This window comes from Pleurodeles waltl, chromosome 8 (genome assembly GCF_031143425.1).
Source record: "Pleurodeles waltl isolate 20211129_DDA chromosome 8, aPleWal1.hap1.20221129, whole genome shotgun sequence".
In the NCBI taxonomy this organism is placed as follows: domain Eukaryota; kingdom Metazoa; phylum Chordata; class Amphibia; order Caudata; family Salamandridae; genus Pleurodeles; species Pleurodeles waltl.
This window is the reverse complement of record NC_090447.1, coordinates 1,322,276,102-1,322,420,280: the sequence shown is the minus strand read 5'-3', so window position 1 is coordinate 1,322,420,280 and position 144,179 is coordinate 1,322,276,102.

Sequence of the window (144,179 nt, the reverse complement as noted above, 5' to 3'; positions counted from 1 at the left end):
GACGCTCTTTAAATGCTAATTTCTTGAAAACTTCTGAATGGAATGACACCAAAACAACAAAGGCACAATCCTTATATTAAGATCTGTGTGCTGAATTTCATGTGATTCCATTTAGTTATTTTTTTCTGAATCAGAGAGAAAACCGCCCTGTGGGAATTATAATGGGAAATCACACTTTCAGGCCCCTCCCTTTTTCTTTACCCCCCTGCTTGACGTTTTGGTAAAAAACTATTTATGAACAAACCAAAGTGGGTAAACATTTTGGAAATTTTCATGCAGATTCTTCCAAAGGCACCAAAGTCACTAAGAAAGCAAAAATGCCTTTCCTATGGAAACACTGACCTAGCCATAACTACACTGGTGTTAGCGCTGCCAGTGTAACATGTATGTGTTTTTATGCATGTGAATGAATGTGCTGTATGTAATATTGCTGCAATGCATTGTTGTGGTACGCATGTTAAACGTTTTTAAATGTATGTAAATGCTTTCTGAGTGTAAACATTGTTGTGCCTGCGTGGTAATGTCTTGCATAGTGCTGTTGTGTATTGTAGTGACCTTTCTTCATTTACAGAGACTAAACTCAGCAGAGCACTGCAAAACGGCAAAGTAAAAGTCACAGTTATTGGAGTGCTGGTTGATTTCAAAGAGTAAAAGTGAATGGTCACTGCATCATGATGCAGTGAAGAGGTATGTCTTCAGCACTTTCCTAAATAGGAGAGTGACCAGAAGTGTAATTCCAAATCTTGTGGAAGGCACGTTGGCTAGTTTTTTTTTTGCACTTTTTACCGTCAGTCTGATGGTGTCCCAACTGCAAGTCTGCTATGAGTCACAGAAACATAGAGCTTGTTAGCCTGATAGTCAGTTGTGCTGGCCGTGATGGCGTTATAAAAGATGGAGCAGGACATTACCAACATCCAGATGCAAGAGTACAAATACTTCAACTGCAGTTCTGAAGTCACTTTCTGGCAGAAATGGTTTCACTTTCTTTATTAGAGATATGTGGTACTAGACCACCTTGGTTTTCTTTGTTATGTGTTCCCCTGAGGGTGCAATCAGTGTCAGGGTGAATCCAGTGAATTAGGATTCTATAAAAGCCTGCATTCAATCAATAAATAACGTTATTTCGGCTGAAAGCCATAAAAGTATCTATTAAATAACAGACAGTTACCATGCAATGAGATTATAAATGATAAAAAGCACAATTTCCACATAAAACATTAAAAAGAGGAACAATAATTATACTGAATTAAAATATAAAACTCATTTGTTAGATCAGTTACCGGACAACTATCTAATTTTATAAATCTGAAAACCTACCTAGGATTAATTCCCTAAAATAGTCTATTTCTTCCTACGGTAGATTGTGCAAAAATAAGCTGTTGATACACACAGTTATAGCAACAATGTAAAACTAACTACTAACATCAAGTTTCCTTTTTCTTTACAACAAACCTTCGTAGTTTCATGCCCATAATGGTCAACAAAGGCCTAGGATAATTATAGCTAATCCAATCAATCGGCAGTGTATTCTCTAGTTCTTATGGCCCAAGCGTTTTGTAGGTACTTGGCAACGGCAAAGACCACCTTATCACTTGTGTCACTAGAAAAGATTCGCAAGGATATACTATGTTTCCTTATCCTCATTGATCTACATAAGGGGATTATCCACTTCTTCCTGGGCGTCAGATATCTAGGACAAAAAAACATAAAATGGGCCAATGACTCAGATTGCTCAGGACAGAAGTGGCAGAATCTCGATTTGTGCACCTCGCTGCACCATCTTGTGGTAAACGTATTAAGAGGCAATACCCCTAGCCTAAATTTAATAAAAAGTGTTTTGGCATAAGGGGGATTGATATTATCCATAAAAGCCTCAAACTTAGGGCTACACTTGTGGTCCAAAAACTGTAACGTCCTACTACCATGGTCGTTTTTGGACCAAAGTTGGGTCAAAATGAACTCCGAGTAACACTGCCTTATTCGTGCCTTTGCTTCCTTCGTCAAGCTAAGGGGGTCTAACCACACCTCGTCCATTTTAATAAGTTGGCACGTATCTCTGATGTATTTAAACCAGGGGACTTTTAACACACTGCGATCCGCTAAAAGCTCAGCAACAGCTGTTTGATAGGGGGACAAGTATTCGGATGTCCAAAGGCGGACCCAATAAATAGGACGTCTTAAGGCAGCCTCGTTGTGGATCTCGTTTAAGGCTTAATCCAGTCTTAAAGGTGTAAGTGGGGTACTTGTTGGTAAGCGCAGAAAATTACGCATAAAGCGATTTTCCACTTTTGTCAAACAGCTAGGATTGCAGTACCCCCATAATTCAGCTCCATAGATTGAAGCAGCCACAGCCGCTGCCCTATATACTGTGATAGCGGGTGAAATTTCACCTTCCGTAGTATTAGCAAATTTTCTAGCTATCACAGTCGACCTCTGTCGTACGGTGGACACACTCTTCTCAATCTGTGCCGACCAACGTTGGTCGTCAGATAGCCTAATCCCCAAATAGTCAAATTGCTTAACTTGCTCTATCAGTTGACCTGCAAGAGTCATTTTCCCCCTAAAGGACTTATGAGGATTAAAAGCCATAAATTTAGTCTTAGAAAAATTTATCTCTAGGCCCCTTTTTACACAAAATTTTAAAAAGGCATCGAGTTCGTTTTGAAGGCCCATTGGAGTTCGTGAGATCAATAAGGTATCGTCTGCAAACATTAAAATAGGGACAGGGGTTCCTGCTAACTTTGGGGCATCATGATTACAGTGCATCAGCTGGTCAACCGCACTGTTGATATAGAGATTGAACAGAGTGGGGGCCAGAACGCACCCCTGTATGATTGGTATAGCTTCTGTCAAATCTCCACCTTGGGACCAGCGTACCTGGGCCTGGGTGCCATCATGAAGATATTTAATCGGTTTTAACATCTCACTGTCTAGCTTATAGGACTCAAGGGCGTTCCACAGTAGATCCCGTGGGACCATATCAAACGCAGCTTTTAGGTCAATGAAGGCCACGTGCAAGTGGCCCTTATTTAGTGTCAGTTATTTCCAACAGAGAAGGTTGAACCTAAATGCCTGGTCTATAGTACTCACACACTTTCTAAAACCAGCCTGGAGGCCAGAGAGGATATCTGAGTCCTCTATCCACACCTGCAATCTAGCCAAAATTTGCTTACAAAAAACTTTATGGCTAATGTCAATTAAACTTATTGGCCTGTAGTTGGAAGGAAGTTCCCTTGCGCCCTTTTTAAAAACGGGAACTATAATTGCTCCTTGCCATGTAGAAGGAAGCCCACCACCTCTCAAAATCTCATTACTAAGTGTGTTTAAATATAAAGACCAGGTTCAAGGTCGGGACAAGTACAAATCACCTGGGATACCATCTAACCCTGGGGCCTTCCCTTTGCGTAACATTTGGAGTGCCAAGGTTGTTTCTTTTAAGGAAAATAGAGCCAGATCGAATTTAGGAGCAATAGCTAGCCCCGAAAAGGTGGATGGGAGGACCCCTCAAGGGGTGACAGGACAGTAAAATTACCAATTTGAGCCACACTATATACAGTTCCAAAATCTGATAACCAAAGTGCTGGTTGAATTGCTGGGTATATCTCCGCGTTGTCAGAATGACCTTTATCAGCCACCAACTTCCAAAACAATTTTAAGTTCTTTGCTTGTAAAGCATCTACCAAAGTCTTCCATTGATTGAATTCCCACACTTTTTTTTGCGTTTTTCAGTTCTGTTTTATATACAGACCTGGAGGCTTTTATCGCACCGCAGTTCCCTACCTTCAAAGTTTCTGAAAGTCGTAATTTAGCCGATCGACAAGCGCTAGTATACCACCTCAAAGGTCCAGCCCTAGTTTCTACCCGCCTCCTCGTTACCTGAAAGAGAGGCCTTAGCTGGTTGACCATGATATTATGTAGTTTAATTAAGTCCACCGGTACCAAGTCAATATGCTTCAAAGGGGAAAGCGTTGATTTCACCACTTTATATATTGACGCCTGAAAATGTATATCATCAGCTACTATTTCCCACCTTACATTTTTGAAAGTCATTTGTTGGAACTAATACGCTACCCTTCACCCGCTTAGGAAGTGAACTACATTTAAATGGGGAGATTGAAAAAGATGTACAAAGAGCTAAATGATCGATGTCGTCACATGGGAAAACTGTCATGTCAATGAGAGAACTCCAAAGAAAATCGTCTACTAAGACATAATCTAAGCGGCTCTTGTATGAGCCTCTCCTATACGTAGGCGATGCATGGGTGTCTGATTTCGTGTTTCCATTGACTATTCTAAGGCCCATTGTTTTTGTCAGGTCCTCCACTAGATCTATTACTCACCCTGATAGTTCTATTACACCTTGAACCAGACCTGATCTACCCCACAGATGGGCAAACTGAATTCTTTTTTGCTGAAAATAGACCTCACAGTTCAACTGCATGTTAAAGTCTCCTGAGACAAGTAAGCCCTGCCCCCCTGATGAATAGTTCAAAAAAATCTATTAATGTTTTTACCTGGGCGGTCTGAGACATATGCGGGCCAGGCCTAATATATATATTTACGAGAACTATGCGAACTGGCCCCCTTGGGCCGCTGAGCATGATCTCCACAGCTAGTATGTCCCTCGAAGGGGAGGGCAGCTCCTTTGCCTTGGGAAACAAATCATGTTTAAGCCAGATTAATAAGCCCCCAGATGCTCTATCCGATGGAGACGGAAGTGCAGCCTGCTGGAAAGACCAATATCCTTCTCGGTGGATTGTAGAGGGGGCCCATGTTTCCTTTAAAAAAAAAAATGTGTTGTTGATCCACAAAACTACACCCCTCTGGGTTGGTTATCTTAGATGACACACCCGCCACATTCCATGATAGGAGATTAATTGAAGATTCATTGTTGAACCCAATGTTGGACAATCTCACTAATCGCTTTTCTTGGGGAGTAACTCCTCTGTGCCACCCATCTACATGGACATTGTAACACACTCCTGGCTCTAGTCCCACAATGCCCGGTGAAGGGGTACCTGGCTCACATTCTTCCAAGGGCTTTATAGCAGAAGTGTCCCCCTTCCCTACCTCAACTGATGGAGCTTTATGTCAATCTAAAATTTAAGTTGGACTACTCATGGGTCCCCGTCTTGTGATATATGATTTGGGAGAAGATCTCAAATTGGGCCTATCTCTGAAGAACCGATTAGTCATTGGAAAGGGGATCGACTGGACAAGAGTTATTTGAGAAAATGTGTCAGGTCTTGATCTTAGCTCAAGAGCTAAAAGGCCCTTTACTAAACTCTGACTATTCAGCTGTAACCCTATGAGGTCCGTTTCTGAGGTATCACTTGTGAATCTCTGGGCAGTTAATAAATTGTCCCATATAACGGACCTACATTTTTTCACACCCCTTATCCAGTGAATTACTTTGTTCTTCAGTGAAGCCTCTAGTTCCCTTGAACCATGTCTCAACTTGGGGATATTCGTCATATAGATGTTACACTGGCCCTGCAGCAACTTGCTAGGCAGAGTGCTTGGTTGAGAGGCTTTGATAACGTTGTCTGGGGACTTAACACTACTTCTCTTGGTTGGCCCCTCTAGGCAATTTAATATCATATTTATCTGAATTAGCCACTACAGGAGCAATATCCACTTTCTATTGACAGGTTAGTGAGGTCGTTCCTGCGTCTTTTCCCCTGTACGATCCCTTCGTAGATATATCAATTTGCTGAGTTTGTGTGAGTGAAGAGTCAAGTTTGGGGTTAAAAGGAGATTTCCTGATGTCCCCGATAACTGCTGTTAATCCATCAAGCTTCATGTGGACCATGTGACTAAAGGAAGTGAGGTACTCTTTTAAGCTCATTATTAACGGATCTTAGTTGTAGTAACTGAGCATCTATGGGCCGATCCATCTGAGTAGCTAGATGTAGTGTTGGCTCCTCGTTTTCCCTTGCAACATCTTTCTCAGGGCTGGGGGTTGCCAATGAAGCCAAAGGTAAAAAACAATTAGAACAGTTCGTATAAGTAGGTACACTGTCCTGCTGAATAGCCACATTCGGGTCCACATTCGGGTTCGAAGTCTATACAATTAGTCAAAGTATCTGGCGTAATGTGATCTATTTGGGACCCTCGTGATGGTACAAACAAGGTCTTATTGTTCACAGAAGTCACGGAAGTAAAGAAAGATTTTATATCTTTAGTCACAACATCAGGTCTTCCTTTAGGATGTTTAGACGGTTTGGTCGCAAGCATGCTCTTTACTTCTTCAATTAAATCGTCAATTTGGGAGAGATTACAATTTTCAGCAGCATGGCAAGGTACTTTCTTCGCCCCCCCTGCCCTGTAGAATTGCAGCTGGCTTTCCTTTTCCCCATCCTAACTGCAATAGAAAACAAATCCAACACTTCCCAATAAACAGCAAAGTGTCTAAGTTATAGGGGCTTGAGCCACCCCCAACTACCACAGTCAGAGCCCAGCGCTCTCCTGTGCGACCAGAGCACAAAACAGTTCTTTGGGGGATATACATTCAAATGAGTTTAATTTCAAGCCATTGAGCCAGGAGTAGACTAGTTGCTGTTTGTTCTTGGTGTAGCAAGGAATTCTGTTTTGGTGGGGTTCAGTTTCAGGTAGGTGCTAGACATCTAGGTTTGGGTGAGGAGCACAGCTGAATTGTAAGGATCCTACTTTAAGTGGAATTATTAGAAGATTATCTAGGGGAACTGACAAATGAAGCAGCAGGTATGACAGTTTGGAAGAAAGGAACACCTTTGATGAAAAATTGCTCCTTCAGAAAGCCTTAGTTACCAAGTGCTCCAGAATAGAAAGTGACTTATTTAGTTTCATTAAGGCTTGCCCAAGTGAATGTTTATGCTTCAAAAAGGTTACAGAAAAGCTGCATTTGGGATACGTACATCTGCTTTAATGCCCAAACAGGCAGAAGTGGAACATTGTGACTAGCTATCTGGTACACTGGATTATTGCTAGGCTGGAGAGAGTCTCTTGGCACTCAATAAAGTAAATGGGCACATTAGACCACCTTTTATTCTTTCAGGAGACTTGTGTGCAAACAGATATGCTAGACATTTTGGGCCGTATCACCTAAAGTCAGCACTAGAAATGCCAATTTAAGACTAATGTTTGCCAAGGTTCTGGGCTGACTGGGATCTAAATTGGTAAAGCTAGAGTAGTGTTTTTTGCCATTACAAGCCCTTAATCTGACATGCATGTAGTTGTAGGGTGGTAAATTTGCATGTGAAGTTACTATTACCATGTGGTATATTCACAGCAGTAAAGGGCAAATGCAAGTTAATCCTCAGGGAATGGTAAATTAACGTATGGGACTTGATTTACCAGTTGCAAAACACACACAATTCCCAAATATGTGGGATTTGACATATATATGGGTACCACCTACTCTGAGCATGTGATAAATGTTTGCCTCTGCTTCAAGGTGGGATGGGAGAGAGATGGAGGTGAGGGGCGTAGGGGAGAAAATGGAATAGTAAATTCTGGCAATAGCAGCATACCCTTATTTCAGGAAGAAAAAGATAACTGAAGGCTTGGCTAGTACTGCATCCATGTGATTTTTCCAGCTACAAATCGGTTCCAGAGTTCCGACGCCCAGAACAAATGGATGCAGGAACACAGGTTCACTCTCGATCTGGTAGGCCGAAATTCGCAAGATAAATCTTCTCCTCATGACTCATAATAAGGGCCTCAGATGATGGTAAATACTTTCATGTCACAAGAACTTTTAAGAAATGTGTTGCATTTGATCAGAAAAGTAGCACCATTTGTTGATATTTCTGAAGTAAATAATAGAACATAATACAGTAACATCATACGCAAAGAAACATAAAAGCAGCATTATTACATAGGCACATCAAAGTAGTCATAATGTAAGCACTACCAAAATCACAGTAAAACACAACAATGGTAATAATGCAGCATAAAAAGAGTGTAGCACAAAAAACAAGACACTGCCACAACAACAAAATGCCCATCAAAAAAAGCACATACGTGTTTTTGACACATTACCACCTCCAGAAATGAGCTGTGGTGATACAATGGTGAAAGGTGTTTGCATGAAGCACCTGTCTAACTTACTGCCAAGGCATGAGCACCAGTCAAAAATGTTCTGTGATGACGCCCCGTTTTTCAGATGTACTCTGGGGTACACGTCTAATACGAGGGTCCATGCGAAGAGCGGTAGCACGATCTATAGAAAGATGTCAGATTCTCTTTCTGGTGAGGTAATATAGGTCAGTAGTTTCCAATTTGTCGAAAGGGGACCCCTGGGCGTCTGCAAATCCTTCTCAGGGGGCCCGCAACTGCTTAGAAAATGTAATGATTTTAACAGATTAGGTCGCCAGCTTTGATTAATGACTCAGTGGGGGTCCCCGCATCCCAATAATGATTCAGTGGGGACCCCTGGGTCCAGTATTGAGAAAGTGGGGGTCGGATAAGTCAAAAGGTTGGGAACCACTGAATTATAGGTGATTCAGAATGGACTTCAAGTAATAAGACTGGAGGTAAACCCCCAATCTAATGCGTTCATTAATTAATTGACAACTAGTTCCTCCCGTTTGAATCAATAATTTTGATAATTCGATGTGTTTTTATGTACTCTTAAGAGATTTTAATGTACACATTCATAAGCTACTTTCTATTACATTATGTAGTTACTGTAGAGTACTCAAGTGAAAAATAATAGTAGTGATCATCGCCCCATGCATCATTTACGATTTTATGGCTCCTAAAGATCGGTAGATCATTTTTGACACATTCTAATTTTGGTTTGGAAACAATAGCATTTACTTAACATTTTGAATATAATCTCGGAGGAAAGATGAGTGGTAAAAAAACATCTCAAACACCCTGCCAAGACATGATGGATACTCTGCCTGCCGTATTACAAATGCTGTATGGTATAATCACCATTTAGCACGAACGCACCCCACCTGGCTAGTGCAGAAAAATACAATTGGTCAAGAAAATGATGCACAAATTCTGCTATTCTAACAAGAGTCTAATGCAGCAACTTGGTCACCAGTAAACCGTTGTATTAGCTTAGACAAAAAATGACACATTTAGGCAATACAAATAATTGGATCCCAATAACTGAAGACATCACAAAAACAAATCAATAAAGTCGAAAACTCTGATGCCCCGCTTCCGGGTGGCATTCCGATTACCATTATCAAAATCTCACCAGTAGTGTGGGCAAACTATGTCAATAGTCAACCGTTATTCATCTTAGAATTTCAATTTTCACTTATGTGAAATATAACCTTTTCATCCCCCAACTTTCAGCCTTTTAAATCGAATTCCACTTGTAACTGTCTTTCTCTACATTAAAAAAAAGAGTTGGCTAAATTGAAAGATTGGGATGTTGCTCTCGTGTTTATCAAGCTATGCTAAAATCCGTGCAAGTCTTTATTGAACACACTGCATTGCGAAGAAAGGGTCTAGAATATGACCACTGTGAGGCTCTTGTCCTGGTGCTGTATTTTCATTTGGGATTGGATGAACTGTTATCATTACATAGCATTTCTGTGTTTCTTGGTCTTTGTTGTTTTTTTTTTTGTATATTTTTTTTAAATATAAATTGTTTGTCACACTATGCTAATTTGATCGGCATGCCTTTGTAATTGTAAGAGGTAGAGACTCTTTTTCATCAAACAATACTGTCATTTCCCAAGATGCATCATTTCTCACCTTCCCCCCTAATTCAATGCACAAACCAAATCTCTTCATCATCATGATCTGCACTGTCATATCCTCGATAGTTTTCCAAGAAGGGTACAACCAAAACTGAGAACAGCTCAGGGCTCAACTATAAAATGAACGTACATGAGAATTTCAACATATTGCATTGTCTGGTGAGTAGCATTGTTGTAATACCCTAGTGTTGTTAGTTTGTTGTATTTTGTTGATTATTTGAATGATGTCAACACATGCTGATACATTTACAGTCATATTTACACATTCATTCATTGTTCGAATGACTAAAAACATTCACCCCTGTTCAAGTTGGTAAAATACCATTTCTCCAACTTAAGACACCAGGGATCACAAAGCTGTGGAAGAGACCTGGCTTGAATTCGTGCATTTGGTGCTCACTATATGGCTCATAACCCAAACCCACTTGCTTTTTTTCACTGGAATTAGTTTATCTATCTTATCTACAGCAGTCCATTACATCTTTCCATTGCCCTTTTTCTGACCCATGTAGTCACTGAACTTGATTACTTACTGCAAAATGCAATTCACAAACTTACAAGTGTACATTCCCACCTCTACCTCCCCCCTCTTTTCTATGGGGAGATGCTAACACATGTAAGCTCACTACTTCAGGCCACTCTGTTTACACGCAGGAGAAAATCCTCCAAACTTTCCATGAGGATTACACTACACTGTACAGTGCCCTTCCAGACTCACAAGAGGATCATTCTACCTGTTTCTTGCACAAGATTGAGTTACCCTGTATGTCCTCTGACACTAGCCACGCCCTGAATGCAAGAATAACCTTGGAGGATGTGGTCCAGGACATTCGAAACCTTGCCAGCAACAAGACACCAGGACTGGATGGCCTCCTCCTGGATTATTATAGCACCATTTCAGGGCTCCGAGTGCCCTACCCGGCTGGGCTCTATAAGGCAGCTATGACTGCTGGGGAACCCCCCCCCCTCAATAAGGGAATCCCTTTTAGTCTCTCTCTGCAAACAGGGCAGGGACCCCACACATCTCCCATCATATTGTGCGATAACTATCCTAGGCATAGAATGCAAGATACTGGGGAAAATCCTTGCAGATTGGTCTGCTCGCACCCTTCCTGATCTTATACATATACACAAAAATGGCTCTGTCCCATGATGCAGCATGTCTCAAAATATCTGCTGTTTCTTTTAAGTACAAGACCACATTTAAGGATGGTTTCCACAGGCAGCGTGCCTTATTTTAGACCTGGAAGAAGCATTTGATACCCTAGCATGGCCTTTCCTCTTTCAAGTGCTCACTCATCTAGGAATGGGCCCAAGATTGCAAGCATACACACAATTATTAAACAACAAACCAACCTCCACGGTGCACTCCGTCTTAGCCTCCTTCCCAGTCTACCAGGGAACCAGACAGGGGTGCCCTCTGTCACTCTTCATGTTTGCCCTTGGAATGGAACCCCTGGCCATACATTTCAGGATGAGGGTTGCAACAGTGGCATACTGCTGGAAGACAGGATCCACTTACTATCCCTCTATTTGGACGATCTGTTGATTGACCTCCGAGACGTCATACATGATCATACTCCAATACGCAACACTATGTCAGCATTCGCCTCAGTTACTGGGCTGTGAGGGAACTGGGAAACATAAACAGGTCTATCTGGGAGACACACACGTATGTTGGTCTGGTGCTGCGGATCGCTGTCTAGGGATACAGCTATATCACACTCCGGCTGAAATGAATTGGGCGAATACCTCTAACAAAAATGGCTTTGGTACCTCGACTCCTCTACTACTTTGCCAGTCTTCCAGTTGGCCCACTTCTCACTTTTTTTCAGGAATTGGATACTTTATTGGGAAGCTTAATTTGGGGCTTTTCAAGCTTAATTTGGTGGCCCTCTTTTAGAAGCTAAAATTACTTTTAGACCAGGGAGGACTAGGAGCACCTTCGCTCAAAGCGTATTATTTAGTGGCACAGTTATAATGGCTTTCCCGATGGGCAGCCAAACAATATATAGGTGAGGCTAGCTGGGACACGGGAATCCTTCCTCTGGCCACAGTCCAGGGTCGCTTGATCCTCAAGTTCATGCTCCTGATGTCCCCCCCACTACAGGTTACTGTGACCCGAAACTGCATCTCCCACACATTCTGCTTAGCTAAAGGGGCACTGACGTATGTACCAGCATGCCCACTGATTGGTCTCCCGCAGTTCCCTGGTACCTATTCACAGTGGGATATGTTACCTTGGTGGCCCAATCACTCCTCACCATAGGAGACCAATTTGTAGATAATCACCTTCTTTCTTTTGAACAATTAGCGACTGACTACCACCTACCACCATGTCGATTCCTTCTTCACAGGCAGATGGTTCATACATGCCAACTTCTATGGCACACCACAGATACAGACCCCACTACCCATTCATTCATACAAACCACACTTACTATGGGAAATGGCAGCCATCTCATTACTGGCCTCTACAAACCCATCAGGGACTTGTGGGTGCATCCCCTGGCTTCCCTCCGGCACAAATAGGAGGATGACTTTGAAAGAACATTGCATGACAACAAATGGCAGCAGACCCTCAAGTTCCACCAGCAAGACTTGCAAAGTTCCGACTTTAAAAATATAAAATTCTTCATTCTACACAGAACATACCTTACCCCGTCTCAAATCAACCATTATTTCCCAGATGCACAAGTGAGCTGCCCACCCTGCCAAGCCCCAGACAAAGACGTAAAACACATGCTGTGGTCTTGCGTGACCCTTCAATATTATTCGAAAATGATCCACGATGTTCTGAAAATTATTATAGAGTTGCCCACTATCCATAGCTGAGAAGCATGCTCATTAGGCATTTTTAAATGCTGTAAATGCTCCAAAGTCAGCACTTGCTTTGCATCCTTGGCCCTCCTTGATAAAGGCACACTCTCCCCCGACTAGTGCTCGCCAACTCCCCCTCCACTGTGAGGCCTGGTATGGGGCAGTGCGTAAATTGGCGGCAAAGGAGGAGGATGCTCTCTGTTACGAAGAAGTCTACCACTTGTTCCAACAGTCTATATCTCCAAACTGAACAACTCTGTTACTGGAATTCAATCAATATACGAAGAATGACAAGCTACTCCCATAGGTGTGCCAGCATTGTTCACTATCCCTTCTCATAGCCAGAGATCCAGTTTATTCTGCATAAAGTACACTATTATGACAAGTTTGCTCAGAATAGACCACTCTTAATGCCCCTCAAACCCCCTCCTCCTCTCTGCTAGTTTAATCTTGACTGTCATTATGTCCTGCCATTCCCACCTCTCCCTCTCATCCTCAGTTTGGCCCCAACCAGTTAAATAAGAATGTTACTTTGTTTCCTCTTGTACCATTAACATTCTCCAGATGACATGACAAACAGTCACTCTTCCGTCTTCACTCATAGACTATTACTGTATATTGATGTTCAATGAACCCACACACGACTGCTGAAAGTAGACCGTCCTGCTATGAGCCACATTGAAATGTTTCTTTTTATGACATGCACTGTGATACATATGTGTGGCTGTAATATTCTGATAAAACGTAATAAAAATGACTTACAAAAAAAAGTACGCTCATTACTTAGTAGTAAATGTGGGAAGCAACAGGGGGATGGCTAGTAATACTAACTGCTAAATGGGAGGGAGGAAATTTTAGGGAGGGAGAGACAGCATCCCACAAATTGGTAAGCTCACTGCTATCCGCAAAGTGCACTTCTAGAGTTACTACGACCAAAAAATGCCCCAAAATGTGGTAAATGTACCCCAGTTCAGACCTGGAGTAATCTCACATGATAAACTATTGGTACTGCAACACCATTTCATAGAAAATAATGGGGATAAGGACTTACATAGAACCGCACAGGAAATAATGTGAAAATAAATTATATAATTTTGACTTAATAAAGAGAGATGTTAATTTAATGTAATGTTAAAATTTATATTCAAATGCAAACTAAATATTATTTTATATTAAACTATTTTGATAACCTCTTTTAAATATAAAAAGGAATGTAATATATTTAAAAAATACAATTAATTCTATACAAAACATTTTGTAATTTTTCACTACATAATAAGTAAATATAAACATTTTCCCTTTGGTTGGAATTTACATGTATTAAATCTTCAAAAGAAAATAATTTAAATTTAATAAAATAAGTTAAATATTTAATTCAAAATTAACCTAATAGTTCTATAGGATTTGTTGTATCATGCTCTGTATAGAAAATAAATATTTAATTAAATAAATCAATAAATTAAATAAATATATACAATAACTTACATTAATATTTAGCATGACAATTATATAACTTTTGAAAAACGTTAAATGAATCTGTTAAACTTTCCGCATACTTTACCACAGAGAGTTCTCTGCACTGGTGGTGAAGAACTATGCCTATATGTGAAAAGGTATTAGTGGTAATTTTACACTAACATTATTTTGAATTAAATATGTGATTCATTTCTATATATGAAATTAAAATGATCAAAGATTTACTAAAACAGTCCCACCTAAAGTGTAATGTTTATATTTATTTATACTGTATTCAAAATATAGTTATGCATAAAATTAATTTGAACTAAATTAAGTATTTTAAAAAATGAGCTACAGTTCCTAAGCTAAAACATTCTTAAATATTTTCTCATAAAATAATATTTAACAATAAATTACATTGATAAATATTTATAAAAACAAAACTAAATTAATTTACCTAACCATTATATTCTATGGGGGTTTCTATTTTAAGTCTCTATCTCCTTTATTTTATATGGGAAGATGTTGCTGTGTCAGTGGTTTTTCCATGTGTGGCGCTGGACTTACTCCAGTGTCATTTTTGGCTGTATTTGATTCACACTTGTTTCAGGGTTGGAAACATGCTAGTCTGCACTTTGTAGTAAATTTACATTAGGAAATGGTGAATAGCAAAAGTAGTAGATTTACTGCAACGTGCTAGGGTAAATTTACACATGTAGATTTACTCACATGTAAATTTACCTTTTTAAAAAGGACCCATTATATTTTTCCTGGCACATACTATTATAGCCTAATGCCACCACTATGCAAAAAAAGAATAAGGCTAAGGCTATAATGAGTGTTTTAAACTCATAATTACTCATCTAGCAGGCTAAATCAATTCTAAAATACTTTTCCTCAGTGCTTCCCTCCAGGTCCAGCTGATCTTAATTGCACGCACTGCTAAAAGCTCATTCCGTGCTCAGACACCAGATTTAGGGCCTCATTAAGAGTTTGACAGTCCACCATAGGACTGTAAAACTCAGGGGGAGGATGCCACTGCCGTATTACAATGTTCCTGCCAGTCTGACAAGTGGGAACTTTGCAATAGAGTGCTCCCACCGGTCAGACCGGCAGGAACAGTGCTGAGACAGCACTTGTCTCCCTTAAAGGAGCTGAGTGTTATCTCGTAGCACTGAGGGGGCCGATCAGCACCCTCGGAATGCGCACAGACAGTGCATGGGCATGGGCAGTGCAGGGGCCCCCTTGCGGCCCCAGGCACACGCTCCCCACCAGCCTTTCCGTGCCAGTCAGAGCACTAAGGAAAGGCTGACGGTGAGGGGAGTAGCAATCAGCCATGCAGCGCTGAGTACAACTCTGACCATCATCATGCCATCGGGAACCATGTTCCTGGCTGGGACGGTGGTGCACTGGCAGGTCTGCCCGCCACGGTTGCAATTGGGCAGTTGGACTGTCTGGAGCGATCCGACTGTCAACGCAAGTGTGGTGGTCCGAGGACCGCCATATTCGCAATGAGGCCCTTAGGCTCTTGTAAATGCCATGTCCTATGAAAATAATGAAAATAGAAGGTTACAATTGGGCAGTTTGATTCAGAGCAGCCTTCTCTCCAAATTTAAAGATAGAAATTACATTCTAAATGCAAATAGATACTCCCAAAAAATGTGATCAGATGATGTCCCTGCAGCCCATAATTACTACCCAAGAGCAGTCGTGTAAAGGATGATGATTTTTAAATGGCAGACAGCTGATGTATATTAGCAAGAAATGAAATCTTCCACGACAGCTGCTGCAGTGATAGAATGTTTGCAAATGAAAGAGCAGACAATTGGCCATGTGCAGAATGCGAGCGAATATAAGGATGTATCTTGCATTTATACAAAATCAAAAAAGTTTTTAAAGTATTGCAAAAATAGAAATGTCCTACCAAATCTACATGCTCATTTAGAGTCCAGTGGCAGTAGCTAAAATGTGCAAAGTATTTCTACCATTCATAAACATTTTGAGTTTTTATGGACATCTCAGAAATGCTTCATGCAGCAAAGGGCTGGTGGAAACTTAAGACAGCAAAAGCCAATAGGTTTGCCATTGACCAAAAGCAATTTGGCAATTCTCCTTGTGTTTTGTCATGTTCCTTGAAAAACGTTATCGTTAGGAAAGTTGCCAGGCCCTCACAAATCTAAAAAAAGAAACTGATTAAAGGAAAAAAGTTTTATTGGTCTTAGAAAGCACACATTACCATAATACTCCATGGTTCTAAAGGGAATAACTTTGTTTGTGGGTGTGCTCCTTGTGAAAGGTAGCATACCATAATTCATACTGAAGTCAGCCAAAGTTTGCAGTAGGCTTACACATTGCCCCTTGATGCATGCTCAAGTGGGTGGAAACAAATGTGAATGTGAACCACAGATTAATAGATGAAGTCTGACTGAAAGTCCCTATAGGTAACTATACTACACACATAGTGGTATATTTATGAATGAGTTGTGCTGGCCTTGCTTCAGTGTTGATGCAAGGTTGGCGCGAGCATTAAGTCATATTTAAAAAATGACGCGTCTACAAAAATGTTTTGTTTTTTAAGGATTGCGTAATGGTAAAAGCTGTGCTGAATCCAGCTGCATTACGCAGGAATTAATATATGAATTGTAGGAGTTGCCCTGCAACTCAACCATAATGCAGTGATATGAGTATACCCCTGGAATAGTGCAAGGGAAACCTAGAAATGCACCAGAATTGTTGTGCACCAGCAAATGATGCATAGGAAATGAAGCAGTGGCCATAGTACAAATACCCAACCATCACTGTACACTCTGGCAAGCTCAACTATGCCATGGAGGTCATCAGATGGCCACTGGGAGTAGCTAGCCATGTAGGCAGTGAAGGAGGAAGGAGCATGTTTTCCAGCAATGCATATCCCTCATTGACCTCAGGGAGGAGGAGTCCATGTAGTTCCACAGACTGACAAGGGAGTCAGTCATGGAACTGTTGGAGAAGATTGGGCCAAGTCTCCAGCCAGCTAGTGCAAGGACCAATGTCATCCCAGCATATGTAAAATTGAGGGCTGTGCGCCACATGTTGGCATCAGGATCCTTTCAAATCACAACAGCCAAACTGGCTGTTTTTGCCTTTCTCTCATCAGTTTTGAATGCCATCATACAACTCACATCTCAATACATTCTCTTCCCCAAAACCATCCCAACAATAACTGAATACCAAGCAAGGCTTCTACAACATTGCTGTATTCCTTAATGTGCTTGGTGCCATTGATTGCGGAAACTGCAAAAAGCTAAAATACTTTGTCAACGCACAAGTCACAGTGGACCATTAGGCAATGTTCTTGCAAAAATTCCAGGAAGCACACATGGGAATGCCCTACTTATTGATGAGGAAAGCAGAAATATATAGCATACCAACTTAAAAGTTGTAATGTATGACATGATAGCCATCTCTATGTTTGTGTCTGGATCTTGTGTCATGTGCACATAGTGGGAATAACTTACTCCAATGCATAGTCAGTGATGTCCCATCGCCCCATTCCAATGAAAGTAGGAAAAATACCACACCGAGAAGTAATGTGTCATCTCACACTCACTGTCTGAGTGGACAGAACCACATTTTCTGCAAAGTTGAACAAATCAGCCCATTAAATTCAATATCAGTAGACGTGATACATCTTAGCTACGTGTGAGATGTATGTAAAGTGCAATGGTGTTTCAAGTCTGGATTATTAGTTAAAGTTCCACTAACATAATGGGTATTGGACAAGTCATGTGTTCCTATGTATATATGTCATACATGGCAGCAAATCTATAGGCTGACAAAAGTATTGGGAGCACAAATGGAAAAAGAACTTGGTAAATGTCAACTCTAGGTACATATGTGATACCAAAAGTACAAAGTTCACCTAGTTTTCAGGCAGTCAAACATTCTAGGTCCAAACATGCACATACATAATAAGCCACACTGACGTACATCATCAGTGTTATAGATGAACAATGTAGTGCCTTAAGTTGCCTACATTTCCTGCATCTCAGTCCATCAATGTAAAACTGACACAGTCAATAAATATGTTGTGAAAAAAAGTGTCATACACTAGGAAACAACATAGGTGACATGCAACCAAGGTAAGGTATCACAGTGTACTTATAGTTATAATCAGAGCTAAATTAGTGATGTCAGAATCAAGGCATGTAAGTACAGAATCACATACGTGCATGTGAATACAGAAAGTGTTGCATACAGGTCTGTAGTATAAAGTTACTTATATCTACATCATGTTGTTCCGTATGAAAAGGCCTATATTGCCATACCTATGTCAATCCAAGTTCAGCAAGGCAACTTTCCAAACAAAAAGTATTAACTGGTGTATAAATAAATCCAATATAAATATCCATGTAACATGTTGAAAATTGGTTACATTTACTAAGCAAATAGCCATGCTAAATTAAGTAAACAAATCAAGGGCTGTTCAAATGTCATGCAGTCAAGCAAGAACATCATTGGTGACAAAATGACAAATGTATGTGTGCGTAAAACACATTGGCACTGTCACAATGTATATATGACTAAATGTATGCAAGATAATCTAATCATAAATTTGATACTTTGCAGACATAATTGGTGCAAATCTCATATAGCTCTTCATTCAGTTGAATGTACTTAGCGTAGTAATCTGCCTAAACATGAAAGTTAACATGTTGATGTGTTGTATGTTTCACACCATGGACAATATGTGCAATGACACATATGAGTTGAACATACATGTGTAAAGCAATGGTCAACAGTACCTAAGACATATCTGGTGAAAGGTAAAGAAATATGCATGGGTTTGCCTTCACATATGACACACATAATCAGTTATGTCTAAGTAACAATGTACAAAGTTATTGACTGTTGTTTTTTCCACTTTTCAGTGATATGGGCTGCAGTCACAGCTCATGACCCCATTCCACATTCCACAGACAGGGGGTTGGGGAATCAACTCTGTTCTGACCAAAACAAGGAATGCTGTTGAGCGAATGTTTGGGGTCCTAAATTCCTGGTTCTGCTGCCTAGCTAAATCATGGGGAAGGCTACTGTACTCGCCTGCTACGATATGCAAAATTATCTTAGTGTGTGCAATATTGCATTAAATCTGTTTAAAAAACAATGTGCCATTGGACTATGAGACTGAAATCCCACACAAACTGGAAGAGATAATGAAAATGATGCAGACAAACAGCATGCAATGGCAGGCAAGTGGAGACAGAACCAAAGAGTAGGTAATAATTTGTTTGCATAATTACATGAAAATTTTGATTATAATGCCAGAAAACATGTGAAGTTATCATCCAATAAATATTTGTTCTGAACTCATCCACTGTGTTGTGTTTATGTAAATGTCAAGGAACATATATATATTCACTCACATCTTTTCAACTAGATTTAGGCTTAAACATGTATGAATCTTGATTTCTGCTGATAAACATGGGGGCATAACTCCAATTAAGAAAATATCCATTCAGCAAGCCAATGTGATGGAGTGTACTGCATGAAAGGGAGTGGGCAGGATTGCCACATATCTACATAGATAAGGGTCATTCTTGTCCTCCCTCCCCTAAGCAGTGCAGTGCAAGCTCCAAGCTCCATTTCTGTGTTCTGCTGTATCAAATTGTTAGTAAATGTGACACTCAGTGTATGACAGATCATAAATCTCACAGTATGTCAAACCCTGAGGCAATTTTCTAATTGATGTGTGTTTCACATATGGACTAGCATGTATACTGCCAGCACTTTGCTAGAACACATTTTGCAGCAGATACTATCATAGGTCATGAGAGACATTTGTCATGGCCAAAGATCTAGGGCCAGATGTAGCAAAGTCCGATTTTGCAAATCGAAAATTGCGATTCGGTGCGACTCGCAATTTCCAATTCGCAAAATCGGATGCAGTACGGTGTCTCATACACCGACTTCGAGTCGCTATGGGGTCGCAAAGACCCACCTCATTAATATTAATGAGGTGGGTCGCATTTTGCGACCCCATAGCGAGTCCCTGCACTCACAGGGATGGTGGCCTGCTGAAGTCAGCAGACCTCCATGTCTGTGACTGCTTTTTAAATAAAGCAGTTTTTTTTTTATTTTGCAGCCCGTTTTCGTTAAAGGAAAACGAGTTGCAAAATAAAAAAATAACAAAACCTTTTGGTTTCGGTTTTTCAGAGTAGGCAGTGGTCCATTGGACCACCGCCTTCTCTGAAAAACTCTTAATGGCAACATTCACAAAGGGGAAGGTGTCACATGGGGACCCCTTCCCTTTTGTCAATGGGTTACCACCAGTGTGACACTGGTGGTAACTGCGAATTGCTTTGCGACCGCATTCGCGGTCACAAAGCAATTTAGCATAGTGATACGAGTCGCAAATAGGAAGGGAACACCCTTTCCTATTTGCGAGTTGCATTCACAATTTGCGAGTCGGTACCGACTCGCAAATTGTGATTGTGCATTGCAAAAGGCTTTTTGCATGGCGCACACTGCGATTTTCACAGTTTGCACCATGCAAAAAGCTTTCTACATCTGGCCCCTAGTATCAAGTGTAGATTTCAAAATTACATTTGTAAAGAATGCATTCATGCATGTGTGGGCACCCAAAAAACAGTAAACCTGTAACACCTTTCCAGGGTTGATTGATATGTAGTCTACATTTGCCCACACTTTATACAATACACATTTACCATGCTTTGCAGAGCAATGGAAAGAGTGTCAAAGGCCCGTGCCAAATCATACTAAATTTCCAAAGTAGCAATGAGTGACATTTTTCTGAAAAGTAAGAAAAGGGAGATGTTTGCCAAACATTACATCACTTCAGGACTACAGAGATGTGTAATATATGAAGCATGTATGTATAATCCAAGCACACATAACTGTGGACATACACAAATATATGAAATGCTGAACGATGGTTTAGACATTTTTCCCGCATGGTAAGAGTTGTACACCTCTTCCCTGAGTGCCCAACTATATTGGATCACTAATGTTGCTATATTTCCATAGGGGAACAAGGAATATGTGTGTATGCCATTACATAGAACTGTGTCATGGGTTGCAGTGTTGCTGGACCAGGAGGGGTACCCAAAGAGCTACCCTCATGGTTGTGGTATACCACTGCCTTTGCTAGCACCAAAACAGCAAATGTGTTGGGGTGGCAGTATACCGTGTAGTGATCAGTTGTGGTGAACATGACTATTCTACCCTGGTTCACTGGTGTGAGGCCTACTGGCTCTCTCATCTCACCTAAAGTTCTTCTGCTGTGTGTTCAACTCACTCTTACACAACATTAGGTTGATCTGGAAGTGTGTGTGTGAGAAAATCATGTGCTGAATACATGTGCCCATGCAAGATATACACAACATATAGGGTGAAATGTGGAACAATCTGCACATGGCTAATGCGTGCATGCTGGTAGTGTGTGATCAAAGTGACACACTCTAGTTCAGTACAAAGGACTGTAGTACTGGACAGTGTGCGTAGAATGAATGTGTGTGCTGCATGTCAACATGCTGGGGGTAGCACAATACATGTGGATTACATTACAGGGCACTGAATGTGCTACAACTGTACACTCAGTGCAGAAGTGCATGTACTGCTACGTAACATAAAGGACCTTGGATTCCTTTTCGGGTAAGGTCATGGCTGCCTGGGTAAAGCATGACAGGTAGAGGAATCCCAACACACTGAGGGGGTCATTACGACCCCGGCGGTCGGCGATAATATGGCGGTAAGTACTGCCAACAGGCTGGCGCTACTTACCGCCATATTATGACATTGGCAGGTTGGCTTCAGCACTCCGACAGCCATGGCAGTAGGGTTCTCCCCACTCCCCCTCCAGTTAGCCCTCCCCACCTCTCCAAAGCCCCTCTACCCCCCTCTACAAACACACCCACCCTTCACACACACACACACACACCCATTCCCACATGCATCCACGCATGCATATATCGTACATCCATTCACACACATCCGCACACACTTTCATACATACACGCATGCACACATTCACATTAAACAACAGACACAACAGACACGCACTCACACCTCCATACATTCACACACGCATTCAACACGCAACACACACCTGCCGCCACGCACACACAAAATTCACACACACACCCTCCTCTGTCGGAGACCCGAATTATCTGTGTTCCGGGGGTCCTCTGGCAGGAGACGGGACGAGGCGCTGCTGCCACCACTGCCAGGCCGTTTTATAGGTCATAATATGGCTGGTGGCAGTCTACTGGCATGGCGCTGCTGGTGGAAGCAGCGCCACCTTATCGCAATCCGCCGGCATGGACACAGCCGGATTTCTGCCATTCTTCTGGCCGAAATCCGGCTGTGGTCATGATACGCCGGACGGCTGGTAGCCGCGGCGATGGTCTTTTGGCGGCTGGCACCGTGGCCGTAGGCGGTTTTTACCACCAGTCTCAAAATGAGGGCCTGAGTTTGATAGTCCAGCAAAGCTGCAAGCTGGATAGAACATACACTGGAGTGTGGGAGATCCAGCCTGTCTCTGTGCTTCCCAAAGTGTTTGGGGAATCTATGATAGATCCCAAGGAAGGGACTTGGACGTATCTCAGAAAGAGAGAGATTGGGCTGAATAGGCACTATATGAGTGGGGGAGAGGGTCCAGGATCAATCTTTTATTGCACATTTGGCTATGGCTGACATCCAGGTGTATCCCCTGGGAACTCATATGAATCATATTGTGGGAGAAATCAGCTTTGGAGACCTGCCTTGTTGCCCTACTGCCTGCTGTTCCTCTGGCCAAGTGATTAGGACTGCTCTTGCATCCCTTGAACCCAGATACTCCAAGGTCAAGCTGGCTAGCCTCAAGAAATGAGGTCTCAGGGACACAAAAGACGTCCAAACACCCTGTTTCTGCACCTGCACTCTGCCTTCTGTCAGTCTACCCTGCCAAGTAGTGCCACCACAGTACGGGGCTCTTGGAAGGTGGCCTAAGGTGTTGCTCTAGCAGAAGCTGCGCATCTTCTGTTGTACAGGTGCATCTCCTCTGTTGCCCAGGTAGGAAACGGCGCATCACCTCTGTTGCACAGGTTGAACTGGCTCACAGGTCAGAACTAATGTATTAGCACCATTGCGTGACTCTTGGTTGGTGCTGGTGGTTTTTGGAGTGTGTGGAGAGGTTGGAGGAGAGTTGTGGCTGTTTGTGGAGTAGTTTATGTCTGATCTGTCCCAGTCAAATATATTTTGTGTAGTTTTATTGCCCAAGTGCTGTTTTTTAGTCTTTTTAATTGCATTTGTATTGTTGGGTGTTTGTGCATTATGGGGTAAGAATTGGTTAGGTATAGTTGGAGTTTAAGCGGTTATAATTCTTGGTTTAGTAGGTTAAGGTTTAGGTAGGGCTTGCGTAATCGGGCAATGTCAGGGAAGGGAAGAGGTACAAACTTTACTGCTGGAGAGGTTGGCTGTCTCATCTGGCTGATGAAACACTTCCTGCCATTGATAGTAGCTGCAGGGGAAAAGTTCAGCCAGGGAGACAAAAGATCCGAAAGGTCAGTGGAGTGGGAGCAATGCTACCTGTTAGACTTGGCATCCTTGGCATGGTTTCCCCTAACTTTTTGCTTCTGTTTCCCAGGTTGTTGTTGTATGCTGGATTTAGTGTTTGCTGTATTTGTCACTCTGGGCACTTAACCACTGCTATCTACTGCTAAATGCAAGTGCTCCTATGTAAAATGTATGTGTAAATTGGCTTTCCATCATTGGCATATTTGACTTACTAGTAAGCCCCTCGTAAAGTGCACTAGAGGTGCTCAGGGACTGTAAATCAAATGCTACTAGTGGGCCTGCTGCACTGGTTGTGCCACCCACATTAGTAGCCCTGTAAACCCTGTTAGTAGCCCTGTGGATTCCCTGTCTGGGTCAGTTTGACAGTTGGGTTGTTTGCACCTCTCTCTAGACAGTGACACAAAGGGAGCTGGGGTGTAGCCTGCATATCCTGATGAGCCATCTGTGCTGGGAGGGAGGGGAGGAGTGGTCACTCACACCTGAAAGGGCTGTGTCTGCCCTCACACAGTGCAGTCTCCAACCCCCTGGTATGTGTCTGGGGCTTGGCCTGGGCAAGGCAGGATCTCATAAACAATAGTTTAACCGGTTCTGTTCCTTGGACGAGGTGACCTCATCCAAGGCTACAGTTCCCGTGTGCCTTGGACGAGGTCACCTCGTCCAAGGCACGGGAACTGGGGGGAGCGCTAGTGCTCCCCCCCTGTGCATTCCAACCACCCCCCCAAGGTGGGGATGGAAGGGGAAGCCCTTCCCCTTCCACCCCCGACCCCCCCCCGGCAATCTGATGACGTCAGCGCCATCAGACGTCAAAACCCCTGTGCCTGTTTTCACTAGATTCCTGCTCCACGATCGTGGGCACGGCCCGCGATCGTGGAGCAGGAAGCTCCACTAGACACCAGGGATTTTTGGGGGTATGTTTCTTTTGGGGGCAACCCCTTGGGCAAGGGTCTCCCCCCTGGGGGCAATTTTTTTTTAGTATTTCGCCCCCCCTGGGGGCAGATCGCCGATTTTTCGCCGGATCTGCCCCCAGGGTGGGAGGGGCGAAATCCACTAGACACCAGGGATTTTGTTTTCTTTGTGTCTTTTGGGGGCGAGGGTCGCCCCCTCGGGGTCAATTTTATTTAGTGTTTCGCCCCCCCCCCCCCCCTGGGGGCAGATCACCGATTTTTTCGGCCGATCTGCCCCCGGGGGGCGAAATCCACAAGACACCAGGGATTTCTTTGTAAATAAAAGTTTCTTTTGGGGGCGACCCCTTGGGCAAGGGTCACCCCCCTGGGGGGCTATTTTTTTTGTATTTCGCCCCCCCTGGGGCAGATCGCCGATTTTTCGGCCGATCTGCCCCCGGGGGGGGGGGGGGGCGAAATCCACTAGACACCAGGGATTTTGTGTTTATTGTTTATTTTGGGGGCAATCCCTTGGGCAAGGGTCGCCCCCCCGGGGGTCTATTTTATTTAGTATTTGCCCCCCCCCCGGGGGCAGATTGCTGATTTTTCGGCCGATCTGCCCACGGGGGGGGCGAAATCCACTAGACACCAGGGATTTGTTTATTATAAGTTTATTTTGGGGGCAACCCCTTGGGCAAGGGTCGCCCCCCGGGGGTCTATTTTATTTAGTATTTTGCCCCCCCCCCGGGCCAGATTGCCGATATTACGGCCGATCTGCCCCCAGGGGGGGGCAAAATCCACTAGACACCAGGGATTTACTTTTATATGTTTATTTTGGGGGCGACCCCTTGGGCAAGGGTCACTCCCCTGGGGGGATATTTTTTTTTTCTGTTTCAGCCCCCCCGAGAGCAGACCAGCCATGTTTTTGGACGATCTGGCCCCCGGGGGGGGTCGAAGCACTCTAGGCGCCAGGGATTGTGTGGTGTGTGTGGTGTGTGTTTGGGGGCACCCCTCGGGCAACGGTCGCCCCCCCCAAAGTGGGGAAAGTTCCTATTGGCCATCTCTGCCCCCTGGGGGCAAATGGGCCTATTTTTTAGGCCCATCTGCCCCCAAGGAGGGCAGAAACCACCAATACGCCAGGGATTATTTTTTTTTGTTCCCTTTTTTTTGTTTTGTGCTGGGGGTGCCCCCTTTGGGAAGGGTCGCCCCATAAAGGGGGCACAGAGCTGTTGCCCATTTCTGCCCCCCTTGGGGGCAGATTGTCCAATTTTTCTTTACGCCCATCTGCCCCCGAGGGGGGCAGAATCCACTTAGGTACCAGGGACAATTTCTAAGTTCTTGGTGGTGGGGTGTTTGTCAACTGGCGAAGTATTGGAATTTGTGATTATAACAATTTATTTCTTCTAGTTCAACGCTTTTGCTTCCTTTGCTGTGGATCCTTGCGGTTTTGGCAGTAGTTGTCCTGCGGTTTGCATAGTTGCATGTTTTAGGTAAGTGAAAGCAATTTACTCCAAAGGAGTATTGTTGACATACATGAATGACATGTTTGTAGGTGGTGTACTAAATGCAGTATTGTGTGTGAAATTGTACTTAGATTTGAGCACAATGATATTTGTGTTGTCATATGTCTAATTTGCTTTTTTCTTTTTAGTGGGATATCATTGGTGATTGCTGTGTCTGTGCAGAGTAGTTGCTTGGTGAGTAGCTTTTTCAGGCAAGTGAGTGGTATAGTTTTTTTTAGTACATAACTCTTTGTGATAAAGCTACACTTTGTTTATTACTTATTTTAATGCTAGTTGTTGTTGGCAATCCATTTGTTGTTAGTGAGGATCATGGCTAGCCGCAGAGTGACCGCTCAGCAGGTTGTTGGCATGCTCTTTGAGTCGTCTTCAGACCATGATTACGAGACTGACTCTGCATCTGAGGCAGAGGAGGAAGTGGGAGATTCTGGAAGTGAGTTTTCTGTCTGAGAGTATTCTTCTGATGAGGAAGCTAATCTCAGTGCAGATGAAGGGCCTGTTGTAGAGGGGGACATTGATGTGCCAAGAGTGCAGCAGCCTGGGGCTGAAGGGTTTCCCATTAGAAGACCTGACACCTGGATTGCCCCACACATGGAGCAGCCACAGTTACCTGCATTTACTGGTCTCCCAGGGTGTAGAGTTAATACGGAAAACTTTTTGCCTGTCCATTTATTTCACTTGTTTATGGACGATGTATTTTTGGAAGAGATTGTGGAGCAGACTAATTTTTATGCAGAGCAATATTTGTGGGCTTGAGAGGGGACAGTGCAGTGCCTTGCGGAATAATGAGCTGCTAGCTCTGAAATTTTCAGACCGGAGGGATGTGTACATGCTATCTACCATCCATGATGAAAGTACTTCCCCTGTGACTGTTTGGGGTCAGGTTGCAGAAGTGTGCAAACCTGCGTGCATTTTGTACTACAATAGGCACATGGGTGGTGTTGATAGAGTAGATCAGAGGTTGGAACCTTACACTGCTCTTCGTAAGTCTTACGTGTGGTATAAAAAGTTGGCCCTACATTTATTTAATTTGGCAACTGTTAATGCCTTTATTGTATTCAAGGATTGTTCACCTGAGTCAAGGATGACATTTGCTAAATTTCAGGAGTTGGTGATAGAAAGCCTTATTGTGGTGGAACAGGCAAGAGTTCCTAGAGTAGAAGTGGTGGAGGATGTAGCTAGATTGAAAGATCGGCACTTTCCAGATCACATTCCTCCCACTCCCAAAAAAGACTTGCCCACAAAGAAATGTAGAGTATGTGCCCGAAGATTAATCCGGAGGGAGAGCCGGATGTACTGCCCCGAATGCCCTTCAAAGCCTGGGCTGTATACCCGGTATAGAATGAAAATGCACTGCAGGGTGCAGCTCATTTATTGTCTCTGGGTACCTAGGGTTCTTGATGACCCTACAAGCCCTATATATCCCCGCAACCAGAGGAGTCCAGCAGACGTAACGGTATATTGCTTTTGAAAATCTGACATTGATGGAAAAAGTTACAGAGTAAAACATAGAAAAAATTTGCTGTTTTTTTACCTCAATTTCAATATTTTTCTTTTTCAGTTGTTATTTTCTGTAGGAACCCTTATAGGATCTACACAAATGACCCCTTGCTGAATTCAGAATTTTGTCTACTTTTCAGTAATGTTAAGGTTTCTGGGATCCAGTATTGGTTTCACGCCCATTTCTGTCACTGACTGGAAGGAGGCTGAAAGCACAAAAAAGTGTAAAAATGGGGTATGTCCCAGTAAAATGCCAAATTTGTGTTAAAAAATTGGTGTTTCTGATTCAAGTCTGCCTGTTCTTGAAAGCTGGGAAGCTGGTGATTTTAGCACCACAAACCCTTTGTTAATGCCATTTTCAGGAAAAAAAACACAAGCCTTCTGCAGCCACTTTTTTCCATTTGTTTTTTAAAAAACGAACTTTTCACTGTATTTTGGCTAATTTCTTGGCCTCCTTCAGGGATACCCACCAAGTCTGGGTACCTCTAGAATCCCTAGGATGTTGGAAAAAAAGGACACAAATTTGGCTTGGCTAGCTTATGTCGACAAAAAGTTTGGAGGGCCTAAGCGTGAACTGCCCCAAATAGCCAAAAAAAGGCCTGGCACAGGAGGGGGAAAAGGCCGGGCAACGAAGGGGTTAAAGTAGGCCTACTTCAAAGGCAGAAAGAGGTATAAGAAGAGTACCCCAAACCCCTCAAAATTAGACCACTTCTGGAATCAAGAGGAACCTTTGCCAAGGAGAAGAGCTGAAGAGCTGAGGAGAAGTGCTACCCTGCCTGTGACTGTGCTCTGGAGAGCTATCCTGCAGTTGCTGCTTCTGCCTGTGAAAGGGGACAAAGACTGGACTTTGTTGTGGATTCCTGCTTGAGAGGAATCTCCAAGGGCTTAGACTGAGCTTGCCCCCTGTTCTGAAGTCTCAGGGCCATCAAAGACTTCCCCTACCAGCACCTGTACTCTCTGCTGAGACTCCTGCCCTGACAAGTGGTGCCCTATCCAGTCCCTGGGCCGCTGAAAGGAGAAGCTGGTGAAAATCCAAGAAAACCGTCTTTGGACTTCTCCAGACCCATGCCACTGCTGAGTCCTGTGACGCTGCCTGCAACCGACTCCATGATCCCAACATCGCTGTGACCCCACTGAAGTTCGTGACTCCATGGAAGTCACCGTACCACGTCATGACCGTGGATATCAACTGTGCCTGAAGTGCGCGGATTCAGTGCTTCGCACCAACACCACCTCACCTCCACCGCTCCGCAGCAAGAACCCGATGCCTCTTTGTGACGCCTCTGCTTCTTCACCCCACAGCACTGGAACTGATGCCAACTCAGACTCAGTGACACCGCAATCCCTGACTTTGCTCACTGACTTGTTTTCACATTTTACTAAGGTACTGTACCTGGGGGTCTGCTTGACTCCATACCCGGCCCCATTGGGGTGGGATTGTTGGGAACGACTCCGTCACAACACCGTGTTATCACCTCATCGAAGCATTTTGTGTTTTTAAGCACTATTTTTTTGTTTAATCTTTAGAAATTCATAACTTGAATTGTGTATGTCGGATTTTTGCCGTTAGGTCTTGTTTAGATAAATATTAGCTATTTTTCTAAACCTGTGTTGAATCATTTTGTGGTGTTTTTACCATATTACTGTGTGTGTTGGTACAAATACTTTACACCTGGTCTCTGAAGTTAAGCCTGCCTGCTTGTGCCAAGCTACCAAGGGGGTGAGCAGAGATTAACTGAGTGTGATTCTCCTCTACCCTGACTAGGGTGAGGGTCCTTGCTTGGACAGGGGGTAACCTGACTGCCAACCAAAGGCCCCATTTCTAACATTGGTGGCAGAGGTGGGATTGGACTTGTATTTGTATTTGACATACAGTGATTAAGTATACACTACTGTTTTCAGTGCAGAGCACTACGTGACCACATACTACTTGTCTTGGTGATATTGGCTTTTTTCTCTTTTTTGGACTTTTCCCTACTTCCATTTGGTGGTAATCCTTGATTGACTTCTGAACTCCATTTGGGAAGTTGTTTTCTGCCTTTGTAACTTTGCACTTTTAACTCTTCATCCTGTCTCGATCTGGAGATGCATCAGCTGGAGCTGCTTTTGATTTAGGGAAACTGGGGAGTTACACAGTTGCCCAACTTAAACAGTTCTGTAAAGATCTTGCCTGTCCCATTAAGAGCACTGCCAGGAAGGAGGAGCTTCAAAAGGCACTGAGGGCCTGGGTAACAGCCAAGGAAGCTGAGGGGCATATAGAGGACGAGGATGAAGGTGAGGAGGAGGAGACGCAGAGCAATCACAATGGTATAGTGGGTGGGCCTGTTATGTCCAGAGGGAGGGTTTCCAAGGCAGGTAGCAGTGTGTCATACAAGGGTCTGACTCCTGAAGAGTTGCGGGACAGACAGGCAGAGAGGGTTGCCTGGGTGGGTATTCGTATCCACCAGGTCAGCTAGGCGGCCTATGAGGAGCACTCCATCTCTCAAATCAAACATCTTTGGGGAGTTTTCATATCTGTTGAAGCAGATGTTGTGAACTATATGGAACTGGAGATCGGAGGGCCCATACGTATGTGTTAATGTATTATCTGTGTGTGGTAAAGTAGATAACTTTGTTAAGGTACATATCAATATCAAACTTTATTTGCAATATGTAGATGACTTTTGACACACAAGGCAATACAGAGTGACTCCAGATGGCATATGTATCAAACTGTCACACAAAGCAGCACACCTGGCATAAATGCAGTATTACCTTACATGGAGCTCCCTCTCTTGACGTCAAGTAATGCTAAGCACTTCTTTGTACAAATCAGTAATAGCAATATCGAGCACTGAAGAAGGTTTGGACATGCAAATATATTTGCTTAAATGAAGCATGGCTGTTTTCCCTCACTCATGCAAACACTGTGAAATTCATGGCTATGAAAACCCCTATAGCTAGAAACTTAATTCAGATCCTTATTAGGGGTGGTCAGAGTGCTCAGAGTCGCTCTACGTGGAACAAAGTTGCAAAAAAACTCTGCCGCGCTAAGCGGAGTTCCGCGAGAGGGCGGAGTTCTCTGTAGCACCAATCAAACGCAACGCGGCACACATAATCACATTGGAAATCATGCACGAAAGGCACCATGCTGGTCACAAGGGCACATCCATCTTGTTTTTCACTCTGCTTATGGTGCTGGGCCTATTTTTCCATTTAATCCTCCACTTCCTTAACTATCTAACCCCGTTTTTATTTATTTTATTAGCCTCTCTTATATTCAATCTACATTTTCGTTGTTTTATTTCTTGCCTGTTTTGGGGAATTTCTGTTTATTTTTGCTATTTCTTCCTTCTTTCAATCACTTTTTCTTCCCTTCTCTCTCCACCCCACCCCACCCCACCCCACCAGGCACCATGGCGGATCATAGCACCAGCCGCCTACCTTGTGGGTGGCGGCACCTCCAAGGGATGCAGCCTCGCCCCATCTTCAGCAAAGAGGAGGTGGCAACACTAGTTTTTTTGGTGCAGCCCTACCTCCCCTCTATACTGACCACAGGCGGCAGGCCTAGTTCAGGTAACTTGCATGGCAAGTCAAGCGATAGCTTAGGCGCTTCTGGGTTTTGGTTTGCACCCCCAAATGCGAACCTTTTAGACATCTTCTTTAGCTCCTCCTGTAGCAGATGCAATAACGTGATAGCTTGGCCCATTGTACTGTACTCCTTGCTAATTTCCCATGTGAAAACATCAGAAGGGAGCAGCATCTGTGTCAGGCAATTGACTAAGCCCCATTTGTCCGCATCCATGATCATGGCTTTCTCAATTGCATCCTTTCCTCTTAGAATGACATAGTCTATGATCTGTTTGTACTGCTAAAACAGATGTTGCAACATATAATAGGTTGAGTTCCAATGTGTTGAAACCTCCTGTATCAGGGCTTTAACTGGTACTTTCTTATCACACTGAATAATCTGCAACTGTTTCCGAGCTTTAAATGAATGGTTGAAATGAGTGCAGATGTGTATGCAGTTGGTCAGTATGTTGCTGACTATGGGCCTCATTATGACCGCTGCTGTGGCGGTCTGACCGCCAGATAAAGACCCTGGCAGTCAGACTGCCAGTGTTCCGCCAGCATCGTCAGGATCCATGATCCCGACTGTGAAACGGTGGCAGAGATTGTAATCCACCAGGGCAGCGCTGCATGCAGTGCTGCCATACGGATTACAACCATGTTCTCCGCCAGAGTTTCCATGGTGGTTTCACTGCCACGGAAAGGCTGGCGGAGAACAGGTGCGAGGGCAAAAGGGGGCCCCTGCACTGCTCAGGCACTTGGCATGGGCAGTACAGGGGTCCCCCTGCCCAGTACTGTTACAATTGCAACGGTGCTGGTGCACCCTTCGGACTACAGCATTGCCTCTGGCTCAATTACAAGCCAGAGACAATGCTGTAACCTGTTCCCCGCTAGGCCACCGGGCAGAAACCGAGGTTTCCGCCTGCCGACCTAATGGAAAACTATTCTAAGGTCCTACAGGATGGTCACCACGAAGGCGGCCACCCTGTCCGGAGTTTGGCAGACGGGCTTTGCCATCCATCAAACTCATAATGAGGGCTATGTCTTCTTTTTCAAGAATGTCTTGCACAACCAGGTTGATGCACGGCGCCAAACACAGGACCCTGAAATTAACACCGTCTGCCATAGCCTTACTATGTTACAGCCATTGTCTGTAGCAACAAATCCAACTGGAAGACCTCTAGGTTGCAGCCGTTCAGACACCTTGCTATTAAATTCTTCCAAGAAGTTTGCAGCTGTGTGTGACTGCTCCTTGGAAAACATGGCTACTGTTGCATGCTGCTGAACACTCTTAAACATTTCTTCAGGGCCAAGACCTGTAGATAGCTTTTGCTTTACCCCCAGAAAAGAGATCCCGTGTGCAGTGATGCACATGTAATCAGTCCCCTGAGAACTGGTCCACATGTCTGTCGTCAGGTGGATAGTGTGGACAATATTTTCCTGCAAAGTTTGCCCAAACAATTGCAGCACATTGTGATGCAGCTCTGGAACTGTAACTCTGGCAAATTAGGTCTGACTTGAAATCTGGCTTGCACTCGCCACAGTCCCCCGCATCCAACGTGCCACCACAGGAGGAAGATCCTTCTCCTACTTTGCCCCAAGGCCTGGAACTCCCTCCCCACCAACCTCCGCAAGACCCAAGACATCCTGCTCTTCAGAAAGAACCTCAAGACATGGCTGTTCGAACAGTGACCTTACCTCCCCCTGCCCCCCCCCCCCCAGCGCCTTGAGACCCTCACGGGTGAGTAGCGCACTCTATAAATTTTGATTGATTGATTGATTGAAATCTTCCATTTCTGACAGAGGGCTGCCACAAACTCTAAGAATCCCACTCCTTCCACAAAAGAAAAAGGGAGGAGGTCCAGTGCTAACATTTTTGCAAGCTTGCCATTGTACAAGCGTGCCATTGGGTTGCTGCGATCGTAGGGCCCCTCCTGCCTAAACATGCCAGTAATTGTAGCCTGGATTTTCTTCCTTTGTGGGGCCACTGACGCAGGTGACTTTTCAGATGTGGGTGGTGGTAGACAATGCGCGTTATGGTGCAATCAACATGTGCTGTGGTGTTTCCATCTGAGTCTTCCTATGCCACTCTGAGGACCCTGAGTTGGGTGATTCTCGTGCACTGTTGGGGAGAGGGCTTCTTTGTGTGAGGAAGACATCACCCTCTTCTTCCTCTTCTTCCACCATGATTTGACAACGATTAGCTGATGTTTCCTGGCTCTGCTCACCTACACCACTATGACCACATTGAGCAAGTTGTTTAAGGTGCTGCTCCCACTGGATTGTATGATGTTTTTTCATATGGGTCATCTGGCCTCCAGTACCATAATGTGTACAAGGCTAACCTTGACGAACACTTGCATGACAAATGGAGCATATGGCAATATGTTTCTCCTGTTTGCTAATCGTAAAACAGTCCTAAACTGGGAAGGAGTACTTTCTGATTGGGCCACTGCCTGAAGAAGAACTGCATGTAGGTGGTCATGGGTGTGATGATTGCCTCTCTGCAGTACATACTTGTACTGAGGTAGGGGTTGTTGCAGGTCTCTGCTGGGGCCTTACAAATATGGGAGCTGATGGTGCTGCCTGTGCCACATCCCTTGGGGCAGGTTGGATAGTAATTCCAGACTCCTCTGTGCCAGCTTCAACAATGACTGTGATGTCATCGTCATCATCCTCATCATCCCCTTTAATGATTCTAAGGCTTTCTGGAACTTTTCTTTTCTCTTGCCTTTCCTGGTGTCTCCCGGACTCTGCCGGGGTCCAGTCCATGTATCTAGCTTTGTCATCAGAAGTGGTGCTTGAAGAAGATGGTGGAGTAGTACTCTTCCTTTTTCTTGCTGGAGATCTGGGAGCTCTTTATTCTAAGAAAGGAGGTTCTTGCTCTATGAAAAGCTCAATTTCATGTTCTGCTCCAACTTCGGGAAGATCTGGCTGCAGCTTCTGTCCACTTTGCTTTGTTTCATGAAACAATTGGGTACTAATTTGCGAAAGCGACAAATCCAATTCAACATCGTGCTCATTGATGTCACCATGATTGCAGTGGCTGCCTAACTGACAGACATGGTCTTTCAACCGCGGTATACCATTGGCGGTACACACAGCCGCGCTCAAAATACACACACATCTACAAAACACAGCCACATTGGACAATTCAAAATACATACACCTGATACACATACCACTCCCACACACCCATTACAATATAAAACACACACCCACATCACCCACAAACCCCTACAACCAAAAATTCTGAGAGAAGGCCAGAGAGACAGAACAGAATAGACAACCCCATCACACAGAGGCACACAACCCATCACCCACACAACATCCAAGCACAAAACACCACATACCACTACACTCACCACACTCATCAACACATACACCACCCCACACTTCACACACACCACCCCATGGCATGCCAAAGACACCCCCGCTTCTCAGAGGAGGAGCTCAGGGTCATGGTGGAGGAAATCATCCGGGTGGAGCCACAGCTATTTGGCTCACAGGTACAGCACACATCCTTAGCCAGGAAGATGGAGCTATGGCAAAGCTATGGAGACGCAGAGCAATCACAATGGTATAGTGGGTGGGCCTGTTATGTCCAGAGGGAGGGTTTCCAAGGCAGGTAGCAGTGTGTCATACAAGGGTCTGACTCCTGAAGAGTTGCGGGACAGACAGGCAGAGAGGGTTGCCTGGGTGGGTATTCGTATCCACCAGGTCAGCTAGGCGGCCTATGAGGAGCACTCCATCTCTCAAATCAAACATCTTTGGGGAGTTTTCATATCTGTTGAAGCAGATGTTGTGAACTATATGGAACTGGAGATCGGAGGGCCCATACGTATGTGTTAATGTATTATCTGTGTGTGGTAAAGTAGATAACTTTGTTAAGGTACATATCAATATCAAACTTTATTTGCAATATGTAGATGACTTTTGACACACAAGGCAATACAGAGTGACTCCAGATGGCATATGTATCAAACTGTCACACAAAGCAGCACACCTGGCATAAATGCAGTATTACCTTACATGGAGCTCCCTCTCTTGACGTCAAGTAATGCTAAGCACTTCTTTGTACAAATCAGTAATAGCAATATCGAGCACTGAAGAAGGTTTGGACATGCAAATATATTTGTTTAAATGAAGCGTGGCTGTTTTCCCTCACTCATGCAAACACTGTGAAATTCATGGCTATGAAAACCCCTATAGCTAGAATCTTAATTCAGATCCTTATTAGGGGTGGTCAGAGTGCTCAGAGTCGCTCTACGTGGAACAAAGTTGCAAAAAAACTCTGCCGCGCTAAGCAGAGTTCCGCGAGAGGGCGGAGTTCTCTGTAGCACCCATCAAACGCAACACGGCACACATAATCACATTGGAAATCATGCACGAAAGGCACCATGCTGGTCACAAGGGCACATCCATCTTGTTTTTCACTCTGCTTATGGTGCTGGGCCTATTTTTCCATTTAATCCTCCACTTCCTTAACTATCTAACCCCGTTTTTATTTATTTTATTAGCCTCTCTTATATTCAATCTACATTTTCGTTGTTTTATTTCTTGCCTGTTTTGGGGAATTTCTGTTTATTTTTGCTATTTCTTCCTTCTTTAAATCACTTTTTCTTCCCTTCTCTCTCCACCGCACCCCACCCCACCCCACCAGGCACCATGGCGGATCATAGCACCAGCCGCCTACCTTGTGGGTGGCGGCACCTCCAAGGGATGCAGCCTCGCCCCATCTTCAGCAAAGAGGAGGTGGCAACACTAGTTTTTTTGGTGCAGCCCTACCTCCCCTCTATACTGACCGCAGGCGGCAGGCCTAATTCAGGTAACTTGCATGGCAAGTCAAGCGATAGCTTAGGCGCTTCTGGGTTTTGGTTTGCACCCCCAAATGCGAACCTTTTAGACATCTTCTTTAGCTCCTCCTGTAGCAGATGCAATAACGTGATAGCTTGGCCCATTGTACTGTACTCCTTGCTAATTTCCCATGTGAAAACATCAGAAGGGAGCAGCATCTGTGTCAGGCAATTGACTAAGCCCCATTTGTCCGCATCCATGATCATGGCTTTCTCAATTGCATCCTTTCCTCTTAGAATGACATAGTCTATGATCTGTTTGTACTGCTAAAACAGATGTTGCAACATATAATAGGTTGAGTTCCAATGTGTTGAAACCTTCTGTATCAGGGCTTTAACTGGTACTTTCTTATCACACTGAATAATCTGCAACTGTTTCCGAGCTTTAAATGAATGGTTGAAATGAGTGCAGATGTGTATGCAGTTGGTCAGTATGTTGCTGACTATGGGCCTCATTATGACCGCTGCTGTGGCGGTCTGACCGCCAGATAAAGACCCTGGCAGTCAGACTGCCAGTGTTCCGCCAGCATCGTCAGGATCCATGATCCCGACTGTGAAATGGTGGCAGAGATTGTAATCCGCCAGGGCAGCGCTGCATGCAGTGCTGCCATACGGATTACAACCATGTTCTCCGCCAGAGTTTCCATGGTGGTTTCACTGCCACGGAAAGGCTGGCGGAGAACAGGTGCGAGGGCAAAAGGGGGCCCCTGCACTGCTCAGGCACTTGGCATGGGCAGTACAGGGGTCCCCCTGCCCAGTACCGTTACAATTGCAATGGTGCTGGTGCACCCTTCGGACTACAGCATTGCCTCTGGCTCAATTACAAGCCAGAGACAATGCTGTAACCTGTTCCCCGCTAGGCCACCGGGCAGAAACCGAGGTTTCCGCCTGCCGACCTAATGGAAAACTATTCTAAGGTCCTACAGGATGGTCACCACGAAGGCGGCCACCCTGTCCGGAGTTTGGCAGACGGGCTTTGCCATCCATCAAACTCATAATGAGGGCTATGTCTTCTTTTTCAAGAATGTCTTGCACAACCAGGTTGATGCACGGCGCCAAACACAGGACCCTGAAATTAACACCGTCTGCCATAGCCTTACTATGTTACAGCCATTGTCTGTAGCAACAAATCCAACTGGAAGACCTCTAGGTTGCAGCCGTTCAGACACCTTGCTATTAAATTCTTCCAAGAAGTTTGCAGCTGTGTGTGACTGCTCCTTGGAAAACATGGCTACTGTTGCATGCTGCTGAACACTCTTAAACATTTCTTCAGGGCCAAGACCTGTAGATAGCTTTTGCTTTACCCCCAGAAAAGAGATCCAGTGTGCAGTGATGCACATGTAATCAGTCCCCTGAGAACTGGTTCACATGTCTGTCGTCAGGTGGATAGTGTGGACAATATTTTCCTGCAAAGTTTGCCCAAACAATTGCAGCACATTGTGATGCAGCTCTGGAACTGTAACTCTGGCAAATTAGGTCTGACTTGAAATCTGGCTTGCACTCGCCACAGTCCCCCGCATCCAACGTGCCACCACAGGAGGCAGATCCTTCTCCTACTTTGCCCCAAGGCCTGGAACTCCCTCCCCACCAACCTCCGCAAGACCCAAGACATCCTGCTCTTCAGAAAGAACCTCAAGACATGGCTGTTCGAACAGTGACCTTACCTCCCCCTGCCCCCCCAGCGCCTTGAGACCCTCACGGGTGAGTAGCGCACTCTATAAATTTTGATTGATTGATTGATTGAAATCTTCCATTTCTGACAGAGGGCTGCCACAAACTCTAAGAATCCCACTCCTTCCACAAAAGAAAAAGGGAGGAGGTCCAGTGCTAACATTTTTGCAAGCTTGCATTGTACAAGCGTGCCATTGGGTTGCTGCGATCGTAGGGCCCCTCCTGCCTAAACATGCCAGTAATTGTAGCCTGGATTTTCTTCCTTTGTGGGGCCACTGACGCAGGTGACTTTTCAGATGTGGGTGGTGGTAGACAATGCGCGTTATGGTGCAATCAACATGTGCTGTGGTGTTTCCATCTGAGTCTTCCTATGCCACTCTGAGGACCCTGAGTTGGGTGATTCTCGTGCACTGTTGGGGAGAGGGCTTCTTTGTGTGAGGAAGACATCACCCTCTTCTTCCTCTTCTTCCACCATGATTTGACAACGATTAGCTGATGTTTCCTGGCTCTGCTCACCTTCACCACTATGACCACATTGAGCAAGTTGTTTAAGGTGCTGCTCCCACTGGATTGTATGATGTGTTTTCATATGGGTCATCTGGCCTCCAGTACCATAATGTGTACAAGGCTAACCTCGACGAACACTTGCATGACAAATGGAGCATATGGCAATATGTTTCTCCTGTTTGCTAATCGTAAAACAGTCCTAAACTGGGAAGGAGTACTTTCTGATTGGGCCACTGCCGGAAGAAGAACTGCATGTAGGTGGTCATGGGTGTGGTGATTGCCTCTCTGCAGTACATACTTGTACTGAGGTAGGGGTTGTTGCAGGTCTCTGCTGGGGCCTTACAAATATGGGAGCTGATGGTGCTGCCTGTGCCACATCCCTTGGGGCAGGTTGGATAGTAATTCCAGACTCCTCTGTGCCAGCTTCAACAATGACTGTGATGTCATCGTCATCATCCTCATCATCCCCTTTAATGATTCTAAGGCTTTCTGGAACTTTTCTTTTCTCTTGCCTTTCCTGGTGTCTCCCGGACTCTGCCGGGGTCCAGTCCATGTATCTAGCTTTGTCATCAGAAGTGGTGCTTGAAGAAGATGGTGGAGTAGTACTCTTCCTTTTTCTTGCTGGAGATCTGGGAGCTCTTTATTCTAAGAAAGGAGGTTCTTGCTCTATGAAAAGCTCAATTTCATGTTCTGCTCCAACTTCGGGAAGATCTGGCTGCAGCTTCTGTCCACTTTGCTTTGTTTCATGAAACAATTGGGTACTAATTTGCGAAAGCGACAAATCCAATTCAACATCGTGCTCATTGATGTCACCATGATTGCAGTGGCTGCCTAACTGACAGACATGGTCTTTCAACCGCGGTATACCATTGGCGGTACACACCGCCGCGCTCAAAATACACACACATCTACAAAACACAGCCACATTGGACAATTCAAAATACATACACCTGATACACATACCACTCCCACACACCCATTACAATATAAAACACACACCCACATCACCCACAAACCCCTACAACCAAAAATTCTGAGAGAAGGCCAGAGAGACAGAACAGAATAGACAACCCCATCACACAGAGGCACACAACCCATCACCCACACAACATCCAAGCACAAAACACCACATACCACTACACTCACCACACTCATCAACACATACACCACCCCACACTTCACACACACCACCCCATGGCATGCCAAAGACACCCCCGCTTCTCAGAGGAGGAGCTCAGGGTCATGGTGGAGGAAATCATCCGGGTGGAGCCACAGCTATTTGGCTCACAGGTACAGCACACATCCTTAGCCAGGAAGATGGAGCTATGGCAAAGAATAGTGGACAGGGTCCACGCAGTGGGACAGCACCCAAGAAATAGGGAGGACATCAGGAAGAGGTGGAACGACCTACGGGGGAAGGTGCGTTCAGCGGTATCCAGGCACCACATCGCGGTACAGCGGACTGGCGGCGGATCCCCACCTCCTACCCCTCAACTAACAACATGGGAGGAGCAAGTCTTGACCATCTTGCATCCTGAGGCCCTCGGAGGAGTCATTGGAGGAACGGACACTGGTAAGTCAAATCCTAAATATCATATCCCCCACCCTACCTGCATGCAATCACACACCCCCACCCTCACCCCCTCCCCTATCACCCCAAATCCTCACCAATCTACCCATGACACCAACCACCCATCCCAACCCCAAGACCTGCATGACACAACTTAGCATGGACACCCATCACTAAAGCATGCCCACTGCACAGACCCAGAACACGCCCCAACCATCAGCACAGAAGCCCCCACACAGGAATGCCTGCACTGGGGTTCACGCACACCCACTCATTGCACACCATGAAACACACACATGCAATAATCATGTACTTATACCCCCGCAGGAACCCGAAGGAACGTCACCACACCAGAGGGTCCAGACAACACCACTCCACCCCCAGAAGAGGCCCACAGTGACGACAGCAGCTCTGGCCTACTGGATCTTGATGACCAGCCCGGACCATCGTGGGCCTCAGGACAGTCGGTTCCCCTTGCCCAGCCACAGCCCAACACCGAGCTGCCACCCTCTGGTAACACCAGCACAGCACCCACCCAGCGGGCCCAAACCTCCCTACCCAGGACAGGTCAATCAGCAGTGTGTCCACCACTACAGGGCACCCAGGGTAACCCACCACCCCAACAACAACAGGGACCTGGGGGCAGTGGTAGTGGGCACACCGTCCAGGGGACGGAGGCACAGGAACACAGGGGAACTAGGAGGGCTGCTGTGCGACAGGGGGAGGACAGGCCAAGGGAACCAACTCTCCACGAGGCCCTCTCCTCCATCATGGGAGCATACCACCACTCCCAGGAGACGATGGCCATGGTCCTGGACAAGTTGCAGGAGACCCTGCGTCTGCAGGAGGAACAATATTTGGGGTTCAGGGAGGAGCTCAGGACCATCGGCTCCACCCTGGGCACCATCGTAGGGGTGCTGACGGACATTCTAAAGACCTTGAGGGACACCGTGGCACTCCAAGGGGCCCCTGACCCTAGCCACGACGATGAACTGCCCACCACCTCCGCCGGCGCTACTGGACAGGATGCCCCGCCACAGGACCAACACACCAGCACCCCATCCCCTGCAGACGGACAACCACCATGCAAGCGGGCCCTGAGATCCAGGAACGGGACAGAGCAAGATGGCAAGACCCCCGCCAGGAAATAGGACCACCCTGATTGTCCCCCCACTGTGCCACTTTGTTACCCTGTCCAAATCGGAACTGCCCCAGCTCCACTTCCAATGGCCAGATGTGCAATGTACCTGTGAGACTGATAGACTGGACTCTGCCATGGACATTCCTCCACCATCACCCATCACCATTTTACAACCCCCCTTCATTTTGTAGCACTTAAATAAACACCCTTGAAACACTAAAAAAAAAACTGGAGTCAGTCTATGATTTGTAATTCTGTAATATCAATTACAGTTTTATAATGGGTTACCCATTGGAAGGCTAACATACCTATGTCACACATCACAAGCCCTTCAAGGATGCAAACAGTTGACACGTAGGTTACCACATTTGTGAAACTGAAATGGAAGGGGACAACTCAGTTAACAAATAGTGAGTGAAATGTTGGTACAGGATAGAGGTAGATGTGTGAAAATTAATGTAATGGTAAAAATGAAAATGTTCTCACCTGTGTCTCACTGGAAATATTGCTGTATGACGGACTCCCTGTTGTCGTTTTCTTCTTCCTCAGCTTCATCCTCATCACTGTCCACAGGCTCCACAGCTGCCACAACACCGTCATCTGGATCATCCTCCTGCAGAAAAGGCACCTGGCGTCGCAAAGCCAAATTATGGAGAATGGAGCAGGCGATGATGATGTCGTACACCTTCTTCGGTGAGTAGAATAGGGACCCACCTGTCATATGTAGGCACCTGAACCTGGCCTTAAGGAGGCCAAAGGTGCGCTCGATAACCCTCCTAGTCCGCCCATGGGCATCATTGTAGCGTTCCTCTGCCCTGGTCCTGGGATTCCTCAATGGGGTCAATAACCAGGAAATGTTGGGGTAACCAGAGTCCCCCAATAGCCATACACAGTGCCTCTGGAGTTGACCCATCATATCAGGGATGCTGCTATTCTGCAGGATGTAGGCGTCATGCACTGAGCCAGGGAACATAGCATTTACCTGAGAGATGTACTGGTCTGCCAAACAGACCATCTGGACATTCATGGAATGATAACTCTTCCTGTTCCTGTACACCTGTTCACTCCTGTGGGGGGGGGGGGACCAGAGCTACATGGATCCCATCAATGGCACCTATGACGTTGGGGATATGTCCAAGGGCATAGAAGTCACCTTTCACTGTAGGCAAATCCTCCACCTGAGGGAAAATGATGTATCTCCTTACGTGTTTCAGCAGGGCAGACAACACTCTGGACAACACGTTGGAAAACATAGGCTGGGACATCCCTGATGCCATGGCCACTGTTGTCTGAAAAGACCCACTTGCAAGGAAATGGAGCACTGACAGCACCTGCACGTCAGGGGGGATTCCAGTCGGATGGCGGATTGGTGGCATCAGGTCTGGCTCCAACTGGGTACATAGTTCCTGGATTGTGGCACGGTCAAACCGGTAGGTGACAATTAAATGTCTCTCTTCCATTGTCAACAGGTCCACCAGCGGTCGGTACACCGGAGGATTCCGCCATCTTCTCATATGTCCCAGCTGACGGTGCCTAAGAAGGACAACAGCGAAAAAACAGTCACTATTCCTCCAGGTATGTACCCACAGTCACACACAAGACTACACCAGACAATAAACCCATCCTGTATTTGTGTTGAGTGTAGGCCTCAGTATGTGTGACGCAGTTGAAAATGAATCCATGTGGGCCCCTGAAATGGCGGCTGCCTGACCTCTAAACTGGGACAATGTGATTGTGGGGTAACAGCGCTGGCGTTGCACAGCGTCGCGGTAGGCGGTCGTAGAGCGCGGCGCAATGCTGCATTGGTTAACATTGGACCCTATGGGTCCCAGGAGCCAATGAACAGGTGCGCCGGCAGTGATGATGCGCCCCGCCGCGGACGTCACCGCCATTTTCTATCTGTTGAATCACTAGATACCTGACCCTTGACAGGAGAGGACCTACACTGCTAGTGCTGCTGTGACCTCAGTCTGGAGGCGACGATGGCTGCTGCGTCTGGGGAAAGGGCCCCTGCCTTCACTGCAAAGGAGTTGGAGAAACTTGTGGATGGGGTCCTCCTCCAGTACATGCTACTCTACGGTCCTCCAGACCAACAGGTTAGTACACAGGGAGCACGTTGTAGGGGCTAGGCCTGGGTGGACAGGGCTGGGTGGAAGAGGGAAGGGGGCAGAAGTCATACTACAGTAAAGCATGGGAATAAATGGACCACATGGTAAGAGTATGGAGGGGGCCACACACATTGATGTTTCAGTTGGTAATGACTGTTCCTCTTCCCTTGTGATTGTCATGTAGGTCAGCGCCCACCAGAAGAGGGACATTTGGCGTGCCATCGCCAAGGAGGTCCGGACCCTGGGGGCCCACCAGAGACAGGGCACCCACTGCCGTAAGAGATGGGAGGACATTCGCCACTGCAGCAAGAAGATTGCGGAGGCTCAGCTGGGGATGGCCTCCCAACGTGGGAGGGGTGCCCGTCGCACCATGACCCCCCTGATGTTCCGGATCCTGCCGGTGGCCTACCAGGAGTTGGATGGGTGCTTAAGGACATCACAGCAGACACAAGAGGGTGAGTACATCCTCATTCTGGTGACTTTGCGTGCAGTGGAGGGGTCTGGGTGGGGGAGGTGGGCTGTGGGTGTCACTAGGCCAGGGCGAGTTAGGTAAGCAAGGCCCCTCCGTAATGTAGGCCATGTGGCACTCTACCCCACCTCAGAAGAGTGGCAAGTTGAGGTATAGTTGCCTCTGTGGCATCCATGTGCGCAGATTTACACCATTGCCATGTAGGCCATATCCCAGGTTTTGCATGTGCAGAGGGCAGGAGCACGGCGTTATGCATGGGGCTGCTGCGTCTGTCTTGTCCGCCAACGGTAGCGGTATGCCATGCACTAAAAATCTCTTTCTTCTGTCCCCCCCCCCCTTTTCCTGCTCTCCCTGTCCTTTTGTACATCAGCATCATAAGGCGGAGGTACAGTGGCACCGGAGCACGAGGGAGCTGCATCTCACATGGCCATGGAGGGCCACACCACAGACTCTGAATGCACCAGTGGGACGGAGCGCGAGGGGAGCTTCACATCGGCCACCGGATCACCAACCAGCGACACGGACTCGTCCGCCGATGGGAGCTCCCCTGTGGTGGCGGCACCATCTGTGCGCCCCACTTCTACAGGTACAGCCACCACCTCCCCTACCAGCACCGCCCTCCCAGCAGCCCCTCAGCCTCGCACCATGACACCCAGCACCACAAGCCGCTCACCTGCACTCACCACCTCCACTGCCATTTACACGTCCCCTGTGTCCTCTCCCAGTGTGTCAGTGACGCCCCCTCCCAAAGTACCCAAACGCCAGCAATCACTAACCCAACATCCATCCACCTCACAACAGCCTCCAGTACCTGCACCTGCACCCAAAACATTAAAGTGACACCTCCTACAACCACCTCCTCTTCCTCCACTCCCAGACCCCCTCCAGCTACCCATCCCAGTGGCCGTCAGAAACTGTCCCTATGTCAAATTGACCTTTTTGCCACCACCCCCCCCTTCCAATTCATCAGTCCCGTCGTAGCGCCTCAGCCAAAAAGCCTCCAGTACCAGTGGTGCGTGTTCCAGGTTTTTGGAGTGCACCGTCCACCAGGGCAGGCAGTAGGACCCGGAGCCAAGGCACTGGCAGCCCACCCCCTGTAAAGGCTCCGAAATTGGAGAGTGGACGACGGGACCGTGTCAAGACTTCTGGTGGGTCAACAAGTGAAATGGGATCGAAGGCGATTGGTGAGTCAGCTGTCACTCCAACAAAGGTGGAGAAGGTCCAGAGGAAGTCTCCCCAGCCTGTTGTGAGTGTCACGGCAGAGAAGTGCGCCATCATTACCGGCGGTCCAGACACAACCGCCAGCACCGTCGTCACTGGTCCAGAGACCACCGCCAGAGTCACAGCTCAGGAGGGCCCAAGTATCGTTACTGGTCAGGAGACCACCGCCGAAGTCACAGCCCAGGAGGGCACAAGTATCATTACTTGTCAGGAGACCACTGCCGGAGTCACAGCCCAGTAGGGCACAAGTATTGTTACTGGTCAGGAGACCACCGCCGGAGTCACAGCCCAGGAGGGCCCAAGTATCGTTACTGGTCCAGAAACCACTGCCGGAGTCACAGCCCAGGAGGGCCCAAGTATCGTTACTGGTCCAGAGAACACAGCTGGAGTCACAGCCCAGGAGGGGCCAGGATGCCACAGCCCCGCTGGCCAATGATGGAACGTCATGCCACACACCAATGTCCAGTATAGAGATCGTCATGCCACAAACCAATGTCCAGTATAGAGATCGTCATGCCACACACCAATGTCCAGTATGGAGATCGTCATGCCACACACCAATGTCCAGTGTGGAAATCGTCATGCCACACACCAATGTCCAGTGTGGAAATCGTCATGCCACACACCAATGTCCAGTATGGAGATCGTTATGCCACACACCAATGTCAGTATCAGAACCGCCATGTCAAAGCACCGCTGAACAGGGCAAAGACCGCCATGTCAAAGCACTGCTGAACAGAGCAAAGACCGCCATGTCAAAGCACCGCTGAACAGTCCTGAACCACCATGTCAAAGCACCGCTGAACAGTCCTGAACCACCATATCAAAGCACTGCTGAACAGGGCAAAGACCGCCATGTCAAAGCACCGCTGAACTGTACTGAACCACCATGGCAAAGCACCGCTGAACAGGGCAAAGACCGCCATGTCAAAGCACCGCTGAACAGGGCAAAGACAGCCATGTCAAAGCACCGCTGAACAGTACTGAACCACCATGGCAAAGCACCGCTGAACAGGGCAAAGACCGCCATGTCAAAGCACCGCTGAACAGTACTGAACCACCATGGCAAAGCACCGCTGAACAGTCCTGAACCACCATGGCAAAGCACCGCTGAACAGTCCTGAACCACCATGGCAAAGCACAGCTGAACAGGGCAAAGACCGCCATGGCAAAGCACTGCTGAACAGGGCAAAGACCGCCATGTCAAGGCACCGCTGAACAGGGCAAAGACCGCCATGTCAAAGCACCGCTGAACAGTACTGAACCACCATGGCAAAGCACCGCTGAACAGTACTGAACCACCATGGCAAAGCACCGCTGAACAGTCCTGAACCACCATGGCAAAGCACCGCTGAACAGGGCAAAGACCGCCATGTCAAAGCACCGCTGAACAGGGCAAAGACCGCCATGTCAAAGCACCGCTGAACAGTACTGACCCACCAAGGCAAAGCACCGCTGAACAGGGCAAAGACCGCCATGGCAAAGCACCGCTGAACAGGGCAGAGACCGCCATGGCAAAGCACCGCTGAACAGTCTTGAAACGCCATGGCAAAGCACCGCTGAACAGTCCTGAACCACCATGGCAAAGCACAGCTGAACAGGGCAAAGACCGCCATGTCAAAGCACTGCTGAACAGGGCAAAGACCGCCATGTCAAAGCACCGCTGAACAGGGCAAAGACCGCCATGTCAAAGCACCGCTGAACAGGGCAAAGACCGCCATGGCAAAGCACCGCTGAACAGGGCATGCACTGTGTAGGAATGAATGTACCGCCACATCAGGCATCCTTATCCCATGTGCAGCTGGGACAGTGACAGGACAGGAACTTTCACGGGGAGACTCATCCAGTCTGGGCACCAGTCCCCCTCCAGAACCAGTGTAGACCTGCATCTACTTGAGAGATTGTGGCTTTGCACTCCCCAGGATTGTTCAGTGGGCAAGCCACCCACTGTAGAGACTTGAGAGACTATGGCTTTGCACTCCCCAGGATTGAACAGTGGGCAACCCACCCACTGTAGAGACTTGAGAGACTGTGGCTTTGCACTCCCCAGGATGGTACAGTGGGCAACCCACCCACTGTAGAGACTTGAGAGACTGTGGCTTTGCACTCCCCAGGATGGTACAGTGGGCAAGCCACCCACTGTAGAGACTTGAGAGACTGTGGCTTTGCACTCCCCAGGATGGCACAGTGGGCAAGCCACCCACTGTAGAGACTTGAGAGACTGTGGCTTTGCACTCCCCAGGATACATCAATGGTCTTGGAGCCCCGTCGTGGATCTGGCTTCGCATTCATGTGGCTGAGGTGCCCCCCCTTCCCTTCCCCCTGAGGTGCCTGTAGTGTTACTATCTGATGCCCCGGCAGTGTTCTCTCCGATTTTGGTCAGGTATCTTTTGTGGGCCTCGCCCATGCATTTTTGGACTGTTTGTGCACGGACATTGTTGTGTACATATCTGCACTACTTCTTGTATTGTATATATAATTATGAGTGATTTTGAGATATATATCTGTATATCTTTGTATGACATGTATATTGGCACATTACAATGTGTGACCGAAATTCGCATTGTCTTTGCATTCTTCCGGGGGGATTGTGGGTTGTTAATGTGATATTTTTGACAGCATTGGTGTGTATGTTGTACTATGCGAGGGTGGGGGTGGGGGTGTTTGGTGGGTGTCCCCCTAACTTTTGCCTCCCCCCTCCCCGTGTCGTAGATGGTATCTTCTGCGCCTACGTCGCTGTTGGTCGTGAAGGAGCAGAAAGACAAGGGCAGGTAGTATTTGGAGTTCCGGGTCCATGGAGTCGTCGTTCCTCGTGGGATGTGTAGAAGGTGAGCGTTTTCCCATAGCAAAAGCAGTTTCCGCCGTGTTTTTATCCACGGTGAATCCGCCCCGGAAAAGGTGGCGGATTGGCGGGTTGTAATGGTGTAGGCGGTACATTGTCTTCCGCCTGTCTGTTGGCGGTAACCGCCACGCTGCTTGTCTGTACCGCCGTGGCGGGCGGTGTGTTAAAGTGGCTGTCTTTGTTGGCGGTTTCCGCCAGGGTCATAATTCCCTTTTTTTGTCCGTCGGACTGTTTGCGGTATTACCGCACCTTTAACACCGTCCGCCATGGTTGTAATGACCACCTGAATGCTGTATTGTAGGTATGCGTCTTTGGTGGATGGATGAAAGGAGGAATGCAATGGATCGGATAGATGGGTCAAGGCAAAATGCAGAACTAAATGTAAATTAAAAAAAAAAAAAAGTATTTAAAAAAATGAGAAAAATATGAAAAAAATCCAAAAAATGTAAATAAAAATTACAAAAAAATAAAAAAAATTAAAAATAAATTTAAACATTAAAATAAAAAAGAAATAAAAAATACAAATATAAAAAGAACTAAAATATGAAAGTTCAAGTAAAAAAAATAAAAATCAAATAACAAATGGCATAAAATTAAATTAAAAATAAAAATAGAAAAAAGAAAATAGAAAAAAAATAATAATAGAAACTTAAAAAACAAATGATCAATAATTAACAATGTTTGTATGTAAGCCTATGTCAAAAATTACTGGCTGCACATCGTACGCATAAAATGGCTGCCAGCCAGCCAAATGGTCAAACAACAACAACAAGCAAAGGGGAAGCTTGGAGAACAAAGAACACATGCACGTTTATGGCAAGGGACACTGGCTGCATGCACATCAAAAAGGCTGCCAGCCAGCTACATGATCAAACAACAACAACAGCATCAAGGAGCAAGTAGGCATGGGAAACAAAGAACACATTCAAACATATGGTAAGGGACACTGGCTGGATGGACAAAATGGCTGCCAGTCAGCCACATGGTCAAGCAACAACTGCAAGGGGGAAGCATGGAGAACAAAGAACACATGTAAGCTGAGGGCAAATGGACACTAACTGCATGCACAAAATGGCTCCCAGGCACATGGTCAAAGAACAACAACAAGGAACAAGGAGAAGAAAGAAGAACATGCAGGCCTATGGCAAAGGGATACTGACTTCATGCACAAAACGGCTCCCAGCCACATGATCAAATACCAACAGCAAGCAGGCATGCCAAACAAAGAACACATACAAGCCCATGGCAAAGGACATGGGTTGGATGGACAAAATGGCTGCAAGCCAGCCACATGGTCAAACAACAACAAGGAGCAAGGAGAACAAAGAAGAACACATGCAAGCCTATGGTAAAGGGACACTGACTGCATGCAGAAAATGGCTGCCAGCCACATGGTCAAACAACATCCTCCTATGAAATTGAATATTATTACCCCACAATATATATCGTTTTTGAAAATCCAATGCCATCCTTGCCCTAAATAAGGTTTTAAAAGCATATAGCACTGAAACATTTATGTCATGCACTTATGACTATTAGTACTGGCCTGGGTCAACTGGCTTTATGATCCTTTGGAAATCTAGGCCACATACTCAAATATTATTGCAAATGGAAACACGTAGAAAATGTATTGAGCTGTGCAACAATTTTTCTTTACAAAAGGTGAAAAATCAATGAAATGCAAAATAAATAGTAACTAGGCCTATACTTAAACTCCAGGCCACCCACCACTATACATTTTTAACCCAAATTAAAGTACAAAGACATACTGGTGCATGCCAAAGAAAATGAACAACACCCTGTTTCAATATAGGTTTAGAACTTACTTGTGTGATTTCACAAAAACAAAGGCCCTCATTATGAATTTGGTGAATGGGTAAGCCCGTCAGCCAATCTCCTGACAGGGTGGCCGCTGCCACAGCATAGTCAAAATAAGGGTGTTGATGCAGGGAGACACCCACCCTCCAATATTGGAAAGGCTCCTAGCAGCAGAGTGTGGCAAGCCAGCAATGTGTGTTGCCTTGTGTTACTCAATATGACCTAATACATGCAGATCCACACAAACTGCTTTTGCTTACCTTTACACATCTCACTTAGGTTTTGCCTTGACCTTGCCCCACCTTCTTGCATGATGCAAGACCAACAGCAAATATGTACATTACCAGCCCATGGGTTTCATTTACCATTGACATATCCAAATGAGGGGAGAACAGTGATATGCGTGAAATGCATGTTTCTACATTTCCCAAAATAGATGTTTTGTACACCTACACTGAACTTACTGGGGTGATTATGACATTGTAATTGGAGAAGTCATCTTAATGAAGGAATATTGGACATTTCAATATACCAATATTAGTAGTGGGAATGGAGACGCACTTATTATTGCACTGCAACATCAGTTATATATATATATATATATATATAAAAAACATCAGTTATATTTTGTGATGCATGATATACATATTATTCTTGCCCTAATAAGATGTAAAATTTTCTCGCTAGCTCACATGATACATGAAATGGCACAAACCTTTGTCCTGAGACAGCATGGTATTCCCACGTAAAAAAATGTACATGCCTGGTCCCCATTTACTATAAGGACAAGTCAGCTGGAATTTAGGTGAAACCTTCATCTACTCAGGCAGCAAGCCCTTCCACCTCACCCTTTCACATTCAGGGACACCGCAGCAGCAAGCCACTGCTCAAAGCCAAGTTAAATGTTCTGCATTGGACAGATTCAATGAGTTGCTTGTCAGGATGATGTGAAAAATGGACAAGAAGATTGGTAAACTGGAGAAGGAAACAGAACCAGCAGGGAGACCTGTTTGGAGAAGTGTCACAAGACAAGAGTTGATTGCGGCTCCCTTATATCCTCTCCTGTGGACATCCCCTTTCTTGTTTTTTTGTGCATTTTACATAGTTATTTTCAATAGCAATAGTTATAGGTGGTCATTCCAACCTCAGCGGTAAAAGGCGCTTACCGCCGTTCAGAAGACCGCCATAACACCGCCGCGGCCGCGGTAAACCGCCACGGTCATTCTGACCCACAACAGGCAAACCGCCAAAATACAGACATCCACAAAAGTCCGCCACACCAAAGGGCAGCGAGAAACTGGCGATGACCAAACCTCCACCGTCACGCCAACAGAAATACGCCCACATTATCACGACACACGAATCCACGCGGCGGTCTTTCAACCGCGGTATTCCATTGGCGGTACACACCGCCGCGCTCAAAATACACACACCTGTACAAAACACTACCACATTGGACAATTCAAAATACACACACCTGATACACATACACACACCACTCCCACACACTCAACACAATATAAAATACACACCCACATCACCCACAAACCTCCACTCCTAGAGATTCGTGAACATGCACTGAGAAAAGACATCCGAGCACCCAGACGGTCAATTCACTGTCACCCAGCATTATTTGCACGCACTTCACACAACACAACAATACACATCACCACACTTAGCACCACACAATCCACCCTACACATCACCCACACCACCCCATGGCACCGCAAAGACACCCCAGGTTCTCTGATGATGAACTCAGGGTCATGGTGGAGGAAATTGTACGAGTAGAGCCACAGCTGTTCGGGGCACAGGTGCAGCACACCACCATTGCCAGGAAGATGGAGCTATGGAGCAGAATAGTGGACAGGGTCAACGCTGTGGGACAGCACCCAAGAAATCGGGACGACATCAGGAAGAGGTGGAACGACCTACGGGGGAAGGTGCGTTCCATGGTATCCAGGCACAACATCGCGGTGCAGCGGACTGGCGGCGGACCCCCACCTCCTCCCCCAGAATTTACATCATGGGAGGAGCAGGTCTTGAACATCCTGCATCCTGACGGCCTCGCAGGAGTAGACGGAGGAATGGACTCTGGTAAGTCTCATCTTCACTACTTCATCCCCCCCCCACCTGCATGCCGACTCATACCCCCACCCTCACCCCCACCCCCATCACACCTACTCCTTGCAAATGTGTCACCATCACAACCCACCCATCCCAACACCTAGCCCTGCATGCGTCCACAAAGTATGGACACCCATCACCAAAGCATGCCCACTACACATACACATACAACCCCCCCCAAACCACTGTCACAACAGCCCCCACAAAGGAATGCCAGCACTGGGGTACACGGGCACCCACCCATTGCACGCTATGGCACACACAGAAGCAATAACCATACTTTTATACCCCTGCAGGACCCGAACGCCAGGTCACCGCGCAGGAGGGTCCACAAATGTCCACTCCACCCCCAGAAGAGGCCCACAGTGAGGACAGCAGCTCTGTCTCCCTGGATCTAGATGACCAGCCCAGTCCATCGGGGACCTCGGGACAGTCGGTTCCCCTCACACAGCCACAGGCCACTGCAGACCTTCCCCCCTCTGGAAACACCAGCACAGCACCCACCCAGCGGGCCCATACCTCTGTCCTCAGGACACGTCAATCAGCGGTGTGTCCACCACTACAGGGAACCCAGGCTAACCCAACACCCCAACAACAACAGGGACCTGGGGGCAGTGGAAGTGGGCACACGGTCCAGGGGACAGAGGCCCATGGAAACAGGGGAACTGGGAGGGCTGCTGTGCGACAGGGGCGGGGCAGGCCCAGGGAACCCACTCTCCACGAGGCCCTCTCCTCCATCATGGGAGCATACCACCACTCACAGGAGACAATGACGACGGTCCTGGCCAGGTTTCAGGAGATCCAGCTTCTGCAGGAGCAACAGTATATGGGGTTCAGGGAGGAACTAAGAAACATCAGTTCCGCCATGGGTACCATCGTAGTGGCCCTGAATCAGGTAGTCACCACATTGCGGGACACTGAGGCACCTCAAAGGGCCCCTGACAATAGCATGGACCAAGAACTGCCTACCACCTCCGCCGGCGCTAGTGGACAGGAGGCCCGGACACAAGACCAACAGGCCACCAGAACCCCACCCCCTGCAGAAGGAGAACCACCCCGCAAGCGGGCCCTGAGATCCAGGAAGAAGACAGAGTAAGATGTCAAGACCCCCGCCAGCAAAGGATACCGCCCTGATTGTCATCCCACTGTCCTACATTGTCACCCTGTCCAACCTTAAACTGCCCCTGCTCCACTTTCCACAGGCATTTGGACAATGCACCTGTGATACTGATAGTCTGGACTCTGCCATGGACAATCCTCCACCATCACCCCTCACCGATTTGCAACCACCCATCCAATTTAGAGCACTTGAATAAACACACTTATTCCACAAAACAATCTGGAGTCTGGCTGTGATTTTGAACAAGTGTATAGACATGACCGTGCCAAAATGTTCATTCACATTGTGATGCCAACAAACCGCTGTCACACAGCTATAGTCCATGGGGAAACAAAGCAGATGTCACGCAGTGGGGCCCACATCTCTGAAAACGGAAGGGAAAGTCACAACACAGTTACCATACACTGGGGGAAAAAGTCAGACAGTAGAGAGGTAGGAGTCTTTAAGTAAATGTAATATGCCGGTGTGTACTCTTACCTGTGTGTCATTGAAAAAACTGCTCTATTACTGTGTTCCTGTTCTCTATGTCGTCCTCTTCGCCTCCTCCTCTTCACTCTCCACAGCTGCTACAACACCACCATCTGGACAATCCTTCTGCAGAAAAGGCACCTAGCGTCGCAAAGCCAGGTTGTGAAGCATACAGCAGGCCACGATGATCTGGCACACCTTCTTTGGTGAGTACATTAGGGATCCACCAGTCATATGGAGGCACCTGAACCTGGCCTTCAGGAGGCTGAAGGTTCGCTCGATCACCCTCCTAGTCCGCCCATGGGCCTCATTGTACCGTTCCTCTGCCCTTGTCCTGGGATTCCTCACTGGGGTCAATAGCCATGACAGGTTGGGGTAACCAGAGTCCCCTAATAGCCACACCCGGTGCCTCTGGAGTTGACCCATCACATACGGGATGCTGCTATTCCGCAGGATGTAGGCATCATGCACTGACCCAGGGAACTTGGCATTAACATGGGAGATGTACTGGTCAGCCAAACACACCATCTGTACATTCATGGAATGATAACTCTTCCGGTTCCTGTACACCTGTTCACTCCTGCTGGGGGGGACCAAAGCAACATGTGTCCCATCAATGGCACCAATGATGTTGGGAATATGTCCAAGGGCATAGAAGTCTCCTTTCACTGTAACCAAATCCTCCACCTCAGGGAAAATGATGTAGCTCCTCATGTGTTTGAGCAGGGCAGACAACACTCTGGACAACACCTTGGAAAACATGGGCTGGGACATCCCTGATGATATGGCCACTGTTGTTTGAAAAGACCCACTTGCTAAGAAATGGAGTACTAACAGCACCTGCACTAGAGGGGGGATCCCTGTGGGTTGGCGGATGGGTGACATCAGGTCTGGCTCCAGCTGGGCATACAGTTCCTGTATAGTGGCTCGGTCAAGCCTGTATGTCAGCATGACATGTCGTTCCTCCATTGTCGACAGGTCCACCAGCGGTCTGTACACAGGAAGATTCCTCCATCTCCTCGCATGTCCCAACGGACGGTGCCTATGAAGGACAACAGCGAGCACAGAGTCAATCAACCCACAGGTATGTAACCACAGCTTGCACATAACACGATTCCCAATGCATTGAAAGGTTTGTATGAGTGTTGAAGCAAGGCCTAGGTATGTGTGACGCAGTAGAAATTAAGCCATGTGGGCCCTTGAAATGGCGGCTGCCTGACCTGTGAAGTGCGACAGTGAGATGTGAGGTCAATGCGCTGGCGTGGCACACCGTGGCGGTCGAAGACCGCAGAGCAAAGCCGCATTGGTTAACATTGAACCCTATGGGTTTCAGGAGCCAATGACGATGTGCGCCGGCGGTCGCGGTACGCACCGCCGCGGTACACACTGCCGCGGGCGTGACTGCCATTTTCTATCTGCTTAATCACTCGATACCTGATCTTCCACAGGAGAGGACCTACACTGCAAGTGCTGCTGTGACCTCGGTCTGGAAGAGACAATGGCTCATGCAACTGGGGAAAGGGCCCCTGCCTTCACTGCGGAGGAGTTGGAGAAACTTGTGGATGGGGTCCTCCCCCAGTATGCGCTACTCTACGGTCCTCCAGACCAACAGGTAAGTACACAGGGACCATGCTTAGTGGGCAATGCCTGGGTTGAGTGGGGTGGATGAAAGATAGTGGGGAGGGGAGCGATTGAGGCATGCATCAAACGACAGATGAGAGCATGTGCCACATGGCAAGGGTGGGGATGGGGGGCCACTCACATCGAGCATGCAGAAGGTGATGACAATTTTTCTCTCCCTGTACATGTCACATAGGTCAGCGCCCACCAGAAAGTCGCAATTTGGCACGCCATCGTCAAGGACGTCCGGACCCTGGAGGTCCACAACAGACGGGGCACCCACTGCCGGAAGAGGTGGGAGGACATCCGACGCTGCAGCAGGAAGACGGCGGAGGCTCAGCTGGGGATGGCCTCCCAACGTAGGAGGGGTGCCAGTCGTACTTTGACCCCCCTGATGTCCCGGATCCTGGCGGTGGCCTACCCCGATTTGGATGGGCACGTGAGGACATCACAGCAGACACAAGGGGGTGAGTACAAATACATTCTGCTGACTTTGCGTGCAGTGGAGGTGTCTGGGTGGGGGAGGAGGGCTGTGGGTATCCCTAGGCCAGGGCGATTTCTGTAGGCTAGGCCCCTCCGTAAGGCATGGCCCTGTGCCCCCGCCCCCCACCTCTGGAGGGTGCCAAGCACAGGTATCCATTGCCCTGTGTCATCTATGTGTGCAGTTGTCGTCCATAGGCTTGTAGGCCATGTCCCACGGATTGCGTAGTGGACCCCAAGTGCGCGGCGTAGTGCAGGGGGCTTCTGTGTCTGTCCTCTCCGCCAACGGTGTCGCCAATGCATGCACTCAACATGTCTTTATTTCTCCCCCCCCCTTTTTTGTGGTCTTCCTGTTCATGTGTGCATTAGCATCATCAGGCGGAGGAGAAGTGGCATCGGAGCACGCAGGAGCTGCATCCCACATGGCCTTGGAGGGCCATGCAACGGAGTCCGAAAACACCAGTGGGACGGAGGGCGAGGGGAGCTCCACAGCGGGGACTCGTGCTGATGTCAGTGACAGCGACTCGTCCTCTGAAGGGAGATCCATTGTGGTGGCGGCAACATCCGTGCCCCCCGCAACAACAGGTACAGCCGCCACCCAGCGCACCAGCACCGCCCTCCCAGCAGCCCCTCAGCCTTTGCCCCGTGCCCGCTCACCCAGGAAGGTGGGCATCTCCTTCGCCCCAGGCACCTCAGGCCCTGCCCCTGTCACCCCTGCTGCCCTCAGTGAGGAGGTCATTGACCTCCTGAGGACCATCATTGTTGGGCAGTCTACCCTTTTGAATGCCATCCAGGGTGTAGAAAGAGAGGTGCACCAGAGTAATGCATACCTGGAGGGCATTCATTCTGGTCAGGCTGCCCATCAGCGATCATTCAACGCTCTGGCCTCAGCACTGACGGCAGCCATTGTCCCTGTCTCTAGCCTCCCCCCTCCAACTTCCTCCACCCAGACCCAATCCCCTGTACCTCTGCCTATCCAAGACACACCATCAGACCAGCCTGCACACACCTCAACACCCAAGGGAAGCTCAGATAGACATAAGCCCCACACATCACACAAGCATTCACACAAGCAACATCCACATGCAGACATACCAACACCCACTGCCTCCACTGTGTCCCCCTCCTCCTCGTCTCCCTCCTCCCTCCCTGTGACGTCTCCACTCACACTTGCATGCACAACATCTTCAGCCACTACATCCATCACCACCACCCCCACTACCATTTACACGTCCCCTGTGTCCTCTCCCAGTGTGTCTGTCACCCCCTCTTTCAAACTACACAAACGCAGGCAGCCACCCACCCAACAGCCATCCACCTCACGACAGCCTCCAGCCCAAGCACCTGCACCCAAAGACACCAGACTTCACACTCCTACAACCACATCCTCTTCCTTCACTCCCATACCCACTACACCTACCCGTCCCTCTCTTGCCAAATTGCTTTTCTTTTCCAAACTTGACCTCTTTCCAACAACTCTCCCACCAAGTCCATCTCATAAGACTCCAATCAGCACCTCAGCCACCACAAAACCGGGACCTGTAAAGACTGTTTGCCATGGACTGTGGAGTCCCCCACCCTCAAGGGCAGCCAGTTCAGCTAGGCGCCAAGGCACGGCCAGCCCACCCCCGGAAAAGCATCCGAAGATTGCCAGTGCCCGGCGCGAAAGACCAAAGACACCAGGGACAAAAATCCCTACATTGGCTCCGGCAGGAAGTCGGGTTCGACCTGGCACACCGCCAAAGGTAGGAAAGGGCCACAGGCGAACAGGGAAGGGTGGGAAGGGCAGCACGCCCGACAAGTCCGGCAGCAGGCCAGCTGGCCAGGAGGGCCCCACTAGCCCCATCCCAGGTGTGCAGGAGGACACCCACAGGCCCGGTACTGCAGCCCAGGAGGGCCCCACCAGCCCCATCCCAGGTGTGCTGGAGGACACCCACAGGCCCGGTACTGCAGCCCAGGAGGGCCCCGCAAGCCACGTCCCAGGTGGGCAGAAGGACACCCACAGGCCCGGTACTGCAGCCCAGGAGGGCCCCGCAAACAACCAGACAGATGGGCAGGAAGGCCCCGCCAGACACATGTCAGGTGGCGAATGACATCCATGCCATGGCCGGATCCGCTGACCTGGACACTCATCTCAAGCACCGCTCCGCTGGGCACCGCTGTCTCAAGCACCGCTGAACAGGGCCCTTCATCTCAAGCACCGCTCCGCTGGGCACCGCCGTCTCAAGAACCGCTGAACAGAACCCTTCATCTCAAGCACCGCTCCGCTGGGCACCGCCGTCTCAAGCACCGCTGAACAGGGCCCTTCATCTCAAGCACCGCTCTGCTGAGCACTGCCGTCTCAAGAACCGCTGAACAGGGCCCTTCATCACAAGCACCGCTGAACTGGGCCCTTCATCTCAAGAACCGCTGAACTGGGCCCTTCATCTCAAGAACCGCTGAACTGGGCCCTTCATCTCAAGAACCGCTGAACTGGGCCCTTCATCTCAAGCACCGCTGGCCCATTGGCGGAAGGGGCAGGCCCGCATCTGTGTCGGGCAGGGCTGCACGAAGCACTCTGGGCACTAGTCCCCCTCCAGTACCAGTGGAGACTGTCATCCACTTGAGAGACTGTGGCTTTGCACTCCCCAGGATGGCACAGTGGGCAAGCCACCCACTGTAGAGACTTGAGAGACTGTGGCTTTGCACTCCCCAGGATGGCACAGTGGGCAAGCCACCCACTGTAGAGACTTGAGAGACTGTGGCTTTGCACTCCCCAGGATGGCACAGTGGGCAACCCACCCACTGTAGTGACTTGAGAGACTGTGGCTTTGCACTCCCCAGGATGGCACAGTGGTCATGGAGGCCCCTTGTGGATCTGGCATCGTGGACTCATCTGGCTGAGGTGCCCCCCTTTCCTTCCCCCTGAGGTGCCTGAGGTTTTCCTATCTGATGCCCCTGCAGTGTTCTCTCCGTTGGAGGCAGGTATCCTGTGTGGGCTTTGCCCATGTGTTTTGGCCCAGTGGCCCATGAACAATGGCTGATACACATATCGGACTGGACAATTTATGTATATAAAGTTATAGATGTGTGATAGATTTTATACTCAGTCTTACAATATAATTCTAAATTTAGAATCATTTCCTTTTGTCTTTGCATTCTTCCGGGGGGTTTGGGGGGGTAACTGTGATGTGTTGCTATGCATTGATGTGTGTGTTGTAGTGGGTGAGGGTGGGTGTGTCGCATATGTGTGTCCCCGTAATTTTTTGCCTCCCCCCTCCCCTGTGTCGTAGGTGCAGTACTCACCGTTGTCTTCTGCACCGGCGTTCGTGCTCCTGGTAGAGGAGCAGGAAGACAATGGCTGGGAGGATGTGGAGTTCGGGTTCCAGGCTGTCCAGATTCCTCGTGGGGTGTATGGAGGTGAGCTTTTTCCCGTTTGAAATGGCTGTTTCCGCTGTGTTTTTATCGGCGGGGCTACCGCCCCGGAAAAGGTGGCGGATTGGTGGGTTGTGATAGGGTGGGCGGGACATTGTCTCCCGCCTGTCTGTTGGCGGTGACCGCCGCACTGTTTGTTTGTCCCGCCGTGGCGGGCGGTGTGTTAAAGTGGCGCTCTGTTGGCGGTTTCCGCCAGGGTCGGAATTGCATTTTTTTTACCGCCAGCCTGTTGGCAGTTTTGCCGCCGCTTTAACACCGACCGCCAGGGTTGGAATGACCCCCATAGTGTTTAGTGTAGGTTTAGAAATAGTTCATGTTAGTTTTAGATGAGTTAGAAGTTTTTATGTAGTGGTTATTTATCAAGTTTTTGTTATGTAGGTTTTTAAGTGGGTGGGGGGTTGATGTTTTATGTAAGAAAAAAAAAAAAATATATATATATATATATATATATATATATATATATAATTTAAAATAAAAAATACCAAAAGATATATATTTAAGATAAATCTTTGTGTAGGCCTCCATGTGTAGTAAGTATATGTTTAGGATTTGGTTGATGTTTGTATTATACCTAGCTATGTGTATTAAAAGGGTTGGGGGTTGATGTTTAACTTGCCATGTGTCAATAGTAGTTAAGATAGGTTACATTTTAGATGAGTTAGTATAGGCTAGATTTAATGATAGTTACTGTAGGTTAGTTAGGGTTAGTGTTTTTAGATTTTATCTTTTATCTTTAAATACATTGATCAGTGTTCTCTAGTTGGATAATATTTATATGTATTGCATTGGTACTATTGTGTTGGGTGAGGCCATGATGTTCAACTTGTCTGGCCAACTGTAGGGCTTCGGCACATCTGAATTATGTATGGAAACATTTTCGTAGTTTAAACACAGACAGCAGGGCTCAGTATTTGATTTTATACAAGGCATAACACACATAGGTGGTCATTACAACCCTGGCGGTCGGTGTTAAAGCGGCGGTAAAACCGCCAACAGGCCTGTGGTAAAAAATTTGCAATTACGACCGTGGCGGAAACCGCCAACAAAGACAGCTACTTTAACACTCCGACCGCCACGGCGGTACAAACAAACAGCTTGGTGGTCACCGCCAACAGACAGGCGGAAGACAAAGTACCGCCCACAGTATCACAACAGGCCAATCCACCACCTTTTCCGGGGCGGATTCACCGCGGATAAAAACACGGCAGAAACAGGATTCCGAAGTGAAAACGCTCACCTCTACACACCACACGAGGAACTAGGACACCATGGAGCCGGAACTCCAAATTCTCCCTGCGATAGTCTTCCTGCTCCTCTACCAGGAGCACGAATGCCGGCGGCGAAGACCACGGTGAGTACTGCACCTACGACACAGGGGAGAAGGGAGGGGAAAAAACAGGGACACGCACATGCAACACCCCCACACCCACCCTCACCCACTACAACACACACCCTAATACATATTAATACATGATAGTCACACCCCTCAACCCCCCCGGAAGAATGCAAAGAGAAAAGGAAATTAGTGGAACCATTGTAATATATTAAAATCAAGTAGGCAAAAATATATATATATATATATACACACCATAAACAAAATATACACCAAGCATGGTAGTCTAGGTAGTGCACCAATTAAGTCCGTGGAACACTGGGCCCACATGGTATGGGTGAGGCCCACACAAGATCACGACCATGACGGAGAGAACACTGCAGGGGCATCAGAGAGCAAGAAAACAGGCACCTCAGGGGGAGGGAAAGGGGGGGCATCTCAGCCAGTTGAGTGCACAACACCAAATCCACGAGAGGGCCACATGCCCACTGTTCCATCCTGGGGAGTGCAAAGCCACAGTCTCTCAAGTCTCTACAGTGGGTGGGTTGCCCACTATTCCATCCTGGGGAGTGCAAAGCCACAGTCTCTCAAGTCTTTACAGTGGGTGGTTTGCCCACTGTTCAATCCTGGAAAGTGCAAAGCCACAGTCTCTCAAGTCTCTACAGTGGGTGGGTTGCCCACTGTTCCATCCTGGGAGTGCAAAGCCACAGTCTCTCAAGTCTTTACAGTGGATGGTTTGCAACACTGTTCAATCCTGGGGAGTGCAAAGCCACAGTCTCTCAAGTCTCTACAGTGGGTGGGTTGCCCACTGTTCAATCCTGGTGAGTGCAAAGCCAAATTCTCTCAAGTCTCTACAGTGGGTGGGTTGCCCACTGTTCAATCCTGGGGAGTGCAAAGCCAGAGACTCTCAAGTCTCTACAGTGGGTGGGTTGCCCAATGCTCAATCCTGGGGAGTGCAAAGCCACAGTCTCTCAAGTGAATAACAGTCTCCACTGGTTCTGGAGGAGGCATTGTGCCCAGAGTACTTCATCCTGCTAAGGACAGAGGTAGTGGATGTATCTCTCCACTGGTTCTGGAGGGGGCTTTGTGCCCAGAGTGCTTCATCCTGCTAAGGACAGAGGTAATGGATGTATCTCTCCACTGGTTCTGGAGGGGGCTTTGTGCCCACACTGCTTCATCCTGCTAAGGACAAAGGTAGTGCTTCATCCTGCTAAGGACAGAGGTAGTGGATGTATCTCTCCACTAGTTCTGGAGGGGGCTTTGTGCCCAGAGTGCTTCATCCTGCTAAGGACAGAGGTAGTGGATGTATCTCTCCACTGGTTCTGGAGGGGGCTTTGTGCCCAGAGTGCTTCATCCTGCCCGTGACTGATTCAGTAGCGTCAGTGCCCTTGGCGCTCATGGGCCAGCGGTGCTTGAGGTGGGGGTGCCCTGTTCAGTGGTGCTTGAGGCGGCGGTGCACTGTTCAGCGGTGCTTGAGGCGGTTGTGCACTGTTCAGCGGTGCTTGAGGCGGCGGTGCACTGTTCAGCGGTGCTTGAGGCGGCGGTGCCCTGTTCAGCGGTGCTTGAGGCGGCGGTGCCCTGCTCAGCGGTGCTTGAGGCGGCGGTGCCCTGCTCAGCGGTGCTTGAGGCGGCGGTGCCCTGCTCAGCGGTGCTTGAGGCGGCGGTGCCCTGTTCAGCGGTGCTTGAGGCGGCGGTGCCCTGTTCAGCGGTGCTTGGAGCGGCGGGCTCCTTTGCAGTGACTCAGCTGCTGGCGGTCCTCTCTGTCCCAGCGGGGCTTGTGCTGGTGGTCCTCCCTAGCCCAGCGGGGCTTGTGCTGGCGGTCCTCTCTGGCCCAGCGGGGCTTGTGCTGGCGGCCCTCTCTGGCCCAGCGGGGCTTGTGCTGGCGGTCCTCTCTGGCCCAGCGGGGCTTGTACTGGCGGTCCTCTCTGGCCCAGCGGGGATGATGGCGGTGGCCTCCTGGGCAGCGGGGATGATGGCGGTGGCCTCCTGGGCAGCGGGGATGATGGCGGTGGCCTCCTGGGCAGCGGGGATGATGGCGGTGGCCTCCTGGGCAGCATGGATGATGGCTGTGGCTGTGGCCTTCTGGGCAGCATGGATGATGGCTGTGGCATCCTGGGCAGCATGGATGATGGCGATCTCCTCTGCCGTGCTGCTTTCCCAGACTGTCCTGGTTTCTTGTGTCCCTTCCCCACCTTGGAAGGCGTCGCAGCTGACTCCACCCTCCCACCCCGACCCCTGGGAGCGGCTTTGGTGGCTGGAGTCTTCCCCATCTCCCGCCGGGCACTGGCCAACCTTTGATGCTTCACAGGTGGGGGACTGTCTGTGCTCCGTGCCACACTGGCTGCCCTGGTGGCTGGTGCACTCCATATTCCAGTGACTACAGGCACCACCGGTCCCGGAGATGTTGTAGCTGAGGTGCTAGTTCGGGACCCAGGAGACGGACGGGGTGGGGGAGTTGTGGGAAAGAGGTCAAGGTTGGACAGGAAAAGTTTTTGGGAGACACTGGGATGGGTATCTGAAGGGGGTTTGGGAGTGGAGGAAGAGGTTGTGGTTGTAGGAGGTGTTCGTTTGCTGACTTTGGGTGAAGGTGCATGCGCTGGAGGCTGTTGTGAGGTGAATGGCTGTTGGGTGGGTGTGTGCCTGCGTTTGTGTATCTTGGGAGGGGGCATCACAGACACACTGGGAGAGGACACAGGGGACGTGTGAATAGTAGTGGGGGTGGAGACTGCACGTGAGCGGGGTGTGGTGGTGTGTATGCTGGTGATGGCAGTAGTGGCTGTTGATGTAGTGCATGCAGGTGCGAGTGGAGATGAAACTGGGAGGGAGGAGGGAGACGAGGAGGAGGGGGACAGAGTGGAGGCAGTGGATGTTGGTGTGTCTGCATGTATGTGATGCTTGCCTGAGTGCCTGTGGGATGTGTGGTGCTTATGTCTGCCTGAGATTCCTTTTTGTGTGTTGACATGAGTGCATGCTGGTCTGAAGGTGTGCTTGGGATAGGCTGGGGTGCAGGGGATTGGGGCTGGGTGGAGGAAGTTGGAAAGGGGAGGCTAGCGACAGGGACAATGGCTGCCATCAGTGCTGAGGCCAGAGTCTGAAAAGCTCCCTGAAGGGCCGCCTGACCAGAATAAATGCCCCCAGGAAAGCTTTTGTTTGTTGCAACTGCCTTTCTACACACTGGATGGCATTCAAAATGATAGACTACCCAACAGTGAGGGACCTGAGGAGGTCAATGGCCTCCTCACTGTGGGCAGCAGGGGTGACTGGGGCAGGGCCTGAGGTGCCTGGGGCAAAGGTGATGCCCACCCTCCTGGTGAGCGGGCACGGAGCAAAGGCTGAGGGGCTGCTGGGAGGGCGGTGCTGGTAGGGGGGTGGTGGCTGTACCTGTAGATGCGGGGCACACAGATGTTGCCACCACCACAAGGGAGCTCCCATCAGAGGACGAGTCCGTGTCGCTGGTGTCAGCTCCTGTCCCCGCCGTGGAGCTCCCCTCGCCCTCCATCCCACTAGCGAACTCAGAGTCCGTAGTTTCGCCCTCCAGAGCCATGTGGGATGCAGCTCCCTCGTGCTCCGGTGCCACTGCTCCTCCGTCTGATGATGCTAATGCACACAAGAACAGGGAGACCACAAAAAGGGGGGGGTGACAGAAGAAAGACATGTTGAGTGCATGCATTACCGCTACCGTTGGCGGACACGACAGACAAAGAAGCCCCCTGCACTACGCCGCACTCTTGGGCTCCACTGTTCAATTCCAGGGAAATGGCCTACTAGGCTATGGACGACATCTGCACACATGGATGACACTGGTCCAATGTTAACCAATGCAGCATTGCGCCGCGGTCTTCGACCGCCTACGCGACGGTGTACAACGCCAGCGCAGTTACCTCAAATCCTATTGTCCCACTTTACAGGTCAGGCAGCCGCCATTTCAGGGGCCCACATGTCTTCATTTTTAACTGCGTCACACATACCTAGGCCTAGACTCAACACACATACAGGCCACTTTTGGATTATGATTTGTGTTCTGTGTAAGCTGTGGGTACGTACGTCTGAGTTGGTTGACTCTGTGCTCGCTGTTGTCCTTCATAGGCACCGTCCACTGGGACATGTGAGGAGATGGCGGCATCCTCTGGTGTACCGACCGTTGGTGGACCTTTCGACAATGGAGGAAAGACATGTGATCATCACCTACAGGCTTGACCATGCCACAATCCAGGAACTGTGTACCCAGCTGGAGCCAGACCTGATGTCAGCTATCCGCCATCCCACAGGAATCCCCCCCTCAAGTGCAGGTGCTGTCAGTGCTCCATTTCCTTGCAAGTGGGTCATTTCAAACAACAGTGGCCATAGCATCAGGGATGTCCCAGCCTATGTTTTCCAACGTGTTGTCCAGAGTGTTGTCTGCCCTGCTGAAACACATGCGGAGCTACATAGTTTTCCCTCAGGTGGAGGATTTGCCTACAGTGAAAGGTGATTTCTATGCCCTGCGACATATCCCCAACATCATAAGTGCCATTGATGAGACCCATGTGGCTTTGGTCCCCCCCCCACAGGAGTGAACAGGTGTACAGAACCCGGAAGAGTTATCATTCGATGAATGTACAGATGGTATGTTTGGCCGACCAGTACATCTCCCATGTGAATGCCAAGTTCCCTGGCTCAGTGCATGACGCCTACATCCTGCGGAATAGCAGCATCCCTTATGTGTTGGGTCAAATCCAGAGGCACCGTGTGTGGCTATTAGGTGAGCACCTGGAAGCAAGACAGTGGGAATGGTTGTCTGGATCTGGGGATATCCCTACAGGTTAGTGCGTGTCTAACAGTTGTCCCTCACCATTTGCAGGTGACTCTGGTTACCCCAACCTGTCATGGCTACTGACCCCAGTGAGGAATCCCAGGACAAGGGCAGAGGAACACTACAATGAGGCCCATGGGCGAACTAGGAGGGTGATCGAACGGACCTTGGGCCTCCTGAAGGCCAGGTTCAGGTGTCTCCATATGACAGGTGGATCCCTATTCTACTCACCAAAGAAGGTGTGCCAGATCATTGTTGCCTGCTGTATGCTTCACAACTTGGCTTTGCAACGACAGGTGCCTTTTCTGCAGGAGGATGGTCCAGATGGCGGTGTTGTTGCAGCTGTGGAGCCTGTGGACAGTGAAGACGAGGAAGCAGAAGAAGACATGCACAACAGGGACTCAGTGATCCAGCCATATTTCCAGTGAAACACAGGTAATAATACAAACCTGCCTACTACATGTACCTAAACACTACTACCTCTCTACTGTCGGTCGTTTTCACCCAGTGTATGGTCACTGAGTTGTCACTTTCCCTTATGATTTCACAGATGTGGGTCCCAATGTGTGACATTTGCTTTGATTCCTCATGGACTACAGCTGTGTGACATAGGTATGTTAACATTACAAATGAAAGAGCTTTTGCCACAGTAATAGCTAATACACTATTTCGAAATCACAGACTGACTCCAAATTGTTTTGTGCTTTAAGAGTGTTTATTTTAGTGCTCAATATTGGAGGGGGTAGCAAAATGGTGAGGAGTGATGGCGGAGAAATGTCCATGGCAGAGTCCAGTCTATTAGTCTCACAGGTGCATTGCCCAAATGGGCATAGGAAGTGGAGCTGGGGCAGTTTAGGGATGGACAGGTGACAAAGTGGTACAGAAGGATGACATTCAGGGTGGTCTAATTTCTTGGCGGTGGTCTTGGCATCGTTCTCTGTCTTTGTCCTGGATCTCAGGGACCGTTTGCGAGGTGGTTCTCCCTCTGCAGGGGGTGGGGTGCTGGTGTGGTGGTCCTGTGGCGGTGCCTTCTGTCCACTAGCGCCGGCGGAGGTGGTGGGCAGTTCATCGTCCAGGCTAGTGTCAGGGGCCCCTTGTAGTGCCACAGTGTCCCTCCTGGTGTTGAGTACTTCCTTCAGCACCCCTACGATGGTGCCCAGGGTGGAATTGATGGCTCTGAGTTCTTCCCTGAAGCCCAAATACTGTTCCTCCTGCAGGCGCTGGGTCTCCTGAAAGTTGGCCATTACCGTTGCCATGGTCTCCTGGGAGTGGTGATAGGCTCCCATGATGTTGGAGAGGGCGTCGTGGAGAGTAGGTTCCCTTGGCCTGTCCTCCCCCTGTCCCACAGCAGCCCTCCCAGTTCCCCTGTGTTCCTGGGCCTCCGTCCCCTGGACTGTGTGCCCACTACACTGCCCCCAGGTCCCTGTTGTTGTTGGGGTGGTGGGTTAGCCTGGGTTCCCTGTAATGGTGGACACACTGCTGATTGACGTGTCCTGGGGACAGAGGCATGGGCCCTCTGGGTGGGTGCTGTGCTGGTGTTTCCAGAGGGGGGAAGCTCTGTGGTGGCCTGTGCCAGTGTGAGGGGAACCGACTGTCCCGAGGTCCCCGAAGGGCCGAGCTGGTCATCTAGATCCAGTTGGACAGAGGTGCTGTCATCGCTGTGGGCCTCTTCTGTTGGTGGTGTGGACATGTGTGGACCCTCCTGTCTGGTGATGTTGGGTAGGGGTCCTGCAGGGGTATAAAAGGATGTTTATTACATCTGTGTGTGCCATGGTGTGCAGTGGGTGGGTGACTGTGTTCCCCAGTGCTTGCATTCCGGTGTGGGACCTTGTGTGATGATGGTTTAGGGGGGTGTATGGGTATGTGCAGTGGCCATGCTTTAGTGATGGGTGTCCATGCTTTGTTGTTGCATGCAGGGATTGATGTTAGGATGTGTGGTTTGTGATGTTGGGACATTTGTGAGGAGTTAGAGTGATGGGGGTGAGGGTAAGGGTGGGGGTATGTGATAGCATGCAGGTAGGGTGGGGGATATGGTAGTTAAAGGTTTGACTTACCGGAGTCCATTCCTCCACCGACTCCTGCGAGGCCCTCAGGATGCAGAATCGCCAAGACCTGCTCCTCCCATGTTGTTAGTTGTGGGTGAGGAGGTGTGGGTCCGCCGCCAGTCCGCTGAACCGCCTGGTGGTGTCTTGAGACCACGGAACGCACCTTCCCCCGTAGGTCATTCCACCTCTTTTTGGTGTCCTCCCGATTTCTTGGGTGCTGTCCCACTGCGTTGACCCTGTCCACTATTCTTCGCTATAGCTCCATCTTCCTTGCAATGGAGGTGTGCTGCACCTGTGCTCTGAATAGCTGTGGCTCTACAAGGACGATTTCCTCCACCATGACCCTGAGCTCCTCCTCCGAGAACCTGGGGTGTCTTTGCCATGCCATGGGGTGGTGTAGGTGATGTGTGGGGTGGTGTGTGGAGTGATAAGTGTGCTGATATGTAGTGGTGTGTAGTGAGGTGCGTGGAAGTTATGTGGGTGATGGTGTTGTGTGCCTGTGGATGCTAGTATTGTTGATGGTGGTGTCTCTCTCTGGCCTTCTCTCAGTAATTGTGGTCGTAGGAGTTTGTGGGTGATGTGTGTGTGTGTTTTATATTGTATTGGGTGTGTGGGAGTGGTGTATGTATGTGTATCAGGTGTGTGTATTTCGATTTGTCCACTGTGGCTGTGTTTTGGAGATGTGTGTGTATTTTGAGCGCGGCGGTGTGTACCGCCAATGGAATACCGCAGTTGAAAGACCGCCGCGTGGATTCGTGTGTCGTGATAGTGTGGGCGTATTTCTGTTGGCGTGAAGGTGGAGGTTTTGTTTTCGCCAGTTTATCACTGACCTTCGGTGTGGTGAACTTGTGTGGGTGTCTGAATATTGGCGGATTCCGTGCTGTGGGTCATAATAGCTGTGGCAGATTTCTGCTGCCGCGGTGGTGTGTTGGCGTTCTTCTGCACGGCGGTAAGCGGATTTTACCGCCAATGTTGTAATGACCCCCATAGTCTCCTTACTGTAGGACCCTGTATGAAAAGGGGAGGGCTGCTAAGTGTAGGATTTGACATGTGTCCACAGATTGCTGCTCCCTGGATGCACTGGCACTCAAACTGCTACCTAGCACTAACACGAACACCCTTGCACCATGGGGTGTGAGTTGTTATCCTGTTGATACATGTGCAGGAAGTCAGAGCTGCCTGGAGAACATCCATCATCATTGGCGTTTATTGCTTGCTAAGTGTGGCACATCATGCAGTTAACTTAGGAAAACTCATAACAAGGATTATTGTCCATATATTGCTGACTTTTCTCTCCTATGGGAAGCTGCATCATTGTTACAGGTTCTCTGATCTGGCACTTATGCAAAATTAATTGTGCAAAATTAAATTAAATGTGTGGATGCACTTAAACTCAACACATATGAGCCCTTTCTGGCTTAGTGTTGCATAGGTTGGATATTTTTGCCAGTGTTGCACTACTCAAAATGCATCAGTATTCACAGGGCATAGGCAAGATTCCTTGCATACCTCAGTCACAGTCATTCATGATATTGGGTTGCCATTGTGTATCCTTGTGTGGCACAAGTACAATGCAAATCTCAGAGGAATACGGTCATGAGTATTTGGTTAATACTGGAACAGCCATCTAGATTTATGTACTGTTGATTATCTTTTGTGAGAGCAGTGTGGTATTCACATTAGGTTATGCTGTTGTCATATTTATTTTGCAACATATATGTGGATGAGTGGAACAGTGTTTTGGCCTCATATTCCTCACACATCCCATTTATAGGTGGTAAGGATTTGTATACTTTACAAAACAATTCTCAATGTGTATATATCAAGATAATGCAGCTAGTTGATACACTCATGTGTGTATGGGAAACTACGCATTGCTCATCATACCACTGGAATGGATGTAATTGGTATAGGTACACATACAAGGACAGCATGCGCAATTGACTTTAGCTCAGTATTCTACAGCTGCAAAAAAGTGGTTCTGGATTTTAGAGTTAAATGTTGTTATGTAGTCTTTTAAGAAACAGCCATGCAAAACTCATATTGGCTTTTAAAAAAAATGGTTTTAATTCCAGACGTTTAGATCCTAACATTACAACTTGTGAGTAGCTGATTAATTATTGCAATAAACATGTATAGAAAATTATTAGGTTTTGTGCATAGAACAATTTCATTCTATTATATTTACATATGAGGATTATGGGCCAGATGTAGAAAAATGCCAATTTGCGACTTGCAAATTGCGAGTCCCTGCGACTCGCAATTTGCAACTCGCAAATTGGTATGCAGAACGGTGTCTCAGCCACCATCTGCGAGTCGCTATGGGGTCGCAATGACCCACCTCATTAATATTAATGAGGTGGGTCGCTAATTGCGACCCCATAGCGAGTCTAGGCACTCCCAAACATGGAGGCCTGCTGTCGTCAGCAGACCTCCATGTTCGTGACTGCTTTATCAATAAAGCAGTTTTTTTTTTTAAGTGTAGCCCGTTTTCCTTAAAGGAAAACGAGCTGCACTTAAAAAAAAAAAACGAAACCTTTAGTTTCGGTATTTTTTCAGGGCAGGTAGTGGTCCCTTGGACCACTACCTGCCCTGAAAAAATGGTTTTGGGTCCATTCGCAAAGGGGAAGGGGTCCCATGGGGACCCCTTCCAATTTGCGAGTGGGTTACCATCCACTTGAAGTGGATGGTCACTGCGATACCATTTACGACCGCATATGCGGTCGCAAATGGTATTGCATGCCACTCCGAATCGCAAATAGGAAGGGAACACCCCTTCCTATTTGCAATTCTGAAATGCATATTGCGAGTCGGTCCTGACTCGCAATATGCATTTCTGCATCGGGAAATGCGATTAGCGAGTCGCAAACGGCAATTTTTGCCGTTTGCGACTCGCTAATCGTTTCCTGCATCTGGCCCTATGATCTGTTCGGAGGAACAAATTGCCATTAACAAGTATGGTATTTTATTTTGGCCCCCAAGATAAACTACTGCACAAACAACACATTCTGTACTGGCTTCCCAAGGAGATGGCATGATGTTCTACAGAGGACAGTTTGAAAAACTGGCCAGGGGCACTCAAAAATGTTTTTCTGGAAGTTATTTGTCAGAAACTGGGGATGTGTACCTCTTTCCCCTCTGTCTTATGTGTGTTCTGTCTCCCCTGGAATTGGTGGCGTTTGAATGGGAGGCAACTAAATGATGTCACTACCTTCAGGCACACACACATCAGAGGCAGAAGATGTGACTCCCCTTTTCCCACCAGTATCTGTGAGTGCCAGTAAGGCAGCATGTTAGTCCCTGGTAAGAGTCTGCTGGCTGCCAACAAAGCACCACATTACTATTGAGGGCACTCATTGATGTAATGAAGGAGTCAAACCTGCGCTCCAGGGACTGCATGGTATTATGTATGGCCTCCAGCTGCCTGACAACTTCACTGGTGTCAGATGTAGAAGGCTGGTGTTGTTGTTTCTTCTGCATCATGAAAAGAGCAATGTCAGCTAGGGACTTGTCAATCCCATGGAGCCAAATGTAGGTGTCTGTGATGGCCTTTTTCACCCGCTCAGTAGATGTAAGACACCTACGGACTCCTTCAAGTGTGCCCACTATGGTCTCCAACCCCATCTGGCCCACATCAGTCATTCACTGCTGGATTCCTACCACTCACCATTAAAAAACAACTTGGGGGTTCTCAGAGTACTCAACTGTGCTGGTAAAGGTTGATGTTCCACATCCAGTGCATGTTGGTTCATCTGGAGATGCAACAAGGGCATCGTCCCTTGTCAGTATTGGAGAAGAAGAAGTATCAAAAGTGTGCAGAAGGTGTTGGAAGGTGTCTTCATCCATGGGAGGTATGATAGATTCATAAAAAGGCTAGGCAACACTGGCAGGCTGATCTCCAGGAGGTGTTGTTTGTCCCTCTGGAAAGAAATACAGTAGAAATATGTTAAGACGGATTCATGGTTGAATATGACATAAGTGATCATTGTAATATTCAGACAGTCTTTTATCACTTTAAAATACACAGGGATATGTGGAACATGTTTCTACAGGTGAATAAAACAATGTTGCACTATTGTTGATTCATCACATGGCATTACCTGTACATTGTTCACACAATCCCCGTTTTGACTAGGGGGCCTATTTGTGTAATTGCACACAATGTAACACAGCTAGACAGCTCGCTGGCCTGCCCCACCTGAAAGAGGAAGTGCAGGAATGGGCCATATTTAACATGTTACAGTGAACTTCTACTTTCTACTTACACTGATTAAAAATATGCTTCTTAAAAATACTGCAGTGACCTTTGAACCATGTAGCAAGGATGCCTGCATTTGCTCTAGCCATCAGTTGGCTCACCAGCACTAGACAAGAGAAGTCATATTTTGTTATCTCTCACACAATTCTGCACTCTTCCTTTCACACAGTGCATCATTGTGCCCTAGGGATCATGATTCACAAACATCCACACAACGCTATACAGCAAGAAACCTTGCTGAACTGCATGAAAGTGGGCAGGCATGTATATGCCATAAATTAAAGTTGTCAGGGAATCCTGTTGTTTCCCAGCACACACCCAATGTTCTCCAGACTCCACAAGGGTAGCAACCAATTACCATCCCTGAAGTGTATAGCCTCCTTCACACTTGAAAGTATGCAACAGTTCAAGCTCAGCCCATTCCCTCAGACCCCAAGGAGCTCAGGTGCAGAATCCGGCACCTCTCTTCACTCAGCCCCACTATCTTGAATTTGTATGTGACTCATCTGGCAATAATCATTCAGACCCAGAGAATCTACATCATCTCTCACAATGAAGATATCTGGATCATACATTAACTTTCAGGAGACACTAACACCACCAACAGTTGTTACAGTATGCCACTGACCAATACTGCTAACTCTATATGAGATTAGTTGCTCATACTCAACCTGACAAGATAGAAGTGATGATATTCTGTAACATGACCTCACCCTGGTTTCCCACATGACAAGGCCTAACCCCCTCAACCCTCTAACCACCCCAGAAGCCTATCCTTTATCCTTGACACCTACCTCAATGAGTCTTCAAAATATATCCTCCACCTCCTTTCACATATTTTACATGCATATACATTTTTCATATGGTTCCCTTCTGACACCTGCAAGACCATCACCCAGGCCCCCATTACATGTAGACTGTGGTACACCAATGCAAACTACCATAGTATCTCTGTACACCTGCTGCACAAGAAGCAAACTATCAAACACACCACTGCAACTATTAGTCAGCCTGGCTTGCGGCACATCACACCTCACCTCAAAAAAACACAACGCCTCTCCTTTAAGACTCACTGCCAATTCAAGATGCTCCACCACACCTACAAAGCATTGCACTACCAGGGACCCACCTAGCTCACACAACAGCTACACTGCCACCAAACAGTCATGGACCTCTGCTCTGCATCACTGGCACTAACCCACACCTGCATAATTCAGTTAAGCAAGACAGGAGGTAGGGTGGTCTCTTACATGGCAGGCTACACCGGGAACAATCTCACCCAGCACATCGGGAGAGCTGCATCAAATATAGATGTCTTCTAGTAACTGTACACTTGGCTCTTCAGGTGATCCTACTTGCAGAACATGAACCTCTACAACCCCACACGGCATTGCATTACATTACAATACACTTTTAGTTGCTTAGCCCAATATAAGCCCCCTTGCATCATGGTGCAAGGGGACCTGCATTGCCACTGGCATATCTGCCAAGTTTCCAAGGTCCAGGCATGATGTGCTGCTCCAGTCCAGGCTTTTCTTGTGTATTCTGGGACTTGTAGTCCTGCTCTGTAATGTCATACATTATATTACAAGTCTCAGTATTCAGTTTTGTCTATTTTCTAATAATGACCAGTTGTAAATTAAGTCTCTTACTGTTTTAGTTACATTGTTTTATACTATTGTAAGGCATGCAGCTGAAACAATTAATAATAAATAAATAAATAAATAAGTCTCAGTATTGAAAGGAAAAACCTGGACTGGTGCAGCACATCACGCATGGGCTTGAGAAATTTGGCAGGGTTGGACTGGGCTGAATGAATTGTCACTCTCAAGGAAATAACAGATGTGAAGAATGGCACAAAGTGCTTTAACACAGCTGATTTGTGTGCACCTTTATGTCCTGCAAATCACCATTGCATCACACAGGAGTGCTCTGTGTGGTGGGAACCTTGGAAAAAGCAATGCAATTCACAGAACAGTACTCCTCAACACAGAGAAACATGGAAGGTGCCTCAAGAAGCCAGGGGGTGAAAAACCACAACCTAGAAGAACCTCGAGCATCCCCAGGGAAGAGGAAGACGGATTTCAGTGAGGAGAACCAAATCTTAATTAGAGAGGTAACAAAGAATGAACACCTCCTCTTTGTCACCTCTAAAACGCCATTACCAAGGAAGGATGCCTTTGGTAATCCTTAGTGGACAAGATAAACTGTGTTGCACAAATAGACAGTATTGGGTTGTAAGAAGACGTGGCATGATTATAAATGCAGGGCAAAAGAAAAACTGTCCTGGAACCTTAAGACATCCATAAGGACCGGAGGAGGATCTGATACCCAGGAGGAGTTGGAACCACTGGAGGGTGGGTGGCATCATTCATTTTAATAGAGTTGGTAGTTGGAATGGAAAGGCAGGCCAGTACAGAAGTAGAAGACCAACAAGAACTATAGGGTGAGTAAAAACAAGGGACCATGGGCCAGATGTATGAAGCGTTTTTACGTTTGCAAACAGCTGGATTTGCAGAATTGGGTCTTTAGCAAACGTAAAAATACTTTTTTGTATGTACCAAGCCCAAATTGTGATTCGGTAACCTGTTACTGAATTGCAATTTGGATTTGTTATTCTTTATTAGGAAGTGCGTATTCAGGGCGTCCCTTCCTTATACCGAATTGCAGTGGTATGTATGCAAATGTTTTGCAACCAAAATTTACATTTACCAGGGACCCCTTCCCCTTTGAGCATCGATGGAATTGTTTTTTTTAAGAACAAGCAGTGGTCCCATGGACTACTGCCTACTCTTAAACACACATCTTGTTTTCCTTTAAGAAAACAGGCTGTATTAAAAAAAAAAAGATTGCTTTGTTGAAAATCAATCACAGACATGGTGGTCTGCTGACCCCAGCAATCCACCATCCCTGTGATTTTGTGATTCCCAGTCCTATCTCATTAACATTCATGAAGTAGGTTTATTTGTGACCCATTGCATTGTATTGTGGCAACAGTCCTCTTGGGGACAGCACAAACAGTGGGAACACCCAGAGGCACCCACCTGCAAGCACCAGATATTTCTCACATGGAAATGCAAGGCAAGCCTGCAGTCAAGTGTGAATGGCCACTCCTTGCCAGGGCACAAATCCTGTCAAGGTTCCACCATGACTCCCAAAGAGTTCCATCCTTCACAATCGTGATGGCAATGTTGACGTGGTAGTGATAACAAACCCAACAGTGAGGATCACAGAGAGGCACTAACCAGCCCACGTATGCGCTAGGAAGACACACAGTACATGTGACAGGATGGAACAAGAGGACCTATGGTAATGTTCAGGGTAGACATATATTGTTTTTTGCCTCCATGTTTCAGATGTATGTATCCCAACACCAACCCCAAGCATTCCCTACCCAACAGGCACTCACCACCACAAGGACATTCCGCTCAGCTTTTTCCCATTTCAGCAATGTGGAAAACCAAACACTGTATATCGTGCCTGTAGGAGCCTTCCAGGACATCACAATTTGCTGTTTGAAGAGTACAAAGGCTCAATGTATAATCTAATGCAATTACTTATCTCCCTTAGGATGTGATTTAGATTTCAGCAGACGGGTTACTCCATCACAATGGTGTTGGATATCCCATTCGCTGAAATATAAATCCCTTAGGAAATAATGGGGTTTAGATTTTGGCAAGCAGGATATCTGTCACCATTGTGACGGAGTAACACGTCTGCCGAAATTTAAATCAGGCACTTAGGCGGTCATTCCAACAACGCCGCCCGCCATGCGGTTACCGCCGAATGACCGCACCGCGGTCAAAAGACCGCGGCGGACATTCTGGCTTTCCCGCTGGGCCGGCGGGCGACCGCCAAAAGGCCGCCCGCCGGCCCAGCGGGAAAGCCCCAGCAACGATGAAGCCGGCTCCGAATGGAGCCGGCGGAGTTGCTGGTGTGCGACGGGTGCAGTGGCACCCGTCGCGATTTTCAGTGTCTGCTTTGCAGACACTGAAAATCATTATGGGGCCCTGTGAGGGGGCCCCTGCACTACCCATGCCTGAAGGGGGGATTCTGAAGGACCTCGACCTGGAGCCTCCAGTAGAATACTAGGACTCACCCTCCCCCAGCGTACCATCAACAGCAATGGGCACTGATCGGGGAGGGTGTGTGCCAAGTACTCCGTTCTAGATGTCTTTGCTTCCAACTGTCGTAGTTTGACTCTTACTCTAGGCAAGACTGCTGGTTTAAGGATGACAGTACTTTTGTTTGTGACTATGCCAGTCCTACAAAAAGTTGCAACTGTTGTCCCAACCCTCTCAGCTCACAAGCACCACCTCACCAAAAACCCAAACAGTAAAAGATTATTTGTGGCAGCCTTCACGCATGGACTCAAGAGTGTGAAACATCAGAGAGTGTTGTGGTTAAACAGAGATTACCCCTTTCTCACATTTACCAACATCTCAATCAAACACAGGCAATGAGGAAGATGCAGTAAGGTTTCAATAGGTTTTATTTAACAAAACGGCAATCTACGATAAGTTGCATGGGCTGCAATGTCAAGAATAATGACAATGCAAGAAACAGAATTGAGAAGAGAAGAGTCTTCAATAGAAAGACCCCCCCATCTTGCAATGACATGTAGTGACATGAGATGTATAATATGTCCAACACCCTAGCATGATGAACCTGATCTCTAACCTATAGAGAGCTAGGTATGATAAACCTAATCTGCCAATGCCATGCCAGTGAGAAGAGCCCCCCAACCATTGTTACCTTGGAATGAGGTCTCTAGCTCAGACTCCGTAGAGACACGAAGACTGGGTCAGCGTCAATGTGACGTGCAACATCGATAGCAGCAATGGCATCTGGTCGAAATCCCTCTGACTATCTGTCTAAGTGTGGTGCATTTATACAGATCTGCTCGGACCCCTGACATAGGTCTGTTCCCAAGCAATAGATAACAAGACATTCTTGGGACGGCAATTTATGCAAACAAATCCCTCGAAGGTGTGAAGAAGGAAAGTACCTAATGTAAACACCTACATTTTGTTTATCTTTGTCGCTTGATATTGACGCCTTAGTGCGGTGGCACTGAGAACGTGAAACTACAACATTGGCCTAACTAGTAACAAGGCAGCCATCTTAAAAGATATAATTAAATAAATGTGCTTAAAGAGAGAAAACTAAGTAGGGTAAAAGTCACAAGGTGACAGGGAGGAGTCCGCAAGCCAAAGGCTAAGCTAACTCCTGTTGCCCTTTAAAAGAAGATAGGATTCACTACACAACAGTTCACCACAGAGAAAAGTATCCAGCCTAGCATGGAGATTATGGACTGGAGAGTAAAAAGAGTACTCACTGGTGTCAGGATGGTGCAATCTCCACATGACAAACACTTTCCTGCTGTCCATCCAATGCCAGACATATTGTGATGTCTTGACACATGGGGACCCTTTATCGGAGGGGTAGAGGTGTCTCGGGCAACATCTGGTGCACAATTAAAGTCACTGCCCAATATGCTGGGACCGTGTGGGTCCCAAAAAAGAGCTGGTGTTAGGAGATCCAAAAAAACAGACTGATTGGTGTTAGGGGGCATAAACAGCAACTAGCATCATGAGAGCACCGTCCAGATGGCCTTCCACCACCACATATCTAACCTTAGTGTCAGCCCAGTGTGTATCACTCACAAATGGGAACCCCAGGGCAACCTAGGACATATGCCGATGTTGCTGTGCCATGCACATATCCACTCTATTGCACCTTTTGTATTTCTACCTGGGTTAGATGCATCAGAGTTCTAGGTGTGAAATATTTGTACCAACACACACAGTAACGTAATGAAAACACTACAAAATGACAACAACACAGGTTTAGAAAAATAGGAAATATTTATCTAAACAAAACAAGACCAAAACGACAAAATTCCACCATACCCGAGCCAAGTTATTAATTTAAAAAACAAGAGGACATATAAAACACATTAGTATATGTCCTACCTTAAACATAGACTGCGCCCTGCCCATGGGGCTACCTAGGGCCTACCTTAGGGGTGTCTTACATGTAATAAAAGGGAAGGTTTATGCCTGGCAAGTGGGTACACTTGCCAAGTCGAATTGGCAGTTTAAAACTGCACACACAGACACTGCAGTGGCAGGTCTGATCCATGTTTGCAGAGCTACTAGTGTGGGTGTCACAGCCAGTGCTGCATGCCCACTAGTAGCATTTGATTTATAGGCCCTGGGCACCTCTAGCGCACTGTACTAGGGTCTTACCAGTAAATCAAATATGCCTATCATGGATAAACCAATTACATGCATATTTTGTATGGGAGCACTTGCACTTTAGCACTGGATAGTAGTGGTAAAGTGCCCAGAGTAACAAATACTGCAAAAACAGAGTCCAGCACACATCAACAACCTGGGAAACAGAGGCAAAAAGTTAGTGGAAACCATGCCAAGGATGCAAAGTCTAACACCACCTATGTGTAAATAAATGTGTAACAGAAGTGCTGCAAATTAAACACCATAAAGATCGGTTTTCATCTTGAGGAAAGTTTAATAGAGAACCATTAGTGAAACCAAGTTCAGAATAAACCAATCTGCAGAATTGTCTACTTATGAATTCACATCCTTTAACACTGAACATTTTCGGTTTGTGTATCATATTGGATCAGATTTAATTACACTTCATAACATACATAGTAAAAGGTAACTATAACTCGTGCCTTCGCCATGCACAACCAACTACTCCACATATTACATCATTGATGGCATCAATTATATTACTGCAACATTTACAATAACATTTTGATGAGAAAACTGTGGATGGCATGGGCGTGAGTTATAGTTATCGTAGGGCACAAGTTATAGTTACTTGAGTGAACCATTACTGTAACTGCTGAATTTATATGGTTTTGCGTGAGTAAATTCAGCACCTAACTATAACGTCCCTGTAACCTTTGTTAGTGAATATTCATGTATATATGTGTGTGTGTGTGTGTATATATGTATACATACATGTAGGCAACTTATGCATATATGTAAGAAAAGAAGTCAAATCAAAGTTCAGTTTTGCAGCTTTAATGTGGATTTTGTGGCTGGATTATCTATATGTATGTATATCACCACGAAAGTTTCTCTGCTGAGAGTCTAATCACACACAGGGCGGCCTCGGCGCTGCGCGGACGGAGCACCCATGTTGAACATTCCATCAAACGTCTCCACATAAAGAGATGGGCCGTACACCAGTAAACAGCAGTGTGAGGCACTTTAATTTCCACATTTAAATCTCAAAAGCAAGAATTCTTTCCTGACGCGTTTCAGCTGTCGACATCAGCCTTAATCATAGGTACAAAATTCTCCAATTTGAAAAATGATCACGTGATAAATCGACCACCCTTATATCCTGTGGCCTTAAAGAAACAGGATCACTTTGCAGTCTTTTCATTGGCATCGCATAATTAATTAACTTCACTTGCGTAGTGTCATAATCTTTTCTTTTTAAATCAAGTACACTATAAATATAATTTTCATCATGCTATTGCCACACTTCCTTTCTCAAAATTACATTGGTCAGTTTCCTTCGCAGTGTCATTGTCATTTTTCAGAGTGCTCAGCAATAGACATCTTCATGCTTTTTTAAAAGTGTCTTTGTAAATCCTTCTTGAAAACGCACTACAACAGTTCCTTATTTTTAAGACTTGTTAATGCGTTAGAGTTACGGGTGGCCTGCTCTTTACTTCAGTGCCTCTCAAAAGCTTTGACCTGTGAATGAGATTCAATCCATATTGCATTCACTTCCCTTACCCGATTTCACATAATTAATGCATTAATGGAATTCTTTTCACAGTCGGTCTCCCCGTACCTTTGTGTTTCTTTGCAGAAAAATGGGCGGATCCGGCTCAAACAATATAATCACCACCAAAGTTTCTCCGCTGAGAGCCTAATCACAAACAGGCGGCCTCGGTGCTGCGGGGGCGGAGCACCCATGCTGAACATTCCATCAAACTTCTCCACATAAAGAGATGCGCCGTACACCAGTGAACAGCAGTGTGAGACACTTTAATTTCCACATTCAAATCGCAAAAACAAGAATACTTTCCTGACACGTTTCGGCTGTCGACATCAGCCTTAATCATAGGTACAAAATTCTCCAATTTGAAAAATGACCACGTGATAAACCGACCACCCTTATATCCTGTGGCCTTAAAGTCACAGGAACACTTTGCAGTCTTTTCATTGATATCGCATTTAACCTTTGAGTGCAATTAATTAACTTCACTTGCGTAGTGTCATAATCTTTTCTTTTTGAATTAAAGTACACTATAAATATAATTTTCATCATGCTATTGCCACACTTCCTTTCTCAAAATTACATTGCTCAGTTTCCTTCGCAGTGTCATTGTTGTATTTCAGAGTGCTCAGCAATAGACATCTTCATGCTTTTTCAAAAGTGTCTTTGTATATCCTTCTTGAAAACGCACTACAACAGTTCCTTATTTTTAAGCCTTGTTAATGCGTTACGGAAGGGCTTTTCTTTACTTCAGTGCCTCTCAAAAGCTGTTGACCAGCGAATGGGATTCAATCCATATCGCATTCACTTCCCTTACCCGATTTCACATGATTAATGCATTAATGGAATTAAACAGCAGTGTGAGGCACGTAAATGTCCACATTCAAATCGCAAAAGCAAGAATTCTTTCCTGACGCGTTTCGGCTGTTGACATCAGCCTTAATCATAGGTACAAAATTCTCCAATTTGAAAAATGACCACGTGATAAACGGACCACCCTTATATCCTGTGGCCTTAAAGTCACGGGATCACTTTGCAGTCTTTTCAGAGCAGAGAAATGTCCACTTTCTATAAGCGACATTTCTAAAATAGTAATGTTAAATCCAGCTTTACCAGTTAGGAGGATTTATCATTACCATTCCAAAGATGTCAAACATGACACAGCCACTCCTTTCAAATCAGGAATTGCAGCCTTTGAGTATATTAAGGAATTCCCAATGTTAACATATGAGAGGAATAGGTGTCACAGTACTGAAAAATGACTTTGGGAGTTTTTCACCACCAGGACATGTAAAACTGAAAAGTACATAGCACCCTGCCCTATGGGTTACCTAGGGCCTACCTAAAGGGTAACATGTATGTAAAAAGGGGGTGTTTAAGACTTGGCAAGAAGTTTTAAATGCCAAGTTGACATGGCAGTCAAACTGTACACACAGGCTCTACAGTGGCAGGCCTGAGATGTGTTTAAAGGGCCATTTAAGTGAGTGGCACAATCAGTGCTGCAGGACCACAAGTAGCATTTAATGTACATGTCCTGGGCACATATATTGCAGTTTACTAGTAAATAAAATATGCAAATTGTGGAGAAGCTAATGTTACCACATTTTATAGAGAGAGCTCAAGCACTTTAGAAGTGGTTAGCAGTAGTAAAGTGCACAGAGTCCTAAAGCCAACAAAAACGAGGTCCAAACAAGAGAAGGAGGAAGGCAAAAGGTTTGGGAGTCACTCTTCAGAACCAGCAAGGTCCAACACTGAACACATTTTAAAATGTGTTTATTGGTTTTAAATAGAACAAGTACCTGTTACAAAAAGGCAGTACGAGCAGTAGAAGGCAGGAGAAGAGCCATGCCACAACATAAACTAATAACAGTGAGAGAGAGAACATAGTAACAGGTATGAGAGGCCTACACTTTAGTGTAATTTAATCTTAACCACGACCTAAGATAGAAAAGTTTACATCATATCAAAAGGTGTGCCATGTTATCAGGTAGGGCAGTTAAGCATATTGAGAAGAAGCAAGATGTTATGGGCGACCATATTAAATGAACGTTAATAGGTACAGGCTACTGTGGTTTATCATCTGACTTTGACTTGATTTTGAGAAGGATAATTCCCATTCAGTAAGCGTTGCTAGTTTTTGTGTGTGTTATCTCAAAAGTCAAATTATAGAGTTTCTGTTTGTGCTCATTTATAGAGCTCAGATCTCCATTTGGTAATTTCTGGTGCGTGTCGTAAGTTCCAACAGAATACGATAGCTCTTATAGCTATCTGGGATGTCCAATCAATGAATCTGCATCTTATCCTAGGCAATAGTCCTAAAAGACACATTTTTGGTTCAAGTAATTGTGATTACCTGTCCAAATGGAAATCAAATTTGCTATTTTACTGTACAAAATTACCATACTCGGATACGGTCATGCCATATGGAAGAATGTTGTTGCAGGATTAGAACATTTAAGGCATGCATCAGAAACAGAAGGAAACATTCTGTACAAGTTAAATGGAGTGAGGTAAGAGCGGTGCAGGTAGCTGAGTTGCAAAACTTTCAGACAGGGGTCGCCAGAGCTTATAAAACCTACTCGGGAGAGGCTTCCCATTCAGTGTCTCCGAAGTCTGCCACTAGGTCTCCCAATAACCCTTTACAGCTTTAAGGTTCTTTATTTGTGTGGATCTAAGGGATGTGTAGTTAGTGGAGATCACAGTGCGACCTCCCTCCTTGTCAAAAGAATCTGCATGGCTCGATCTTTTGCAGGCTCCTCAAGGCATGGCAGCAACAGGTATCTAACTGCCCTTTACAAAGCAGCTTGTGTTGAGAATTGGCCAGGTGGTATGTAACATCCTTGTCTTAATTAAAAATGTACGTAAAATACCCGGAACTATAAAGCTGTCCTACTCGTATAAAAGTGGCAGTATTCCACATGGCTAAGTTATTAGTTTCTTGTATTTGGTAGAAGCCCTGTGGGGCCCACAAAGACAGATCTGGGGCATAGACAATTTTTCGTTAGAATGAAAAAAAATGTGAATTCTAACATTGTGAGCCACTACCAGCTGGCAGGGCATTTCATCAGTTAGCAGCTGCCCATAAAACAGAAGTTCAGCTACTGTCACCCTTTTCAATGTGAAACGCATATATTATGATTCATATTTTGAGGTAAAATTAGCCAGGGCACAACCCATTGCAGCTATGCGGCAATATAATATATCTCAAAATCGAGACCACTGAGGCCTCTTTCATCTATGGGCAGGTATAGTTTAGGAAGATAAAGCTTGTGTCAGCAGTTTCTCCAAATCAGGTCTAGTACTGTATTAACATCTCAGCAAAATATGTGACTACAACGTAGTGGAGATATAATATAGCACACGTGGTAAAATGATCATTTTAGCTTTAGTAACTCTACCCAGGGGAGTAAGAGGCAATTTTTTCTGAGAGCCCACTGATGGTCTGGCAGCTTCTTAAGCTCTAAATTGGATTAAATTATATCGAGTTATCTCCTACAAATTTTGACCCCTTATTATTTTATTGTATGTGGAGTCAACTCAAGACCGAGTGTATTGCCTCAAGCACTTGTACCCCAAGGTCTGCTAAGGGAAACATACTTAGGGGGTCATTCCGACCCTGGCGGTCCATGACCGCAAGGGCTGGGGACCGCGGAAGCACCGCCAACAGGCTGGCGGTGCTTCCAGGGCCATTCTGACTGCGGCGGTAAAGCCGCGGTCAGAAAAGGGCAACCAGCGGTTTCCCGCCGGTTTACCTCTGGCCCAAGGAATCCGCCATGGCGGCGCTGCTTGCAGCACCGCCATGGGGATTCTGACCCCCTTCCCGCCATCCTGGTCCTGGCGGTAAATACCGCCAGGAACAGGATGGCGGGAACGGGTGTCGTGGGGCCCCTGGGCCCATGCCACTGGTGCGGTCATTCGGCGGTAACCGCATGGCGGGCGGCGGCGCGGTTGGAATGACCGCCTTAATGTGTTCCTGTTTATTTTCAGCCCTGAAACCCTACTAAATTCCCTGAATGCCTGCAAAACTACTGGAAGGCCTGTATGAACATCCCCAAAGTATAACAAAATGCCATTTACGTATAGTTAGATGGTATGGGTATGGCTTTGTATCACTAAGCCAATCTGGTCTCATATTTGCCACACCTGACATACAAAAGCGTCCACTTTCAACAAAACAACCTTGCCTAGTCCCTTGTTCTATTTGTATCTGGTCTGAAATCATTGTCAGTTTTAATACCATAAAGGAGTTTGGGTCATTAAAGGATCTCTACTCCGAATACTACACTCTTCAAGACCAGGAACAGGCAATTCCAATTGAGCGTATCAAACACTGTTTCCATATCTATGGAAATTTCTGCTGCATAAACTCTATTTCTGGTGTGGTATCTGGTCTTCTACATGAAATGACCTGTGCTGGTTATTTGCTGTTTCCCTTTTTGCAAAACCATTTTGAGCCACGTGAACGAGTTGTGGGAGAAGAACAAGTAATCAAGTAGATTGGATTTTACATAGGATTTTATTGTCTAGATTTAATATGGACAAGGATCCGTAGGATGACCAATCTGGCTGATGTTTCAGGTTCGGTAACATTGCAATAATTGCTTCTTTAACGGTAGGGGAAAATGTGCCTGTCTCATGAGCAGCTAAAAACATTGCATGAATGAAGTCATTGTGATAGTACAAATTGGTAAACTCTAGTAGCCCAGTATCTTCCCTGTGGCCAATTCGTCTATTGCTGAGTTAGTTTCAGATGAAGAGAGTGAAGTGTCTAGATTAGCAGATTAAAATGTTTCCAATCTGCGTAGGCTGGCGGCTTGTATGTAACACTCCTGCTTGCTGTGAACTTGGTTTCAATCTGAAGAATACAGTTTTTCCTAATGAGCAGTAATCCTCTGGCTAATATTCAGTTGAGTATTAAATATATGGCCGCTGGAGTGTCCGAGTACAGTGATACTTGAGTATGGGCTCATGAATTTAGATATCCGCGCCAGCAATTTCCTCGCTTTGCCTTATCAGAATGTATCAGAAGAAAGTATTCTTTGTAATCATGAGAGCTTGGCCTACTGCGCACCTCTGAGTATAAGGGTCTTTCCTGGAGAATGTCTGTGGCACATTGGATTGTGTAGGTGTAGGCCTTTTCTAAGTGTGTCAGCTCTGTTTCTAAGGACATGAGCTGTGCATGTAGTGTCTTTTGGATTCATTAGTAAGAACTCACGCAAATACCTCTATCATAGACATTGAAGGTTTCCCACTCTCTAAGTGGGTAATTAATGAAGACATATAATTCATATCGAACAAATGCGTTGTTACTCCAGCAATTGTGTGCCACTAGGCTGTATCTTGAAGGGCTCAGGGATGCAGACGCCGTCCTGTTAGAAATGCCTAGTGAGTGCCGCATTGTATTATCAATAGTAAAGGGTTGTGATCTGATACAATCTTGGCTAGATACTCCACTCTGTGAATCTGTTCAGAGGTATGTACTATAGACAAAATCAAGTCTACACGGGTATTAATGTGGTTGAGGCTGAAGAATACAACGGCTCACTTGCTCTGGGATGGCTCATCCTCCAAGTTTCCATTTGACCCCAGCTTGATGTCCATTCTCTGAATTATTCTATAGATTTCAGTGTTGGTGTCCGTAATAGTGGGGGTAAGGTCTATTAAGGTCTGCACCTGTTACACAATTGAAATCTACAAATTCTAAAAGAGGTATGTGTGAAATTGACACTAGCAGAGTGGAAATAGGGTCCAAAAAAACCACCCGGGGTATACATTTGTAACAAGACCGTGGACCTCATTACAAGGTTGGTGGGCCGACAATTGGCCCACCAGTCCTGTGGAGAGGAGTCCGCCGCAGAGCTGGTGGTCTCCCCCCCACAGGCCAATCACAAGGTTTCCACTGGACTGACTGGTGGAAACCTCAGAAATCAGAAGTTTCCGCCAATCAGCCCATTAGAAACCATGTGGCAGCATTGGCCTCAGCTCCTTATGGAGCTCAGGCCAAAGCCATTGCACAGAGGGTGCTCCCAGCACCCTTGGAACCTACAGTGTCTGCCGTAGCAGACAGTGTGCATTCTGAGGGTGCTGGGTAGTGGGGCCTTTGCACTGCCCATTACCTGGCAATGGGCAGTGCAGGGGCCTCCATGTTCCCCCAGCACTTGGTTTGTGTCAGCTCCAAATGGCGGGTTCCCCACCATGAAAAGGCTGGCATAAACTGGACTTGTGATCAGCACAATAGTGCTGAACTCAGTGCCACTGTGACTGACCACGACTCCGACTGCTGGCACCTCACTGGGAACCTTGGTCCTGGCAGTGGTGGCCGTTCTGTGGTGGTCCGACTGCCAGGGCTGTAATTTGGTGGTCGGACCACTAGGAGTGTGGTGGTTCGCCCGGCACCGGAAGTCTGGTAGTCTAACAGCCACCAGACCCATAATGAGGACCTGGGTATCCTTTTATCGTAGACCAACCCAGACACAAAAGCATATTGTCCTTCAATTTGATGTGCTATAGCTACAAAAGGGAATCCAACAAGACACCCCTAGTATAGGCATAGTATGAGGTTAAAAAAACATGACCTTTACATCTATCCGTGAACTTCAAACTTTCATATTTAGTTAAGTTAGTTTCCTGAAGAATTGCAAACTGAATATCACGTCTACAAAGAAATTAGTATACTTGATACCTTTTGGCTAAGTGCCCTGATCTGTGAATGTTCCAGGTTAGAGAACTATGGGGGTCATTACAACATTGGCGGTAAAAGGCACTTACCGCCGTGCAGAAGACCGCCAATACACCGCCGCGGCCGCGGATTTCCGCCACAGCTATTATGACATACATCTCGGAATCCGCCTAAATTCAGACACCCACACAAGTCCGCCACACCAAAGGTCAGTGTTAAACTGGCGAAAACAATTCCTCCACCGTCACGCCAACAGAAACACGCCCATGCTATCACGACCCACAAATCCACGCGGCGGTCTTTCAACCGCGGTATTCCATTGGCGGTAAACACCGCCGCGCTCAAAATACACACACATCTCCAAAACACCACCACATTGGACAATTCCAAATACACACACCTGATACACATACAAACACCACTCCCACACACCCAACACAATATAAAATACACACCCACATCACCCACAAACCCCTATGACCAAAAATTAGAGATGAAGGCGAAAGAGAGAGAGCACAGCATAGACAACCTCACCACACAGAGGCACACAACACCATCACCCACACAACATCCACGCACAAAACACCACACACCACTACATATCACCACACTTATCACCACATACACCACCGCACACATAACCCACACCACCCCATGTCACGCCAAAGACACCGCAGGTTTTCAGAGGAGGAGCTCAGGGTCATGGTGGAGGAAATCCTATGGGTAGAGCCACAGCTATTTGACTGTACGACGAAACAACGACTGCAAAAAAAACTACTACCTTAACAACGAGGTCGGAACACCGACCTCGTTGCTACTACTAATGATTTTACCACGAATGTCTTAACAACGATATTTCGTTGTAAAGGCATTCCTGATAAAATCATTAGCAATAGGCACCATTCACCCTACATCCCTCACCCCACCCCCCCAACCCCACCCCAAAACCTAAAACACCCTGACCCCCCACCCACTCCCCAAAACCAAAAACGCCCCACCCCCCAAACCCACCCCAAAACCTAAAAACCCCTGACGCCCCACCCACTCCCCAAAACCAAAAACGCCCCACCCCCCCAACCCCACCCTAAAACCTAAAACCCCCTGACCCCCCACCCACTCCCCAAAACTAAAAACGTCCCACCCCCCCAACCCCACCCCAAAACCTAAAACCCCCTGACCCCCCACCCACTCCCCAAAACCAAAAACGCCCCACCCCCCAACCCCACCCCAAAACCTAAAACCCCCTGACCCCCCACCCCCTCCCCAAAACCTAAACCCACACTTACCTTCGCCAAGTCCCTTCTTTGTACCTTAACCACGCATGTTCGTTGTTCAGAACATACGTAGTTAAGGCACAAAAAACCGAAGTCGTGGTTAAAAAAAGCGTTGTTGCGCTTTCGTTAACCACGACCTTCGGAAAAAAAAAGTCGGAAAAAAGGATGTTTCCCCAGCTATTTGGCTCACAGGTGCAGCACACCTCCGTAGCCAGGAAGATGGAGCCATGGCGCAGAATCGTGGACAGGGTCAATGCTGTGGGACAGCATCCAAGAAATCGGGAGGACATCAGGAAGAGGTGGAACAACCTACGGGGGGAGGTGCGTTCAGTGGTCTCCAGGCACAACATCGCGGTACAGCGGATTGGCGGCGGACCCCCACCTCCTCCCCCACAACTAACAACATGGGAGGAGCAGGTCTTGACCATCATGCATCCAGAGGGCCTCAGAGGAGTCGGTGGAGGAATGGACACTGGTAAGTCAAATCTTAACTATCATATCCCCCACCCTACCTGCATGCCATCACCCCCCTCACCCTCACCCCCTCCCCTATCACTCCAACTCCTCACTAATGTACTAACAACACAAACCACCCATCCCAACACCAAGCCCTGCATGACACAAGTAAGCATGGTCACCCCTCACTAAAGCATGCTCACTGCACATACCCATAACAACCCCCTAAACCATCATCACAAAAACCCCCACACAGGAATGCTTGCACTGGGGTACACCCACACCCACCCATTGCACACCATGACACACACACATGCAATAATCATGCTCTTATACCCCTGCAGGACCACTACGGAATGTCACCACACAGGAGGGTCCAGACATCTCCACTCCACCCACAGAAGAGGCCCACAGTGACGACAGCAGCTCTGGCCAACTGGATCCAGATGACCAGCCCGGACCATTGTGGGCCTCGGGACAGTCGGTTACCCTTGCACAGGCACAGCCCAACACTGACCTTCCACCCTGTGGTAACACCAGCACAGCACCCACCCAGCGGGCCCATACCTCCGTACCCAGGACACGTCAATCAGCGGTGTGTCCATCACTACAGGGAACCCAGGATAACCCACCACCCCAACAACAACAGGGACCTGGGGGCAATGGTAGTGGGCACACGGTCCAGGGGACGGAGGCACAGGAACACAGGGGAACTGGGAGGGCTGCTGTGCGACAGGGGGCGGACAGGCCAAGGGAACCCACTCTCCACGAGGCCCTCTCCTCCATCATGGGAGCATACCACCACTCCCAGGAGACGATGGCGACGGTCCTGGCCAAGTTTCAGGAGACCCAGCGCCTGCAGGAGGAGCAGTATTTGGGGTTCAGGGAGGAGCTCAGAACCATGAGCTCCGCCCTGGGCACCATCGTAGGGGTGCTGAAGGACATACAAAAGACCATGAGGGACACCGTAGCACTCCAAGGGGCCCCTGACACTAGCATGGACGATGAACTGCCCACCACCTCCGCCGGCGCTAGTGGACAGGACGCCCCGCCACAGGACCACCACACCAGCACCCCACCCCCTGCAGACGGACAATCACCCCGCAAGCGGTCCCTGAGATCCAGGAACAGTACAGAGCAAGATGGCAAGACCCCTGCCAGGAAATGAGACCACCCTGATTGTCCTCCCACTGTCCCACTTTTTAACCCTGTCCATATTGGAACTGCCCCAGCTCCACTTCCTATGCCCATATGGGCAAAGCTCCTGTGAGACGAATAGACTGGACTCTGCCATGGACATTCCTCCACCATCACCCATCACCATTTTACAACCCCCCTCCATTTTTGAGCACTTTAATAAACACCCTTGAAGCACGAAACTATCTGGAGTCAGTCTGTGATTTGGTAAATTTGTATTATCACTGACAGTGTCAAAATGCATTTTCAATTGTAATGTCAACATAGCTATGTCACACATCACAAGTCCATGAAGGATGCAAGCAGATGACACACGTTGGTAACCACACCTGTGAAACCGTAATGGAAAGGTACAACACAGTTACCATATACTGCTACTAAATGACAGACAGGATAGAGGTAGAAGTGTGAAAGTGAATGTAATAGTAAAACAAAATATTCTCACCTGTGTGTCACTGGAAATATTGCTGTATGACTGACTCCCTGTTGTCTATGTCTTCTTCCTCAGCTTCCTCCTCATCACTGTTCACAGGCTCCACATGCTCCACAGCTGCCACAACACTGCCATCTGGACCATCCTCCTGCAGAAAAGGCACCTGGCGTCGCAAAGCAAGATTGTGAAGCATCGAGCAGGCGATGAAGATCTGGCACACCTTTTTTGGTGAGTACAATAGGGAACCACCTGTCATATGGAGGCACCTGAACCTGGCCTTCAGGAGGCCGAAGGTGCGTTCGATCACCCTCCTAGTCCGCCCATGGGCCTCATTGTAGCGTTCCTCTGCCCTGGTCCTGGGATTCCTCACTGGGGTCAATAGCCAGGACAGGTTGGGGTAACCAGAGTCCCCTGATAGCCACACCCGGTGCCTCTGGAGTTGACCCATCACATACGGGATGCTGCTATTCCGCAGGATGTAGGCGTCATGCACTGATCCAGGTAACATAGCATTAACCTGGGAGATGTACTGGTCTGCCAAACATACCATCCGTACATTCATGGAATGATAACTCTTCCGGTTCATGTACACCTGTTCACTCCTGCTGGGGGGGACCAGAGCTACATGGGTCCCATCAATAGCACCTATGATGTTGGGGATATGTCCAAGGGCATAGAAGTCACCTTTCACTGTAGCCAAATCCTCCACATGAGGGAAAACGATTTAGCTCCTTACGTGTTTCAGCAGGGCAGACAACACTCTGGACAACACGTTGGAAAAAATAGGCTGGGACATCCCTGATGCTATGGCCACTGTTGTTTGAAATGACCCACTTGCAAGGAAATGGAGCATTGATAGCACCTGCACTTGAGGGGGTTTTCCTGTGGGATGGCGGATTGGTGACATCAGGTCTGGCTCCATCTGGGTACACAGTTCCTGGATTGTGGCACGGTCAAACCTGTAGGTGATGATTAAATGTCGCTCCTCCATTGTCAACAGGTCCACCAGCGGTCGGTACACCGGAGGATTCTGCCATCTCCTCACATGTCCCAGCTGACGGTGCCTAGGAAGGACAACAGTGACCACAGAGTCAACAAATTCCCAGGTATGTACCCACAGCTACACAGAACACGACACCAAATACAAAACTCTTCCTGTATGTGTGTTGAGTGTAGGCCTAGGTATGTGTGACGCAGTAGTAAATGAAGCCATGTGGGCCCCTGAAATGGCGGCTGCCTGACCTCTAAAGTGGGACAATGGCATGTGAGGTATCTGCGCTGGCGTTGTACACCGTCGCGGTAGGCGGTCGTACACCGCGGCGCAATGCTGCATTGGTTAACATTGGACCCTATGGGTCCCAGGAGCCAATGATGAAGTGTGCCGGTGGTGATGATACGCACTGCCGCGGACGTCACCGCTGCGGATGTGACCAGCATTTTCTATCTGTTGAATCACTCGATACCTGATCTTCGACAGGAGAGGACCTACACTGCAAGTGCTGCTGTGACCTCGGTCTGGAAGAGACAATGGCTGCTGCGTCTGGGGAAAGGGCCCCTGCCTTCACTGCTCAGGAGTTGGAGAAGCTAGTTGACGGGGTCCTCCCCCAGTACACGCTACTCTACGGTCCTCCAGACCAACAGGTAAGTACACAGGGAGCACGTTGTATGGCCTATGCCTGGGTGGAGAGGGCTGGATGTCAGTAGGAAGGGGGCAGAGTTCAGGGAACATGAAGGACTGTGAATGCATGTGCCACATGGCAAGAGTAGGGATGGGGGCCACCCACTTCGACGGTGCTGTTGTTAATGACTTCTCTTCTTCCCCTGTACATGTCATGTAGGTCAGCGCCCACCAGAAGAAGGACATTTGGCTTGCCATCGCCAAGGACGTCCGGACCCTGGGGGTCCACCAGAGACGGGGCACCCACTGCCGGAAAAGATGGGAGGACATTCGCCGCTAGAGCAAGAAGACGGCGGAGGCTCAGCTGGGGATGGCCTCCCAACGTGGGAGGGGTACCCGTCGCACCAAGACCCCCCTGATGTTCAGGATCCTGGCGGTGGCCTACCCTGAGTTGGATGGGCACTTGAGGGCATCACAGCAGACACAAGGGGGTGAGTACACTCTCATTCTGTGGACTCTGCGCGCAGTGGAGGGGTCTGGGTGGGGGAGGAGGGCTGTGGGTTTACCTAGGCCAGGGCGACTTCCGTAGGCTAGGCCCCTCCGTAATGCAGGCCATGTGCCACTCCACCCCACCTCTGTAGAGTGCCTAGTACAGGTATACATGCCCCTGTGTCATCTATGTGTGCAGATGACCACCATAGCCATGTAGGCCACATCCCAGGAATTGCATCTGTAGAGGCCAAGAGCACGGCATAGTGCAGGGGGCTGCTGTGTCTGTATTGTCCGCCAACGGTACCGGTAAGCCATGTACTCAACCTGTCTTTCTTCTGTCACCCCCCTCCCCCTTTTTGTGCTCTCCCTGTTCTTGTGTGCATCAGCATCATCAGGCAGAGGTACAGTGGCACCAGAGCACGAGGGAGCTGCATCCCACATGGCCATGGAGGGCCACACCACAGACTCTGAGTACACCAGTGGGATGGAGGGCGAGGGGAGCTTCATGTCAGTCACCGGATCACCAAATAGCGACACGGACTCATCCGCCGATGGGAGCTCCCTTGTGGTGGCGGCACCATCTGTGCCCCCCACTTCTACAGGTACAGCCGCTATCTCCCCTACCAGCACCGCCCTCCCAGCAGCCTCTCAGCCTTCGCCCCCTTGCCCGCTCACCCAGGAGGGTGGGCATCACCTTCACCCAAGGCACCTCAGCCCCTGCCCCAGTCACCCCTGCTGCCCTCAGTGAGGAGGCCATTGACCTCCTCAGGTCACTCACTGTTGGGCAGTCTACCATTGTAAATGCCATCCAGGGAATAGAAAGGGAGTTGCAATACGGTAATGCATTCCTGGAGGGCATTCATTCTGGTCAGGCTGCCCTTCATCGAACCCTGCAATCTCTGGCCTCAGCACTGATGGCAGCCATTGTCCCTGTGTCTAGCCTCCCCCCTCCAACTTCCTCCACCCAGACCCAGTCCCCTGTACCCCAGCCTATCCCAATCACACCATCAGGCAAACATGCATACACCTCAACACACAAAAGTAGCTCAGGCAAACATAAGCACCACACAACCCACAGGCACTCAAACAAGCATCACCCACATACAGACACAACAACATCCACTGCCTCCACTGTGTCCCCCTCCTTGTCATCTCCCTCCTCCCTCCCAGTGCCGTCTACACTCTCACCTGCATGCACTACATCTACAGGCACTAGGACTCGCACCAGAACACCCAGCACCACACCCCGCTCACCTGCACTCACCACCTCCACTACCATTTACACGTCCCCTGTGTCCACTCCCAGTGTGTCTGTGACGCCCCTCCCAAAGTACAGAAACGCGGGCACCCACACACCCAACATCCATCCACCTCACGACAGCCTCCAGTACCTGCACCTGCACCCAAATCACCTAAAGTTACACCTCCTACAACCACCTCCTCTTCCTCCACTCCCAGACCCCCTCCAGCTACCCATCCCAGTCTTCATCAGCAACTCTTCCTCAGAAACGTTGACCTCTTTGCCACCATCCCCACCCCTCCAATTCATAGGTCCCGTAGTAGCACCTCAGCCAAAAAAAGCCCGGTACCAGTGGTGCGTTTTAAAGGTGTGTGGAGTGCACCAGCCACCAGGGCAGCCAGTGTGACACGGAGCCAAAGCACTGCCAGTCCACCCCCTGTAAAGCACCTTAGGTTGGAAAGTGGCCGACGGGACAGGGTGAAGACTCCTGGCGGTAAAACTGCTCACAAGGGTCCCAGGGGGAGTGCTGAGTCAGCTGTGACTCCTCCAATGGTGGTCAAGGGCCAGAAGAAGTCTGCACAGTCTGGGAAGAGCAGCACGGCGGAGAAGGGCGCCATCCTCCCCGGCGGCCGGGACGCCACCACTAGCACTATCGTCACTGGTCAGGAGACCACCATCAGAGTCAGTGCCCAGGAGGGCAGCAGTATCGTCACTGGTCAGGAGACCACCGCCAGAGTCAGTGCCCAGGAAGGCAGCACTATCGTCACTGGTCAGGAGACCACCGCCAGAGTCAGTGCCCAGGAGGGCAGCACTATCGTCACTGGTCCGGAGACCACCGCCGGAGTCAGTGCCCAGGAGGGCAGCACAGTTGTCACTGGTCAGGAGACCACCGCCGGAGTCATTGCGCAGGAGGGCAGCACAATCATCACTGGTCAGGAGACCACCGCCGGAGTCATTGCCCAGGAGGGCAGCACAATCGTCACTGGTCAGGAGACCACCGCCGGAGTCATTGCCCAGGAGGGCAGCACAATCGTCACTGGTCAGGAGAGCACCGCCAGCATCAGTGCCCTGGAGGGCCCCTGCAGCCACAGCCCCCCTGGGCAATGAGGGACCGTCATGCCACACACCAATGCACAGGTCAGACAGCAAAGTCAAGCACCGCTGAACAGGGCACAGACCGCCATGGCAAAGCACTGCTGAACAGGGAAAAGACCGCCATGGTGAAGACCGCTGAACAGGGCAAAGCACCGCTGAACAGGCCAGAAACTGCAAAGTCAAGCACCGCTGAACAGGGAAAAGACCACCATGGTGAAGACCGCTGAACAGGGCAAAGCACCGCTGAACAGGTCAGAAACTGCAAAGTCAAGCACCGCTGAACAGGGCACACACCGCCATGGCAAAGCACCGCTGAACAGGGAAAAGACCGCCATGGTGAAGACCGCTGAACAGGGCAAAGCACCGCTGAACAGATCAGAAACTGCAAAGTCAAGCACCGCTGAACAGGGAAAAGACTGCCATGGTGAAGACCGCTGAACAGGGCAAAGCACCGCTGAACAGGTCAGAAACTGCAAAGTCAAGCACCGCTGAACATGGCACAGACCGCCATGGTGAAGACCGCTGAACAGGGCAAAGCACCGCTGAACAGGTCAGAAACTGCAAAGTCAGGCACCGCTGAACAGGGCACAGACCGCCATGGTGAAGACCGCTGAACAGGGCAAAGCACCGCTGAACAGGTCAGAAACTGCAAAGTCAAGCACCGCTGAACAGGGCACAGACCGCCATGGTGAAGACCGCTGAACAGGGCAAAGCACCGCTGAACAGGTCAGAAACTGCAAAGTCAAGCACCGCTGAACAGGGCACAGACCGCCATGGTGAAGACCGCTGAACAGGGCAAAGCACCGCTGAACAGGTCAGAAACTGCAAAGTCAAGCACCGCTGAGCAGGGCACAGACTGCCATGGTGAAGACCGCTGAACAGGGAAAAGACTGCCATGGTGAAGACCGCTGAACAGGGCAAAGCACTGCTGAACAGGTCAGAAACTGCAAAGTCAAGCACCGCTGAACAGGGCACAGACCGCCATGTGAAGAACGCTGAACAGGGCAAAGCACCGCTGAACAGGTCAGAAACTGCAAAGTCAAGCACCGCTGAACAGGGCACAGACCGCCATGGTGAAGACCGCTGAACAGGGCAAAGCACCGCTGAACAGGTCAGAAACTGCAAAGTCAAGCACCGCTGAACAGGGCACAGACCACCATGGTGAAGACCGCTGAACAGGGCAAAGCACCGCTGAACAGGTCAGAAACTGCAAAGTCAAGCACCGCTGAACAGGGCACAAACCGCCATGGTGAAGACCGCTGAACATGGAACAGACCGCCATGGTGAAGAGCGCTGAACAGGGCAAAGCACTGCTGAACAGGTCAGATACTGCAAAGTCAAGCACCGCTGAACAGGGAAAATACCGCCAAATCAAGCATCGTTAGCCCATGTGCAGCTGGGACAGTGACGGAACAGGAACCGTCACGGGGAGCCTGATGCAGTCTGGGCACCAGTCCCCCTCCAGAACCAGTGGAGACTGATATCCACTTGAGAGACTGTGGCTTTGCACTCCCCAGGATAAAGCAGTGGGCAAACCACCCACTTGAGAGACTTGAGAGACTGTGGCTTTGCACTCCCCAGGATAAAGCAGTGGGCAAACCACCCACTGGAGTGACTTGAGAGACTGTGGCTTTGCACTCCCCAGGATAAAGCAGTGGGCAAACCACCCACTGGAGTGACTTGAGAGACTGTGGCTTTGCTCTCCCCAGGATAAAGCAGTGGGCAAACCACCCACTTGAGAGACTTGAGAGACTGTGGCTTTGCACTCTCCAGGATAAAGCAGTGGGCAAACCACCCACTGGAGTGACTTGAGAGACTGTGGCTTTGCACTCCCCAGGATAAAGCAGTGGGCAAACCACCCACTTGAGAGACTTGAGAGACTGTGGCTTTGCACTCTCCAGGATAAAGCAGTGGGCAAACCACCCACTGGAGTGACTTGAGAGACTGTGGCTTTGCACTCCCCAGGATAAAGCAGTGGGCAAACCACCCACTGGAGTGACTTGAGAGACTGTGGCTTTGCACTCCCCAGGATAAAGCAGTGGGCAAACCACCCACTGGAGTGACTTGAGAGACTGTGGCTTTGCACTCCCCAGGATAAAGCAGTGGGCAAACCACCCACTTGAGAGACTTGAGAGACTGTGGCTTTGCACTCCCCAGGATAAAGCAGTGGGCAAACCACCCACTGGAGTGACTTGAGAGACTGTGGCTTTGCACTCCCCAGGATAAAGCAGTGGGCAAACCACCCACTGTAGAGACTTGAGAGACTGTGGCTTTGCACTCCCCAGGATACATCAATGGGCATGGAGCCCCGTCGTGGATCTGGCGTGGTGCTGTAATCCAGCTGAGGTGCCCCCCCTTCCCTTCCCCCTGAGGTGCCTGTTGTATTTCTATCTGATGCCCCTGCAGTGTTCTCTCCGTTTGTGGACAGGTATCTAGTGTGGGCCTCGCCCATGCATTGTGGGCCCAGTGGTCCACGGACATTGATATGTGCATACCTGCACTACTAATCGTCATGTATCAATTCTGGAATGTGTAAATATATCTGTATATATTAGCTTACTGTATTTTGATACATTACAATGTTTGACCTGATTTCCTTTTGTCTTTGCATTCTTCCGGGGGGTGGTGGGGGTGTTACTGCGCTGTTTGGAAATGCATTGGTGTGTGTGTTGTAGTGGGTGAGGGTTGGGTTGGGGGTGGGGGTGTTTCGTGTGTTTCCCCCTGACTTTTGCCTCCCCCCTCCCCTATGTCGTAGGTGCTGTACTCACCATTGTCTTCGGCGCCTATGTAGATGGTGATTGCAGAGGAGCAAGTAGACAAGCGCAGGGACTATTTGTAGTTCGGGCTCCATGGTGGCCTCCTTCGTCGTGGAGTGTGTTCAGGTGAGCGTTTTCCCATTGCAAAAGCTGTTTCCGCCGTGTTTTTATCCACGTTGAATCCGCCCCGGAAAAGGTGGCGGATTGGCGGGTTGTGATACTGTGGGCGGTACTTTGTCTTCCGCCTGTCTGTTGGCGGTGACCGCCGAGCTGCTTGTCTGTACCGCTGTGGCGGTCGAGTGTTAAAGTGGCTGTCTATGTTGGCGGTTTCCGCCACGGTCATAATTCCCATTTTTGTTCCACAGGCCTGTTTGCGGTATTACCGCAGCTTTAACACCGCCCGCCAGGGTTGTAATGACCCCCTATTTCTACTTGTTATAGTTGGCCCTTCCTGCGGGGTCCTGTCCCAAATTATTGTCTTCACTCTCCTGTTTTCAGAGCCTGTTTTTGCTGGCTTTTAGGACTCTGCTCATTTTGCCACGGCTAAACAGTGTTAAAGTGACTGTGATTGCTCCTTAAAACATGTTAGATTGGCTTGTACCCAATCAGCATATTTAAGTTGAGTGGCACTACCTGTGCCCAGGGCCTGTAATATAAATGTTGCTAGTAGAACAAAAGCATTGATTGTGCCACCCTCTTAATTAGCACTTTAAACATGTCTCAGGGATGCCGCTGCATCCTGTGTGTGTGCAGTTTTAAGCCTTTTCGATGTGGCAAAGTAAACCTTTTTCCAGGCACAAACTTTCCTTCCTAATACATATATATCACCCCTCAGGTAGGCCCTGGGCAGGGTGCAATGTGTTTAAAAAGTAGGGCATGTACGTTTGAGTTTTACATGTCCTGGTAGTGAAAAACGTTTAAACTCATTTTTTACCACTGCAAGGCCTACCTTTCCTATAGGATAACATTGCAGTTACCTAATTACAATTTATAAGTGTAATTTCCAAAAGGGATCAGGTGACTAATTTACGCTTGGTGTCTCTGGAATTGGAAATTAAAAAAGGAACTAATGGTGAAGTTGGATTTTAAATTACAATTTTGAAAATGCTAGTTTTAGAAAGTTAGCATTTTCTTGCCTTTTCCATTTAGTGCCTGCAGCCTGTTGCTGAGTCACATGATGGGCATAGGTTGCAGTTGTGCTTGGTGTATTCCTCCTAGACAAGCACACACAATGGGAGCTTAGGAGTGGCTGGATGGGCTATCACTGGCAGGATGGCAGGGAGGAGCTGGGCCCAGCCCCACTCACACTTAAATAGACTGTGTCCTGTCGCCACACAAAGGGCTGCATTATTATGGAGCAGGAAGACAAGGCACCTGTGCATTTCAAAGGCATGCCTGTAGAAATTACTCCCCACTTCAAAGGCACAACTGGGTAAAAATACTGGACCTCAGACACCACCATTTCAGTACACTTCTGGACTTGTGGATACTCTACCAGGAACAAGGACTGCAGTGCTGCTGAAAGGACTGCCACTCTGCTGAACTGTTGCTGTGAAGTAACTGCTGCCCTGCTGTCCGCTGCGCTCTTGCCTGGGTGTGATGGACTGAGCCTCCATCTCTTGAACCCTGAACACAGAGTGACTCCAAGGGCTAGTTGGCTGGCTTCCTGATCTGAAGCCTCAGGTACATAGGTCTCCAATAACCTTGCATCTGTACCTGGATACCCAGTCCTGGACCCTTGGAAGTGGGCCTAAGGTGCTTTTCCACCTCATAGATCCAGTGAAACCAATGCATCTCCTCTGCTGCACGGTGCAAACCCCTGCAAAACCTGTGCATTTGCCCTTGCTGTGTGGATTGGACCTGTTGCAAAGACACTCATTGAGCTCAGCCTCTTCAGAACTGCTGCTGTGCAATGCATCCTTGGTGCAGGTGCTCGTATCTCTTATCAACAGCAGCCTTGGCAATGATGAAGGACTCCACATTGCTGCCTTGCAGCTCCTTGGAACCAAAGTATCACCTTGACTGTGCGCCACATCCCACTTTGTATCACAACCCCTGTGAACAGGATTCTCAGTGACGATGCAGGCGCTTGCTGCAGCCTCACAGTGTCTGGGAACTGTTGCATCTCTTCAGCTTCAGGACATATCTTTAACACGGATCCTGTCAACACTGCACAAACCAGGATTTGAAGTACTTTGGTCAACTGGCCTTCCTGGGTCCCTGTAGCTGGCTTACGTTCCATCGAGGTTGGTTTGAACTTGTGACTTTGGACAGCAATGACCAGATATCCACAGCTGGCGCTTGTGCTTTTTGGTGCCATTTTGCCTAAATTCTTCAAAATTTCACATCACTGGATCTACTAATTGGACCTTTGTCCTTTTGGTCTTGCTTCATTTATTAAAGAAAGTTCTATTCTTCTAACTTGGGGTGGGTTATTTTTTGTGTTGTGTTTTTACTTTAAACTGTTTAAAGTGTTCCACAAATACCTTACACATTGTCTCTAAGTAAAGCCTCACTGCTCTGTGCCAAGCTACCAGAAGGTTGAGCACAGGTTGTTTGGGTGTGGCTTGTGCTTCACCCTGACAAGGAGTGTGCTTACTTATTGACCTGGGCTCACTCCCCAGTCAACCAACAATCCAAATTCTCACATTACTCATGTTAATGGTTGCAATAATATTTGGTTATAAACCGCAATTGCCAAATTGCTAGATGTAACTAGTCCAATGCCTAAATATGCCACCTTTAAGTAGTGGAATAAGTCAGTCATGATAACATATGTTCTTTTAAACAAAGAGCAAATAATCTTAATGCTCTCTCTGTGTGTCATAGTTCTCACATCATAAAAAAGAAATTATAACTTTGCCACCATGAACTCTCCTTCTAGGACTGGCTTTTAGAAAGATCTGCTGGTTTAGTGATGTCATAGGCATTCCGGACATTTTATTAAGTGTTTTTGCCTACTACTCATGTTACATCAACATAGAAATGTATGGCCCCCCCTACCGTTTGTTGTGATTGTTCGGCAGAGGAGCCAAATGTACGTCTAGTACTAAGTGACCTAATGATTAACCAAACCTTTAACATTTTTATTTAGTTGTCCTTTTTCTTTCCCCCCTAATTTTCTACCCAAATTAGTAAAGGCTTCATCAGCATTATCTGTTAATATTCATCTGCAGTTCAAGGTGTTATTCTCAGAATAACCTCAGTGTCTAGGCCTACTGATGACCAGGGACGTCTCCTCCCTGAAATTGCAGGTTACACATTTCAGGGATGGCTGTCTACTAAAGAGGGGTAGGGAGAAAGCAATGCTTCGTTTGAACCAGTGGTTCGCAGTGCAGGGCACCGGGACTTATTTGTGAGAGCGGCACCTATTTTTTTGCCCCAAGCATTTACTGTGAGCAAAAGACACATTTGGGAAAGATGGAGGAAGAGAAAAATGTCAAACGCACCACAAAGGGAGAAAGCAGAAAGTTGCAAGATTGAACTGAAGGGGCAGGGAGTGGCTGTAAATGGATTAAAGAGGCCCGAGATGGCTTTAGGATTATGCTGCATCAGTATTCAGTGCTCGCAAATGTAATTGCTGCAGCTGCATGTTTCAGAGGACAGCTTTGGGCACATGCACATTTTTATTTACAAATTAAGCACTAGGAGAAAGGCAGGGAGAAGAGGGCTATAACTACTGCTGTCACTGTTGGATGGGCTTAGCTCTATAGTTCACCATCAAATGATTTGTGTGTCCCCTCACTACTGCTGCCCTCCTAGAGCAGGGCTTGTTTGATATAAAAGTGGGAAGGATGGGTGACCATGTCTCCACCACATCCCATGTCAGGCCCACATGTGAGCGGTATCCATGGGGCCCTGGATCATGGCAAAGTCTGCTCCCCTGGCCATATCCCACAACATTTAGCTTTTCTAGGCAAGGCCACTTTGGTGCAAGGCCTCAGCAAGCAGTGTCAACCCACAAATATTAAGGAGTACTCCAGGTCCACGGTAGGGGAGTAAACCACAGAAACATCTCTATCCAGAGCAAAGCAGGGACTCAGTACAACACCCCTCTTCCTAGCAGTCCAAAACCAGCTCACTGCTAAGCAACCTGTGGGTTGTTGCTCCGGAGGCCAGGCCAGCAGACCATAGCACTACAAAAAGGACTTCCTCAGTAAATGACACCTGGGAAACCCACACCTAGCAGGTGAAACTCTGTATTACATGGGGTCAAGAATAGGCCTGGGGGGAATTTTGATTACACTGAAGTAATCAGGTTAATTTCAGTATTTGCACATTACCTTTGCTGCAGAAATACTGATAATAATGTGATTACTCTGGCTCGCATTATTAAGCGGACAACAATCCTACATCAAAAACACATTTAACAAGCACGAACATGTATTCATGTTCTATTCACAAAATGCATCTTTGTTGTCAATTTTGGATGCAAGTGTGCATTTTGTGCAAAGAAAATAGCGCTAAATGCAGGGAGAAAGTTCTGATCTTTTAGGCGCTATTTTTCATCAAAAATGTATAAAAATTCATAACCCCAGTTCTATTGATTGGATTTATTTAATTTCAGGTGTTGTTTTATTTGCTGAAATATATGATATTTAAAAAAATTGGCTTGGGATGTTTCCTCTGTTGTGTTTTCACTTTATGACTGATTGCGTGCTGCGTAAATACTAAGCACAGTGCCTCTCAGTTAAGCTTTTTCTACACAATACTGTCCCAGAAGAAATCTCTTCATAAAACCATACAACTCTTTCGCAGGGGCTACTTTACTCAATGGTATTGCTAACAAAATTAATGTGCTAAATATCTGTGAGATTAATGATTTAATTATTTTGTGTGTGTATATATCTATATATATATATATATATATATAAATATATATAAATATATATATATATATAAATATATATATATATATCTATATGTATATAGAAAGTTATTTTGACGTAAGTGCTAATTTGTACCGCAGTTACCATAATGCATTGTGGTGAACTGTGCTGGGATGTGAGGTAGTGTGCTCCCAACCCCCATTCGGTTGCAGAAGCACCTTTGTGCCAGTGCGTGGTACTGTGGGCTGTGAAGACTTTGGCAGTGTTTCCAGCAGCCCCAGCTGAAAGCTTGATGTTCTTTACTGATGAAGGATGAAATCTAGAAACATATGCAGGTGCCTAGAGATATACAGCACTATCTGCACCAACAATGGTGAAAAATGACAGTTATTTTTAAAGTAAGTGCTAATTTTGTACCATATTTACCATAATGCATTGGGGAGAACTGTGTTTGGATGTGAGGTGGTGTGCTCCCAACCCCTACTGGCTCCATTGAGCTAACAAGCTGACAGTGGTCAGTGTGCTAGCTCGCTGCCAGTACTCTATCAGTTCACCGTTGGCCTGGCGGTTTGTGTTCTGGCTGCAGTTTGGCACACTGCACCCTGTGTTCAATGGCTGGGTCTTTTCAAGCCCTCTACTTACCAGTCAACAGCAACTGGCCACTGACAAATGTTAACAGTGTTCATTAGTGCTCATCAGTGTCAAGTGCCTCATACAAAACATTTAAGTTTGTGTCACCCCAACAAATATCAAACAAAAAGCTCCCAGTGCTCAATGTCCAAAGCCCAATTTGGGGGAATGTGCTTGGAAGACTCCTAAAGGACACAAGGACATAAGGAATTTAACCCTTGGTGATTGGTGCCTCTCTGATTAAATGTGAATAGTTTCTGCAAAGTTTATCCAATTAATTGCAGCACATTGTGATGGATGGCTGCGACAGGAACTCTGATGAGTGGTACTGGGCCTGTTGCCTCGATGACACATTGGAAGTCTAGAGCACATAGTAAAATAAATGAACATTGCAAATGTAACAAACATGGAGCAAAAGTATTGACCGGTAGTAGTTTCTAAGTGAAAGAAGCATGTGCTAATTCCCTCCCTGGTTTTATTAGCAAGTTGCTCACCTGGTTCCAGAGCATCTAGTTTGTATCTAGTTTTGGCTTAAGCTTGGATATTGATGTTGCTAGAGTGTTTATCAGATTCAGGTGGAGTTCCAATTTATCTGACTGACAAGTCAAGGCATTTATCATGCTAATCAGTGTGGAATTAATTGTTACCCTGGCTAATATTGGTAGGAATTGTCTATGTGTCAAGACTTGGGTGAGCATTGAAGTTGAGGTTGAGTGCTCCGATTGTACTATAGGTGCTGAGTTGGAGATCTGGAGTATGCAACTTGATAACAAATGTCCTTTTGAAGAAAGAAAGAAATTAACTTTGCTTTCCTGGGGAGGTGGTTGTTACCAGTGCTACTGAGTTTGGGTGGAGGTTTTTCTGCAATGGGCCTTGGGGCAAGCTTATACCTCTTTAAGCAGTCGCTGGTCCAGGTCAGGGTCCCACTTGTGCTGGACTGTCAACTCGCAGTTGTTGATCTCAATCTAATATGTGTAGCCTGCGCTGGGGCTGAAACCACACCTGTTTGGATTTTGATAGGCGCTAGGCCCCTTTTTTATCATGGTGCTAGAGCTTCAGTAGATGAAGTTCATGTGTGACAATTTCCAACCAGATAGAAATGGGTTATATGCTCTGCTGGTAACATCTGGCTGTGCCCCAAGTGCATTCCCCTACCTAAGTTCGGTGCTTATTCTTTGGCCCTTGGTCTTAGTCCTTTCAGGTTCAGGCTTTTGGCTTAGGTCCTTAGCCCTCTTTTGCCTTCCTCCTCCAAGGTGTGGATGGAGAGAGGCCCTTGTAGTTTTGGTTTAATTAGTGAGGAAGTGGCAGTGGAAGTGCTATCAACCTGATTGGGCATGGTTGGGCACAGTTGGGGTGGGGGAGCACACAGAATGATGTAAGCTGCACTGGGACCTAGCCCGGCCACTTCTGCAACACTCTCGCTCAACCCTTGGTTGAGAGCTTAATATTTCACTTGGCTTGTAATGCAGAGCTGCAAAATGACATCATCTCGTCCAAACAGTACATCTGTGCCACCCTGGTTGATCCACGGTACAACAAAAATTCTGCCCTCTTTCATTCCTTTTGATGAAGGGGATGTTTCAAAATGCAAGAGGTGGCGAGAAGGAAGAAGAAAGGCTGGAACTTAGAGACCCATTCCACAGTTCTGGGGTGCTGCCTTCAAGTTCCAGAGAGGGCAGTCTTGTCTTATTGCAGCAGCCAACATCAGCAACAAGAACACCAGCAACAACAGCAACAGAAGAATTGGACTCAATCGATGCATTAGCTTGGTTTCAAGTGTCAGATCTTAAGTCCACTCCAGAGGTAAAGGTAAAATGGTTCAGTATGGGGAGGCAACAATGGCCATTCAGAATATGTTCTAGGAGTATCTAGATGACCCAAAAGAGGTCTATGTGGATCAGAACCCATTGATATATTGATATGGGAAGATCCGCCAGTGTCCAGAGCTCAACAGGCTGGCAATAAAGTATCTGGCTTGTCCTGTAGCCAATGTGCCTGCTGAACGTGTGTTCAGTGCAGCTGGTGCTTTTGTTACAGTGAGAAGGGCCAGTCCCTTGCCTCAAAACATGGTTAGATAGACCATGATCAAAATGAACCAACATTTTAAACCATGTGATTACACAGTTTCTGAAACAGAACAGGAAGAGGAGAAGGATGATTGGTCAGAATCAAGTATGTTAGCTGACCAACTTCTGGGTGAGCCACCTGGGTTTGAGGAGGAACTCTACTTCCCAGATTGAGTATGCCAGTGCCACCATAAAACTTCCTAATTACTTCTTCTTGAACTTCATTCTTTGCAAAATGTAGCTATTGGAACATTATATTTGTGTTAGATTTATGCTGCCCTACCATTTTTAAGTCACATATGGCTGAATTGGAGTTGGCCCAGTGAGCAGTGAAAAAGCCACCACAATTCATTCATAAAATTGGAGACAATGCCTGCCTCCTCGCATGCCTATTCTTTTTTTTTTCATCACTTAGCAGGGCTGTCCTAGAAGATACTTGAATTACAAGGGCCAATACCAAATTCCAATGTGTTGCCTGCATCAAAGATACAATTGTGTAACTAACGTACTCTTTGCTTGGATTGGAAGATGTAACTACAACTATTGCAACAGTGAGTGAGTGATTGTGAGTGATGATTGATGATTTATGTGGTAGCAGACAGTGAGGGAGGGTTTTCAATTAATAGTAAACTTGATTTTGATGAATTGCAGTGCTTGGTGCCTGATGGGTGATCATTTTTCCTGATGGTGATTGGCCTTTACAAACTTACTTAGCAAAACTTTACCTGTATGGTACACTCATTTGTTTCTGGTTCTTCAGATACCAGACCAGTCACTTTAGTAAACAAACACAAATTTATACAAAATACTCAAATTCTGTTTCTCTACTTGTTCTTTAACACTAGTGTACTAGGGGTCTATCTCATGCAGGCTGAGACTGGGACGGAGTTACTCAGAGGCAGGAGGAGGATGGAAAGATACAGGGCAGTACTACCTCATCAACAACAGCTACAAAAAGGAAGTTACAATGGGAAACCATGACTCTGAGACCTGGTACTCAGCTATGTGGAATGGAGAGAGGTGCTTTGATTTGGGAAATTCTGCTGAGTGAGTGTGTTTCAATGGTGGAAAGATTAAAACTCCTAATCCTCTTGATCTTTGTTCTGCCACTAAGGGTTCTTGGTGCACTCCTCATGAAGGCTACCTTCCTTCTGTCCTTCTCTTTTACAATACAGTTTCTGTTTTAAATTCTGCAGACCTTCTCTTCTTCTCCACGATAGAAAGGTGAAAGCTGGGTCGTTAGGACTCTGTACATTGGAACGGAGAGCAAGATGGCGGCCGCGTAACGCAGCTGCGAAGCGTCTGCTCCGACCAAGGAAACCTCCCAGTGCTGCGGCAGCTCTCCCGCGGGTCGGAGCCTCCTTCGGCAGCCGCGCTCACAGGAAACAATGTAGCGGCATTGTAGCAGCATTGTGTTGACTCGCGTTGCTTTACCTGCTCCCTCTTTTTTTGGGGATGACTGTCCCAGGGCTGTCAGGAGGGGCGGCACAGGGGAAATATTGCGGATGATATCATTTTTCGAAGGACTGCTTTTCATGTGAGGATTGTTTTAGGCTACTTGGCTCCTGGTTTTTGCGGGGCCTTTTTTTTTTTTTTTCTTCTGGGAGAAGCAAACTACGTGGATTTGTTGACAGAGGCTAAAAGGATTGCAAAGTGCCTCCCCGCGATGCGGTCTGGACTGCTCCTGTTCCTACCTGAAGACAACTACAGGTCTGTGCTCACGGGTGCCAATTGGGGGCAATTTTCGCCGTGGACTCAAAAAACTGTCAGAGTTTCTTTATTCTATTACAAGTATTTGATACTGGGCGTATATTATAATAACGCATTTTGCATCAAAAAGCAAAAAAAAGTAAAAATGCCACCTAAGGGAGTGAAAAATGTGACTCTGTCTGGACGAGGCAAGCCGGTAAGAGTAACCTTGTCAGCACGGCAGAGGGGTGGTACGGATATAAAACAAGGCTTAGGTGAGAAGGTTGTCTCCAAAAACAAGAGCGCTTCACTGGACAGGTATTTTGAGAAAGGGAAGGACATACTGGTGGGGGGCACAGAAACCCCCCCGCCGCCGTGGAGGAGGCCGATCCTCTAGTAACCGAGGAGATGGCGGCTACAGATGGGCCCCCCCCGCATGAAGATGGGCAGAGTGATGTTGTAGATGTGGCAACTTTACAAAAACAAGCTACTGGGAGTCAGATGGAGCAGAGGGAGCAGAGGGAGGGCGCACAAAGCGCTAGGACATTATCACAGGTGGAGCGGAGGCCGGTGGAATTACGTGATAATGAGACAATACAAGGAGACAAGTTTTTTTCACTATCAGATCATTCAAGTTGGTCAAGTAACGAGCAGCTGGATTTGGAGGCGGATAAAACTTCTTCTGAATTTGAATCTGAGGTATCCTCCTTGGCACTGGGAAAGGAATTACAGGAGAGTAGCAGGAGTGCCACTGTTAGGAAAAAACAGAGGAAGAGAAGTGAGCAAGTAGGACCTAATAAGCACTCCACTAACCCATTGGACACTAAGGGTCTTCAGGGGTTTCAGTGGGAGTATTCCAAGGATGATTTAACTCTATATGATAATGGTGAAAAACAGCCTAATCCTGTGTCACTGGAAACCATATATCAAAGCATTATGGAACACCGAGAGGAATCTAAATTAGAGAGCCGTAGGACTCAAATGGCTTGCCGCAAGATGCAAATCCAAATTCGTCGAGTAGCCAAGACATGTTCAGAGTTTACTACACGGATGGAAGAAGCAGAGACTCGGATCTCGCGTCTGGAGGATGAGGCTGGAGCTCGCCAGTCATCTTGAGAAATGATGGAGAAACAACTTGAGGACACTCAGTGGAAATTGACAGATTTAGAGGACAGAATGAGGAGGAATAATCTGCGCGTCCTGGGTGTACCAGAAGGACTTGAAGGATCAGACATACATAGTTTTATGGTCGCACTTTTTAAGGAAGCTTTTCCGGATCTACACCAGTGGGATTGGGACAAAGAGGTTCAAAGAGCCCATCGATTTCCTTTTAGCAAAATAGGACCAAACTCAGAAGGAGGAAGTGGTAGACCTAGAGTAATATTAATCTCTTTGCTTAATTATCAGGCAAGGCAGGCTATATACGACCGAGCTCGACCCAATGCTAGAAGTAAGGCTAAGGGATGTGAGTTTTTTGTGAGACCAGACTATTGCCATAGTACTGTTGAAAAAAGGTGGAGGCTCCGGCAGCTAATTCAGCCACTTCAAAGTAAGGGGGCACAGGTTTTTTTATTAAATCCGGCTAAACTGAAAGTAGTAATGGATAATAGGACTCACTTCTTCACGACAGAGGAGAAAGCAAGGGCTTTTTTGGGTGGACTTAACGGTCCGGTTTCCTAAGATAGATTTTCTGGATTGGGACATAGGGGTGGGGGTAAAGTAGAGGGTAAAGTAGAGAGGGTTAGGAGTTAAGCCCTGAGAAGTCGAGCCGGGGTATGAGAGAAGCCTCTTAGGATTAATCCCCCCTTTAGGAAAAAAGAAAAAAAAATATATATATATATATTTCTTTGGCTGAAACAGGGGTAGATAGAGAGAGATAAAGACAAAGAAAGGGAGAAAAGGAAAAAGAAAAAAAAAAGAAAAATAAAATCATGCACTGGGTAGGGACGGTCGGAGCGGAAGCTTTACCATCATTAGGGACAGTGAGATCCCATACTCTCCATAAATTGGGTGTAAGGGTAGGGGTAAGGGGTGCAGGGGGGTGGGGGGGGGTGGTTGGTAGCAGGGTTGGGGTACAAGGGGTGGGAGGATGGGAGAGGGGGGAGAGGGGTGATGGGGAGTGGGGGGGGACTAATATAGGCAGAAACGTTCAGAACAATTTAAGGAAGACATATCAAAAGAAGAGGATGTATAGGATTCAATATCAACAAGTTGGTTTCTTTAAGGGAGAAAGTATTGACGTGAGATTGGTACATCAAACTGAGTGATATGGCAAATAGATTAAGGATTTGTACATTGAATATTTGCGGTCTAAATAGCCCCCAGAAAAGGAAAAGAGTGGCAGCTGGTCTTAAACTAATTAAATCAGATCTATATTGCTTGCAGGAAACACACATTGCATGGAGTAAGAGAGAGCTCATACGAGAGCTTGGGTTGACGCCTCTTGTTTGTACCAGACAGGAGGTTTCGACACGTGGGGTGACGATACTTGCCAGAAATAACAATGTACAAGTTTGTAGATCTCGAGCAAGTAATGTTGGGCGGTGGGCTCTCTTAGAATTATCCGTGAATACATTTAAATTTACCCTCTGCACTATATATGGATCCGTTTTGGACGAGGCTGAGCCTCTGGATACGTTGAACATGGAACTAGTTGGATGGCCCTTACCAATAATTATTTGTGGCGACTTAAATATTCATTTAGAGGTAGGTAGCAGGAGCATGGGCACCCAGAGTTTATATCAGGGACGAAAGCCTAAAGTATGGAAAGCTCTAAGGAGGTTAGTAAGGGAACATGGGTTGAGAGATGTCTGGGAAAATATCAAAACTTTAGATCCAGGGTATACCTATTACTCGTTCCCACATGCTAAATTGGTAAGGTTGGATTATTTTTTTGTATCACAAAACTTAATCCATGGGGCTGAAATAGAATGCAAACCCAGATTCTTATCAGATCATAATCCATTAATATTGTCCATAACAATTAAGGGACCATCTAATCCGCGTCGTGTATGGACATTTGATAGGAAATTGTTGGTTGACCCAGGATATATATCCCATATGAAAGAGTGGATTCACCACTTTTTTGATATCAATAGGAATACGGCAGATCCGGGGATGGTATGGGACTCATTTATAGTTTGGGAATACAGAAAATTAGGGGGAAGGAAATTGTAGAACTTCAAGAAAGATTAATAACAAAAGAGAGGGAATTAGCTAGTAAAATTACTAGTAGAGAAGACATTACTCTCACTCAGACCCAAATGGCGATTCTTAAGGCTAAAATAAATGCTTACTTGAATAAAACAGTGGCAGCCGTCTATCAAAGTCACCGATTGGAGTGTTATGAGTATGGTGAATCCACAGGAAAAGTCCTAGCTAGACGGGTCAGACAAAAGGCAGTTAAACAGAATGTTTTGAATATAATTGATGGTAATGGGCGGAAACATACAGAGCTAGAAGGAATTCTAGAGGTTTTTAAGGGTTACTATCAGGAGTTGTATAGTGAAGATATAGTGTATTCTGAACAGCTACAAAAAAAGGTTAGTGAATTTCTGGGGGGATTAAAAAGTACAAGGCTCTCTTCTGAGGAACAAATTACATTAGATGCACCAATTTGTATTGATGAGATAATTGAGGCAGTAAGCTCCCTGGCAACAGGGAAAGCTGCTGGGCCGGATGCAATACCACTTGAATTTTATAAGACCTTCCTGACAGATATTAAAAAGGATATGCATAGCATTTTTTGTATAGCACAGGCAGGTCAGGCACCTTTATCGTGGGAATGTGCAAGTATTATAGTGCTAAAAAAAAAGGATAAATCAACAGAGCTCCCCAGTTCATATAGACCCATATCTTTGTTAAACGTAGATGGAAAGATTTATGCAAAGATTTTGGCCAGTAGATTGGCAAATGTGATAGTCAGGTTGGTTAGAAAAAAAACAACATGGGTTTATTCCGGGTAGAGATACAATAGATCATATAAGAAGAATAATAGCCATGTTTGATCTTGCAGAACTATATCAAACAAATTTAGGATTATTACTTTTGGATGCCGAGAAGGCATTTGATCGTGTATCGTGGAAGTTTCTATGGGAAGTCATGCGCTGGAAAGGTATAGGGAGTGGATATATTACAGCTATAAAAACTTTATATGTAGCCCCAAAAGCTAGAATTTGCATTGCTGGTTTGGAATCAGATATTATCTTAATCTCTAGGGGGACTAGACAGGGGTGTCCATGTTCCCCCCTGCTCTTTGCTTTATATATTGACTCTTTCTTGCTGAGATTAGAAGAATGCAAAAATATTCAACCTCTATTATATCATGGAGAAACATATAAGGTGTTTGCATATGCTGATGATGTAGCTATAGTGACAAGTGACACGGAGGAAGCTATTAAGGCAATAGAAATAGAGGCAAGAGAGTTTGGAAGATACTCCGGATATAAGCTGAACTCAGATAAAACACAAATAGTATGTTCTGGGCACGTTTCACTAGTAGATAGACGATTGGTATCTGAAGCAGTGTATTTGGGGGTGAAGATTACATCAGTGGTTAATCGGTTGGTGGAAATCAATTTTATCCCACTATTAAATAGAATAAAGAGGGATTTAGACCGAATGCATAATTTGCACTTATCGCTAGAGGGTCGCTGCAATGTATTGAAAATGATGGTTCTGCCAAAAATCCTATATTTATTTCGGGCTATTCCCCTTGAGGTTGATAAAAAATGCCTTAAAAGATTGGAAAAGATGGGGAATAATTTTTTATGGGGATATGCTAAAATGAGAAGGGCAATGAAGTATATGACACTTCCCAAAGATCGAGGCGGGTGGTCCGTCCCTAATTTTACACTGTATTACTACGCCTGTTGTCTTCAACATATGGATGAACTTATAAGGGGAAGTTTTAAGGGTAATGAAGAAGTAAAATCAACCCCTATTTATACTATGATGGCGGGTGGGGAGGCAAGTGGTTGGTTATCAAAATTTGAGGAACCAAGTTACTTTAAAAAAGTAAGATTTAAGCCTTTTTTGTCCGCCTTCAAGGTTTGGGCTCAGATAAAACGGAGTATGGGACTGGGAAAGATTACGGCTTATACACCAGTGAAATTCTCAGCAATCCCAAATCATATCTTTAGGGATCCTATATTAGATATTTGGCGTTCTAGGGGAATAAATAAAGTCGGAGACTTGTATTGTAAATCCGGTTGTAAATCATTTACGGATTTGCAGTCTCAATTTGGCTTACCTAAGACCCATTTTTTTAAATTTTTGCAAATACGAAATTTTTTACAGTCTCAGAAGTACGGTAGGGTACAGTTGTCGGAGATCCCGGTAGTTGAGGCTGTTATAAATGGGGCAAAGATTGGCAAGTTATATAAGCTACTAACAGAGTTACAAGTAGATGATATGGCACAACAGAATGAGCGATGGATTGCACGATTTGGGATGGCTGGAGAGTGGGTGGACCAATCCTTAGCCATGGCTGAGACAACATTTCTATCAGCTAATTTGAAAACCCAGCATTACAAAACACTGATGGACTTATATTATACTCCAGCAAAACTGAAAAAGTGGGGGATATCCTCTGGAAGCTGCAATCGATGTGGGGAAGTTGAAGCTGAGATAACGCATATGTTTTTTGTATGCCCAATGTTGCAGGGAATACTAAACGAGATAGAGGTATTCCTTAAGAAGATCACGCATTGCAATATTCGGGTTACTGTTATGCTGGTAGTATTGGGAGTCGTGGACTCACCTGAAAGTATGGAACCTGCACTGTATAAAATAAGGCGATTTTTATTTTTGTCCATGGCAATATACCGCTTATGTATTGCTACAGATTGGCTCAAAAAAGAACCCCCCACGTTTGAGAGTTGGCGCTCTAGATTACTTACCATCTATAATACTGAATTAAATCTTTATAAGTTAAAGGGTCATAAGAAGAGACATAGAGGAGAACGAATGTGGGCACCAATGACTAGATGGTTGGAATATCAAGACACAGTTTAAAAAAAAAAAAAAAAAAAAAAAATGCTAATTGTTTCGATATGTGATATATATAACTGTTGTATTTTTAAAGGTCTTCTTTCTCCCCATTGTTTTGTTTACTCTGCTTTCTTCGCACGGATATATTATGTCTTCTTCTTTTTTTTTTTCATCTTCTTATGTAACCCCCTCCCTCCGACATATTAAAATAAATAAAAAAATAAAAAAAAAAGAAAGGTGAAAGCTGAGCTCAGCAGTCCTGCTTACCTACTGGACCGGTTCAGACAGGCACCCAAGGGTGATAGACATTACTGAGGAGAATGCAGATGCAACGTTCAATTTGGTAATAGAGTATCATCTTTCTTTTAACAATCATATTTTAAGAACTGGATGGAATCAATTCATGCCTCATAATTTGACTTTTTTCAAGCCAAACGAAAGACAATAAGCTATCTAATCCTTGGGTCTGTGGGGCAGAAGGACTGTTTTCAACCATTTAACTGAACTGTGTCATTCTCATTCCGCTGTTTCCTTCCACAACAGATTGATACAGATGATATGTTGCTCATTGCCCTGATGAATATGGTTTTTATGTTGTGTTTGTCTTTGCCACACCTTTCCCCAAATCTCTTTTCCCATCCCTTCATCAAACCTCTAACCCCCTTCCTCGGAGCTGTGTGATTTTTTTGGAGATGTGTCTTAATTTACACCAAATAGATCACACACTTGGTGGGGCAGATGTTGTTAAATCACACAAAGTCAGTGTAGGATCTTTTATTACCTGAGCAATAGCCCACACCAGCTCCACTAACCCAACCACACATAAGTAAGAATGTAATTCATCAACATCATAATTCAGGCCTTTGCTATGCATAATTATAATAATTAATTTTGTCAACCACAGTGTACAGACTTTGAGTATATATTTCCTGACTTGAGGATTTCATAATTTTGGCTTTCATATTCATGCTCACAATTGCTCAGAATAATTTACTATTGCTAGTTTTTGGTACAATATGTGGCATTCCTTGATGTGGCATGGTGGTAGTAGTATGTCCTCAGTCTTTCCAAAGCTGTAATATAAATGCATATGTATAATCTACTAACTCTCAGTTTTTCTTTCAATTCAGTTGCCAGTGATTCTTTTGACGAATCCTACAGTTGGGGATAACCTAGGTTGCAGTGGGACCTCACGGTGATGCCTTCCTTGCTAGCGCACTACCACTACCATACAGAAGGCTCCTTGGGAATACCTCCAGTAAGGTGTTGGAAGATTGACAAGAGAGCAGCCACCTGCTATCACTTCATCTATTCAGGTAAGAGAACTATGAGGTGAAGTGAACTACTTTACTTAGTACGTAACTTCAACCGCGGATAAGATAAGAAATTGTTTACCTATGTTCCTGTAGGCAATATAGGGAATGGCAGCATACCCTCCTAACTGGCATATACTGTAGGAAATAGATGAAAAAGACAGGCTGCGTGAAAAAGGCATTGGTAAAGTTAAAGTAAAACACAAAATAATCTTCAGACATAAAGTGGATCATAAAGATTTCCCCTTTATTAACATATAAATAATAAAATGGAAAACCCACCCTGTCCACCCACAGGTCCACCCCTCTCCCACATCTTTCCCCATCTCCAACAAATGTCCAAAATAAATATTAATGCCCGTGTCAAAAACAAAAAAATAAAAAAGAGCTAGTAGAGGGCATTCTCTATGAGAGTCTCCAGGTGTTGAATCAGGCTTCGAGGCGTGTCATCCTACGGCCCAAGTGCACCAGTTCGTGCAGCATGTGATGATGGTGGAGCCATCCTGTTTATTTTCAGCCCTGAAACCCTACTAAATTCTCTGAATGCCTGCAAAGCTACTGAAAGGCCTATATGAACATCCCAGAAGTATAACAAAATGCCATCTACGTATAGTTAGCTGGTATGGGTATGGCTTTGTATGACTAAGCCAATCTGGTCTCATATTTGCCACACCTGACATACAAAAGCGTCCACTCTCAACAAAACAACCTTGCCTAGTCCCTTGTTCTATTTGTATCTGGTCTGAAATCATTGTCAGTTTTAATACCATGAAGGAGTTTGGGTCATTAAAGGATCTCTACTCCAAATACTACACTCTTCAAGACCAGGAACAGGCAATTCCTATTGAGCGTATCAAACACTGTTTCCATATCTATGGAAATTTCTGCTGCATCAGATCTATTTTCTGGTGTGGTATCTGGTCTTCTACTTGAAATGACCTGTGCTGGTTATTTGCTGTTTCCCTTTTAGCAAAACCATTTTGAGCCACGTGAACAAGTTGTGGGAGAAGAACAAGTAATCAAGTAGATTGGATTTTACATAGGATTTTATTGTATAGATTTAATATGGACAAGGATCCGTAGGATGACCAATCTGGCTGATGTTTCAGGTTCGGTAACATTGCAATAATTGCTTCTTTAACGGTAGGGGAAAATGTGCCTGTCTCATGAGCAGCTAAAAACATTGCATGAATGAAGTCATTGTGATAGTACAAATTGGTAAACTCTAGTAGCCTAGTATCTTTCCTGTGGCCAATTGGTCTATTGCTGAGTTAGTTTCAGATGAAGAGAGTGAAGTGTCTAGATTAGCAGATTAAAATGTTTCCAATCTGCGTAGGCTGGCGGCTTGTATGTAACACTCCTGCTTGCTGTGAACTTGGTTTCAATCTGAAGAATACAGTTTTTCCTAATGAGCAGTAATCCTCTGGCTAATATTCAGTTGAGTATTAAATATATGGCCGCTGGAGTGTCCGAGTACAGTGATACTTGAGTATGGGCTCATGAATTTAGATATCCGCGCCAGCAATTTCCTCGCTTTGCCTCATCAGAATGTATCAGAAGAAAGTATTCTTTGTAATCATGAGAGCTTGGCCTACTGCGCACCTCTGAGTATAAGGGTCTTTCCTGGAGAATGTCTGTGGCACATTGGATTGTGTAGGTGTAGGCCTTTTCTAAGTGTGTCAGCTCTGTTTCTAAGGACATGAACTGTGCATGTAGTGTCTTTTGGATTCATTAGTAAGAACTCACGCAAATACCTCTATCATAGACATTGAAGGTTTCCCACTCTCTAAGTGGGTAATTAATGAAGACATATAATTTATATCGAACAAATGCGTTGTTACTCCAGCAATTGTGTGCCTGTAGGTTGTATCATGAAGGGCTCAGGGATGCAGACGCCGTCCTGTTAGAAATGCCTAGTGAGTGCTGCATTGTATCATCAATAGTAAAGGGTTGTGATCTGATACAATCTTGGCTAGATACTCCACTCTGTGAATCTGTTCAGAGGTATGTACTATAGACAAAATCATGTCTACACAGGTATTAATGTGGTTAAGGCTGAAGAATACAACGGCTCACTTGCTCTGGGATGGCTCATCCTCCAAGTTTCCATTTGACCCCAGCTTGATGTCCATTCTCTAAATTATTCTATAGATTTCAGTGTCGGTGTCCCTAATAGTGGGGGTAAGGTCTATTAAGGTCTGCACCTGTTACACAATTGAAATCTACAAATTCTAAAAGAGGCATGTGTGAAATTGACACTAGCAGAGTGGAAATATGGTCCAAAAACACCACCTGGGGTATACATTTGTAACAAGACTGTGGACCTCATTACAAGGTTGGTGGGCCGACAATTGGCCCACCAGTCCCGTGGAGAGGAGTCCGCCGCAGAGCTGGTGGTCTCCCCCCCACAGGCCAATCACAAGGTTTCCACTGGACTGACTGGTGGAAACCTCAGAAATCAGAAGTTTTCGTCAATCGGCCCATTAGAAACCATGTGGCAGCATTGGCCTCAGCTCCTTATGGAGCTCAGGCCAAAGCCATTGCACAGAGGGTGCTCCCAGCACCCTTGGAACATACAGTGTCTGCCGTAGCAGACAGTGTGCATTCTGAGGGTGCTGGGTAGTGGGGCTTTTGCACTGCCCATGACCTGGCAATGGGCAGTGCAGGGGCCTCCCTGTTCCCCCAACACTTGGTTTGCGTCAGCTCCAAATGGCGGGTTCCCTGCCATGAAAAGTCTGGCATAAACTGGACTTGTGATCAGCACGATAGTGCTGAACTCAGTGCCACTGTGACTGACCACGACTCCGACTGCTGCCACCCCTCTGGGAACCTTGGCCCTGTCAGTGGTGGCCGTTCTGTTGTGGTCCGACTGCCAGGGCTGTAATTTGGTGGTCGGACCACTAGGAGTGTGGTGGTTCAACCGGCACCGGAAATCTGATAGTCTAACAGCCACCAGACCCATAATGAGGACCTGGGTATCCTTTTATCGTAGACCAACCCAGACACAAAAGCATATTGTCCTTCAATTTGATGTGCTACAGCTACAAACGGGAATCCAGCAAGACACCCCTAGTATAGGCATAGTATGAGGTTAAAAAAACATGACCTTTACATCTATCCGTGAACTTCAAACTTTCATATTTATTTAAGCTAGTTTCTGAAGAATTGCAAACTGAATATCACGTCTACAAAGAAATTAGTACACTTGATTCCTTTTGGCTAAGTGCCCTGATCTGTGAATGTTCCAGGTTAGAGAACTATATCTACTTGTTATACTTGGCCCTTCATGCGGGGTCCTGTCCCAAATTATTGTCTTCACTCTCCTGTTTTCAGAACCTGTTTTTGCTGGCTTTTAGGACTCTGCTAATTTTGCCCCGGCTAAACAGTGTTAAAGTGACTGTGATTGCTCCTTAAAACATGTTAGATTAGCTTGTACCCAATCAGCATATTTAAGTTAAGTGGCACTACCTGTGCCCAGGGCCTGTAATATAAATGTTGCTAGTAGAACTAAAGAATTTATTGTGCCACCCTCTTAAGTAGCACTTTAAACATGTCTCAGGGATGCCGCTGCATCCTGTGTGTGTGAAGTTTTAAGCCTTTTCGATGTGGCAAAGTAAACCTTTTTCCAGGCACAAACTTTCCTTCCTAATACATTTATATCACCCCTCAGGTAGGCCCTGGGCAGGGTGCAATGTATTTAAAAAGTAGGGCATGTACGTTTGAGTTTTACATGTCCTGGTAGTGAAAAACGTTTAAACTCATTTTTTACCACTACGAGGCCTACCTTTCCTATAGGATAACATTGTAGTTACCTAATTACATTTTATAAGTGTAATTTCCAAAAGGGATCAGGTAACTAATTTACGCTTGGTGTCTCTGGAATTGGAATTTAAAAACGTAACTAATGGTGAAGTTGGATTTTAAATTCCAATTTTGAAAATGCTAGTTTTAGAAAGTTAGCATTTTCTTGCCTTTTCCATTTAGTGCCTGCAGCCTGTTGCTGAGTCACATGATGGGCATAGGTTGCAGTTGTGCTTGGTGTATTCCTCCTAGACAAGCACACACAATGGGAGCTTAGGAGTGGCTGGATGGGCTATCACTGGCAGGATGGCAGGGAGGAGCTGGGCTCAGCCCCACTCACACTTAAATAGACTGTGTCCTGTCGCCACACAAAGGGCTGCATTATTATGGAGCAGGAAGACAAGGCACCTGTGCATTTCAAAGGCATGCCTGTAGAAATTACTCCCCACTTCAAAGGCACAACTGGGTAAAAATACTGGACCTCAGACACCACCATTTCAGTACACTTCTGGACTTGTGGATACTCTACCAGGAACAAGGACTGCAGTGCTGCTGAAAGGACTGCCACTCTGCTGAACTGTTGCTGTGAAGGAACTGCTGCCCTGCTGTCTGCTGCCCTCTTGCCTGGATAAGATGGACTGAGCCTGCATCTCTTGAACCCTGAACACAGAGTGACTCCAAGGGCTAGTTGGCTGGCTTCCTGATCTGAAGCCTCAGGGACACAGGTCTCCAATAACCTTGCATCTGTACCTGGATACCCAGTCCTGGACCCTTGGAAGTGGGCCTAAGGTGCTTTTCCACCTCGTAGATCCAGTGAAACCAATGCATCTCCTCTGCTGCATGGTGCAAACCCCTGCAAAACCTTTGATTTGCTCTTGCTGTGTGGATTGGACCTGTTGCAAAGACCCTCATCGATCTCAGCCTCTTCAGAACTGCTGCTGTGCAATGCATCCTTGGTGCAGGTGCTCTTATCTCTTATCAACAGCAGCCTTGGCAATGATGAAGGACTCCACATTGCTGCCTTGCAGCTCCTTGGAACCAAAGCGTCACCCTGACTGTGCGCCACATCCCACTTTGCATCACAACCCCTGTGAACAGGATTCGCAGTGACGATGCAGGCGCTTGCTGCAGCCTCACAGTGTCTGGGAACTGTTGCATCTCTTCAGCTTCAGGACATATCTTTAACACGGATCCTGGCAACACTGCACAAACCAGGATTTGAAGTACTTTGGTCAACTGGCCTTCCTGGGTCCCTGTAGCTGGCTTACGTTCCATCGAGGTGGGTTTGAACTTGTGACTTTGGACAGCAATGACCAGATATCCACAGCTGGCGCTTGTGCTTTTTGGTGCCATTTTGCCTAAATTCTTCAAAATTTCACATCACTGGATCTACTAATTGGACCTTTGTCCTTTTGGTCTTGTTTCATTTATTAAAGAAAGTTCTATTCTTCTAACTTGGGGTGGGTTATTTTTTGTGTTGTGTTTTTACTTTAAACTGTTTAAAGTGTTCCACAAATACCTTACACATTGTCTCTAAGTTAAGCCTCACTGCTCTGTGCCAAGCTACCAGAAGGTTGAGCACAGGTTTTTTGGGTGTGGCTTGTGCTTTACCCTGACAAGGAGTGTGCTTACTTCTTGACCTGGGCTCACTCCCCAGTCAACCAACAACCCAAATTCTCACATTACTCATGTTAATGGTTGCAATAATATTTGGTTATAAACCGCTATTGCTAAATTGCTAGATGTAACTAGTCCAATGCCTAAATATGCCACCTTTAAGTAGTGGAATAAGTCAGTCATGATAACATATGTTCTTTTAAACAAAGAGCAAACAATCTTAATGCTCTCTCTGTGTGTCATAGTTCTCACATCATAAAAAAGAAATTATAACTTTGCCAACATGAACTCTCCTTCTAGGACTGGCTTTTAGAAAGATCTGCTGGTTTAGTGATGTCATAGGCATTCCGGACATTTTATTAAGGGTTTTTGCCTGCTACTCATGTTACATCAACATAGAAATGTATGGCTCTCCTACCGTTTGTTGTGATTGTTCGGCAGGAGAGCCAAATGTACGTCTAGTACTAAGTGACTTAATGATTAACCAAACCTTTAACATTTTTATTTAGTTGTCCTTTTTCTTTCCCCCCTGTCACTACCCAAATTAGTGAAGGCTTCATCAGCATTATCTGTTAATATTCATCTGCAGTTCAAGGTGTTATTCTCAGAATAACCTCAGTGCCTAAGCCTACTGATGACCAGGGGTGGCTCCTCCCTGAAATTGCAGGTTACACATTTCAGGGCTGGCTGTCTACTAAAGAGGGGTAGGGAGAAAGCAATGCTTCATTTGAACCAGTGGTTCGCAGTGCAGGGCACCGGGACTTATTTGTGAGAGCGGCACCTATTTGTTTGCCTCAAGCATTTACTGTGAGCAAAACACACATTTGGGAAAGATGGAGGAAGATAAAAATGTCAAACTCACCACAAAGGGAGAAAGCAGAAAGTTGCAAGATTGAACTGAAGGGGCAGGGAGTGGCTGTAAATGGATTAAAGAGGCTCGAGATGGCTTTGGGATTATGCTGCATCAGTATTCAGTGCTCGCAAATGTAATTGCTGCAGCTGCATGTTTCAGAGGACAGCTTTGGGCACATGCACATTTTTATTTACAAATTAAGCACTGGGAGAAAGGCAGGGAGAAGTGGGCTATAACTACTGCTGTCACTATTGGATGGGCTTAGCTCTATAGTTCAACATCAAATGATGTGTGTGTCCCCTCACTGCTGCTGCCCTCCTAGAGCAGGGCTTGTTTGATATAAAAGTGGGAAGGATGGGTGACCATGTCTCCACCACATCCCATGTCAGGCCCACAGGTGAGCGGTATCCATGGGGCCCTGGATCATGGCAAAGTCTGCTCCCCTGGCCATATCCCACAACATGCAGCTTTTCTAGGCAAGGCCACTTTGTTGCAAGGCCTCAGCAAGCAGTGTCAACCCACAAATATTAAGGAGTACTCCAGGTCCACCGTAGGGGAGTAAACCACAGAAACATCTCTATCCAGAGCAAAGCAGGGACTCAGTACAACACCCCTCTTCCTAGCAGTCAAAAACCAGCTCACTGCTAAGCAACCTGTGGGTTGTTGCTCCGGAGGCCAGGCCAGCAGACCATAGCACTGCAAAAAGGACTTCCTCAGCAAATGACACCTGGGAAACCCACACCTAGCAGGTGAAACTCTGTATTACATGGGGTCAAGAATAGGCCTGGGGGGATTTCGATTACACTGAAGTAATCAGGTTACTTTCAGTATTTGCACATTACCTTTGCTGCAGAAATACTGATAATAATGTGATTACTCTGGCTCGCATTATTAAGCGGACACAATCCTACATCAAAAACACATTTAACAAGCACGAACATGTATTCATGTTCTTATCACAAAATGCATCTTTTGTTGTCAATTTTGGATGCAAGCGTGCATTTTGTGCAAAGAAAATAGCGCTAAATGCAGGGAGAAAGTTCTGATCTTTTAGGTGCTATTTTTCATCAAAAATGTATAAAAATTCATAACCCCAGTTCTATTGATTGGATTTATTTAATTTCAGGTGTTGTTTTATTTACTGAAATATATGATATTTGTAAAAATTGGCTTGGGATGTTTCCTGTGTTGTGTTTTCACTTTATGACTGATTGCGTGCTGCGTAAATACTAAGCACAGTGCCTCTCAGTTAAGCTTTTTCTACACAATACTGTCCCAGAAGAAATCTCTTCAGAAAACCATACAACTCTTTCACCGGGGCTACTTTACTCAATGGTATTGCTAACAAAATGAATGTGCTAAATATCTGTGAGATTAATTATTTAATTATTTTGTGTGTATATCTATCTATCTATCTCTCTCTCTCTATATATATATATATATCTATATATATATATATAATTATATATATATATACATATATATGTATATAGAAAGTTATTTTGATGTAAGTGCTAATTTGCACTGCAGTTACCATAATGCATTGTGGTGAACTGTGCTGGGATGTGAGGCAGTGTGCTCCCAACCCCCATTCAGTTGCAGATGCACCTTTGTGCCAGTGCGTGGTACTGTGGCCTGTGAAGACTTCGGCAGTTTTTCCAGAAGCCCCAGCTGAAAGCTTGATGTTCTTTACTGATGAAGGATGAAATCTAGAAACACATGCAGGTGTCTAGAGATATACAGCACTATCTGCACCAACAATGGTGAAAAATGACAGTTATTTTTAAAGTAAGTGCTAATTTTGTACCATATTTACCATAATGCATTGGGGAGAACTGTGTTTGGATGTGAGGTGGTGTGCTCCCAACCCCTACTGTCTCCATTGAGCTAACAAGCTGACAGTGGTCAGTGTGCTAGCTCGCTGCCAGTACTCTATCAGTTCACCGTTGGGCTGGCGGTTTGTGTTCTGGCTGCAGTTTGGCACACTGCACCCTGTGTTCAATGGCTGGGTCTTTTCAAGCCCTCTACTTACCAGTCAACAGCAACTGGCCACTGACAAATGTTAACAGTGTTCATTAGTGCTCATCAGTGTCAAGTGCCTCATACAAAACATTTAAGTTTGTGTCACCCCAACAAATATCAAACAAAAAGCTCCCAGTGCTCAATGTCCAAAGCCCAATTTGGGGGAATGTGCTTGGAAGACTCCTAAAGGACACGAGGACATAAGGAATTTAACCCTTGGTGATTGGTGCCTCTCTGATTAAATGTGAATAGTTTCTGCAAAGTTTATCCAATTAATTGCAGCACATTGTGATGGATGGCTGCGACAGGAACTCTGATGAGTGGTACTGGGCCTGTTGCCTCGATGACACATTGGAAGTCTAGAGCACATAGTAAAATAAATGAACATTGCAAATGTAACAAACATGGAGCAAAAGTATTGAACAGTAGTAGTTTCTAAGTGAAAGAAGCATGTGCTAATTCCCTCCCTGGTTTTATTAGCAAGTTGCTCACCTGGTTCCAGAGCATCTAACTTGTATCTAGTTTTGGCTCAAGCTTGGATATTGATGTTGCTAGAGTGTTTATCAGATTCAGGTGGAGTTCCAATTTATCTGACTGACAAGTCAAGGCATTTATCGTGGTAATCAGTGTGGAATTAATTGTTACCCTGGCTAATATTGGTAGGAATTGTCTATGTGTCAAGACTTGGGTGAGCATTGAAGTTGAGGTTGAGTGCTCCGATTGTACTATAGGTGCTGGGTTGGAGATCTGGAGTATGCAACCTGATAACGAATGTCCTTTTGAAGAAAGAAAGAAATTAACTTTGCTTTCCTGGGGAGGTGGTTGTTACCAGTGCTACTGGGTTTGGGTGGAGGTTTTTCTGCAATGGGCCTTGGGGCAGGCTTATATCTCTTTAAGCAGTCGCCGGTCCAGGTCAGGTTCCCTCTTGTGCTGGACTGTCAACTCGCAGTTGTTGATCTCAATCTAATATGTGTGGCCTGCGCTGGGGCTGAAACCACACCTGTTTGGATTTTGATAGGCGCGAGGCCCCTTTTTTATCATGGTGCTAGAGCTTCAGTAGATGAAGATCATGTGTGACAATTTCCAACCAGATAGAAATGGGTTATATGCTCTGCTGGTAACATCTGGCTGTGCCCCAGGTGCATTCCCCTAACTGAGTTTGGTGCTTATTCTTTGGTCCTTGGCCTTAGTCCTTTCAGGTTCAGGCTTTTGGCTTAGGTCCTTAGCCCTCTTTTGCCTTCCTCCTCCAAGGTCATGATAAGTGGCATGGGGAGAGGCCCGTGTAGTTTTGGTTTAATTAGTGAGCAAGTGGCAGTGGAAGTGCTATCAACCTGATTGGGCATGGTTGGGCACAGTTGGGGTGGGGGAGCACACAGAATGATGTAAGCTGCACTGGGACCAGCCCGGCTGGTTCTGCAACACTCCCGCTCAACCCTTGGTTGAGAGCTTAATCTTTCACTTGGCTTGTAATGCAGAGCTGCAAAATGACATCATCTCATCCAAACAGTACATCTGTGCCACCCTAGTTGATCCACGGTGCAAACAAATTCTGTCCTCTTTCATTCCTTTTTATGAAGGGGATGTTTCAAAATGCAAGAGGTGGCGAGAAGGAAGAAGAAAGGCTGGAACTTAGAGACACACTCCACAGTTCTGGGGTGCTGCCTTCAAGTTCCAGAGAGGGCAGTCTTGTCTTATTGCAGCAGCCAACATCAGCAACAAGAACACCAGCAACAACAGCAACAGAAGAATTGGACTCAATCTATGCATTAGCTTGGTTTCAAGTGTCAGATCCTAAGTCCACTCCAGAGATAAAGGTAAAATGGTTCAGTATGTGGAGGCAACAATGGCCATTCAGAATATGTTCTAGGAGTATCTAGATGACCGAAAAGAGGTCTATGTGGATCAGAACCCATTGATATATTCATATGGGAAGATCCGCCAGTGTCCAGAGCTGAACAGGCTGGCAATAAAGTATCTGGCTTGTCCTGTAGCCAATGTACCTCCTGAACGTGTGTTCAGTGCAGCTGGTGCTTTTGTTACAGTGAGAAGGGCCAGTCCCTTGCCTCAAAACATGGAGAGATTGACCATGATCAAAATGAACCAACATTTCAAACCATGTGATTACACGTTTTCTGAAACAGCACAGGAAGAGGAGAAGGATGATTGGTCAGAATCAAGTATGTTAGCTGACCAACTTCTGGGTGAGCCACCTGGGTTTGAGGAGGAACTCTACTTCTCAGATTGAGTATGCCAGTGCCACCATAAAACTTCCTAATTACTTCTTCTTGAACTTCATTCTTTGCAAAATGTAGCTATTGGAACATTATATTTGTGTTAGATTTATGCTGCCCTACCATTTTTAAGTCACATATGGCTGAACTGGAGTTGGCCCAGTGAGCAGTGAAAAAGCCACCACAATTCATTCATAAAATTGGAGACAATGCCTGCCTCCACGCATGCCTATTCTTTTTTTTTTTCATCACTTAGCAGGGCTGTCCTAGAAGATACTTGAATTACAAGCGCCAATACCAAATTCCAATGTGTTGCCTGCATCAAAGATACTATTGTGTAACTAACGTACTCTTTGCTTGGATTGGAAGATGTAACTGCAACTATTGCAACAATGAGTGAGTGATTGTGAGTGATGATTGATGATTGATGATTTATGTGGTAGCAGACAGTGAGAGAGGGTTTTCAATTAATAGTAAACTTGATTTTGATGAAGTGCAGTGCTTGGTGCCTGATGGGTGATCATTTTTCCTGATGGTGATTGGCCTTTACAAACTTACTTAGCAAAATTTTACCTGTATGATACACTCATTTGTTTCTGGTTCTTCAGATACCAGACCAGTCACTTTAGTAAACAAACACAAATTTATACAAAATACTCAAATTCTGTTTCTCTACTTGTTCTTTAACACCAGTGTACTAGGGGTCTATCTCATGCAGGCTGAGACTGGGACGGAGTTACTCAGAGTCAGGAGGAGGATGGAAGGATACAGGGCAGTACTACCTCATCAACAACAGCTACAAAAAGGAAGTTACAATGGGAAACCATGACTCTGAGACCTGGTACTCAGCTATGTGGAATGGAGAGAGGTGCTTTGATTTGGGAAATTCTGCTGAGTGAGTGTGTTTCAATGGTGGCAAGATTAAAACTCCTAATCCTCTTGATCTTTGTTCTGCCCCTAAGAGTTCTTGGTGCACTACTCATGAAGGCTACCTTCCTTCTGTCCTTCTCCTTTACAATACAGTTTCTGTTTTACATTCTACAGACCTTCTCTTCTTCTCCACGATAGAAAGGTGAAAGCTGAGCTCAGCAGTTCTGCTTACCTACTGGACCGGTTCAGACAGGCACCCCAGGGTGATAGACATTACTGAGGAGAATGCAGATGCACCGTTCAATTTGGTAATTGAGTATCATTTTTCTTTTAACAATCATATTTTAAGAACTGGATGGAATCAATTCATGCCTCATAATTTGACTTTTTTCAAGCCTTAACGAGAGACAATAAGATATCTAATCCTTGGGTCTGTGGGGCAAAAGGACTGTTTTCAACCATTTAACTGAACTGTGTCATTCTCATTCCTCTGTTTCCTTCCACAACAGATTGATACAGATGATATGTTGCTCATTGCCCTGATGAATATGGTTTTTATGTTGTGTTTGTCTTTCCCACACCTTTCCCCAAATCTCTTTTCCCATCCCTACATCAAACCTCTAACCCCCTTCCTCGGAGCTGTGTGATTTTTTGGAGCTGTGTCTTAATTTACACCAAATAGATCACACACTTGGGGGGGCAGATGTTGTTAAATCACACAAAGTCAGTGTAGGATCTTTTATTACCTGAGCAATAGCCCACACCAGCTCCACTAACCCAACCACACATAAGTAAGAATGTCATTCATCAACATCATAATTCAGGCCTTTGCTATGCATAATTATAATAATTAATTTTGTCAACCACAGGGTACAGACTTTGGGTATATATTTCCTGACTTTAGGATTTCATAAATTTGGCTTTCATATTCATGCTCACAATTGCTCAGAATAATTTACAATAGCTAGTTTTTGTTACAATATGTGGCATTTCTTGATGTGTCATGGTGGTAGTAGTCTGTCCTCAGTCTTTCCAAAGCTGTAATATAAATGCATATGTATAATCTACTAACTCTCAGTTTTTCTTTCAATTCAGTTGCCTGTGATTCTTTTGACGAATCCTACAGTTGGGGATAACCTAGGTTGCAGTGGGACCTCACTGTGATGCCTTCCTTGCTAGGGCACTACCCCTACCATACAGAAGGCTCCTTGGGAATACCTCCAGTAAGGTGTTGGAAGATTGACAAGAGAGCAGCCGCCTGCTATCACTTCATCTATTCAGGTAAGAGAACTATGAGGTGAAGTGAACTACTTTACTTAGTACGTAACTTCTACTGCGGATAAGATAAGAAATTGTTTACCTATGTTTCTGTAGGCTATATAGGGAATGGCAGCATACCCTCCTAACTGGTATATACTGTAGGAAATAGATTAAAAAGACAGGCTGCGTGAAAATGCATTGGTGCAAAATTAAAGTAAAACACAAAATAATCTTCAGACATAAAGTGGATTATAAAGATTTCCCCTTTATTAACATATAAATAATAAAATGGAAAACCCACCCTGTCCACCCACAGGTCCACCCCTCTCCCACATCTTTCCCCATCTCCAACAAATGTCCAAAACAAATATTAATGCCCGTGTCCAAAACAAAAAAATAAAAAAAGGTCTAGTAGAGGGCATTCTCTATGAGAGTCTCCAGGTGTTGAATCAGGCTTCGAGGCGTGTCATCCTACAGCCCAAGCGCACCAGTTCGTGCAGCATGTGATGATGGTGGAGCCGGTCTGAAAGGGGGACTGCCAGGGGGATGGCAGCTCCAAGCTGCTGGTGGCACTGGTGTGGTCTGGAGGCGCAGGCAATCGGTTGGTGGAACTGGGCCCAGGAGCAGGGGCATGTGCTGGGCCCTCCTTGTCCACCAGCTGCTGCTAGTGTACCCTGGAGACCTCCAGCCTCTACTGCCAGAGCTGGGGCACGAGTTCCTTCTGTGTCAATGGAGGTGGGCCAGCAGGAGTTCATAGATATTCAAAGTGCGGCCCGGGCACTGCATGCAACCCTCTTGACCTTAACATGCGACCCCCTGATCCACTGCAGCACCAATCTGCTGTTTACTTGACCAGTAAATCTTAGAAATGTTCAATAAACAGGCAATAAACAGGCAAGTATTTATTTAAAAGTTAATTGATGTTAAAGAAAATGAAGTAACTAGGGAGTCCTACTCCGCTAAAGTTTAATAACTCCTTCAAGACATCTTGCAGCAAAAGTGTAACAAAATGATAAAGTTTCTCTAATTCAAAAAGTGTATTTGATTAACATGAAGAAATGTTTCATTTTAGTACAACTGATTATATCAGTGGATTGAGTTTTTTTAAAGTGATAGTTTTCGAAAATACACATAAAAACATTAAGCCACCCTCACCCTAACAACAATGCCAATAGTGAAATAAGGTGCAAGTCAGTTGTCATGTGCACTCCTTGGGTGGCATTGGTTATTAATATACATCAACAACATTATATGTTTTTAACCCCTTGGGTGATGAGGACATAACCACACCCGGCCCATGGGGGGAGCGCTAGTGCTCCGCCAGTGGGCCTTCCACCCCCCTTCTCCTGGCCAGGCATGGAAGGGGAATCGCTTCCCCTACCACCCCCAACCGTCCATCAAGCCCCCTCACCAGTCACGTCTGATGACATCAGCGTGCAATCGCGCACTGACCTCATCATCGGTCTCCTTCTTTGTGTTGGAAGCATGGCTTCCAGTGCAATCCTCGTGCTGGGGCAGGGGAGGTCAGGGAGACATGAAAAGGAAAGGAAAGGATTTTCCTTTCATGTCTCTCTTAGCATTCCTGCAGCACGATCGCATAGCGATCGTGCTGCAGGAATGCCCACAAGACACCAGGGAGTTTGTTTACTTTTTGTAAACAAATAAGGGCGGCAGCCCCTTAGGCAAGGATCGCTCCCCAAGGAGGGCAATTTATTTCCAGGCCATTTCTGCCCCTCCTTGGAGGCAGATCAGCCTATTTTAATTAGGCTGATCTGCCCTCGAGGGGGCAGAAAACACTAGACACCAGAGATAATTTCAAATAAGGGTCACTTCCCGGGGGGGGGGATTTATTTTAGGCCATTTCTGCCCACCTTGGGGGCAGAGTGGCATATTTTTATTAGGTCAGTCTGCCACCGGGGGGGGGGGGGGCAGAAAACACTAGACACCAGGGATTTTTTTGGGCTCCAATTTCACACAAGGGGAGTGACCCCTTAGTCAAGGGTCGCTCCCCTGGGGGGCAATTTTATTTTAGGCCATTTTTGCCCACCTTGAATGCAGATTGGCCTATTTTCATTATGCCAATCTACCCCTTGGGGCCAGAAACCACTAGACACCGGGGTTGTTTTTGGGCAAGGGCCGTTCCCCATGGGGGAAAATTATTTTAGGCCGATCAGCATATTTCTAATAGGTAGGACAGGAACCACTTAGGCACCAGGGATTGGTGTGTGTGTGTTTTGTTTGGGGGGGGAAGCCCCTTGGGTAAGGATCGCTCCCCATGGGGGCACATTACTGTTGGGCATATCTGCCCCCTTTGGGGGCAGATAGGCCTATTTGTGTAAGGGCCATCTGCCCCAAGAGGAACAGAAATCCCACTAGACACTAGGGAAGAATTGTTTTTAAAAGAGGTTGAGGGTATGGCCATATCCCCACCCCAAATAAATGGGGCAAAGTTGTTCTGCCCACAGGTGGGAAGATGGGACAAATGCTCCCAATCCACTCCAAGGGGAGGAGAAGGCCTACTAAATGCCAGGGAATTGAGAAAACAAACAAATAGTGGGGTGGTGGCTACCAACTAGTATGGGCATGGTTATGCCACCCCCCCCCCACCTGAAGGGGGTAACAGTCTTTCAGTTCTCCACTGCCGCACACTAAAAGATCATATCCCAATGGCAAGCAAGAGGACATTTGATTATTTTGGATTTTGATTTTACTTTTGGGCCACAAGTGCTTGGCTAACTCTCAAAATCGTCCCACATGGAATGGTGAGGGTTGCACTTTTTGGACTTTGGGATGCTGCCATCTAGAAAAATCTATGAGAGCTTGAGACATCTGAAAACTAAACATCTGGGTGAGTCCAGGGTGGTCACCCTTCACCATTTTCTTACCTACAATGCCCTCCAAACCTTAAACTTTGTTTGAAATCAAACACATTTCTCCCACATTTTTGTGATGGAGCCTTCTGGAATCTGCAGGAATCCGCAAAATTCCTAACATCCAGCATTGTCGCATCTATACCGATAAAAATTCTTCTCCACATGGCAGCTTAAAAACCATTTTTTTTCAAACTGCCCTTTTGGACCCGCTTTGGTTCCCCCTCAGTTTTGGAATGTTTTTTGCTCTTCCCTTCCCAGGCACTTGGCCGACCTACACAAGTGAGGTATCATTTAATTGGAAGACTGAGGGGCAATGTTGGGTGGTAGGAAATTTGTGCTTGTGCGATGATCCCACAGAGAAATGTGGGGAAACTGTTTGCTAAGGATTCTGGGTAAGAAAACACTGGGGGATCCATGCAAGTCATACCTTCCTGGACTACCTCAGATGTCTAGTTTTCAGAAATGTCAGAGTTTGGTGGGTTTCCTTAGATGGCTGCTGAGCACAGGACCAAAAACGGAGGTGCCCCCCCTCCGCAGGTAGTTTTGTAATTAATAATTTTTATGTGTCCAGATAGTGTTTTGGGGCAATTCCTGTCACAGGCACTAGGCCTACCAACACAAGTGAGGTACCATTTTTATTGGGGGATGTGGGGAAATGCTGGGCAGAAGGAAGTTTGTGGCTCCCCTCAGATTCCAGAATTTTGCAGCACCGAAATATGACAAAAAAGTGTTTTTTTGGCCAAATTTTGAGGTTTGCAAAGGATTCTACGTAACAGAACCTGGTGAAAGCGCCACAAGTTACCCCTTCCTGGGTTCCCCTAGGTGTCATGTTTTCAGAAATGTCCAGGTTTGCTTGGTTTTCCTAGGTGCCGGATGAGTTAGAGGCCAAAATCCACAGCTAGGCAAGTTGCAAAAAAAAGGTCAGTTTTCATAAGAAAAACTTGATGTGTCCATGTTGTGTTTTGGGGCATTTCCTGTTGCGGGCACTAGGCCTACCCCCACAAGTGAGGTACCATTTGTATCGGGAGACTTGGAAAAATGCTGGGTGGAAGGAAATTTGTGGCTCCTCTCAGATTCCAGAACTTTGCCACACCAAAAATGAGGAAAAAGTGTTTTTTTTCCCAAATTGTGAGGTTTGCAAAGGATTATGGGTAACAGAACCTGGTGAGAGCTTCACAAGTCACCCCAGTCACCCCAGTCTGAATTTCCCTAGGTGTCTAGGTTTAGAAAATGTATAGGTTTAGTAGGTTTCCCTAGGTGCCGGCTGAGCTAGAGGCCAAATTCCACAGCTCTCCACTTTAAAAAAAACACGTCAGATTTCAATGTAAAAATGTGGTGTCCATGTTGCGTTTCCGGTTGCAGGCCCTAGGCCTACCCACACAAGTGAGGTACCATTTTTATTGGGAGACTTGGGGGAACACAGACTAGAAAAGCAAGTGCTATTCCCCTTTATCTTTCTCTAAATTGTCCTTCCAAATTAAAGACAGTGTGTAAAAAAGAAGTCTCTTTGAGAAATGCCCTGTAATTCACATGCTAGTATGGGGACCCCAGAATTCAGAGATGTGCAAATAACCACTGCTTCTCACCACCTTATCTTCTGCTCATTTTGGAAATACAAAGGTTTCCTTGGTACCCATTTTTCACTCTTTATATTTCACCAAATTAATTGATGTATGCCCAGTATAGAATGAAAACCCATTGCAAGGTGCAGCTCATTTATCAGCTCTGGGTACCTAGGGTTCTTGATGAACCTACAAGCCCTATATATCCCTGCAACCAGAAAAGTCCAGCAGACGTAATAACATATTGCTTTCAAAAATATGCCATAGCTGCAAAAAGTTATAGAAGAATACGTGGACAGAAATGGCTTTTTTTCACCCCAGTTTCAGTATTTTTTTTATTTTAGCTGTTACTTTCTGTAGGAAAACCTCGAATGATCTACACAAATGACACTATGCTGAATTCAGAATTATGTCTACTTTTCAGAAATGTTTAGCTGTCTGGGATCCACCTATTTCTGTCACTAACTGGAAGGAGGCTGAAAGCACAAAAAATAGTAAAAATGGGGTACGTTCCAGTAAAATGCCAAAATTGTGTTGAAAGATTTGGTTTTCTGATTCAAGTCTGCCTGTTCCTGAACGCTGGGAAGATAGTGATTTTAGCACCGCAAACCCTTTGTTGATGCCCTTTTCAGGGACAAAACCACATGCTTTGTTCTGCAGCACTTATTTCCCATTTATTTAAAAATAAAATGAGGTGCATTTGGGCTAATTTCTTGGTGTCCTCCAGGGACACAAACTCTGGGTACTTCTGTTATCCCTAGGATGTTGGGAAAAAGGGACGCAGATTTGGCATGGGTAGCTTATGTGGACAAAAAGTTATAGGGGGCCTAAGCACAAACTGCCCCAAATAGACAAAGAAAGTCTCTGCACCTGAGGGGGGTTAGGCCTGCCAGCGAAGGAGGTTAAATCACACACAGGAGCATTTTTTTTACAGCACACATCCTGGCATCAAGTATTTCGAAGTCCACTTACACATTATAATGAAGAACATGGAGAGAAAGTGAAAAGAACAATTTGGTCAAGTGGGGAAATTGGGATTAATCCAAGGCTTCGAGTTTCTCATGAGGCAATTCAGCCACTAGATATATATGCCCCAAACCCACCTGCCTGCCAATGCCCCACAAACACCCACGCTCTCCCTCAAACTGCCACTGCTGGCATCAGCGCAGCCCTTGGTCACATCACAGACCAAAGTTTTTGGCCCCTGAAAAAAATTTTGTGAGTACCCATGAGCTGTATCAAGAACGAGAAAATAAAAAAGACAAATTGTAAAGAATACTCTGTGCTAACTCTTTTTTTAAATTTATATAATGACAGAGTATAAGTGCATTGCTAGTCCCCTAGAGCCATTGTAATGTTTGATGTGGTTAAGACAGTCAGTCAGATGTGATTAGGACATGATTTTAACAACACATGCCTCACACACTAACTGGCTGAAAGGAGCCAGCATAAGATTAAAAAACTGTGATTTTATTTCTTGTAAAGGATTTCCTAAAAAAGTATTCTATTCTTGTTGTGTTAAATGATTGGAAGCGTGCTAGCGAGTGCATTGGGTACAAATTTGCTACTCTCTCCAGTCTGCAGCTGGGGCAGCTGCAATGGACAAAAAATTTGATTACAGTGGGCCTGCTCTTCTCCAACTACCTTTTGATTCCACTTTGACTCCAAAGAGGCAGGTTATTAATATGTCACACACATTATGTATAACATGCAGATAAGAGATATCCTGTCTGCTGTGAGGAGACAGTGGGAAAAACAATGCACTCAGGTACAGGGAAAGCAACAGGCTATATAGATTTTATTGGGCACATTTTCACTGAGTATCCCATCTGCAAAACATGACATCACAAACACTTAATCCCACATTACTTCCTGGCCTCACCCTCAAACACAAATTTTGTAAATCAAACACATTCCCTTGGCAGTAAGGGAAGGAAACTTGACTTAGGGAGTGATTATAGAGTTTGGCAGAGGGGTTACTCTGTCACAAACGTGACAGATATCCGGTCTGCTGTATAACGATTCATAATACGGCAAATGAGATATCGATCACATTTGTGACAGAGTAATCCCCTCCGCCAAACTCTAAATCAGGCCCTTAGTATACTGCAGCAGGGTAAGGTACAGGGAAAAGGCCGAGTAGGTACAGTAGAGGTTTTTCTATAGAAGAGTGTGGGGGCATGGTGGTTCAGTAATAATGTAGCTTAGGCTTCGTCAGTCAGTGTCTTTGAAATTGAAAGTAGATATATGTCAAAGTTGAACTGGTGTAGATCCAGTATGGAAACCATATGAACCGCTTGTCCCATAATATGTGGCACATGGCAAAAATGTATTTTTTTTAAATGTTTTTGGTAGGCTTGGACAGAACTTAGGAGCGAATAAAGGAGTGGGTTTCTAGGAGGTGACTGAGTGGGCACAGGAAGGGATGAGAAAGGCACCTTGTTTTAGTATCAGTTTGCAAGACCTGTAAATGCTACATTAACAGAAGCAGACGCACATTGCACAGCCATCACTGCAGTGCTGGATTGAACCAGCTGCAGTTTTGGGTCATGGCCCATGTGTCGCCACTCGCCAAGTGCAATGGGCAGGGACGTCATGGATGATGATGGATGGGATCTGCCAGACCTGACAAATACAGTGCGTTTACTAGTAGCTGTCAGTAACCAAGCAAAGTGACTGACCATCTCCCGTCCCTGTCACCACAGAGACTTACTCCATGGCCACTCTCTTGTCACTTGAGCATGAGCAGGAAATAGAAAGCCTTCTCACCAAGCATGTGTAGAAGAGCTTGTTCGGGTCTGCAAACTCTGCAATCTTCATTGCAGACTACCTATTCTTGTGTCTTTGTCTTACAGTACCAGTACCCAGGGTATAAATGTTAGGAGAGAGGGACAGCATAACCAAGCAGAAGAACGTTTAGGCCACAGATTAGTCCAGACACAGGACGAAGTCAGCTACAGAAACAAGAAATATAGCAAAATAGATAATGCAAGAATAAACATTAAGTAGAACAAAGAGCATTTCAACAAAATTCACAGTATATGAAGAAGGAGAAATAATCAATCTAATGGGGAGAGGTAAAAGTTAGACATTAGCAAGAATTAACTAGGGCCAGCACAGCTGTCCGCCGCGGTGCTGGTGGTGGCGGTGAAACTTCCATCCGCCACAGCATTGGTGGTGGCACCCTCCATGACCTGACCCTCTGATGCCCTATTCTTTCCCATGGGTGCTGATGTAAGAAATAAAGAACATAACAATCATAGATTAGCAGTACAGTTAATCTACTAGAAAATATTATGACAAGCAAAGTCAGTAACATATTTGTATTATACTTTTCTAAATCAGATTGCCTATTATATCAAGCTGACCTATTCCTAATTTCTGAAACCTCACCTAAGCCTATAATTTCCTAAACTACATTTGGAAATCCTAATGCATTGCAATGAATGATCGTTGCTTCGCAAATCACACCCCCTTTGATGGGTCAACTCAGTCAGTTTCCCTTTTCCATGCGAAGATGCATATTGCATACTACATCACTGGAAGGTTGCTTGGGACTGTACAAACTACATAAAAAGAAAGGCACAGAGAATGCTAACTGACTGATATTATATTACTACTGCACTGATGCCACCTCTCCCATGGCTCTGAGTGGAAATTAAAAAAAGACAGGAGGAATAGAGGGAATAGAGAGGGAGAAATTAGGAAGTTAGGAGATATTAGGGGAAAACTAATGAAGGGGCCAAAAAGTCACAGAAAATAAAAAAAGAGGCAAAGACGTAAAATACACCAACATATATAAACACATTAAGACACTAAAACATAAAACAGGGGAGAATAGGAAGGATAAAGTAAGGATTGCTAAGATATAGTAGATATTCAAAAGTAGGCCCAGCATCATGCACAGAACAGGAAAAACAAGGTGGTCGGGCAAGCAGGCAACCGCGTGGTGCTGTTCATGCTTGCTTTGTAATGTGGAGTGCTCTACGCACACCAATCACATGAACTGGCAGCCAAACAGAATTCCACATGTTCATGCCGAGTTAGGCGGACTTCGCAGAGTAATTGTTCACTTTGCAGAATTCTGCATAGCAGAACCAGTGAAATCCGTCCACCCCTAGTACAAAGTGTATATGCAGTTAGAAACGCACCCAGTGACGACACAGTGCCTCGGAGTGACTGCCCTGAAAGCCAGCATCAAGGGTCGCTGTTTTCGCGAAATTATATTTCTAAAATTCTGAAGAAGATTAGAAATTACAAATTGAAATAGCTTATGCTTACAACTATTTGGGCAACTAGATAGCGTCTAAATGAGGACCCAAAAACCAACTGAAGCAAGCTGCTACAAAGCCTTAGTCAATAATAATCAGTGCATGCAAAATGAATAACTCTCTAGAAAGCTCATCTACTGGCCCAGTAAGACATGTACTGACCGCAACCCTGTAACAATTATTAAATAAGGCTAGAAAGCCTACCCAGGTCAGCTGGTTTGCATCTTGGACAAATACCATGTCAAGGCATATAAAAGGGTCTTGGGACTTTCATCATACCTTTGGAATGGCCTGATAAGGCTGGAATTCAGGCTGGTGGCCCAAACGTGGGCGACTATAGTATCCTTTGTTAATTATTGCTATAGAGTGATTAAAGTGCCCCTTAACACCATAAAAGCCACACTACAGTACATCTTTGCTCAAGAAGGGAATCCCTGGTCACAGTATTTGCAGTGATCTATTGATACCCTTCAAATCGATCAGTCTGCATTAAATAAACTAAAGCTCATGTACGTCACAAACAAACCAAACTTTTATTTAATGCAAGCGACACAGACAAGCTTACAAAATCAAGAATAATACAAGCAGTGGGGCTGTCATATGTTAGTGCACAAATGGATTGCCTCAGACCACAACTATATCTCTCCAGTGCACTTCCTAAAGACTGTCTTAAACAAATCACGTTTGCAAGACTAATGGGCTTACACACTAACGAAGTAACTCCAAGATGGCTGTCCTTCACAAAAACTGTAAACTGTAGACTCTGCAATTAGAAGTAAGAGTCATTCAGTCATTTACTATGCTGATGCCCTTCACTTTTGCTACCACGCTGAAGACTGTTAAAAACCCTTTTCTCACCCATGGCACTCAAATGTGTAATGAGGTTATGCATCTGGTGTTCACTATCACAGAGCCAATGGAATTGGAAAAATTCATCAAATTACATCAGTATTACACAGCAATGCATAGAATTGGAAGCAGTAACCTTACCCCTAGAGACAGGAGGAATTGGCTATCCATTGAGAAATAACTGTGCCTGACCTGCTCTGTTAAGACACTTCTTAGTTAGAGAATATATATCTTCAAGCACCTTATAGCCTTGCCAGCAAAAGACTCTAAGCTTTTACACACAGTCCTTTGATGCCCTGTGGAGGCATTATAGCTGCCAATCATCTTAACCAGGCTGTGAGAGACGAACCGCAGAAGATGACTGAAAGCATTTTAACTTTGACGAAGCACTTGAAGGTACTGTTTGCACTTACTCAACTCTGCCATATTTCGTCTTTTCCCCTATCCATCAGATTTCATTTTCTGCACTTTAATACTTGTTCTAATGAGACTGTTGTCAATTGTACGTGTTATCCTCTAATATGTTTTGGGTTTTATTGATTTTATGTATTAGTGTTTTATTACTTGAATTATGGCATCATCTTATATTGTAAAGATCATTATTAATCATACAACAAAGGAATATATTCAGGATGTACTTGATACCATATTTACCCAGATAATCTTAACTTCAGTAATGGAATCAACCCCAGCACATGGAGTGTTGGAGTGTGACTTTTATAATCAATATTAACATGAAAAGCTTGCAATGTAATGTCTAATGAAATCGCATAAAATGTGTTAATGTAGTACTAATGCACGCGTTTGAAATGTGCCCACTGGGAGTGGCCATCAATGTATACGGTGATTAAGGAAACTGACTAATAATGGATTAACAGAGTACTAATGTATGACTTTGTATTAGCATTAAGAGTTATGTATTAGGGTTCTGCTAAATTACTCACTAGGCCTTACTTAGCAAGGGTCTGGGCCTAGCTGCCTGGTTTCATATTAACTGTGTTTTCTAATGTGCAATGTGCTGTTTTCCTGAAGGACACGAAGCTGTACTTTTCCAGAAGCTAGAGATATGTGTGTAGCCATAGTAAATTCTTTCTCATGGGACCCGACTTGCTCAAGGAGACATTCTTGCCGAATGCAACAGTGTAATTCGCAACAGGTGCAAGGTCGCCTGGACTAGGGGAAGACAAATGAACTACTGACTGGAGCGACAAGTGTAACTTTTCTTACCTGACATTCCACCCGTTGAAGACGTCAATCACAAGAGCCAATAAACTGCATGAGAACTGTTTTAGGTGAAAATTCTAGTAAGGTGTGTGACGGATTATTGGACAGAGATAACGATGCACCAAATATTGCCCAATGGGAAATTAGAGACTTGTTTGACAACTTTGATATAACGGCGTGACACAAGGAGAAATCAGCCATTACAGAGCCATACTTCGCCATTCTTCATCACCCTTTGCCATTCTTGAGCTGTCTTATATTTTAAACCATCCTCATCCCACCCCTTACCTGATGCGCACTTCTTATGAGGGAAGAGCTTTCTTGTTATGCCCTACTGAGACTTACCTGTCCTATCCTGGCTGATGGCGAATCGACTGATGTCCTGAGGACGAAGACTGATCCTGCATGCTGACTCATTCGGAGGGGTAATTATCTGATGATGAATTGTAATTGTCTGTTTGCCTTTTCTTTCTAGGTACCAACTGCTCTTTTGATAGAGGACATAGTTAGATGTTTTCCAAATTCATGTTGCTAAATTGTTTTGCACAAAGCCCAACATGCTGATGCTAATTAGAGGTTAGTTAAGGTGTTCACTAATATCGGGTGCAAATAGACAAATTACTGAATCCTTGCTTTGTTGAATAATGTACTAATGATACTCTGCTAAAGTTGACTCATGCTAAAGTCGTGCTTTGTTCTAATGTTCATGACCTATGCTTTGATAAAGTCTTACTCGAGTTGCCAAGTTATAGTGGTTTTAATGTGCTTATTGATATTGCGACTAATAAACATGATACAAGAGTGTAACTAATAGGGAATAAATATCCTAACTCTTACTAGATTTTGTGTGGTTATTCATGGCTGAAAGGTCATGGTGTGTTTCATTCTTATTACATGTTATTGATTAAGTTTGATTGATTAGTTATTGTGAATATTGATGAGGTTATTGATCTATTGATTGAAATGCCAAATGGATATCTCATTCTGGGAAGTCCCCAAACGTGGTCAAAAGATTAATTGGCCTAAAACGAGTCCCCTTGTAAGTTAAATTAACAAGGTTTGGACGTGTTATCAGGAGTGATTGTCACACAATTGATTTCTAACTTTAAAAAACCCGGAGGAAACTCTGTACAGATTCTAATGCAACCATAGCACAAGAGTGTTGAAGAAATTTAATGTAAATTCCTTTCAAGAATCCATTTCTACGCCCCCACAATTGGACCAGAAAGGTCTCTAAGACAGTTTCATCCCTGGTTAACTGGTGTTTTTTTAGATGGTCGCCCATCTGAAAATGACATACCTGCGACCCAAAAAAAGGAAATCTGGTTGCATCAATTTGAATGCAAAACTATGAAACACGGACAGCAGTTGACTTGAAAGTGGGGGGAAAAAACAAAATTGTAGTTAAACAGTTCTAACCTCAATATAGGATCGAATGAACCTCCGTCAAAAAGTTCTAGAGGTTATTCTTTGCCTAACGCACCAAACAACTCTTTTCAGATTTTGTTGATGAATTCTGTAACCATACCAGTAATTGCATAAATACTAAACACTCTCAGGAACTTGCTGATTACTGAGAAAATATTTTTACTACTAAAACTGCAAAGTTGAAAATGTGCTTCCTCTCAAAGTCAAACAAAGTCACCCCACAGCTTTCCCAATAAAATTACCTATTTGGGTACTTACCCCATTATGTTTTCTTTCAACCCAAATACTAGCAACTAACCTAGTAACCTAATTGAAGCTAGAAACACGTGTGGTCCTCCAGTAGGGTAATGTCCATTTCTGTAGTATCCATTGTACTAGTGGATATCTTTCCCTATTACCATTTCCACCCAGGCTGGTAAGAATTGGAAGAACCTTACAGAACAGATGAATCTCACAAGCAGATACTTTCATTTATGATGTCATTGTATACACAGTTGTTTTAAATTCTGATGAGTCTCTGGCTCTTGAGTTTGTGTATTGTTTTCAAATGCACATGGGACTATACAGTGTTATATAAAAGAGCATGAAAACAACGATGAAGTAGATTTCAGTGCTGCAAAATATAACATCTAACAATGTCTTTTCTCTATTGGTTTGGAGCAGTGTTTTTTATGACAAAAGTAGTTATTTGTGATGCAATTTACTTCAGATACTTAGGGTCTGATTTAGATGTTGATGGTAGTACCGCCAAGCCGCGTCAGACCTGAGAACACTATTCCATTGACTTGTTGGTGTTCTGCCCGCCATATTTAGCTGTTACAGCTCTGCAAGCTGTGGACTGGTGATGGATTGCTGACAGAGGGAGATGGGGGCGGGACCCAGTGGACTTCGTACAATGGCAGGGGCTATAGAATAGAGGTAAGTGACAAACACAATGTACCTTAGCCATAGGTTCCCCCCTGCACTACATACCACACAACACACTACATACACACCATCATCCATTATAAGTCCACCACAGCACAACCCTAAACAAACACACTCACAAACTAGCACAACTACACATATCACAACAACATCGGCCACACAACAACACTCACCTAACACAACATCAATTAAACGTGAAAGTGATACACATTCAGACACAACCAGATAACCTACTCCAGCTCCCTCCACCTCAACCAGCCAATCCACAGACACACACACACACACATACACGTACTGACTCATATATACAACAGATAGCACAACCCTACCAGTACAGGTCCCCTTGCAATGCGCAAGGAGGGGGAGATGATTTCTCCATGGGTCAGTGGCAGCAGTGACAGCAGGTGTTGTCCAGTCGAAAATGGATGTCGAATCACGAAAAAAGGTGAGCTCTCACCCCTTTTGCGCCCTGATCTGCCAACTAAGGTTGGACCTCCACTTTTGCTTGGCAGTATGGCACATCCAAATCTGCAATCCAAAAAGGGTGGATGTGGTCCCAGCAGCAGACACTTTTCTCTATTCCGCCATTAACGTGGGCAGTGCTTCTTTACTGTTACAGCAGTTTAAATGCGTGTTTTTGCACATGGGACCGCCAACATCTAAATACTGTGGGGCGACGGTCACAGTGATGGACAGGTTTTCAGTCGTAAAACTCAGCAGCGGTACCATTAAAACCAAGATCTAAATCAGGTTCTTAGTCTGCAGTCTTCAATACTGCTGGACATATTACTTAATGGCTAGACAGTTTCACATCACTACTATTTGAGTCCTCTACTGCCATACCGATGACAGCGACCACCGACTCTTCTTTATTAAGTAGTGATTTCTCGAGAAACCTGGAAACATCATATAATAAACCTCTACTTAAGAAACACAGGCCTAATTTATATCTCGGCAGAGGAGTTACTCCGTCGCAGCAGTGACAGATATCCCGTCCGCCGAAATCTAAATATCATAGAAAACAATGGTATTTAGATTTTGGTAGACAGGATATCTATTACCGTTGCGACTGAGTAACCCCTCTGCCGAGATACAAATCAGGCCCATGGTCTTAACCAGGATAATCCATCTACTTGCACATCAGTAGCTAATGGTCCCTTTTTATGTAAACTCATTGAAAAGGCAGTCATCCCCAGGTATCAATGTTCATAGAGAAAAACAATCTACTATTGGGCAGATCAAGTGAATTCAAACCAGGAAGACACAGAATTATCTCTAACCTCCATCTAGGACTCCCTTAAATACTGTTGAAAACAATGAGGTTACTGGTGTATTGCTACTTGCTTCGCCATCAGTTTTTAACAAAGCTAACCACCGGCTAGTAACCAAAAGCTACTTGACACTGGGATACAGGGTGCAGTGCTCAACTGGTTTAAACCCTTCCTCAAGAGCAGGTCTTACATTGTCTCACTATCACTATTCAAATCTGCCCCATTAAAGGTAGTTCCGTAAGTGACTCCTCTGAAGGCCTGAGTATCGCAACATCCTTGTCAGCTTTTACCTAGTCCCTCTAACTGACTTGGTCAACTCAACTCAGCCTCACCTGTTACAACCCCTCTAATGACACTCAGATTATTTCAAAACTAAAACATTCCTCACAAGTCAAACCTCAAGACTATTCGAATGGATCTGGATAAATGGATGCCAGAAAATCATCTCAAAGTAAACCCTTACAAATGAACATACTCACCTGTGGAATTTGGCAAAATAGATAACCCCATTTCCATTGAGCAGAAGGAAATGCTGCAGCTACGTACTTCTTCGACCAAAGGGAAAAACTTGCAGTTATTATGGACTTCTTCTGTGTTCCATAGCAAGTCAATCAAGCAACAGGAGACTTCTGCTACATGAAGAATATCTCTACCTGTGCCTGGGGCTGCGCAATATGAAACTGGTATCATCAGAACACTGCAGCTAACCACGTCCTCAACGTAAACAGACAGGACTACACTACCTTTGCCCCCAGATGACTAGTAAAAACACAGATGTAATTGTGGACCTGGGGGCACAGGCCGTGCTTCCATTGTACCTGCAGTAGCTATGATAGCTTTGTTTACTGAGCCTAGCAGTGTGCCATGTGAATAATTCCTAATGAAAATATGTGCTCAAGAGACAAGACCGAACATTCAGAAAATATTGTTATAGAGGGGTTTGCTGAGAGTGGTTTAAACAAGTCCACACTAGCCTAAAGTCAAAGACAATACCTTACAGCTTGCCACATTAAAGCTAATGTAATGGATGCAGCAGTGAGAATGTAAGAATGTCGCTTTTTATCATCAATTCATAAATAAAATTATGTTTACAGCTATCAACGCAAAGGTAGAATTTGCTTTACAGTTTACTGAGCTAAAATCAACTACTTTGTGTCTCTTTGGCAAAGCAGTTTGATCTCAACAGAGATTACATACGTCGTCAGTTGCTAAAATAATAGTTAAGTTTTATGGCAACTGGGGCATTAGTGAATAATGTATGTGTACTTATATAGCGCAAGCCTGGCAATAAAGCAATATATAAGTATTGCTACTTAAGTATGGCTGGTGTGCCTGTCTAGCAAATTGATTTTGCTAACACTCTCAAAAATTCTCTACACATCCAGGAGAAAATCTATAACCTGGAGACTCTTTGTGTGAATAGTTATGAAGATGGATTGATATTTTTAGATTTTAAAACCCAAGCGCTGTAATGCCTTTCTACGAAAAAGGAAAGCAGCCAATACTCTCTAGTGTTATCATGGTGTTATTATATTTATAAACGTTGCTGCTTTCGCTACTACTGCCACTCCGTATCCTGTCGCACTGTCCTGTGGAGAGGTAGGGGAGGGGAGTTTAGCACGGGGGCAGGAGAGGCTGTGGCCATTGCTATGGAGAAGTGGTTTTCCGCTCAGCCCCATCTGCGGCTTCTGCTTGTAGCCGAACGGTAGTTACTGTCGCTGTTATTGTTACTCATCGGGATGCAAGCTATACGAGCATCCATCCAGAGGGAAGGAGACGACGCAGGAATTAACATGAGTGTCTTATACCGCTGAAGAACCCAGGAGAGTCTCATATATATAAATATATATATATATATATATATATCTAGATCTTTCTCTCTCTCTCTCTATATATATATATATATAGATAGATATTTTCAGACCGCTCCATTTTGCAAGGACAGAATGCCCGGTAGGTAACCGCAGGAAACTGTAATGACCAATAGATTATAGAGAAGGAAGTAGAGTGATAAGGCAAGATCAACAAAGGACACAGTCTTATTGAGGTTTCAGTGCTATTTGTTTTTAAAGAAATACCCTTCAGTCACAACGCACCGGCGGACACCCTCCTGTGGTACATATCCCACCTAAGCCAGTAAGATGTGGAACGGCTTTCCAGAACAACTATGCCTCGTCGAGCATATTCTTCCACATAGGAAGGCAATGTAAAAAGAGGTGGTTTCATTCTTGAAAGCCTCTGACTCTTCACCTTAAGTACATCTCTCACGTGCCCCTAGGCCTTCATTGTGAGGGAAAAGTGATCTAAAAAAAGAAGGATGAAATAGTATTCAGAGCAATTTTAAAATATGCACAATACAATAGCAAAATAATGCATTCGACAAGCCAGTATTTAAGATTTCTTTCAATCTGATTTTTAGAAATGAGGTCTCCGGTTGGGAGTCAGTTTGCACTCTGTCCAAACAGGGACCCTCACTCTAGTCAGGGTAAAGGAGAAACACATCTGGGTAACCCTTGCACACCCCTTTGGTAGCTTAGCGCAAGCAGAAAGGCTTAACCCATTAACAATGTGTAAAGTATTTGTACCAACACACACAGTAATACAGTGAAAACACTACAGAATGGACACCACACCAGTTTAGAAAAATGGATAGTATTTATCTAAATCAAACAAGACCAAAACAACAGAAATCCAAAATACACAAGTCATGATATGAATTTTCAAAAGAATAAGAGTCTTAATCCGTAAAAAAACAGTGAGAACGCTGTTGTTACACAAAGTACCTGCTTGCTCATCGTTTCTCCAGCCGCAGTCCGTCGATTTCATAGCCGTGATGCAGGGGGAGCATCGATTTCAGATGCAAGGGTCATCCCCAAACTTTTTACCTCCTTCCTCCTATTTTTTTCTGACCTGTTTTTGTTGGCTTTAGGACTCTGCCCACTTTACCACTGCTAACCAGTGCTAAAGTGCTTATGTTCTCTGTATAAATTGTATTGGTGATTGGTTTATCCATAATTGGCACATTTGATTTACTACTAAGTCCCTAGTAAAGTGCGTTAGAAGTGCCCAGAGCCTGTGAATCAAATGCTACTAGTGGACCTTACTGGCACTGGTTGTGCCACTCACATAAGTAGCCGTGCAAACATGGCTCAGACCTGCCACTGCAGTGTCTGTGTGTGCAGTTTTAAACTGCCAATTCGGCTTGGCAAGTGTACCCACTTGCCAGGCCCAAACCTTCCCTTTTTGTACATGTAAGGCACCCCTAAGGTAGGCCCTAGGTAGCCCCAGGGGCAGGATGAAGTGTTTGTTAAAGGTGGCACATGTACTAATGTGTTTTACATGTCCTGACAGTGAAATACTGCTAAAACCGGTTCTCACTGTTGCAAGACCTATCTCTCTAATAGGTTAACATGGGGACTGCTTTTAAATATCTTTTAAGTGTATTTTCCCTTTGGGAGCAGATCGATATGTGGAGTTTGGGGTCTGGACTCACAATTTAACAATACATATTTGGTAAAGTTGTTTTTTAGATTGTCAGTTTGAAAATACCACTTTTAGAAAGTGAGCATTTTCTTACTTAAACCATTTTGCAACTCTGCCTGCTTGTGTATTCCCTGTCTGGGTCAGACTGACTCTTGGGCTGTTTTTGAACCTCCACTAGACAGTGACACACAGGGAGCTGGGGTATAGCCTGCATATCCTGACTAGCCATCTGGGCTACAGTGGAGGGAACAGCTGACACTTACACCGGAATGGGCTGTGCTGCCCTCACACAATGCAGTCTCCAACCCCCTGGTGTGTGTCTGGGGCCAGGCCTGGGCAAGGCAAGATCTTTTGAACAATAGAGACTTTCCTTGAAGTTTGTCTACTTCAAAGGCAGAAAGAGGTATACGTAGTGGACCCAAAACCCCAGTTTTTCAGATTAGTTCTGAATTCAAGAGGGACCTCTGCAAAGGAGAAGACCTGAAGAGGTGGAGGAGGAGAAATGTCCCTTTGCCTGTGACTGTGCTTGGCTGGGGTGGCCTGCAGTTGCTGCTTCTGCCTGAAAGAGGACAAAGACTGGGCTTTGTGATATATTTCTGTTTGTGAAGTGTCTCCAAGGGCTTGGACTGAGCTTGCCTCCTGTTTTGAAGTCTCAGGGCCATCAAAGACTTCCTCTGCCAGCATCTGGACTCTCTGCAGAGACTCCTGCCTTGCCAAGTAGTGCCCTATCCAGGCCCTGGGCCCTGGAAAGGTGAAGGTGTTAGAACAAGGACTGAAATCCACACACAGGGGGCCGGGCAGGGGAAAATGTTGATGCACTACCTGCAACATGGCTGTAAAAATGACGCGCCACCTGCCATGAGGCTGAAATCGGTGCACCACCTGCATCACGGCTGGGAAATCGATGCATCACCTGCCTTGCGGCTGGAGAAATGACCAACATGCACTTGTGGTTGCTAAAGTCGATGAAACCCCCAAAAAAGCACGGTTTTCCATCACTTTGCAGCCGGATTTCGCACACATCATCGCTGGGTGTTAAAATCAACGTAAACCTGCGTGGATCCGAGGTGCCATGTTTGGAAATCAGTGCATCTCTCTCTTGCAGGAGAGAAAAACAACGCATTCCCTACACAACCGGAGAAGAAATGACGCACGTCCTCACTTGCAAATAAGAAATCGACTCATCGCTGACTTTTATGACGCACGCTCACCCATGCGGCTTTAATTTTTACGCAAACCAGGTACTTTGTGTAACAACA